Source organism: Neofelis nebulosa, chromosome 11 (assembly GCF_028018385.1).
Source record: "Neofelis nebulosa isolate mNeoNeb1 chromosome 11, mNeoNeb1.pri, whole genome shotgun sequence".
Classification (NCBI taxonomy): domain Eukaryota; kingdom Metazoa; phylum Chordata; class Mammalia; order Carnivora; family Felidae; genus Neofelis; species Neofelis nebulosa.
This window is the reverse complement of record NC_080792.1, coordinates 28,089,055-28,212,781: the sequence shown is the minus strand read 5'-3', so window position 1 is coordinate 28,212,781 and position 123,727 is coordinate 28,089,055. Positions and strand designations below refer to the sequence as shown.

General features: G+C 40.9%; 1 protein-coding gene, 1 long non-coding RNA gene, 1 other non-coding gene and 1 pseudogene across 9 annotated transcripts; 3 read left to right on the top strand and 1 right to left on the bottom strand.

The window, feature by feature from the left end:
* Positions 1-7,941: 7,941 nt before the first annotated feature.
* LOC131490134 (large ribosomal subunit protein uL6-like) lies at positions 7,942-8,517 on the bottom strand (annotated as a pseudogene).
* A 2,616-nt stretch (positions 8,518-11,133) lies between these two features.
* LOC131490135 (uncharacterized) lies at positions 11,134-21,017 on the top strand. Of its 2 annotated transcripts, none has more exons than XR_009250964.1 (2): positions 11,134-11,806; positions 20,243-21,017. It is a non-coding gene; the product is annotated as an uncharacterized LOC131490135 (long non-coding RNA). The 2 variants fall into 2 exon arrangements; XR_009250963.1 differs by lacking the exon at positions 11,134-11,806 and adding an exon at positions 18,672-19,802.
* A 10,266-nt stretch (positions 21,018-31,283) lies between these two features.
* On the top strand, positions 31,284-118,341 carry ARK2N (arkadia (RNF111) N-terminal like PKA signaling regulator 2N). 6 transcript variants are annotated; one of them, XM_058692209.1, is made up of 7 exons: positions 31,284-31,575; positions 70,027-70,811; positions 92,414-92,596; positions 105,768-105,894; positions 106,980-107,033; positions 109,002-109,062; positions 114,320-114,531. In XM_058692209.1, exons 2-6 carry the CDS (start codon positions 70,097-70,099, stop codon positions 109,027-109,029), a joined length of 1,107 nt encoding a protein of 368 aa, XP_058548192.1. In that variant the 5' UTR covers positions 31,284-31,575; positions 70,027-70,096; the 3' UTR covers positions 109,030-109,062; positions 114,320-114,531. The 6 variants fall into 6 exon arrangements, with proteins under 6 accessions (XP_058548192.1, XP_058548193.1, XP_058548190.1 ...); XM_058692210.1 differs by having other exon boundaries at positions 109,002-109,069; positions 114,320-114,427; XM_058692207.1 differs by lacking the exon at positions 109,002-109,062 and having other exon boundaries at positions 31,285-31,575; positions 114,320-118,341.
* On the top strand, positions 53,151-53,235 carry TRNAQ-UUG (transfer RNA glutamine (anticodon UUG)). Its single transcript has one exon. It is a non-coding gene; the product is annotated as a tRNA-Gln (tRNA).
* Positions 118,342-123,727: the final 5,386 nt, after the last annotated feature.

The following is a 123,727-nucleotide window of genomic DNA, read 5'->3' as shown; positions in this document are numbered from 1 at the left end:
TTAATGTTTATTTATTTTTGAGAGAGAAAGAGCGTGAGCAGAAGAGGGACAGAGAGAGAGAGGGAGACACACAATCTGAAGCAGGCTCCAGGCTCTGAGCTGTTAGCACAGAGCCCAACTGTGGGGCTCAAACTCATGAACTGTGAGATCATGACCTGAGCTGAAGAACAGACAGAAAGAAATTAGCAAGGATACAGAGTATTTAAACAACACAATTTACAAACTTGATCCAATGGACATACAAAGAATCCTATACCTACCTGCCACGGGATACATATTCTTTTTAGGTGTATCCAGAACATTTCAACAGTTGTCCAGGGGCTCCTGTCTGGCTTAGTTGGTAGAGCATGTGACTCCTGATCTCAGAGTCATGAGTTCAAGCTTGGAGATTGGGCATGGAGCTTACCTTAAAAAAAAAAAATTGTCCCAAGAGTGGGCAGTAAAGGAAATCTCAACCACTACAAAAGCACAGAAACCCCATGCAGCATGTTCTCTCACCACAATGCAATTAGATAAAAAAATAAAATTTCTATGTTTGGAATTTAAGAAAAACATTCTAAATAACCCATGCATCAAATAATAATATGAATTAGAAAATATTTTGAACCAAACAGTAATTAAAACTCTGAAGGTCAAAACGTGGATTTCTGCTTTTGGCCCAGGTGGAGAAGAGTGATCAGACTGACTGCCTTGATTTACACAGAAAAACAAAAATTAAGAAACAATAGTCTTCAGATACTGAATAACAAAGAAGCACAGGACATTCATTGATAAGACAAGAGAAAAAAATTAGGTGAGTCCTATGATTGCCCCAGCTTACTACATGGAAATAGCTAAAACTGGCTAACTTTTGTGTTTCGGGGCTCCTGGGTGGCTCAGTCGATTGTCCGATTTTTGATTTTGGTTCAGGTCATGATCCCAGGGTCAAGGGATCAAGCCCCATGTCAGGCTCCAGGCTGAGTCTAGAGCCTGCTTAAGATTTTCTCTTTCCCTGGTGGGGGTGGGGGGTGGGGGGTGGGAAACAGGTGATGGGCATTGAGGAGGGTGCTTGTTGGGATAAGCACTGGGTGTTGTATATAAGTGACGAATCATGGGAATCTACCCTCCGAAACCAAGAGCACACTGTATACACTGTATGTTAGCTAACTTGACAATAAATTGTATTTAGAAGAAAAAAATAAATAAACAGGTGAATCTGAAAAGAAAAAGAAAAGTTGCATATATAATTACAATTTTGTGAAAACATCTGTGGCTTACCTTTTTATCAAGACTACAGAATGTAATAAACTCTCAGTGTATTTTATATAAGAACTTATGTTACAAGAAGATGATGAAGAAAAAAAAGATGATGAGGGTCTAAAAAAAAATAGATTCCCTCTTTCCCTCTGCCTCTCTCTGCCACTAATGCTCTCTCTCCCCCTCTCTATCTAAAATAAAGTAATAAATTAAAAATATTGGATCTTCAAAAAAAAATTTTGTCTTTCAAAAGATACCATTTAGAAAGTAAATATGGGTGTTTGGCTGGCTCGTTGGGTGGAGCATGCGACTCTTGATATCAGGGTTGTAAGTTTCAGCCCATGTTGGGTGTAGAGATTACTTAAAAAAAATTTTTTTAAGTGACTAGACAATCTGCAGAATGGGGGGAAATACTTGCACATCCCATATCTGATAAGGTACTTGTATCCAGAATCTGTAAAAACTTACAACTCAATAATAAAAGGCGGGATGCCTGGGTGACTTGGTCTGTTGGGCATCTGACTCTTGACTTCAGCTCAGGTCATGATCTCACAGTTCATGGGATAGAGCCCCTCCTTGGGCTCTGCCCTGACAATGCAGAGCCTAGTTGAGATTTTCTCTCTCTCCCTCACTCTCCGCCACTCCCCCATGCTTACCCTCTCTCTCTCTCTCTCTTTCTCTCTCTCTCACAATAAGTAAATTGACTTAAAAATAATAATAAAAGGCAAAAAAATCCAATTAAAAAAATGGATAAGGTATTTGAATAGACATGTCTCCAGTGAGGATGTACAGTTGCCCAAATAACCACATGAAAAGATGTTTGACATCATTAGTTATCAGGGAAATAAAAATCAAAACCAGAGTGAGATATACTACCCCCTGCTCACAAGCTGGCTAGGACAAAAAATTACAAGTGTTGGTGAAGATGTGGACAAATTAGAACCATCCACTAATGGTAGGAAGAAAATGCTAGAGTCATTTCAGAAAATGGTTTGGCAGGGTCTCAAATGATTAAATATAAGGTTACTGTATGACCCAGCAATTCAACTCCTAAGTATATACCCGAAAGAAATGAAAACATATGTCCACACAAAAACTTATACGTGAATGTTTGTATTAGCATTATTCATAATAACCCAAATGCCCCCCAGCTGATGAATGGACAAACAAAATATGTTCTGTCCTCACAATAGAACATTATTCGGCCATGAAATAAAAAGGACTGAAATACCAGTACATGCTATACCTTGGATGACCCTTGAAAGCATTATGGTAAGTGAAAGAAGACAGTCACAAAAGACCACAGGTAATAGGATTCTATTCATATGAAATGTCCAGAGACAGAAAGTCAATTGATGGTGCTTAGGGCTGGGAGGATGAGAGGTACGGGCTGAGAGCTAAGGGTACAGTGTTCCTTTTGAGGTAATGGTTGCACATGTCGATGAATATATTGAAAACCATTGAATCGTATACTTTATTTTTTTAATGTTTATTTTTGAGAGGGAGGGGAGGGACAGAGGAAGAAGGGGACAGAGGATCTGATGAAGGCATGGCACTGACAGCAGTGAGTCTGATGTGGGGCTCAAACTCATGAACCATGAGATGGTGACCTGAGCCGAAGTCAGACACTCAACCAACTGAGCCAACCAGGCACCCTGAATTATATACTTTATTATTTTTTTAATGTTTATTTATTTTTGTTAAATTTTTTTTTAACGTTTATTTATTTTTGAGACAGAGAGAGACAGAGCATGAATGGGGGAGGGGCAGAGAGAGGGAGACACAGAATCTGAAACAGGCTCCAGGCTCTGAGCTGTCAGCACAGAGCCCGACGCGGGGCTCAAACTCACGGACTGCGAGATCATGACCTGAGCTGAAGTCAGCTGCTTAACCGACTGAGCCACCCAGGCGCCCCAATGTTTATTTATTTTTGTAAGAGAGAGACAGAGACAGAGCATGAGCAGAGGAGGGGTAGAGAGAGAGGGAGATAAAGTCTGAAGCAGGCTCCAGGCCCTGAGCTGTCAGCACAGAGCTTGACATGGGGCTTGAACTCACAAACCATGAGATCATGACCTGAGCTGAAGTCGGATGCTTACCCAACTGAGCCACCCAGGTGCCCCATGAATTATATACTTTAAATGGGTGAATTGTACAGTATGTGAATTATATTTCAATAAAGCTGTTGAAGAAAAGGTATGCAAATTAACAAGGAAGAAGTGGAGCTGTTTCTATCACAGATGACGTAGCAAAGTGAGTGTCCATCCCTGCACGTAGATGCGTGGTGTGGGCAAGCAGATAGCCAGAGCAGCCCAGAATTCAGCCTTTTGTTCTAATTCCATTTCCAGGTCTCTAGCATGCATATTTTCTGGAAACATCAAATGCACCCATATGGATGTGGGTTGGGAGGCAGTGTGTGAGAGGGAGCTTCTGGTTTTTGTCTCTAATTCTGACCCCTGGACTTCATGTCTATCTATAGAGAACCACGGCTATATCCCTAAATACCCCCCTAAATCAATCTCTTAAGTACAGAGACATGCTTAGATAATCACAGTAAAATGAACAAATTCGGAAAATTTAACTGATGTAGTATTGCTATCTAATATATAGTCCAGACTCAAATTTCTCTGGTTGTCTGAATAATGTGCCTCACAGGTGGGGGGATGGGTGAAATAGATAAAGGGGATTAAGACATACAAACTTCTTGGGGCGCCTGGGTGGCGCAGTCGGTTAAGCGTCCGACTTCAGCCAGGTCACGATCTCGCGGTCCGTGAGTTCGAGCCCCACGTCAGGCTCTGGGCTGATGGCTCGGAGCCTGGAGCCTGTTTCCGATTCTGTGTCTCCCTCTCTCTCTGCCCCTCCCCCGTTCATGCTCTGTCTCTCTCTGTCCCAAAAATAAATTAAAAAAATGTTGAAAAAAAAAAATTAAAAAAAAAAAAAGACATACAAACTTCTGGTTACAAAATAAATAAGTCACAGAGGTAAAAAGTGCAGCATAAGGAATATAGCCAATAAGATTGTAAAAATGTTTGGTGACAATGACTGACTGTACTTACCTGTGAGCACTGTGTAATGTATAGAATTGTTGAATCATGTTTTACACCTGAAATTAATATAACATTGTTAATTATACTTCAGTTTTTATTTCTCTTTTGTTTGAGAGAGAGAGTGAGTGATAGTGGAGGAGGTGCAGAGAGAGAAGGAGAGAGAGAATCTTAAGCAGACTCTTTGCTATCAGCATGGAGCCCAATGCAGGGCTCAAACTCATGAACCATGAGATCATGACCTGAGCCGAAATCAAGAGTCGGACACTTAACTCATTGAGCCACTCAGGTGCCCCTACCCTTCAGCTTTTTATTTTTTTAATGTTTATTTATTTTTGAGACAGAGAGAGACAGAGCATGAATGGGGGAGGGGCAGAGAGAGAGGGAGACACAGAATCTGAAGCAGGCTCCAGGCTCTGAGCTGTCAGCACAGAGGCCGACACGGGGCTCGAACTCACGGACCGTGAGATCATGACCTGAGCCGAAGTCGGACGTTTAACCGACTGAGCCACCCAGGCGTCCCGCCCTTCAGCTTTTTAAATGCAGGATGCTGGGGCGCCTGGATGGCTCAGTCAGTTGGGCATCCGACTTTGGCTCAGGTTACGATCTCGCCGTTTGTGGGTTCAAGCCCCGCTTCAGGCTCTGTGCTGACAGCTTGGAGCCTGGAGCCTGCTTTGGATTCTGTGTCTCCTTCTCTCTCTGCCCATGCCCCACCTGTGCTCTGTCTCTCTCTGACCCTCAAAAATAAATAAATAAATGTGAAAAAAAAATTTTAAATGCAGGATGCTCAGTGGCACCTGGCTGGCTCAGTCAGTGGAAACTGCGACTCTTGATCTTGGGGTTCTAAGTTTGAGTCTCACGGTGGGTATAGAGATTACTCAAAAATAAAATCTTTTAAAAAAAACCCATGGGATGCTCAGGTGGATAAAATGGTTATGAAAAAAATAATGTACTTCATAACAATTGTTTTTCCAATCTAGGAGCATACATTGTGTGCCGTTGTCTCTGCCTGAAGCCAGCTTTTGATATCTGATTTTGACCATTTTGCTCTGACCATTTTGCTTGTGCTGCTTCATTACACCCCCATTTCTAGGTCTGTGAAACTTTCTCCCCCCAGTTTCAGCTGTCTGAGCGAGTCCAGCCAGGGTGGCACAAATCGAGGGACCATTGCATATTGAAGGCCATGCCATGAAGAGGCCCTGTGCTTTGCCTCATATTCCGCCTTGTGGGAAGGGCAGTACTGGCAGTAGATTTGCCTTTGCTTATACTAAATTAAGAAGTCCTGGGGCACGCAGCTGGCTCAGTCAGCGGAGCATACGACTCTTGATCTCTGGGTTGTAAGTTCGAAGCCCATGTTGGGTGTGGAGATTATTTAAAAATAAAATCTTTCCAAAAAAGAGAGAGAGAGAGAGAGAGAGAGAGAGAGAGAAGTCATGGCCTAGGCAGGGGCTTGAGTGGCCAGCAGAATAGGATTAACTGTTACAGCTTCTGTTGCATGGGAGGCCTGTGGAGCTGCATGTTGGGTAAGCAGTGCAGCATGAATGAAAAGCCGTTCCTCATCAAGATGCTTCCGAAGCTATTTTAAGAGTAGACTGAGGATTGTGTGTGGATGTCCTTGGAGCCTGTTTGGTTGCCAGGGGATCTTCTTCTTGTGATTTATCATGGGAGCACGTGACCAATGGCACACCACAGTGTGGCCAGGACCCTGTACCTGTGTGTCCTGTCTTTGACGAGAGACGACCTGAAGAGGCCACTCTGCCAGCTGTATTTGGTACCACGCTGCACGTGTGTCCTTCTGACCTTGGCTTCCTCTCACGTTGTACAGGTATATATTTTTAGGTTGATCCTACCATGCCCAGCTCGCACAATGACAATTTTCTTTATTTTTTTTTTTAAATTTTTTTTTTTTCAACATTTTTTATTTATTTTTGGGACAGAGAGAGACAGAGCATGAACGGGGGAGGGGCAGAGAGAGAGGGAGACACAGAATCGGAAACAGGCTCCAGGCTCCGAGCCATCAGCCCAGAGCCTGACGCGGGGCTCGAACTCACGGACCGCGAGATCGTGACCTGGCTGAAGTCGGACGCTTAACCAACTGCGCCACCCAGGCGCCCCGACAATTTTCTTTAAATTCTGCAGCGGCGGTCGTGGGCTGACAGCCTGCCTCCACTGCGTTGTGAAAGAGAATTGCTCTCTCTGGCCTTTTCAGGATCCAGATTTTCTACAGCGTGTTCAGACACTGATCCTGCTTCCTGGCAATGTAACCATGAAGGCATCATGTAAACTCCCAGGTGTCCAAAGGATATAAAGTTGCCCTCCCTCCCTCATCACCCATTCATTCATTCACTTATTTGTTAACAAGCTTTATTAAATACTATGTGTTAGGTTGTGGTGCCTCAAAGATAAATAAGAATTTCCCCCTCAGTCTCCGGCGGTTTATAAATTCACAGAATATCAGACTGGAAGGGACTGTCCAGTCCAAATTTTGGTCTTATAGGCAAGGAAACTACAATGTTAATGCAAGGCCATATAAGGGAGATTGAGACTTACTACAGTTTAGCCAAAAGTAGGTGATACAGAGGAAAGATCCTTGGGGTGGGAAATAAGCCTGGGTTCTAATCCCAACTCAGTCAGTGACTGGGTGTGACGCCTGGTCAGTCATTTTACTTCTTTGGGTCTCAGTTTCCGGCTCAGTCGATTGAGTGTCCAACTTTGGTTCAGTCATGATCTCGCAGTTCGTGAGTTCAAGCCCCGCGTTGGGTTCTGTGTCGAAAGCTCAGAGCCTGAATGAAGCCTGCTTCAAATTCTGTGTCTCCCTATCTCTCTGCCCCTCCCCATTCACACTGCCTCTCTCTCTCTCTCTCAAAAAGAATAAGTAAGGGGCGCCTGGGTGGCGCAGTCGGTTAAGCGTCCGACTTCAGCCAGGTCACGATCTCGCGGTCCGTGAGTTCGAGCCCCGCGTCAGGCTCTGGGCCGATGGCTCGGAGCCTGGAGCCTGTTTCCGATTCTGTGTCTCCCTCTCTCTCTGCCCCTCCCCCGTTCATGCTCTGTCTCTCTCTGTCCCAAAAATAAATAAAAAACGTTGAAAAAAAAAATTGTAAAATTAGTAACCAATGACTGAGAAAATATACAGTAACAAAAAGCTAATATGAGGTCAGAAATTAACATCATTTTATATTAATTGGAACTTATTCATCAAAACAATATCTACGGATATTTGAAAAATATTTTTAACATCTTTTTTTTAATTTTTATTTTTTTTATTTTAGAGAGAGAGCATGTAAGGTGGGGGAAAGGAGCAGAGGGAGAGAGAGATTGAGATTCTCAAGTAGGCTTCATACTCAGCGCAGAGCCCGATGCAGGTCTCTATCCCATGACCCTGGGATCATGAGCTGAGCCAAATTCAAGAGTCGGATGCTCAGTTGACTGAGCCACCCTAGCGCCCCTCAATTTTTTCCGTATTTTTCTCTCCTCAAGTCTGGATATTTTTACCAACCTATCTTCCAGATCACCGATCTTGTTCTCGTTAATCTGCTGCTGTTAGACATTTCTCTCTCCCCCCCACCAATCAATACACAGCTTTTATTGTATCTTTAAAATACCACAAATAAGTCTGAGGAATCATCTGACATCTTGCTGTTTCTGTAGCTGGGCAACTTAGCTTTCATTCATCAGCCTGCTGAACTGTTCCCTTTTCAGAAACAGATACCATCCAAAAACCTCCTGATATCCTTGTTTTTAACTCTTGTGGCCTGCAGAATCAAAGCAGCTGAATTTGATACAAGTTCAATGTCATTTCCTTCAAGAATTAACTCACCTTTCTGGGATTGAGATACCAAAAAAGTAATGCCAGGCCTCATCCGAACCCCATGGGTGTATTTTTTGCCCAAGAAATTTTGGATTTCAATAAGAGAACCATTCTCTTGAATAACAACATTGATGGAGAAATGAGTGTATACAGACCTCATCTTGTAACGGAAGCCGGTGTAACGCCCCCAAGCATGTCCTGTGTATGACTGCAGATAACGCGGGCGGTAGCCAGTTCCTTTCCATTTCTCTGCCATTTATCAGTTCAGAGCCTCTCTTTTATCTTTTCAAGGACTACAAGCTCTACGTTGATGTGACTGAAAGTCCTCCACAGTGTTCCTCTGGGGTCCTTCACGGTAACAGTGCACCCCTTCAGAGTGATGTCAACACTTTCTGGAATGTTGACAGTCTCATTGCTGAGAACAGTCTTCATTCTCCCAGCAGATGCGGCAAAAAGAGAACCTTGGCAGACACTTCTGTTGTATTATTGCCCGGCTTCCAGCTTTCCTCTCCCACACCATTTATGATTCAGCACATTTCTCAAAGGTAGAAAGAATTATACTTTTTTTTAAAGTTTATTTATTTATTTTGAGAGAGAGAGAGAGAGAGAGAGCATGAGTGGGGGAAGGACAGAGAGAGAGAATCCCAAGCAGGCTCTCCGCTGTCAGCACAGACCCTGACATAGGGCTCGAACCCATGAACCATGAGATCATGACCTGAACTGAAACCAACAGTTGGATGCTCAACTGACTGAGCCACCCAGGTGCCCCGTTTATGCTTTAATGTAGATTTCTCCATATCACCCCACTTGGTCTGAAATTTATACTTCAGTTCATATCCTTTTTTTTTTTTTTTTTTGATGTTTATTTATTTTTGAGACAGAGACAGAATGCGAGCGGGTTAGGGGCAGAGAGAGAAGGAGACACAGAATCAGAAGCAGGCTCCAGGCTTTGAGTTGTCAGCACAGAGCCCGACACGGGGCTCAAACTCACCAACTGTGAGATCATGACCCGAGCCGAAGTCGGACGCTCGACGGAGCCACCCAGTCACCCCAGTTCACATCCTTTTGTAGGAAGCAAGTATCATCTCAAAACCCTGATATCAATCAGACGTGTTTATAACCGACTTACAGACCACTGAAACACTGTGGACATATAAAGTGCAAACATTATAGGGGCGCCTGGCTGGCTTAGTCAGTAGGGCATGTGACTCTTGATCTTGGGGTTGTAAGTTCAAGCCCCACCTTGGGTGTAGAGCTTACTTAAAAAAATAAAAAATAGGGTGCCTGGGTGGCTCAGTCAGTTAAGCATCTGACTTTAACTCAGGGTATGATTTAGCAGTTTGTGGGTTCAAACCCCACGTCAGACTCTGTGCTGACAGCTCAGAGCCTGGAGCCTGCTTCGGATTCTCTCTCTCTCTCTCTCTCTCTCTCTCTCTCTCTTCCCCTCTCCTGCTCATGCTCTGTCTCTCTCTGTCTCTCAAAAATAAACGGTAATAAATAAATAAATAAATAAATAAATAAATAAATAAATAAATAGTAAATGTTAAGGGGCACCTGGATGGGTCAGTCGGTTAAGCATCCGACTTTGGCTCAGATCCTGATCTCATGGTTCAAGAGTTTGAGCCCCGCGTCAGGTTCTGTGCTGACAGCTCAGAGTCTGGAGCCTGCTTCACATTCTGTGTCTCCCTCCCCTACATGCGCTCTCTTTCTCTCTGAAATAAATAAACATTTAAAAAATGTGTAAAAATATTTTTTAAAAGTGCAAACATTGTAATTCATCTTTCTTCTCTCCTTTTATTATTCACATGGGCCATAAGTACCAATATACCCATTCAGTTCAACACTAGGTAGATGCAAACATTGTGGGAAAAGCTTTAAGCGCCTTGGTACATCTAATAAAACCATTGCCCAAGGGAGAAATTCCAGAGGGAGGGTGTCCAGGCTTGCTCTCTGAGCAACAATATCTGCTTGGAATAAAATTAATTTCTTAGGAAAATGTATGAAGCAGGGTACAGTAAGGGGCTTTTTTTGTTTATCTGAAATTCAAATTTAACTGGGCATCTTGTATTTTTATTTGCTAAACTGGCCACTGGTGTGTATCCTCTGTGGATGGTGTCTCTAAATGAGAATTGATTCCAATGTTACGGAAATCTTGATAATGGGAGTCACAACGTTGACTGGTCATTAATGCAAGTAAAAAATGGAAATAAATTGGGTTTTGAACCCAGCCCCTTATTGAATTGTCTTATTGTTCTAACTCTTTTTCAGCTGGTTTTGTTGGCTTTTCCAGATATGTAATTATTTCACTGCAAAAAATGACGAATTTACTTCCCCCTTATCAATTTTGATTCCTCTCATTTTTTTCTTAGGAGGTACTCTCGTGGTAATACCAAGGTGGTGACAGTGGTAACAGTAAATGTTTTAGTCATCATTGCTGTGTAACAAACTACCCCCAAACTGGCATGAAATAATCACAGATTCTGTAGATGGGGAATCTGGGCAGGGCACAGTGGGCATGACTTATCCTTTCTCCTTACTATCTATCCGCTGCCTCAAGTTTAAAGATTTAAAGGCTGGGAATGATTCAGTAGCTGAGGGGTGGAATCATTGATGTCTTCAGTCAACATTTCTGATGGTTCTTGCTGGCTGTTGGCTGGGGTCCCAGGCTGCCAGCCTCTGGCTGACACACTTAAACATAACCTCTCTGGGTGATCTCTCCCAATATGGTAGCTGGCATGACAGAAGTAGAAAGACAGAGGTGTATTGCATTGTTATGATCTAACCTTAAAAGTCACAAAGCATCAGAGCTCCTGGGTGGCTCAGTCAATTAAGCATCTGGCTCTTGGTTTCAGCCTGGGTCATGATCTCACAGTGTGAGTTCAAGCCCTGAGTCAGGCCCTGGGCTGATAGTGTGGAGCCTGTTTGGAATTTTCTCTCTCTCCCTCTCTCTCTCTCTGCCCTTCCCCCGCTTGTGCACACACACTCTCTCTCTCAAAATAAATACACTTTAAATGTTTTTTTTAACTTTATTTATTTTGAGAGAGACAGTGCATGCATGGGGGAGGGGCAGAGAGAGAGGAAGAGAGAGAATTCTAAGCTAGATTCGCCACTGTCAGCACAGAGCCCAATGCAGGGCTTAAACTCACAAAACCAAGAGATCATGATCTGAGCTGAAATCAAGAGTCAGTTGCTTAACCAACTGAGCCACCCAGGTGCCCCTAAATAAATAAACTTTCTTTTTTTTTTTTTTAAGTCACAAAGCATCACTTACACCATACTATATCTTCCCAGACAGATTTGCGAAGACCACCCACAGAGTCAAGGGCAAGGGAGGAGCATAGACTCTTCACCCAGTAGTTGGATTGTCAGTATTACATTCTAAGAAAAGCATGTGGGATAAAAGATTTCCTTGTGGTCACCTTTGGAACATACAATCTGCCAAAAGGAACAGCCTTGTGTTCCTGAGTTGAGTAAAAATCCTTTCAGTAAAGGAATTTCATCTTTAAGCCTCAGTTCAGATTTGTTTATTTATCATGTCAAAGAAGTCCCCCTATTCTGATTTTTTAAGTTTTTAAAAAATAAATAATAGATGGTGAATTTTTTCAAATGCCTTTTCAGCATCTATGAATCACCTATTGAAGAAGCAACAAAATAAGGTAAAAATGAATGAGGTTGTATTTGCTTCCTTCAAGCCACGCCTGCAAGTTGATCCCTTCATTCAGTGAGTATTTCTGAGCACTTATTGTGTGCCAGACCCTGTGCTAGGCACTCAGAAACAGAAGTGGTTCCAGCCCTCAGGAAGCTTATAGCCAAAATGATCCAGGTCCAATTAAGTACCTGAAATCCGACCTTTGTGCCAACAGATGCAGAAAGGGGTGTTACTTCTGGCCCTACCACCCATATCCTAAACAAACTTGGTAACCTGCTCTGTTCGGCAAACTCTCATTCCCCATGGGGTATTTACATATATAATTTTAGCCACCAGAGGGCAGTCACACTTAAAAAACACTTCCAAAGGGGAAGAAAAAAGACCCACCCATTCCTTGAAAGGCCATGGAGAGGGGTGGGGGGTTCCTGGACTAGAGTCAATTGACATGGTGGGACTCACTCCAATGGGGACATAGCGCAGCACCCAAACCACTCTCCCACTTCAGGCCTCAGGGTCACACCAATTTAGCATGAGGCTCTGGTCCCTTGAGTGGAGGATGATGTAATGGAAACTGACACGGACCGTAATGAAGTAGCTCAGAGGGTCTGCCAAATCAAACACTTCAGAAGTTAACTGCATAGGAACCCCTACGGGGAGGGGCCTAGGGCACCCACACACCCACCACCCTTCAAGTCCTCACTGAAGAGAGTCATTCAGTGAGTATTTATTGAGCAGTATATATTCAACAACCAGCCCTGTATGGGCAGGGGAAAAATAGACTTGTTCTGGCTCCAAAGAGGGTCTCACTTGCACAATACTATGAGAAGGCAGGAAGGACAGCCCCACAGCCAAGAGCATCCAGTTAGGATGCCCCTTCTCTCTGTTCCAGGAGAAGCACGCAGGAGACCACCCAAGACAATAGCCTCTCCAGATGCAGCATGCAGCCCTTATCCTTGGGGTCCTGCCAGTGAAGGTTGTGCTTCCAGAAAACCCAGGCCTTCTCCTTCCTAGCCTAAGGTGAGGGATCTATGTCCAGTTTTTTGTTTTGGTTTGGTTTTTGCTCGTACCACGTGTTTTATCAGAGCTGCACATCCCCTTCTCAATCTGGGGCTTGAGCAGCTTTGGGAACACATAAGCAACAGAGACTTTCAAGCTCTTTCCTACTCAGCCTCCTCCCACTCCCACATCAATGAATGCATAGCCCACCTGAATGAGAAGAGGGAAAGGGAGGAAAATGGTTAATATCTCGAAAATACTCTCCTTCCACAGGGCTGTGAGACTGCACAGGACTTAGCCTGAGTCTGGCATAGGGCAAGAACTTGGTGAGTGTTAGTTATTATAGGTCCACAATCCCTTGCTAGAATTTCCAAAGCTTTAAAAACCCAAAGGTCTTTCATAATTCGTTTGGCAAAACTTATCTGCCGTGAATTCATTTGGCAACAAAACCTCACCCGAACACAACACCACTGATTTTGGTGTATGTGGACCACTTGGTGGGAGTACTCATGTATTCCTACAGTATTTGATCACAGGGTGTTGTCCCAGACTCCACTGTGTGTGTTGTGAGTCTATGGTGTAAGCACTTGATTGTCTTTCCAAAATCGACCATTCTCAGTTCTAAAACATAACTGGTCCCCAGGACCTATTTCTATGTGAAATCTAGGTTCTATATCATATTGCTTCTATTATCTAGCTATGTGACATTAAATGTGGTAGACAGACCCTAGGATGGCCCAAAGATTCTTGTCTCCTGCATCATGCATGCCCTGTATAAGCCCCTCCCTTTGAGAGTGGGCAGGACCTGTGACTTGCTTCTAAGTAACTAGAATCTGGCAAAGGTGAAGAGATTTTGAAGATGTAATTAAAATCTCAAATCAATTGATTTTTATTTAATCAAAGGGCAGATTATACTGAGTGAACCTGACTTAATCAGGCAAAAGCCTTTAAAAGAGAGACTAGACCCTCCCTGAGATCAGAGACTCTGTCAGTTGTTGGCTTTGGAGGAGCTGAGGTGCTGTTAGAGGGCCTCGGGAGAGGCCCATTTGGCAGGGAACTATGGGCAGGCATTAGTCACAGAAAACATCCACCTGACCACCAGCAAGAAATTGAGATCTCAGTCCTGCAACCATAAGATGAATTCACGAAGGAGGAAATGCTGCCAGCAACTCGAAGGGGCCTGGAAACAGATCTTTCCCCACTTGAGACTCTGATGAGACAGCAGCTCCAACTGATACCTGGATTCCAACATAGCAAAACTCAGAAGCAGTGGACCCAGCTAAGCCAAACCCAGGATCCTGATCCGTGGAAACCGACCTAATAAGTGTGTGTTGTTTTAATCCACTAGATTGTGGTCATTGGTTATGCAACATAGAGAACCAGCATGTCAGAGACATCCCTTAACCTCCCTGGGCTCCAGTTGTTCATCTGCAAACAGGGAAAGTGGGCACACATAGGAGTCTTTCCAGCTCCAGCTTTTGGAGACTCTATGTACGGGGCATTTGCTGGGTGCTTTGGAGTTAGGAGCTGGGGGGAGACTAGTTCTCTCAGTGGGTAAGCAGATGCAGGAAGGGTGTCATTGAGGCAGCTGGTGCACAGGCAGAGAAAAATGCAGGCAGCTGAAGACTCACCCTGAGTCCCCAGTGACTCGGCTGCCAGGCTGGACACTGACCACAGCTGGCATTGCTCCTGGCTGCAGGAGCGATCATCTTTCAGAAGCAGGAAAAACAAGCATCCTCTTTTCCCTGCTCTGGAAGGGACGCTTTACCACGCTGGGCACCCGCCCCCATCTCTGTCAGCTTAGGAAGGGGCAGAAGATTCCCCTCTCACAATCTTCATCTCCAGACACCTAAAACTCTTGGGCTGGTGACCTCGGGAACTGACCTGGGGAACTCAGGGGGAGCTGAGTCAGGGAGGGCATCAGGTTTCCTGTGAGCTCTTGGCAACTCTCTGAAGTGGGTGAGGGTGTGCTTCTGTGTTCTCCCACCAGGCCAATCCATCACGTCCCCTTGCTTTCCTCACTCGTACCGCCTGTCACAGGGAACCCAGACCACCGACAAGCCCCAGAGGTGGCACATCAACTCTCTGCCTTCCCTCCCCCAAATACTCCCTCAGACACAGCTCACATGCTCATTTGACTGGCTGAAGTGATTGTCCCTTATTAAATTCCTTGGAGGATGACCTCATTAAGCCTTGTTATGGGTCACTTCTATTTCAGGGAGAATAAATTTGCTGGAATCTTTCTATGGTCGGCTAGTTAATTGAAACCTGAAGTAGGGGGTGGGGGAGGGGTAGGCATGGGTGAGGTGGTGAGCGGGTGGCCAGTGTAGACTGGTGGAGTGAGGAGCTGGGAGCTGGTGCAAGGAGGAGGCAGGGGGTCCATACGAAGGGGACCGATAAGAAGGAAGACGCAGGCCGTGGAGGGGGAGGGGAGACAGAACAAATGCACACTGCAGCCTGATCTGCCAAGATAGCCTCCTAGCTCCCTCCCAGGCCTCTGTGCTCAACCCTGCTCGACACATGAGTCCAGACCAGCACGAAGTGATAAGGGCCCAGGCCAGGATGTGGCAACAGAGATGGAAAAGAAGGAGATGTGAGAGGACTTGGAGACCAATTTGATATGAGGACAAAGGAGAGGAAAGTGCTCAAGATGACCTTGAAAGATCTCTGGAGAACTGGGGAGATGTGCCAGCAAACAAACCCAGCAGAGGCCTCAGATCGATGCCGAGCTCACAGCTCTATTGTTTAAGGAACCCTTCCTTCTTCACCCACTTCTGAAAAAATGTTTCCCATGTCCAGTTTTCTAGCTCTTCAGTCATGATGGGCTAACGTGAACTGGGTGCCCACTGTGGATCGGCCCCCGTGCTGGACACAGGGGACGTGAATATAAATAAGCACCCTGCACGGCCCAGGGTGCTCCAGACCTTCCTAAGCAGTTAACGGCTCTCAGAATGTTTTACTTCAATTCCCTGTTCAAACAGTTTTGCTGATCTTCAGGATGGGCACTTCACAGAAAGAGGGCATAAAGATGGAAAAAGGTTTTGTGGGGGGGACCTTAACATCAAGTGAACGTGTGACATTTGGTACAGCTGGAAGACAGGTGGCCGCTAATTAGTCGAGTGGCCCCTGGCTGGACTCTTGAACTTCTGGGCCTGGCTTCCTTCACCTGCAAAGGAACAAGGAGGATTAGGTGATTCTTGATTCCTGGAAACTCTCCTACCTTACTTTCTATGCTTTGTTTCATGAATGTGCAGTGCTGAGACAAGTTTGATTTCTATAGAAATGTAGGGTACTCCTTTATTTCAGAAGACAGTAGTAACGTGAGCACCCACGGAGTGGGTATGGGGCGTGACATGGAACCTTTATTCCCTGCTTCTTGTGTTCCAATCTGGAGGTGGCTCCACTGAGCCACATTTCTGGAGTCTCCCTGGTTTCTGTCTCTGTCTCTTGCCCTCTCTGCAGGAAAGACATCTGACTGGGAAGTTTGAAGGAAGGAACTGAGAGCATGCTTCACTAAGACCAGCTTCCTGAATCCACATGCCCAGCCACCTCAGAATGTGGCTGTATTTGGAGACAGGGCCTTTCAAGAGGTAATTAAGTTAAAATGGAGTTGTTTGGGGTGTCTGGGTGGCTCAGTTGGTTAGGCGGCTGACTTCGGCTCAGGGCATGAACCCGCGGTTCGTGGGTTTGAGCCCCGCATCAGGCTCTGGGCTGACAGCTGGAGCCTGGAGCCTGCTTTGGATTCTGTGTCTCCTTTTCTCTCTGCTCATGCTCTGTCTCTCGTTCTCTCAAAAATAAATACAAATTAAGAAGAAATAAATAAATAAATAAATAAATAAATAAATAAACAAACAAACAAAATGGAGTTGTTAGGGTGTGCCCGGATCCACTACAGCTCACATCCTTGGGAGATTAGGACACAGTCCATACAGACTGAAGAGAGGTCCTATGAGGACATTGTAGGAAGGAGGCCATCTGCAAGCCAAGGAGACCTTAGAAGAAACTAACCCTCTGACACCTTGATCTTGGACTTCCAGCCTCCAAAACAGTGAAGAAATAACTTTCTGTTGTTTAAGTCCCCTGTCTGTGATACTTCACTATGGCAGCCCTGGCCGACGAATACACAATTTTCTTTGGGACTTGCCTGCCTACAGAGGGTGTATATTCAGGACTGCTCATCGTACAGAAAACCTACTTTCTGGGGGAGGACTGAGTCTGTCAGGTCCGTCTGCTGCTAGGTGAATGTCTGTCTGCAGTGGCTGGGACATATTAGGAAGTCCCTGGGGGCGGCACATGTGCCCCATGTCCTCCAATCCGGCTTTCATCTACTGTAAAGTTGACATATAAATGTTCATCTATTTCCTGTGTCTGTCTTCTCAATCGGTTCCAAACTAGAGGAGGAGCTGGGACAGGGTTATTTATTGCACATCCCCTCCCACCTCCTCCAGGAAAGGAAAAAAGGAAAAAATACTGTAGCCCATGTTACATATTAGTTTTCCCTGGGGATTTTTTTTTTAAGTTTATTTTATTTTTGAGAGAGAGAGTGCAGTGCATGCACACGGGTGTGCAGGGGAGCGGCAGAGAGAGAGAGAGAGGGAGACAGAGGATCTGAAGCAGGCTCTACACACTGACAGCAGCGAGCCTGACTCAGAGTTCAAACTCACTCGGGGCTTGAAGTCATGAACTGTGAGATCATGACCTGAGCCAAAGTTGGACGCTTAACCAACTGAGTCATCCAGGCGCCCTTTCCAGGGGACTTTGTTCTTTTTCCCAAACCCGTCTCTTAACTGATGCCCTTACCACGCCCAAATGGGTGCTTTTCGTCCAGGACCACTCATTCCCAGGATGGCCTGGCTCTTAGATTCCACTGGGATGCCCACCTAGAACACCTTTCCTCTTCTCTGTGCTGCAAGATTCTCTTCATTCTCTGAGTCTTGGCTCAGAGGCCTCCTCCTAGCTGAGTCCTCCTTGGCGTGCATATTTCTATTATTTTGTCACACAGTCCTAATGTTAGGTGACTTCATGTCCGTGTTCTCTACTAGGACAGACCAGGCTGAGTGCTGTACCTGGAAGGACTTCCTCTGGTCACATCTGTGTCCCCAGGGCTCGCATGGTGCTTGGCTCCAAAGCAGGAGTCCATAAAGGCTAGAGTATGAATGAGTGGCAGGATGACATTTTGACATATTAATCTGTGTGTTTCTCATAGTTTTCCACCCCACCCCTTCCATTTTAAGTATACTGGCCAGTTGGTAATTCCTTAATTTGGGCTTGGTGCAAAGCAGACAAGCCTGAGTTCAATGACTTCCTGTCCTTTGAACAAATCTAAACTCAGTGGGTTTTCTGTACATTGTGGGGGAAGGGTAGGGGTAAAGAGGGAGATGACCTTTGAGAAAGAAGAAACGAAGGTCTAGAAAGGGGGAGAGAGTTGTGGGTGCCCTTACCCTTGATGGAGGTGGCCAGCAAAGATTTTTGCTCCCCAAAATGACATGAAAACAGAGTCAGCTACTGCCCATCACTGGGGTTTGGCAAATGATGTATCTACATTGGATGAAAGACAAGACCCCACCCTACCTTTCTGGGCACTTGAGATCTGAGGGTCCTAAGTGGGGAAGGGAAATGAAGCTTCAGGAATGACCGACATGGACTTTCTTGCCAGCTGGGGCCTTGGAGTAGAAATTAAATTGATGTAGGGGTGCCTGGGTGGCTCAGTTGGTTGTGTCTGACTCTTGATTTCAGCTCAGCTCATGATCCCAGGATCATGGGATTGAGCCCCATGTCAGGCTCCAGGCTGAGTGTAGAGCCTGCTTAAAATTCTTTCCCTCTCTCTCTCTCTCTCTCCCTCTCCCCAGCTTGTGTGCTTTCTCTCTCTCTAAAATAAAAAATAATATAAAATTTTTTAAATTAAATTGATTTATAGGACATAAAGAGGGACACAGGGCTGGCACAGTTGGTAGAGCAAGTGACTTTTGATCTTGGGGTCATAGGTTTGAGCCCCACCTTGGGTGTAGAGATTACTTAAAAAATAAAATCTTAGGGGTGCCTGGGTGACTCAGTGGGTTAAGCATCCAGCTCTGCTTTTCAGCTCAGGTCATGATCCCATAGTTTGTGGGATCAAGACCCACATCAGGCTCCCAGACTGACAGCACAGAGACTACTTGGGATTCTCTCTCTCTCCCTTTCTTTCTGTCTCCCCACCTCCACCCTGCTCACACATGTGCACGCATGCATGTGTGTGCTCTCTCTCTCTCAAAATAAATAAATCTTGAAAAATCTTGAAAAAATTTATAGGACATAAAAAAAGGTGGTATTTCTTGCATACTTGAGTTGGAGGATAGATTATCATCCACTAGGAATGAATTCTGGAGCCTTTAAGTCCTGAAACGTTGCTCCCCATCCCCCTCTTCTGCCCCCCAAATTTTGCCAAGACTTGAACTGGTCCAGAATTTAGCCCCTCATCCCCTCATCTTTTGCCTGTAGTGTGGCCATTTGGAGAATGTTTTATCATTCTCAAGACTGGATGGTGACCTGTCCTCATGGCAGCCTGGCACAGCCCCAGAAGGGGAATTCTTCAGCCACCAGACATCTCCTTCCAGACACTGAAGGTCCCAGTAAGGCAAACTGTATCCTTCACTCAAGGAAGATGGAGAGTAGAAGTGTTGTTCAAGGCCAAGCCCCAAGCATGAGAGGGTGAGGAACCCAGGGAGACCAGAGAAGAAGCTCCACAGGAAAATGAACCCAGGTGGGTGTGGGTGGGGGTGAGTCTGTGTGGGATAGGAAGGATTCCTCTAGTCAGCACTGGGCCATTGGGAGCAACGTGCCCAAGCATGCCAGGAGATCTATAGAGTTCTCTCTCTCTCTCTCTCTCTCTCTCTCAGACCCACTGGTTACCTCCACTCTACTAAAGACCTCTTAGAAACCACAAGCATCTGTATCCCATCTCCAGCCTCTCTCTTGTGCCTACTGTCCCCCTCCACCTCGATGCAGAGCCAAAGCTCCCAAGGAATGGTGGGGTGACGGAATGTCTGACTTTCTCATGCTCCTTCAGCCTGGGGACACAACATCTATCTCTGAGGTAGACTGGGGAGGAGAATATATGTTGAGAGGAGGAGAGCAGACCAGCAAAGAGAAGAGGGGAAGCTGAGTGGGGACTGGGGGGGGGGGGGCGGGCAGAGGGAGGAAGGAGAGCTTGGGTTGAAGTTCCCCCAAAAGCAGAGTCTGAGACAAGAGCTTGCACATAGGTAGTTGACTTGGGAAGCTCCTCGGGTAGAGGAGGGAGGGACTGGGAAGAGTAGCATGTGGAAGGAGGGAGAGACATTCTGGGGGAATGCTACCACATTGGTCTCCATGGAGGCTGAACGGAGTATGGTCCTGCTGGTCGCCTCTGAGGAGCACTGCAGAAGGGGCCATAGCGTTGTCCACCCGAGGGAAAGAAGACAGGACACTCATCTACCAGTTTCGGCCTCTGCTGGCTGAGTGTCACCCCGTGGACTGTTGATTCCTTCTTTCCTCCAGGTTCATCCAGAGTCCTCTGTCTGAGGACAGGAGGGAAGCGGAAGAGGCATGCAGCCGAAGCAGAAATGTGGGCCAAGAAGATGTGAGCCGGGACACAACGCAGGAGCGGAGGGTAAAGAAGATGCAGCCAAAGAATGGAGGGAGGAAAGAAAAGAGGGAACAGCGGTGGGGAGGAGAAGACAAGACAAATGTGATGGGGTCTGTTTGGGGGAGAGACATAAGCCCAGCAGGGGCACCCTTGAGCATCTGGGGACCCTCTGCAGAGCTCCTGATATTGGCTGGGGTGAACCCTCAGTGTCACTGCCTTGTCTGCCACTAGAATCTGGCAGGCTGGCTGGCAGGCACAGGGGAGCCTTGGCAGTGACAGGACATCCCCACCCCCTGGTAGCCAGGGGCAACCTCTTTGGGGCCTTCCAGGAAGATAAGCTGCCTCCTTAGTGTTTCTGGCTCTTCTAGTTCAACAACGTAGACTTAGGGTTTCTGGCTGAAAACACACGTCTCCCAAGAGGCAGATTAATGGCATATGGTTATACAAAAGGATCGTCACCTGCCGGAATGAAGGCAAGCTTCCTGCAGTCCCTGTGGCAATAGGAAATCCAGTTTGGGGTACGGTTGCCACCCTTACTCCAAAGGGTTGGGCGAGGAAATAGGCTCTTGAAGCTTCTGAAGTTTACAAAGGCCTGAAACGTCCCATATGTGTATTCTGTTTACACTGTGCGCCCACTGTCAGCCCACCGCAGAGCGGGACTCTCCCCATACAATACTGACCTTTCCCTCTCTGACTTGTTTTAGTACTAATAATCAATAGCCCAAATTTATCTCTCAACTCTCTTCTTAATATTCTTTCCCGTTGAGTTATTCTTGTCTTCTTTAATTGTAAATGCTAGAGCTTCTTGGTTCCTGGTATACGAGGACTGAGAAAACAGTTGGGGCTGGGGCTTGGTCAGAACACATAGATGAATGTGCGTTAGATTGGTCCTCCCAGGCTGTCAGATTGTTATGACTTGAGAATTCTGAAGAACCTGGCTAACCAAGAATATCTCCCTCCTCCCAGCTGACCTGCCTAGATGTCTGAAATTCCTATCTTTTATGTCATTCCCTGATGACTTCTAGAGAAGTGTTTATTTTAGTTGGACAAAATGCCATCACCTGGGAGAGGCAGTGTGTTAGTCAGCTATCACTCTAGTAAGAATTGGGTTGCTTAATTAATTTTTGTTACGATGTGGAGACTAGAAGCCTTAGAAATTGAGTCCTAGGCCAGGATGTTTTGGGTGTCAGAGGTGGGGAAGAGAGAGGCAAAGAAGGCTACAGTCCTGGGGCCTTGAGTGGTGACAGGTGACAGCACTGACTAGGTCAAGGAGGGTCCTGGATGTAGTGAGAAAAGACACACCAAAGAGAAACTGATTTTACAGTTTGCCTTAGGTAAGGCCACCTTGTACATCCCATAAGCAAGGTCTTAGGTCTCTGAAGACAGGGACTGGCCGGTGTATATCTTGTACATCCTTCGGACTGACCCACAATACATGGGTGTGTGTTCTCTTAGGTGACAGAATGGAGCCAGCTGTGCACACATAGTTCACTCAGTGAGGCCTCACCATCACCCCAGGGAGGGATCTTGAGCTGTCTCCCCTGGGAGCTGGTCTTTTGCTCTTCTGGGGACTTGAAGGACTCATGGCAAAAACCACAAGTGGAATTAAAAGCCGGAGCAGCTCTACTAAGTGCATTAAGGGACACATTTCTCCAAAAAGCAAAATTAGTAAAACAGAAACCAAAGCCTGTTTTCTGCAAAATAAAAGGGTGCTCTCTCAGGCCCCCTTCTTGGCCTGGTGGTTACTCGTGGTTCCCAGTAAATGACAGTTGCTCCAGAGGAGGGAGTCCTTTGGAAGCTGCCTGGTTTCCTGTTTCCCTGGGTCTGGCCCATCTGGCTGGTGAGGGCCCTCCCAGCCTGCTCCCCTACATGGGTTCGGTAAACCTCTGCTTTGTCTTTCCCCCAGGGGCCCGTCCTGTTTCCCAAAGCCCGGTGCCTTTGCACTGACTCCTCAAGAGAGGAGTCACATGAGATCCTCTGCTTCATTTAATTTTAGGTTATTGTTGCTGCTGTCAGTCTATTGAAGTACTTTAATGAATGCTCGTATTGTTCTCAGGCTGGAGCCTTTTTCAAGTGATCAGCACATTATAAAACACAATAATGAGTCTAATTCCCACCCCCCCCAACACACACACGCGCGCACACACACACAATGGCATCCCTAAGGCCTCCAGATATGTGCGGTGGTGAAGAGTCTGGGGCAGCAGAGCTGGGTTTGGTCCTGACTCTCCTGTCCAGTGCTGGTGACCTGAGGCAAGTCATTCATTCATTCATTCATTCATTCACTCATTCAGTAAGCAATTATTCAGTATCTCCTTGTGTCATATAATCTCTGCAAAATGTTAATAATACCTGCTCTTACTTTCCTGATACCTTTCCTGACTGTTTAGAAGAGCTAATGAGGGGCGCCTAGGTGGCTCAGTCGGTTAAGTGGCCGACTTCGGCTCAGGTCATGATCTCGCAGACCGTGAGTTCGAGCCCCGTGTCGGGCTCCGTGCTGACAGCTCAGAGCCTGGAGCCTGTTTCAGATTCTGTGTCTCCCTCTTTCTGACCCTCCCTTGTTCATGCTCTGTCTCTCTCTGTCTCAAAAATAAACGTTAAAAATTAAAAAAAAAAAAAAAAGAAGAGCTAATGAAATCATAGTGTTCAAGGTAAACTGCACATACATATGTTGTTTTGGGAAAAAGATGAACACAAGGGGCACCTGGGGGGTTCAGTTGGTTAAGTGTCTGACTTCAGCTCAGGTCACAATCTCACGGTCCATGAATTCGAGCCCCACGTCAGGCTCTGTGCTGACAGCTCAGAGCCTGGAGCCTGCTTCGGATTCTGTCTCCCTCTCTCTCTGCCCCTCCCCCGTTCGTGCTCTGTCTCTCTGTCTCAAAAATAAATAAATATTAAAAAAAAAAAAAGATGAACAAAAAATTGGAGGAGAGGGAGGTGAGGGCCCAAATCACAGCAGTTGATACATCACTTGTATGAGAAATACAACTACTCTGGACTGTCTCTGCCCTGTATTTTTGGATCCCAGCCTTTCCTCAAGCCAGACTTTGCCTGGGATACCTTTCTCTTCATCTCTATCCTTGGAAGCCCTGCTTTCTCCAAGGCACTGGTCAAAAGCTTCCTCTTCCACAAAGTCCTTCTTGCTCTCGGGAATTAATTTCTCCCTCCACATGCTCTTCCCCTGCTTTGGGGATTGCTGTGTTCCACCCGTGAACTACTGTGATTTGTTTCTAGAATGAGCCCTATTACTAGACAGACACCAGTGTTCTGGAAGGAGGTATGGGCTGTTCTTTTCCAGGAATCCTGGCTCTGCCCCTTCAGCTCATGTAACCTTGGTCAGGTGCATTATCTTCTCTGAGCCTCAGTCTCCTTCTGTAAAACCTACCTGCCCTTGCTGACTGTAATGAGGATAAATGAAATACCACATGTGAAGGGCCTAACACCGTGTGCCTTACTTTTAGTGGCTGGGCTTGCAATAGATGTCTTTTAAATAAAATTGAAGGGCATGCACGCGTACTTCTTTGGGTGCTCCTAAGACACACGTGGAGTAGATGACTGCTTAAGGGGTGCCAGTGGGGGGTGGGGCGCTGGATGGCTCAGTCGGTTATGGGTCCGGCTTTGGCTCAGGTCATGATCTCGGGGTTCGTGAGTTCGAGTCCCGTATTGGGCTGTCTGCTGTCAATACAGAGCCCTCTTCTGATCCTCTTTCTCCCTCTCTCTGCCCCTCCCTGGCTCATTCTCTCTCCCTCTCTCTCTCTCTCTCTCTCTCAATAAGTAAATTAATTAATAAACAAACAAAAAAACAAACAAACTTAAAAAAAATAGGTGCCATTGAGGAATGTTGGGACCATCTCCCCACAGGATTTGGTACCTGAAATATCACCATGAAAGATTAATTCCTCCTCAAAGTCACTCCTTTATGTTTCAGTACCACCGGGAAAGGCAAAGCATCCAACTACTCCACCTCCTGGGGTCTTGGGTGCTGGCAGCATTGGCCACCAGTGAAAAAGTAGAGACACCACAGGGAAGGGAGGTGAGGAGTCTGAAGAGAGATTTGGTAGGATTGGTTTTACTAAAAATAACATGTTTATTTAAAACATATATTAAGGGACACCTGGGTCACTCAGTAGGCTAAGCCTCTGACCCTTGATTTCAACTCAGGTCATGATCTCATAGTTAGCCCCATGTAGGGCTTAGTGCTGACGCACGGGGCCTGCTTGGGATCCTCTCTCTCTCTCTCTCTCTCTCTCTCTCCTCAATAAATAACTAAATAAACTAAAAAAAAAATACAACCGAGTATATTAATTTTCAGTCCAAGTTTTTAGGATCCCGAGTGGTTTTTTCCTGACGCCAATTCTCTGACAACAGTTAGGTGTTCAACAATTCAGTTCAATTCTGACACTAACTACCCAGAGTTAGCCTAGACCCCACAAGAGGGCCCCCACTTCGGATGCCAGCACAAGAAAAGTCCCCAGGCTACCCACACTTATGCCAGGCAGACTACAGATTTGGGGGTCCCCATGACTCTCCCATAAGTTCGGTAATTCGCTAGAAAGTCTCGGAACTCAGGAGAGTACTTTACTTATGATTACTGGCTTTCTATAAAGGATACAACTCGGGAAGAGCCAAATGGAAAAGAATCATGGTGGAAGGGGGTCTGGGGGCTGGGGCAGAGTTTCTGTACCCTCCCCCAGAGCGTCACTCTCCCAGCGTCTCAATGCGCTCCGCCAGCATGGGGGCTCTGCGAATGCCGTTGTTTAGGGGTTTTTATTGAAGTTTCAGGATGTAGGCACAACTAATTAAATGAGTGGCCATTCGTGACTGAACTCAATCTCCAGCCTTTCTCCCCTTCCTGGGATGGGGGTGGGGCTGAAAATTCTAACCTTCTCCTCCAGAGGTCTGTCCCTCTGGCAACCAACCCCCAATCTGAAGCTACCTGCGGGCCCACCAAGACTCCCCTCATTAGCACAAACTCTGAAGTGTCTGCAAGGGCTTTCTTAAGAATGACAAAAGGCACTCTTATCACTTAGGAAATTCCAAGGCTTTTAGGAGCTCGGTGCCAGGAACTGAGGACAAAGACCTTATAGTTTTAATTAGGCCACAGATCCCCTGATGTTGCTCTTACTTAAAAACCATAGTTTTCAGAGCTGGAGAGGGGAAGGTGGGGGACAGGGGACCTTCTCCATAAGGCTGGTGTTTCAGTTGCTCTGAAGTCCTTGAGGTTTTTTTTTTTTCAAATCACGGTGTATCTTTGGAACTCCCTTATCTGCACGCCCCTCCCCCGCCTGCCCAAGGAAGGTCCCTAGGGCTTCAGGCCCTTCCCTTCTTTCCTAATGCTTTCCTCCCCTCTCCTTCAACAGTAACCAGATTTAACCTTTCCCGTCCCAGAGCTCTACCTGCCCCCCAGTGTGATCAGCGTGGGGTCAATGCCTTGCCAGGTTGTTTGTGGGCAGAGAGGATCTGCTGTCTGTGGTCCTGCTCATAACACTCAGTAGAGGTGGAGATGTCACATCCTGCTTTCCTCCTGGCGCTTAAGGAACTCAGCCCAGCAGGTCCAGACTCCTTAAACTCACATCCAGCCCCCCAGCCCAGCAGGCCCAGACTCCTTAAGCTCACATCCAGCCCCCCACCTCCCTTCAGGCCTTCCCTCTCCTCGCCCCTCTGCTGTGCAGCCACAGGCAGTCTGGCCCTGGGGTTGCCGTCCTCCAAACATCCCAGGGACTTTTTCACCTCTAGCCCCTTTTTCCCCGAGGTCAGCTTCTCTGCATACTCTTTTCTCCCGTCACATATATTTATTGGATTGTCCTGTCTGCCAGGCTCTGTGCTGGACACCCAAGGGGGCTTGGAGAAAGAGAGGCATGGGCTTTGCCCTCGGCACTGACTCTCCTCCTTTGTAACAGAGGTGGGGCGGGCTCCAGGTTCCCTCAGGCATCTCTCGTTGCCCTCGACTCGACTCGTTGCCTGCCTCCTCCCAGCCTCTCGCACCACTTCCTTGTCTTGACATCCTTTCCGGTTTCTGTGTCTCCTTAGGCAGATCCTCAGATGGACTTCCTCCATTCACACCCACGAACGAGTGTCTCTCCCAGAGCAGGGCCCCGTGCTCTCTGGTGACTCAGATGGGTGAGGAAGAGGAGCATGCACCACAGGCACCTGGGAGGGCAGATGTTACGGAGGGAACAAGCTGCTCCTGTGATGGGCAGTGGAGTAGAAGATTGCAGCTTCCAGCCTGGAGGCCCCGCAAGGTCGGGTGCTGTGTCATTCAGAGCTAGTCCTTACAGGAAAAAAATGAGAGGGCAACACACACTTGTTGAAAAAATTTAAACTATCCTTTGCATTTATTTTCATGTTTTAATACAAGTTATAGACTTTCCTGGGGCGCCTGGGTGGCTCAGTCGGTTAAGCATTCGACTTCGGCTCAGGTCATGATCTCACGGTCTGTGGGTTTGAGCCCCGCGTCAGGCTCTGTGCTGACAGCTCGGAGCCTGGAGCCTGCTTCGGATTCTGTGTCTCCCTCTCTCTCTGCCCCTCCCCCACTTGTGCTCTGTTTCTCTCTCTCTCTGTCTCAGTCTCAAAAAATGAATAAACGTTGGGGCGCCTGGGTGGCTCAGTCGGTTAAGCGTCCGATTTCGGCTCAGGTCACGATCTCGCGGTCCGTGAGTTCGAGCCCCGCATCGGGCTCTGGGCTGATGGTTCAGAGTCTGGAGCCTGCTTCCGATTCTGTGTCTCCCTCTCTCTCTGCCCTTCCCCTGTTCATGCTCTGTCTCTCTCTGTCTCAAAAATAAATAAAACGTTAAAAAAAATTTTTTTTTTAATGAATAAAGGTTTAAAACAATTTAAGTTACAGATTTTCCATATAGAAGGGATATCAAGGGGGTCACCTGATTGGAAAGAGGGACGGGGAGCCCAAGACAGAGGAGCCTCACTCAGCCACCCCAGTGAACAAGGGAGCTGAAGGAGGTGTCCCCTCCCAGCCACTCTTAGCTGCAGATAGCTCCACTTGCATGACATCTTCTGCCCTGTTCCATTCTGGTTCCATGCGGACTTGGCAGTTGAGGTGGCAACATCATTGTAAAGCAGTGCGAGTCTGTGCCTGTACTAACCAGTGAGGTGCTGGCCTGGACTGTTGCCATCAGAACAAGGACCCCCTTTACGGAGTGTTCTCTCTGAGCCATGAATTATGCTGATAACTTTACACACACCAGTCACTTCACTTAACCCCCAGGAGAGCCTACAACATAGTATCAGGAGTCCTCCGTGTTGAACAGGTGAGGATGTTTATGCTTGACAGGATTGCTCAACTGCCCAGAGGTCACAGCTAGAGGGAGGCAGACCTGTATCCAAATTCAGACCTGCCAGACTCCAGAGCCTCTGGTGCTGATGACCATGTGACCTTTTGCCACTTAGAATCCTTAGAATGTTCTAGATGGCATTCCACGTGGAGGATGTAATTTAATTCTGTGAAATAATTCTCCAAGGCAAAGCAAGTAGTGTTAACTCTGGAAGTGGTGGCTTGTTTGAGGTTATGTGGCCACCAACTGCAGAGATTCAGCACTTCCCTGTATAGCAGGTGCTGGGAGATTGGAGTGAATGCTGGTTATGCTGGGGGTGGAGGGCAGATGGGTGGGTGGTTACACTGGGAGGGGGTAGCCCAGCTCTTAGCAATCTGAGAAGAGTAGGGGCAGCCCAGACACCAGAGATGAGAGTTCTGTCTCTCAGATCTCCCATTTTCATCATCTAGAGAGTGGTTCTAATAATAACATCCACCTTGCAGGGGGAAACAGCAGAAGTAATGTGCTTGGTCGGGAGGGAACAGACTATAGTCCAAGCAAGGCCAGCCACACTTTGATGCTACTGTTCAGGCCACCATTTGTTTAACATTTATTCATTTTTGAGAGACAGAGAGAGACAGAGCATGAGCGGGGGAGGAGCAGAGAGAGAAGGAGACACAGAATCTGAAGCAGGCTCCAGGCTCTGAATTGGCAGCAGAGAGCCCAATGCAGGATTCGAACTCACTGACCACGAGATCATGACCTGAGCTGAAGTCAGACGCTTAACTGACTGAGCCACCCATGTGCCCCTAAAATTTTTTTTTAACATTTATTCACTTTTGAGAGACAGAGTACAAGCGTTGGAGGGGCAGAGAGAGAGGGAGACATGGAATCTGAAGTAGGCTCCAAGCTGTCAGCACAGAGCCCAATGCCGGGCTTGAACCGACGAACCATGAGATCATGACCTGAGCTGAGGTCAGACATGCAACCAACTGAGCCACCCAGGTGCCCCGAGGCCATTTCTAACAGGAACCTGCTGCAGGCCCAGCCCCAGCACAGGTGATGCATCAGGTGCAACAGTAATGCTGAGTGATTCAGACAAGCCTGGCCCTGGCCTCCAAGGCTTACGACAGAAGTTGAGAGAACCATTGCTATGATTCAGTAATAACATTGCAGGTAGGCTAAGGGATGGACGTGTTTGTAGGACAGGGTCTGTGAACAGAGGTTTCTTGACAAATTTCTGTAGAGACAATGGGATGGAGAGGGTTGCTAGTGATATGGATGGTGGCTGGACTGGACTGGTTTTATGGAGATGGGATTTCAGGAGCTTGCAGAGCTGAGCATGGCATGCACATGAGATTCTGGGAGACAATTCAGTATCTACAGCACTGATAAGAATGTCAAAGAAAAACCATGGTAATGCCTGGGTAGCTCAGTCAGTTAAGCCTCTGACTCTTGATTTTCCAGTTCAGGTCATGATCTCACGGTTTATGGGATTGTCAGCTCTGTGCTGACAATATGGAGCCTGCTTGGGATTCTTTCTCTCTCCCTCTATGCCCCTTCCCCATTTCTCAAAATAAATAAATAAACATTAAAAAAAAAAGATCGTCAAAGAAAAACTAGACAGTATTAGTCCACATTTACACTTTCACTTCAAGACTGACAGCTGTGATCTTGGTAATTAAATTTTCTCCTCTTCTTCTGAAAGAGCTTGGGCTCTTATCACTACCCCCAACTTCTCAAGTTCTTTGGGGACTAAGGTAGCAGGGAAATCAACGAATAAACGAATGCATGAATAAGTGAAATATCATACATACACAAGATGTGTATCTGGCACACAGTATGTTCTCAGTCTCAAAGAGGTAGCTGGTGGTAGTGGTTGAGAAAGCAAGCCCTGGACTTGGATTGTTTGTGTTGGAGTCCAGTACTGATGTGTGACCTTGCCGTTCTGTGCCTCACTTTCCCTTTTTGTCACCTGGGGTTGGTAGTAGTACCAAACTCATAGGGTTGTTGTGAGGATTAAATGACTGAATCCATTTAAACTCACGGCGCGTGCGCGCGCGCGCACACACACACACACACACACACACACTGCACAGCACAGTGCCTGGCACATAGCGGGTATTAAAAAAAAGTTAGCTATTAATATAAAATGATTATCAATTTATTAGTTTAGCCGTGGGTGGAAAATTCTCATGCTTGTGCGCAGTCAACATACATGAGTGAACTGGGGCAGCTGAAGCACCTGATCTGATGGGGACACTGATGTTAAGGGGAACGTGGGGCTAGTGCTGTGATTTTCATAATCTCCTCTTGGGTAGTGGTCACCCCAGCTTCCAGCTTGGTTCCTGAAAAAGTAAAGACCTTTTACATGTTCTCCTTAAGCTCTTACTTATTCATTTTTCAGAACCCTGCCTTTGGGAGTGCCGGTCCTTGGCTAGATCTTGAGTTATAAAGTTTGTTCTCAGTACCTCTTGTCTCTCCTTCTAAGCCCTATACCAGCCAGGTAGCCAGCACCCACTTCACCTTTTCTCCAGGTTCCACGTATAGCACATTTCTTTCAATCACAGACGTCAAGAAAATGTCTCAAAAACTCATAGAATGCACAGATGCATCACCCCTCCCACGCTGAAGTGCAAATGAGAGCAGTGACTCTGAAGAGGTGGAATTTGGGGCGTCTGCAGCCCATAGGGGAGAGCAGGGTCTCCCTGGCTGATCCGATTTCACCAGAAAGTGGCAGTCTATATGCCAGGCCTGTAGGGTTCCTGACCAGAAAACTCCAATGGGATGTTGATGCTACTGCAAGAGAAGAGCACAGCCGAATTTTCACCAGCCAAGCTGTCACCATCTTCAAAAAAGTGGGGAGAAAATGTTACAGGAAATACTAGGTGTTCAGGAAGAGACAAGCGACATGCACTCGAGAAATCAGAAAATACTTTATTTTGCACCAGTGCTGGCCCAGCAGAATCACCTCCAAAGGCTGAGCACCCAGCTTGGGTTTTATTGATCCTTTATACATGTGTGCTTCTGGGTTGGGCAGGACTAGTACAGTCAAGCTTCTGGTTCCTGGTTGCTGGCTGGAGCAGGCAAGGAGGGAAGAGGCAAGCAAGATTACAGAAGCCAAAAGCACGCAAGGGAGTCCAGGCTCAGACATCAGGCTGGCCCTTTTTATTTGCTCTTACCGGCTTTCCTTTTCATTCCTGTTCCCCGTCCCCCCTCCCCACCCCCCTTGATTCTCAAGCTGCTGTAGCCAACTTAGAGAAAATCAGTTTGTGGGGGCCAGGGAACTTTGCTGCCACGAAAGGAGCGGTGAAGAGTCACTCAAGGATTCAGACACTAGGAGCTCCCTGAGGGAAGGCTTCAGAAGGGGTGAATAGTGAGAAGTGCACTGAAAAGGGAGCACTGTCCTTCTTTTAGGGCATTATCCTTGGCTTGCATTGGCTGATTTCCGACCCTCTGGGAAGGACATTTCCGGAAGGGAGCTGCCTCATCAGATGGATGGAGCGCGGGAAAGGAGCCCGGGAAGCTGGTTTCCGCACGCTGGGCGCTCTGCAGCTGGAGGATTGCGTCTTTCTGTCCGCTAGATGGCGCTGTCTGGCTTTCCCTCGGCTTCCCGAGCCAGTCCCTGGAGGCCGCCGCCGCAGCGGCCGCTCTAGCCGACCGGCGCGGCCTCTGTGGTTCCGGGCGGAAGTGAGGCGCCGAGCGGAACGGCCTCTGGTGACATTTTCTCCGGGCGGCGCGGACGAGTGAAGGGACTTGGTGGTGGAGGCTGTGGAGGTGGGGAGATTCGCCTTAGCCCCGGCGGGGCTTTGCGACCCTCTGCTCGCCGCCCGGGCTTGTGCTGAGGAGGAGAAGGCGGCGGTGGCCGTCGCGTCCCGAGTCACCGCGGCCGGGGGAGTCCCGGCCGGGGGGTCGGTGCGTGCCCCGACGGGGCGCGCGGAGCGGGCGAGGAGGTGCAGAGCTGCCGCGGAGCGCAGGTGAGGCGGGAAGGTGCGCAGGGCCGCGGCCCGGCTGCGGGTCGAGCCGTGGGACCGGGCTGCGTCCCGGGGAGGGGTCGGGTTGAGTCGGAGGGGTTCGGGCCGCGGGTGTGGGATCTGCGGCGCCCGGGCGCCGGGGTCGTGACGGGCCCGGCCGGCGGGCGCCTAGTGTTCGCGCCCGGACTTGGCGGGAGGCGCGGCCCGGGTGGGGGCTCCCGAAAGGAGCGGAGTCGCCCGACGCCTTGTTCGCCCGCCCGCCCGGTGACCCTCGGGTCCTCCCGGCTTCGCCCAGCTGGCGGGCGGAGCTCCCTCTCCGGTTCCGCGGGCCGCGGGTCCCTGTCCCCGGGGGGCTGAGAGGAGGCTGGAGATGCCGCAGCCCGCGGGCTGCGCGGGGGAGCCGTTTTTCGGCCTGGAGTTGTCTTCACGCAACTTTCCTGCGTCCCGGCCCGCCGGGGAAGCGGCGGCGGCAGCTCTGCCAACTCTGCCAGCTCCGCGACCGGGGATCTGGCGCCGACACCTGCCCCTGCTCCCGGGAGCCCAGGCAGCCGCCCCAGCGCCGCGGCTGCCGCGGCCTAGGAGAGGGAGAAAAAGCTTCCTTTGGCTGGCGCCGCCTGCCTCTCGGCGCTTCCACTACCTTGGGTCGGCAGACGCCTCCAGTCGATGGAGGGATGTGTCAGCCTCCAGAATTGACGTCTGGTGGAGAGTTTGTCAACTTTCTTTGGAAAATCGGCGCAAATGTTAAACTGACGGATCCCAAGTCAAAGATCATTGTCTTCTCTGGCTCTTCCCAGGGAATTTTCACTTCTCCGCAGTAGCGCTTCCTACTTTGTAATTAATTTCTTATAGCACCGACCTCAGTTTATTGTTGGGGCAGCAGCCCCCACGAGAACAGCAGGTTATGCATTCTCTCACTAATTTACTTTCCTTTAATTTTATTTTACTTATTCTGAGAGAGAGAGAAGGGGAGACAGGATCCCAAGTAGGCTTCCCGCTGTCAGCGCAGAGCCCCATGGAGGGCTTGAGATCATGACCTGAGCGAAAATCAAGAGCCCACGCTTAAGGGACTGAGCCACGCAGGTGCTCCTTATTTTCCCATTTAAATCGTCTTCTCTGCTGTGTCAGAATAGAGTGTCTCAGGTTGAAGGAATGAACGTCTGTGGGTACTTGTTCTTCTAGCTTGAACCGCCTGAGCAGTTTATGCTTAGATGTGCTTTTCACTTCTTGACTGAGCTTTTGCTTTCTGAATCCTTCCAGCCAGTAGGATGAAAATCCCACTGGTGATGCTTTGTCAAGGTTGGACCTCTTAATTACAAATACATCTGGCAGTTTTGCCTAGCCTGTTATTGTGTAGTGTAGTTGGGCACATGCTAACAGTTTGAATCACTCCCTTTCTTCTCCAGGGTTATTTTAAGGATGGAGGCTATTCACTTTCTAATGTAGTTTTGCTGATCTAGGCAGTCTGGATTCCTCCAGCAAGAGCATTGCCTTTTGGTTTAACAAGCATTTTTAGAGGCCTACAATTGATAGTTATTACCTGATGTCCCGAGGAGTCATAACGCTAACCGTTTGTTAGTAGGAAGTGTGATATTTTGGTTGTCTAATTACTACGAAGTGTAATATTTTAGTTGTCTAATCTGGCAAATATGATGCCTCATTTAGTGCTTTATGCACAGTAGGTGCTTAGTAAATATAAAACTGAGTTAAATTTTTAATAGAAGTTAGTTCAGGAAACTAAAATGGAATTTAGTGCAGTGACCTATGCTACTTTGAAAAGGATCTCAATGAAATTTCATGCAGTTCCATTGAGAAATAATATTTTTAGCCATTTTTTGGTAAATTTTTAAAATGTTTTTATTTATTTTTGGGAGAGAGACAGAGACAGAGCATGCGCAAGAGCACAAGTGGGGGGAAGGGGCAGAGAGAGAGGGAGACACAGAATCTGAAGCAAGCTCCAGGCTCTGAGCTGTCAGCACAGAGCCTAATGCTGGGCTCAAACTTGTGAATTGTTAGATCATGACCTGAGCCGAAGTCGAATGCTTAACCAGCTGAGCCACCCAGGCACCCCTTTAGCCATTTTTAAATGAGAACGCTTTTCAGTATGACTGTACTTTTTTTTTTTTTAATGTTTATTTTTGAGACAGAGACAGAGACAGTATGAGCAGGGAAGGGACAGAGAGAGAGAGAGAGAGAGAGAGAGGGAGACAGAATCTGAAGCAGGCTCCAGGCTCTCAGCTGTTAGCACAGAGCCAATGCAGGGCTGGAACTCATGAGCGGTGAGATCATGACCTGAGTCGAAGTCGGATGCTCAACTGGCTGAGCCACCCAGGAGCCCCATACTTTTGAAACTTCAAGCCATATATTTTTTCATAATGTTAACATGTAAATGTAAACTTCAATACAGGTGTAGACAACATGAAAAGCAGAGAGAAGCTGCAAGGTAATTATACCTGAAGCATCAGCTAAATGGTTTCTTAATGAAACAATTTTTTCTGACATTTTTTTTGTGGAAAATGAGTGGCCTGGATTTTGGAGCTGGAAACTTTCCCCATTGCTAGCTTCATATTACGTTCACAGTGTAGTTGTTAAATTCCTCACTAATTTAGTGTATATTACTCTTAAATGCATTTATGAATGAGTGCCATAAGGCTCTTTGTTTTATACTTTTCATGATTAATCCCAGATCTGTATATTAAGGATAAATTCAGCTTTAGATTCTGTTGGAACTGAGTGTTCACTGTATGTCCTTCAAAGATTTTATTTGATAGTGACATTGGTACTTTAAGGCTCCTTACTATATGACTGGTAACTTTTATGTAACTTGTAAACTCATTCAAAGAATTGTTTTGCTGGGATATTCAGTTTTACAGTTTTGTTCTGACATGTGCATGAATAAATTTGATGTATGGGCAATTAGAATGTTTTTTGTTTTGTTTCTTTTTAAAGTTTGGAACTGGTATGTACTAGACACCCAAACCCTACGTTTGTAATTTTGACAAACCATCTTAGACCTTTCTGATTTTCCTGCATGTAACTAGGGATGTGAAAACACATGTGTGTTCATGTTTACATGCTTATAATTGACAGTACTTGAGAGAACCTGTAAAATAGGCTACTTTTGGGGTGCCTGGGTGGCTCAGTCAGTTGATCATCCGACTTTGGTAAGAGTATGATCTCACGGCTCGTGGGTTTGTCTTCACATAAGTTTTTGTGCTGACCGCCTGGAGCCTGCTTCAGGTTCTTTGTCTTGCCCTCTCTTTCTGCCCTTCCTCCGCTTGTGTGCTCTGTGTCTGTTTTTCTCTCAAAAATAAATAAATATTTTTAAAAATGCTACTTTTTAATTTTTTACTTTTTTTTTTTTTTTTTAAGTAAACTCTGCACCAAATGTGGGGCTTGAACTCATAACCCCAAGATCAGGAGTCATATGCTGTAGTGATTGAATCAACCAGACGTTCCTAAAAACGTGCCATTAATGTGTTTTCTTTTGAACCCTACTGATTTTGGTATTCTGTATTATTTTAAGAAAGAATCTGGGGCCAAATAAATTTTCTTGGATAGCTGTAGTAAAAATGAAATAGATAGTAATAAATGAGTAAAAAGCTGACTGTAGAAAGGGGGAAGAGCTATTGAGAAAACAGGACAAACAGGACACTTATTTATTGATTACTTTGTGCCAGTAGTGCTCTAGTTGCTAGAGCTATGCTTGGTGAATAGGATTGACCAGGTCCTGATGCTAAAGGAACTTAACCATTTAAACCGGCATTTGTGGGGCACCTGGGTGGCTCAGTAGGTCTGACTTTGGCTCAGGTCATGATCTCACAACTCATGGGTTTGAGCCCTGCGTCAGGCTCTGTGCTGACAACTGAGTCTGGAGCCTGCTTTGGATTCTGTGTTTCTGTCTTCTCTCTACCCCTTTCCCCCCCTCCCCCCCTTCTCTTCCTCCCTTCTCCCCCCCACCCCCACTGCCCCTCAAAAATAAAACAAACATTAAAAAAATTTATTTAAACCGGAGTTGGGATGGGTTTCCAGGTGGGCATTCTAGGCTAGGTAACAGCCTATGCAAAAGTCATGAGTATCAATAATCTTGACTGGTTAAGTGTGACCAGTGCCTTCAGTTTACAGAGGGTTAGGTTGTGAAGGTACCTTAGTCTGCTAATAAATTATTTTCTTCTTTTAGGGAAAAAAGGTTCAGGTGGAATATGAAGGATGCAATAGGCATTCCTTTTAAAAGATTTTCTTCATCCTTACGTTCAATGAGTAGAAATGTTGCTGGTTTTCTTTATTTTGGGTTGATTGTTATTTGTCAGACTGAAGTAATTTGATAGTTATTTTTCTTTAGTTTTTAAATTCTAGTCTTAAATTTAAATTTGACTGTTGTTTTGAAACTTTTCTAAATCTTTTAGCATTTATCTTTAATTGTACCTATATTCCTTACTCTTTCAGGGCTCATGATTGAACTTAGGGGAAATAAACAGTTTTCTGCTTCTGTGTGGGCAGCTTCTCAGCACAAGTGGGATTGATGTTCAGTCAGTTTTCACACTCAGCCCACAGGTCCTTGTGGTAAAAGGAAGGAGCAGGGTGAAACTAAGAAGTATTTCATATTCCTTCTATATTTCTGAACTAAGGGAGGAAATGTGTGTTATATATATTATACATATTTTTCATAATGTTAGCAGATGATAATAGTAGACGTGGTTTAAAAATACCATAAAATAACCAACGTGACTCACATTTGATGAGTGTCTTTTTTAGGTCTTGTGGCTTTATGGCGCTCATTGTCAGTTTTGGTTCTGTTCTCTTTCATGTCCCTATTCAAAACAAGGATTTTAGCCTTTGTAATTTAATAGCAAAAAGATACATGGTATAAACCCTAACTTACTAGTTTGAATTTATTCAATTTAAAAACTACCTAGATGAGTATTTTCTAGTTAACTGAAGATTAATTAAAAGTAGAAACCGGGGCGCCTGGGTGGCTCAGTCGGTTGAGCGTCTGACTTCAGCTCAGGTCATGATCTCGCGGTCTGTGGGTTCGAGCCCCGCGTCGAGCTCTGTGCTGACCCCTCAGAGCCTGGAGCCTGTTTCGGATTCTGTGTCTCCCTCTCTCTCTGACCCTCCCCCATTCATGCTCTGTCTCTCTCTGTCTCAAAAATAAATAAACGTTAAAAAAAAAAATTAAAAAAAAAAAAAGTAGAAACCAACCACAGAATTGACTTATGTGTATGTGTATGTGGGTTGTTTATACCTGATTAAATTAAAATCCCATTTACTGAGTAGGTGACAGGTGGGAATGGGTGGAAAGATGAAAGAAACCATTTCTGCCTAAGGTACTCAAATCTAGTGAACCAGATGACTTCTGAGTTTCTTTCCTGCTCTAAAATGTGAAGAAAAGTTGGGTGCCTGGTGGCTCAGTCGGTTAAACATCTGACTTCGGCTCAGGTCACGATTTTGAGGTTCGTGGGATCTGCATTAGGCTCTCTGCTGTCAGCACAGAGCCCGCTTTGGATCCTCTGTCTCCCTCTCTCTTTGCCTCTCATCCATTTTTTTCTCTGTCAAAAATTGAATAAAAACATTTTTAAAAAGTAAAGTTTTGGGACGCCTGGGTGGCTCAGTCGGCTGAGCGTCCTCCTTTGGCTCAGGTCATGATCTCATGGTTCAAGCCCTGTGTTGGGCTCTGTGCTGACAGCTCGGAGCCTGGAGCCTGCTTCAGATTCTGTGTTTCCCTCTCTCTCTGTCTGTCCCCTGCTTGTGTTGTCTCTCTTTCTCTTAAAAAGAAACAAACATTAAAAAAAAATTTTTTTTAATGTGAAGAATAATGGGCTATAGGAGAAAATGGTACTGTAAAACAAAATAATTATAGTGTGGAATTAGTCTTTTCCTTTATAAAATCAATTTGTTTCACTGATTTATTTTTTAAAGTTTATTTGTCTGAGAGAGAGTGTGTACACAGGTGGGGAAGGGGCAGAGGGAGTAGAGTAAATCCCAAGCAGGCTCTGCACTGCCAGCGTGGAGCCCGATGCGGGGCTCCAATTCAAACTATGAGATCATGACCTGAGCCAAAACCAAGAGTCTGATGGTCAACCCCCTGAGCCACCTAGGTGCCCCTCTTTTGTTTTTGTTTTTAAATGACATTTTTCTTAAGTGGGTCTCTAAGTGTAAAAGAAAATGCGGACTTGAGTGTTCTTTTTTGTACTGCCAGTTCGTTTACAAAATACTTTTTCCTCTGCCTGGATTTCAAGTCCAAGTATTAGTAAGTTCTGGTCATTTGTTCAAAGATTACCAAAATTAAATCTGTTGAAACTTATAGCAGTCATATCCAAGAATGTGGATAAATTAGGGTTGTGCTTAAGTAATTTAGAATATTAAGTTTTCGGGGCACCTGGGGGCTCAGTCGGTTAAGCATCCGACACTTGGTTTTGGCTCAGGTCACCATGTCATGGTTCCTGAGTTTGAGCCCCACATCGGGCTCTGCGCTGTCAGTGCAGAGCCTGCTTGGGATTCTCTCTCTCTCCCTCTCTCTCTGGCCCTTCCCTGCCTGTACCCTCTCTCTCTCAAAATAAATAAGCTAAAAAAAAAATTAAAAAATTTAAGTTTTCATTAGCATGGCAAACATTAGGGAAACAAGATATGGACCAACGTGTTTAGAAGTTATTTTTTATTGAGTTGTCTGGTTAAAAAAAAATAACTTTTATGATGTTCTGAGTCAGCATTTTGCTAGATGCCTTATAATTAGAGAAAGGTATTGTTGGGGATAGGGAAGTTGGGTGTGGACTAAAACTCTGGGAAAACAGAACTGTTTTCCTTTCTGTGTTAAGAACAAAAACCTCATGTGGTTAAGATTTTAAGCAGTATCCTGTCTGCCTTAGTTTAAAAAAAATTTTTTTTAAGTTTATTTTTATTTATCTTTGAGAGAGAGATGGAGAGCAAGTAGGGGAGAGAGAGGGAGACAGAATCCCAAGCAGACTCTGTACTGTCAGGGCAGAGCTGGACCCCGTGGGGGGTGGGGGGGTGGGGGGGCGCTGGCTCAAACCCACCACCGTGAGATCATGACCCAAGCCAAGACCAAGAGTCAGATGCTTAACCAACTGAGCCACTCCAGCACCCCTGGCTGCCTTCGTTTTAATCTAACATAGAAGCATAGTTTATTCTTACGTCAACACTTTATCATCAAGGGTTTCCTATTATTTTACTCCATTGCAGCCCCCTAAATGATTTGCTCTGGTAAGTTTTTGGTATCATTTATCTTGGGGACCTCAGATCCCACCATGTGGTGACCCATCTTTATGTGTTCTGTATTCTGAGGGAGATAGAAATAGCCAGAGCAGAAATCTTGGAGAAAATCTAGAACCTGTTCTTTATCCTTAATTTACACCAATGTTGCTTTTTTTTTTTTTTTTTTTTTTTTTTAATTTATTTTTTGGGACAGAGAGAGACAGAGCATGAACGGGGGAGGGGCAGAGAGAGAGGGAGACACAGAATCGGAAACAGGCTCCAGGCTCCGAGCCATCGGCCCAGAGTCTGACGCGGGGCTCGAACTCACGGACCGCGAGATCGTGACCTGGCTGAAGTCGGACGCTTAACCGACTGCGCCACCCAGGCGCCCCCCAATGTTGCTTTTGAGTAGAGGGTCTCTCATTAGCCATGGTGCCTTCTCTGCATTTGGTAACTTCCTTGGCTCTCGATGCTGGTTTATTCACAGCCTGGGGCTGGGCCAGACGCATGTCAGTAGTGGTAGTATCTGTAACATGAAGTGATTTGAGCAGCCATTATCACTCTTGGCCTATTTATAGAGCTTATATCAGTGGAGAAAAGGTTGGCTGGCAAGCAAGCAAAGTTGCTCTCTTCCCGTGGTTGCAATCTCTCAATTTATATTTCAGTTTGGATAGGCCAAATCCATTCAACCGCATTCATTTTTAACATTCCTTTTCAGTACTCCAATCTTTTAGCACTGCAGTTTCTTAGTCAACTTCACTTTTTTTTTTATTTTTATTAAAAAAAAAATTTTTTTTTTAACGTTTATCTGTTTTTGAGACAGAGACAGAGCATGAACGGGGGAGGGTCAGAGAGAGGGAGACACAGAATCTGAACCAGGCTCCAGGCTCTGAGCTGTCAGCACAGCTGACAGTGTGTCGAACTCACGGACCGCGAGATGATGACCTGAGCCGAAGTTGGCCGCTCAACCGACTGAGCCACCCAGGTGCCCCATCAACTTCACTCTTAAGGAAAAAGCCAAACAACTATTCCCACACTGAGAATAATTAGCAATAATTCTTTACTATCATATAATATTTAGTATTCAGATTGCTCTGTTGTCTCATAAATGTATTTTTATACTTAACTCAGATTGAGTCAAACAAGGTCTGTAATGTTTTGTAATTTAAAGGTCCCCCGCTTTGTTTTTTTCCCCTGGCAAATTATTTGTTGAAGAAAATTTTCCCAGTTTGAATTTGCCAGTTATATTCCAGTGGTGGTATTAAACGTGTTCCTCTGTCCCTTTGGTTTCTTGTTATTTGGCTTTAGGTTTAGAGGCTTGATCAGATTCAGTTTCTATAATGTATAGTCTCTCCTTTTTCTTTGAGGGGGGAAAATATTTTATAGGTGATGTTGAGTACTTGCATTAGGAGGCACTTAATGTTTGGTTCTCTGTGGTATTAGCAGCTCTTGATAATCACTGCTGAATTCCATTACTTAATTACTCATAACTCCTCACTCTGAATGCCCTTCATCATTCCTGGTTCTAGCCTTTTATACTGTACCTTGTTTATAGCCTCTTTGACCTCTTCCATTTGAGAGCTAAGGGAAGGGATGGATTGCTGTGGAGAAGAGGGCTATTTCAACTATATTATAGTTTTGTAGGAGTTGTTATTTCAATCCTGATCTTTGGTTACTACATTGTCCATTTTATCCATGCTACAACTTCTCAGTGGAAAACTAATCCCAAATGCAACAAATAATCAAAAGAAATCTTTGAAAAGCAATATTTGTTTTGAGATATTAGTGCTTACTTAAGATAAGGGTACTATTGTCATTAAAGTAAGTTATTGTTTATATATAAAAATTAGAAACAAGGTTAATTTTTCTACTTCAAAGGATTTGGCAACACCACCATTAGGGACATAATGGAATCTCTTCCTAGAACTGAACATCTAGGAAGAGGGGGCTTCTTTTTGATTTATTTTTATATCCAAGTTGATAGTACTGTTAAGGTGTTTCATTATTAGTCATGGTGATTTTTTAAAATGATTCTTCTGTTCATCAATTTAACAAATATTTATTAAATATTATGTATTAGGGCGCCTGGGTGGCTCAGTTGGTTAGGTGTTCCACTTTGGCTCGGGTCGTGATCTCACAGTTCACAAGTTCTGAGCCCCGCGTTGGGCTCTGTGCTGTCAGCTCAGAGCCTGGAGCCTGCTTCATTCAGATGCTGTATCTCCCTCTCTCTCTGTCCTTTACCCACTCAGGCTCTGTCTCTCTCTGTCTCTCAAAAACAAACAGACGTTAGAAGAAAAAAATTAAAGGGGTACCTGGGTGGCTCAATTGGTTAAGCGTCTGACTATGGCTTAAGTCATGATCTTGGATGGGTTTGAGCCCCATGTTGGGCTCTGTACTCACAGCTCAGAGCCTGGAGCCTGTTTCATTCAGATTCTGTGTCTCCCTCTCTCTCTGCTCCTATCCCGCTCATGCTCGCTCTCTCTCTCTCTCTCTCTCTCTCAAAAAGGAACCAACATTAAAAAAAAATTTTTTTTAATTAAAAAAAAAAGCAAAACTTCAAAACACCTTAACTTGGGCTCTGTTTTTTTGTTTTTTTTTTAAAGTTTTTAGGTGCAGGGTAGTCAGAGTTTGACAAAGAGCTTAGAAAATGGTTTTAAAGACTCACAACTGATTGTCATGGATTTTTTTTTTTTTAACTTTGGTCTCAATTATTAGGAAAGCTATTCTTATTTAAAAAAAGAGCAGTAGATACAAACTATAATCTATTTTATATCATAACTGTCTTGGAGGCAGAAACTTCTCTCATTGTTGGTGGTAGTCTCATGATTTTTTTTTAACTTCCATTAACATAAGAAGTATTTTTACAACAGTGTAGAAGTAGTCTAGTTGCTTTGATTTTCAGTGCTAGGAGAGTGCATCATTTTTGAATCATAGTTTCAGTGGTAAACACAGTTGAATATTTAAAATTTTTTTTTTCAACGTTTTTTATTTATTTTTGGGACAGAGACAGAGACAGAGCATGAACGGGGGAGGGGCAGAGAGAGAGGGAGACACAGAATCGGAAACAGGCTCCAGGCTCTGAGCCATCAGCCCAGAGCCTGACGCGGGGCTCGAACTCACGGACCGCGAGATCATGACCTGGCTGAAGTCGGACGCTTAACCGACTGCGCCACCCAGGCGCCCCAAACACAGTTGAATATTTAAACTGCAAAGAAACCCCACAATTTTTGAATTTTGAAGGCAAGCCTATTAAAAAAATAACTTTAAAATATTTGTTTAGACTGCTGTGAGACTATTTATTTATTTTTTAAAGATTTTATTCTTGTGGCGCCTGGGTGGCTCAGTCGGTTGAGCATCCGACTTCGGCTCAGGTCATGATCTCGCAGTCTGTGAGTTTGAGCCCCGTGTTGGACTCTGTGTGACAGCTCAGAGCCTGGAGCCTGCTTCGGATTCCGTGTCTCCCTCTCTCTCTGCCCCTCCCCCTCTCATGCTCTGTCTGTCTCTCTCTCTCTGTGTGTCAAAATAAATAAACATTAAAAAAATTTAAAGATTTTATTCTTTTTAAGTAATCTCTACACCCAACATGGGGCTCGAACTCACAACCCTGAGATCCAAAAGTTGCATGCTTCACCGACTGAGCCATCCAGGCGCCCCTGCTGTGAAGCTATTTAGACTGCAATTCCCTTGCTTAATAAACTCCTTCCCTATTAATATGTCATAGTTTTTACTTTTATTGGTTAATTGGTATGCCGTGAGCATAATTTTAAGTAAGTGCGGTATAGAAAAGTATATCTATTTTTTTTTTCAAATATAAATATACTAAAGAAATGGTGGTTTGGGGGTTTCTACAGAGTAAAAACAATGGATATTTGTTTTTAGGGAAAGTTATCAAAGGAGTAGCCTTGTTTACTTCTTAAATGTAAAAGGTAGATATACTTTGATTTACATGAAATAAGATTTTTTTTGGTTAAAATTTACTTTAAAAAATGTTTATTTATTTATTTTGAGAGCGAGAGAGCCATCAGGGAAGGGACAGAGAGAGAGGGAGACAGAGAATCCCAATCAGGCTCTGCGACTGCCAGCACCCAGCTGGATGTGGGGCTCAAACCCACGAACTATGAGATCATGATCTGAGCTGAAACCAAGAGCTGGACGCTTAGCTGACTGAGCCACCCATGCACCCCATAGACATACATATACATGTATATGTATCTAGCAATCTCTACATCCAAAGTGGGGCTTGAACCCATGACCCTAAGATTAAGAGTCACTTGCTCTTCTGACTGAGCCAGCTGGGTGCCCACAAAAGATGTATTCTTGTATAATTGTGGCAAAACCAAATTATGAAGTGGCTTAGTATTTATTTAAACATTGATAGTTTGTATTAGTTGAGCCATAGATATAAGGAAGGAAAAAATGTCCTGCCATTTGCTTTTCCTGTGGCTGCAATTTTGAAAAAATAATTAGTTTCTTAAGTCTTGTATCATTATTACGCATATCTGAAAGGCATGTGCTAAGCTATGATGCATTTGTAGATAAAGCCAGTGCTAAAGGGCAACTACACTTGTAGCAGAGCTTGTCCTTCAAATATTTATTTATTCATTCATTTATTGAAAACATTTTTTTAAATGTTTATTTTTGAGAGAGAGACAAAGAGACAGAGCACTTGTTGGGGAAGGGCAGAGAGAGAGGGAGACACAGAATCTGAAGCAGGTTCCAGGCCCGAGTTGTCAGCACTGAGCCCGACAGGGGCTGGAGATTGTGACCTGAGCTGAAGTGAGCGGCTTAACCGACTGAGCTACCCAGGTGCCTGTATTTATTTATGTAAAAAAATTTTTTTTTAACATTTATTTATTTTTGAGAGACAGAGACAGAGCACGAGCAGGGGAGGGGCAGAGAGAGAGGGAGACATAGAATCCAAAGCAGGCTCCAGGCTCCGAGCTCTCAGCACAGAGCCTGATGCGGGGCTCCAACTCACCAACTGCGAGTTCATGCCCTGAGCTGAAGTCAGACGCTTAATCGACTGGGCCACCCAGGCGCCCCCTATTTATTTATTTTTAAATGTTTATTTTTGAGAGAGTGCGTGTGAGCAGGGGGTGGGAGAGCAGAGAGGGAGACAGAATCCCAAGCAGGCTCTGCTTTGTCAGTGCAGAACCCAGCTTGACTCTGAGCTGAAATCAAGAGTCAGACATTTAAGTAACTGAGCCACCCAGGTGCCTCTGTCCTTAAAATTTTTAAGTGGTTGGGAAATTATTAAAAATAAAGGATTTTAAAATGGCCAGTTTTTGAAAAAGCAAAATGTCCTCAAGATTTTATTTTAATGAAACTTGTTTTTTAAACATTGTATCTACAGGCCCTAGCAAAATATCTTTTAATAAATACTGAATAGAAGTATATGTTGTTCAACAGATATTAAATGTCTGCTCCGTTGGGTGTTTTTCTAGATGCTACAGTGAGACAAGTCTTGTGACCTCTTGTATTCTATGAAACAGAAAATAAACTATAAATACACAAATGAGCAAGGTAACTTTAGATCCCTTTTAAAAAATGGAGAATAATGGGGTATGGGTGAGAGGTGTTTAGTATATTTATGGAAGGCCTTTTTTTAGGTGAGTTTGAATTGAGATCTGAAATACAGGAGCTATCCTGCCTTCATAAGAGTGAAGGAACGTGCTTTCCTGGTAGTGGGAACAGCAAATGCAGAACCCCTTGAGTCAGAAAAGATCTTATTTACATGTTGAAAAATCTGGATCCTAATGAAACAAAATGATGCTGAAGTGAGACTAAAGCAGTACATGCCTCGTAGGCCTAAAAAATTTTATTTTAATTGTAAGGAAATGTATGTAAAAGAAACTGCAAGTCTAAGCAAGGAGCAGTCTTGTTTACCTTCTTCAGTGTACAATGTAGATATACCTTTATTCACTCAGGAGATATATTCTTGTATATTTGTGGGGAAACCCCAAATTTTAAATATTAAACCTCAAATACATTAGGAAAACTTATTTTGAGGAGCCTGTATGAAAGCCTTATTTTTAAAATATATAACCTATGGGGCGCCTGGGTGGCGCAGTCGGTTAAGCGTCCGACTTCAGCCAGGTCATGATCTCGCGGTCTGTGAGTTTGAGCCCCGCGTGAGGCTCTGGGCTGATGGCTCGGAGCCTGGAGCCTGTTTCCGATTCTGTGTCTCCCTCTCTCTCTGCCCCTCCCCCGTTCATGCTCTGTCTCTCTCTGTCCCAAAAATAAATAAAAAACGTTGAAAAAAATATATATAACCTAAATTATCTTTTGTAAAGATCCAGATGTTGAGAACTTTCATTTTGGTTGAAGGAGGCTACTTGGGTAGCACAGTCTAGTCTTAGGTTAAGAAGCAGGTTGGAAATTCAGAAACTGTTCTACTAAATATATCTGTCTGATTCTATCTAAATATATCTTGGCCATTGACCTACATATTCTTTTCTTAGAAATGAGGATTATACATTTCAGGTTAACTATGAGCAATAATTAATAAAAATAATTAAAATGTTCTGGAAACCTAAATGGAATTGTTTAGGAAGTTGTCAGTGTGGGCAGACCACTCATTCTTTGTATCTTTTTAAATTACAGCTTTATAAAGGGTCTACAAATAAGCAATAAAACATTGATCAGTTTCTTCTTCTTTTCTTTTTTAAGTTTATTTTGAGAGAGAGAGCATGCAAGTGTACCAACGGGAGAGGGGCAGGGAGAGAGGGAAAGGGAGAATCCCAAGCAGGCTCTGAGCTGTCAGCACAGAGCCCAGTGCGGGGCTTGATCCCACAAACTGTGAGATCATGACCTGAGCCTAAATGAAGACTTGGGAGGTTTAACTGACTGAGCCACTTCAGGCATTCCTCATCAGTTTCTTTTTTATTTTTTTATTTATTTATTATTATTATTTTTTTTTAATTTTTTTTTAACGTTTATTTATTTTTGAGACAGAGAGAGACAGAGCATGAACGGGGGAGGGTCAGAGAGAGGGAGACACAGAATCTGAAACAGGCTCCAGGCTCTGAGCTGTCAGCACAGAGCCCGATGCGGGGCTCGAACTCACGGACTGCGAGATCATGACCTGAGCCGAAGTCGGCCGCCCAACCGACTGAGCCACCCAGGCGCCCCTCAGTTTCTTTTTTAAAAGTAATAGTGACTGAAGCACTCTTTTAGTAGGTTTTTCAGTTGAAATTGCCTACGTATTATTTTTTAAAATGTTCCTTGAGCCTTTTTGAAACATTGAGGTCTTGGCTAATTACATGGTCGAATTTTATGCTGTGTCTGAAATTGACTATAGTCACTAGTAGCAGTGCTTGGAGGCACTAGGATGCCAAGATACAAGGGCCAGGGTAATGCAGGGTAATGCAGATTGCTCTCGTGTTGACTTTTCAATGAAGTCTGCAAGTAGATCTGTTTTCTGTATACAGTGACCCCTAGCTCCTGCAATAATGTTTACGCAGATGACTGTACCATATGTGTACTGTAGCACCATATGCATTTTTAGAAAGCAAAAATGAGATCTGATAGGTTCATTTAACTTTGATAAATCCAAGGTACAACTGGCCTCTAGCCTATTTGGGGCTAGAAACTCATTTGATATCATCTGGGCACTATTTTTCTCTTTGTATACTGGCTTTCTACTGCTTTTCTTCGTGGGCTTCATTTTTAGCCAGACTTTTCTTTTATGAGGGCAAAATTGGTTTTCCCACAGCTCCAAGCTAACAGTTTCCTCAGCATTTAGAAAAAATTAATAGAATTTATATTTCAGAGTAGTTTTAGATTTGCTAAAAAATTGAGCAGAAAGTGCAGAATTCCTGCATACCCCCTCTTCAGTTTCCCTTTGAATAACATCTTGCATTAGTTTGGTACACTTGTTACAATTGATGAGCTAATATTGATACATTACTAAAGTCCATGTTTACATTAGTTAGGCCCCACTTTTTGTGTTGAAAAACAGATACCATAACACAGAATAACAGTTCTGTGGATTTTGACAGATGCCTAATGCCTGTTGGTCATTGTGGTATCCAGCAGAATAGTTTCACCGCCCTAAAGATTTCCTTTGCTTCACTTACTATTCCTTCCCCTTCTCCATTCCTCTTTGGCAACCATGAATTTTTTTTTTTTTTTTTGGCAATTTATTTTAATAGACTTTTTTTTTTTTTTTAAGTAGTTTAAGGTTCACAGCAAAATTGAATGGAAAGTACAGAGAGTTTTCCATGTACCCCTTGGTCCCACACATTCTTGGTCTGCCCCATTATCAATATTCTTAATCAGGGTGGTACATTTCTAACAACTGAGGGACCTCCATTGACACATCATCACCCAGAGTCCCTAGTTAACATTAGAGCTAATTCTTGGTGTTGTATAATTTCTGGTTTTGGACACATAATGTGTATCCACCATTGTAGTTTTCACTACACAGAGTAGTTTTCACTGCCCTAAACATCCTCTGTGGTCCACTTGTTCATCTTTCCTTCCTCTGAGCCTCTGGCAACCACTGATCTTTTTACTCTCTGTATAGTTTTGCCTTTTCTAGAATGCCATATAGTTTGAATTATAGAGTATATAGCCTTTTCAGATTGGCTTCTTTTACTTAGTCACATACATTTAAGTTTTCTTCAGGTCTTTTCGTGGCTTAATAGCCCATTTCTTTTTAGTACCGAATAATATTCCATTGTTGGGATGTACCATAGTTTACTTGGTCACCTGCTGAAGGATGTCTTGGTCGTTTCCAATTTTTGCAGCTAGCCTGTAGCATTTTTGACTGAAAACACAATATTGAAAGCATTCTTTTTCTTGACTTTATTACTGTCATCTATAGCAAATATTTATCCCCCCCCCCCAGGTGGTTTCCCCCTGTAAGGGTTTTATTATTAGCTTTTCAAAAGATGGCAAGTGTTAGAGGAAATTTTTCTCCTAGGCTAAGATAAGAATAGTTCTATTTTAAAAACAGTAAAATGCAAATTAAATGTTTCTCCATTGTTAATCTAGCATTGACTGGTTTACAATCAGTAAATTGTAAGTGAAATTAATACTCAAAATAACATTCTTAGTTTAGTACTTAACTGTAGTATCATTTTGTAGCTGGAAAATGTGCTTAGTGAGGTTACATGCCTTGTCCAAAGTCACATAGGCTTCAGATAAAAACAAAGGTCATATTACTGTAAGTCTTCTGGGTTTTGCATGGCACTTTGCTCTCCTTTTACTTAATCCTAACATTTTTGGGGGGGAGGGAGCACCAGTTAAATATTGTATCTAAGTGGTTCAGAATCTACAGATTCTCTGTATTAACTCCTCTGTGTAATCTCTATTTGTTTCTCTGACTCCAAAGCCCTTACGCTTTATGGTTTAGCAAAACTATCACCTAATTGTTTATGATAAATTAAGAGTGATGGATTGAGGGTTGTCAATAGCAAATATTTATTGAGTGGCTCGTTGTTTTAAGATATAGTGCTAGGTGGGATGTACTGTGGAGTGATGATGACTGATAAAGAACTTGGACTCTGGAGTTGCTTCTGAGAAAATCCTGACTCTAGTATTAACTTTGTGAGTTTGTGCAAATTCCTTAACTTTGCTTCTATCTGTAAAATAGAATAATAGTATTTACCTTATGGGGTTGTTGGGGGTGGGTTAATGCATTTAAATGCTTAGCAGTTTTCTGGAGATTAAAGAGTGCTTGACTTTAATAGTGTTACTGTTTTTATACATATGAACAGATGTAGTGTATCCTTGGGCATCAAACAGTTCCATGCAGTCATCCAAAGGCTGGATAATTTGCAGTTATTTTTACAAAAATGTAAGATTAGCACTAAAATACTACTAAAACTACTCCTCTTTCCTACATAAATGCTATGTATTGAGAAGTGTCTAAGTAGTGTGCTCGGGCAGTCTATGCTTTAGACTTTTTAATGTTTATTTATTTTTGAGAGCGAGAAAGACAGAGTGTGAGCAGGGGTGGGGCAGAGAGAGAGGGAGACACAGACTCTGAAGCAGGCTCCAGGCTCTGAGCTGTTAGCCCAGAGCCTGACACAGGGCTCAAACTCATGAACCGTGAGATCATGACCTGAGCCGAAGTCAGACACGCAACCGAGCCACCCAGGTGCCCCTATGCTTTAGACTTTTTAAAGCATTATGTTGTTTCATATATGCACGTGTTTCTTTTAACCTTCAGAATGTGTATTTCTACTTCCTACTCCTTTTTAACTTTTACAGATTAGGAACTGAAGAACAAAGGTTGAGACTCATCCTAGGTTATACAGTTAGTGGCAGAATGAAGATTAGAACCCAAGTTCCTGACTCCTACCTAAATTATTTTTTTCTTCTCTACTTTGCTGCATTTCTTTCTTTTCTTTTCTTTTCTTTTCTCTTTTTTCTTTTCTTTCTCTCTTTTTTATTTTAAGAAGGAGCAAGCATGAATTGTGGAGAGGGGCAGAGAGAATCTCAAGCAGGCTCCATGTTCCGTGCAGAGCCCAAAGTGAGGCTTAATTCCACGGCCCTAGAATCATGACATGAGCCAAAATCAAGAGTCAGATGCCCAACCAGCTGAGCCACCCAGGCGCCCTGCTGCCTTTCTTCTTCATGTCATTACTTACACATACAGTGAGAGGTGCACAGAGAAAAATAGAGAAAATCGTAGCCGATTGTCAAAGATGAGATTTTTTCCAGTTCATTGTTTTATTTGGTCTTAGGAGTGCCAAGATTACTTTAATATTCTTGGCAGGAAAATCCCTCCCCAACCTCTGCTGAGCTTAGACCTCAATATGAAATATCTAGTGCTTCTCCAACATTTCTTTGGATGTCTCAAAGGCACTTTAGAATCCGTAAGCCTAAAACCAAACTCTTGATGTCCTTTTCTCTTCCATTCACTACACAGGTCCTTTCATGTTCTCTTAGTGATTGGTTCTACTGTCAGTCTAGTTGCAGAATCCAGAAACCGAAGACTTGCCCTTGACACGTGCCTTTCTCACTCCGCATTTTTGCTCCATGATCTCACATCCATCCACATCCACATGTTGCCAGAACCATTAGTCCAGAGCTACTGTAATTTTTTTTTACCTTGCCTTTGAATTGTTCTACTGACATTTACTTGTCTCCTTTTCCATCCTGTCTCCACGATGCAGCCAGAGTGTACAAATCAACTTAAATCTATGTCTCCTTCCTCTCTTTGTAATAGTGGGTTCCTATTTACTTTTGGTTATGTTACATTCCTCTTTCTTTTTCTCTTTTTATGGTGCCAATATATCTTCTCTCTGACATACTTACCACAGTAGTAAATTTCATGTTTGTGTGATTATTCAGTTGTGTGATTATTCATTTGTCTCTTTCTTAGACTTTACTGTCAGGGAAGTACTGCATATTTCCCAGTGCCTGGCACAGGTACTCAATAAATATGTGCCTAATACATGAATGGATTCAGATAACATTGTAGACATGTTACAATGTTCGTTCTGTGAGGAACTTGAAGTGAAGAGGAAGAAGAGAGAATAGAAAGGTTTAAAAAAATACTGTTTCTTGAAATTTGACTTTGAAGTTGTGTACTAGGTGCTTTGCATGTGTTACTCATTTTGTCCTGCCAAGGACTGAAGTTTTAGAAACAAGGAAATTGTGGCTTAGAGAACATCAATAATTTGTCAGTGGATACATGGTGCTTCAAATTAACTTTCTTTTCTTGCATCAGGAATGATGTTCTTAGGAACTTTTGTTCTCTTGTTGGAAAGGTGTGGATCACCATATCTTATGGCTACCACTGTATTGAATTAGTGTTACTACCATATTGTATGAATGCTGAGAGTAACATTGATGAAAAGTGACTGACAGCAGTTTTATTTATGCAGGATTATTGTCTTTGCTAACATAGACCTCTTCATATTAATCTAATCAATTTTAAGTTATCTCAAATGAAACTTTGAAATCCCATCTTGGGTTTTGAGTCCAGTGCCTCTGACCTTTCTTGCTTTTAATGTTTTTTCTCATGTCTCTCTTGGTATACAGTTTTAAGATTCTGTGGTAGCCCATTTTATCCTTGCTTTCATTTATTAAAATCATTCTTACCTTTCCAAACCCATCTTTTATTATCTTCTTCATAGATAGTTTTCCTGGTTCTGATCTGGTGAATGTCTGGAGTTGTTTATACCTCTCCTGTAGCACTTCCTTAATTTTGCACTACTTGTTACATTCATCCAGTTCATTTGTGTGAGCTGCTTACTGTCTTTAACTGCTCTGAAACACTTAAATAGTAGGTTTTCAAGCCACAGATTTGTTTCTGATTATATCTCAGTGTGAGTACTGTGATTTATTCATTTTTGTAAGCCCAGACCTAGTTGCTTGACATAATAGGTATTTGATACATATTAGTTGAATTAAATACCCTCTGCCCTAGTTTTTCTTTTAAAAATGGTTTTAATATTTTGAAGAGTTTGAAGAGACATATAACAAGATCAGATTTTAGTTTTTAAACAAAATAATTCTGGCTGCATTTGTAGCAATCAAGAGTGGGTATGAGGAGACCACTATGATTATTATAGTAGTCCAGGCAGTAGGGAAATGAAAATGCCTGAAGGATATTTGGGATATTTGGGTGGCCAAATTGATAGGATGTGGTGTTAAAATGGAATTTGGGGGTATCCCTTTTGGATTTGATAACAATACAGAATTAATTACACATTAAGTGCTTGCTAGAGGAAAGGCAGGTTTGGGTTTTTGTTTTTGTTTTTGTTTTTTTTTAAACATGAAATTTGCAGTATCTTTAAGATAATTTAACTAGAATGTCAAGGAGGCGATTGATCACCGGGTTTTTGGAGATCTTTGGAAGAGCCCTTTGGTCTAAAGTTGTGAATTTGGGAGCTAAGGGTGTTGATCATACCACCTTGAATTACAACAAGAGAAAAGAGGGCCCAACTCTGGGCCATGAAGAACTAAATTTGGAGTTCCAGGTTGGTGAACAGTAGGAGATTGGGGAGAGTGGTGTGCCTGGAGAGAGCATGGAAGCTCCATATACTTTCCCCATGTGCCTCTTCATCTGGTTGTTGATTCATATCCTTTAAACTGGAATATGTCAATTATTCAGTCAAGATGACCTGGTGGAAACTCTTCCCGTAGGTTATTAAAGTGGCTACTTTGGACATGATGCGCCCAGAGCCCCTGTCAAAGATAATTCTTTGTTGAAGTTGAAGAACATCATTCTGGCACCTCACATTGGAAGTAGTCCTTACCAAGCCAGTTGACAGATGATGGAATATTTGGTTGTATGTATCCTGGTTTCTCTCAATGGTCTTAACCATTCCTAATGAATTGGTACTTAAATGACCTTATGTGAGCTGAGACTTCACTGGGATGAAACATGGCAGATTAAATGGGAAAACAATTCTTAAAAAAATAACTACATTTAGAGAGATGAGAATGAGTCAACAAAGGAGATATAAGTTGGTTGAATTGGAGAGGAAGGAGGAAAAACCAGAATAGTGTGATGGTATAGAAGTCTGTGGAAAGGGATTTTCAAGAAGGAGGAAATATGGTTAACAGCATCAGATACTGCTCAGAGGTAAGGAATGAAGACTAAACATGTCTTTTGGATTTAATAACATGAAATAAAGGTAGTCTTAGCAAACTTTAGGTAGAATAATGGAAACAGATTAGATTGCATTGTGTTAAGCAGCGAAAGATAAGGAGTTAGAGATGCTGAGGCACTGAGTGGCTCAGTCAGTTAAGCACCTGACTTCTGCTCAGGTCATGATTTCATGGTTTGTGAGTTCGAGCCCTATATTGGGCTCTCTTCTGTTTCTGCTATCCATGTAGAGCTCACTTTGGATCCTCTGTCTCCCCTGCCTCTCTCCCAATCGCACATGTGCACGTGCTCTTTCTCTCTCTTTCAAGAATGAATAAACACTGGGAAAAAAAGGAATTAGAGATGCTGTTGGAGCCTAAAGTTTGGTAGTTGAGGTGAAAGAGCAAGAAAGATGTGTGCCTTTGTTTTTGTTTCTTTTCTTTTTTTTTTTTTTTTTTTAACGTTTATTTATTTTTGAGACAGAGAGAGACAGAGCATGAACAGGGGAGGGTCAGAGAGAGAGGGAGACACAGAATCTGAAACAGGCTCCAGGCTCCGAGCCATCAGCACAGAGCCCGATGCGGGGCTGGAACTCACGGACCATGAGATCATGACCTGAGCCGAAGTCGGACGCTCAACCGACTGAGCCACCCAGGCGCCCCTGTTTTTGTTTCTTTTAAAGTGAGACGACATACTTTTCAAACATTTCGTTCCCTTCACAGTGTCTTTGCAGAGCAGAAATTTTTAATTTTAATAGTCTATTTTTTCTTTCATGGGTTGTGCTTTGGGCATTACATTTAAAAATTCATTGCCAAGGGGCGCCTGGGTGGCTCAGTTGGTTGAGTGCCTGACTTTGGCTCAGGTCATGATCTCATGGTTCGTGGGTTCAAGCCCCATGTCGGGCTGAGCTGACAGCTCAGAGCCTGGAGCCTGCTTTGGAATCTGTATCTCCCTCCCTCTGCCTCTCCCTTGCTCGCGCTCTTTCTCTCTCTCAAAAACAAAAATAAAGCATTAAAAAAAAATTTAAAAACTTTATTGCCAGGGGCACTTAGGTGGCTCAGTCGGTTAAGCGACTCTTGATTTTGGTGGGTCATGATATCACAGTTGGTAAGATTGAGCCCTGCATAGGGGGCTCTGTGCTGATAGGGCAGAGCTTGCTTGGGATTCACACTCTCCCTGTCTTTCTCTCAAAAAATAACATTAAAAGAAATGAAAATTCATTGCCAAACCTAAGTTCACTTAAATATTTTCCTGTTTTCCACTAGAATTTTTATAGTTTTGCATTTTACATTTATGTCTCTCATCCATTTTGAGTTAAGTTTTGTGAAATGTGTAAGGTCTGTGTCTAGGTGATTTTTTTTTTTTTTTTTTTATTCCACCGCCACCCCCTAGGTGATTTTTTTTTCATGTGAATGTCCAGTTGTTCCAGTACCATTTGTTCAATAGAATTATTTATCCATTGAAATGCTTTTATTGCTCTTTCATCAGTGGTTAGTTAAATGTGTTCTGGGCTCTCTATATTCTGTTCCATTTATCTGTGTGTCTGCCTTTTGGCTCGTACGACATTGTCTTGATTACCGTAACTTTTATAGTGAGTCTTGAAACTGAGTAATGTCAGTCCTTCAACCTTCTGTGCTGTGTTGACTATTCTGGGTCTTTTGCTTTTCCACATAAACTTTGGAATCTGTATGTCTATATCTACAAAATAGCTTGGGGTTTTGATTGGGAATATATCAAATCTGGATCAGATTGGGAAAAATTGACATCTCAACAATAATGAGTCTTCCAAACTATGGATACAGACTATTCCCCTATTTCTTTATATCATCTTAAAAGTTAAGAATAGACAACTTTGATCTGTGGTGATAAAGGTCCAAAAGATGGTTACTTTTGGGGGAGGGGCAGGTAATGATTAGGGCATGGAGGAGGCTTTTGGGATTTGGGGAGTGTTCTGTTATCTATGTGGTCATTATATGGATATGTTTATTTTGTAAAAATCATCAAGTTGTATACTTAACAATGTGTACACTTCTTTGGTAAAATTTTCAAAAAAAAAAAATTTTTTTTTTGAGGGAGACTGCAAGTAGGAGAGGGGACATAGGGAGAGGGGGAAAGAGGATCTGAAATGAGTTCTATGCTGACAGCCGAGAGCCCTGTGTAGGTCTCAGACTCTCAAACTGCACGATCATCATCTAAGCCAAAGTCAGATGCTTAACTGACTAAGCCACCCATGTGCCCCTATTTTCAATATTTATTAAAAAAGAAAAAAAAAACTTAGAGGAGAGGGTCTGACTGTTTTGATTAAAGAGCAGAAAACTTGGAACCCAAATTTGTGTTTTAGTGGTCTTAATACTTAGTAGCTTTGACATTTTGTGGGTATAGATATTTTGTGAGGAAGGAATATTGAAAATAAGAGTAGACTTATATGAAAGGTTTTGGGGTTTCTTATAGATTGTTTTTATGTTGAATGGTTTATGGTCACAGATACAGAGAGAACTTTTTTAGTATCAATTTTAAACAAAATGACGGACCGAAGTAGACTAAATCTTGGGAAAAAATTAGGTCATGAATTCTATTTGAAACATAGTGTTCTCCCAAGGGTGGTTGGTGTAAGCCCTATTACTTGGTATTTGATGCTAGATTAGACAGAACAGTAGAAGGCGTCCTGTTTGGAACAGTTCCACATTATTGCAAGGAAATAGGATCACTTGTAAGGATTTAAAAAATTTTTTAAAAAAATATTTATTTTGAGAGAGAGAGCGCAAGTGGGGGAGGGGCAGAAAGAGAGAGGGAGACACAGAATCCGAAGCAGGCTCCAGGCTCTGAGCTGTCAGCACAGAGCCCGATGCGGGGCTCGAACTTTTGAACTGTGCGGTCATGATATCAGAAGTCGGACACTCAACCAACTGAGCCACCCAGGTGCCTGTAAGGATTTTTTTTTTTTTTAAAACTTTTTGTGACCACAGGAAATATTATATCTTGTACTCTAGTGATCAGGAGCATTGTTATTTTGTCATTAAAATGTTGACCATCTTTAAAGTTGCTTTTGTGTCTAAGTAGCCGTATTTACTGCAGAGTATTGTTTTATATAAGAGAGCAATGTTGGAATTCAAGAATTATCTAATAATATGGATTGTACGTGTGGGGAAGCAGTGTAAATTAATGGGTTAATCGGTATATATCATGTTTGAGGCATTAGCTGCTTATTTTTCTTACAGGTCTAAGGTGGTGATATGTAGGAATGCTAGCAATTAGAATGCCCCATTTTACCTTGACTGTAGAGAAAATCTTGCCTAGAAGCAGTTTCACATAATGGGCTGTGATTGTGTCAACTTGTGGTTTCAACGGAAAAGTGCCTGTAGCAACAGTAAACTTCTAACAGCAGATGACTTCAGTTTGCATTTGTCACATTAGGAACAACAATACTGTTTTAGTTTATTCATTCATTCGTTTTATGTCTTTATAATGGTGTTAAAGGATGGTTAGTGATTGTAGCCCAAAAGGAGTAAAATCGAGCAGTGTAAAAGGCAGACCTTTCCTACGTTGAGTGTTTAATGATTTTGTATACTCTGCTATGTCAAAACTCTCAGGAGGGTTTCCTATAGTGGTTGGTCTTAGATAAGACCCCGTTAATCATTGTCTATTCTCACAGTTCTAAGTTCACAGGAAGTTCTTAAACATCTAAAAATGTATTGTGAGAAGGAAGACTTTCTTATATGTGTGTGTTTTATTGATGCTTTTATATCTTTTTTTGGTCCAAGTATAATTTGTTACCTATCAGTTTATATGCTAAAGCAACAGATTTACATTTTTTAAAAAGTCTGTTTAGAGTCTCTCCTCTATTTTATGCTTTTTCTAATTTGATTCATCTACCATTCATCTGTATTCATCTACCACCTCTTCTTGTATGGATAATGTCCAAATCTGTATCTCTTTATTTTTTCCTTTGAGACCTATATTCCTAAGCATTAATCTAGTTCAAATTAAAGTTGGTTGTTTCTCTTTTTACTTTCCAGTAGTCCATATCTTAGTTTGGGGTTACCCTGTACCTAGTTCCAAATGCCAATAACTATCCAAGGAGTGGAGTGTTCCATATTGTCCCGTGGGTTGAAGTGGTTGATAATGTTCAAGTCTTCTAAATTTTTGCTGACTTTCTGTCTAGTTTTATCCGATGAGGACTGGAAATCTGCAGCTTTTGGTGTTGAATTCTCTCCTTTCCATTTTGTTAGTATTTTGATTTTTATATTTTCCTGATACATTAGCTTTTGTATCATTATGAATGTCCCTCTTTGTCTCTAGTAACATTTCTTGTCTTAGTCTATTTTTATCTCATGTTTATATAAACATTAGCTCTCCTGTTGTTGGTCTCTGCATACTATATCATTTTCCATTATTTTCCCTCAACCTGTTTTATCTTTGAATCTAAGGTATGTTTCTTAGACTGTATACAATTGGGTCTTTTTTATTTATTCTGACAATCTCTGCCTTTTGATTGGAGCATTTAGGCCATTTACATTTAATGTAATTTTTAATTTAGTTGGATTTACATTTGCTGTTTTATTTTTTTAAATATTTTTAAAAAATTTTAATGTTTGTTTATTTTTGAGAGAGAGAGAGACTGAGTGCAAGTGGGGAAGGCAGGGAGGGAGTGAGGGAGACACAGAATCCGAAGCAGGCTCCAGGCTGTAGGCTCTGAGCTGTCAGCACAGAGCCCAACGAGGGTCTTGAACTCATGAACTGTGAGATCATGACCTGAGCTGAAACCAAGAGTCGGATACTTAACCAACTGAGCCACCCAGGTGCCCCTGCCATTTTATTTTCTAATGTCTTATTGTTGTTACTGTGTACCTTCTTTACTGTCTTGGGAGATATGTATGTGTGTGTGTATTATTCATTTTAGTGGTTGCTATGGAGATTACATCTGTATCTTCATTTGTCACAGTTGTCTTCAAATTAGTGTTTATTTAATTTCAATAAAATATAGAAACATTGCACCAGTAAGGAAGAGCTCCATCTCCTCCTTCCTTTTTATAGTATTACTTTTGTATATTATAACAGCTGTGTGTATTGTAAACCTTGCAGTACAGTGTTATAATTACTGCTCTGTGTAGTCTTTTATTTTTTAAGAGAAGAAATAAGAATCATTTATAGCGTCTTTTATGCTAACATACATATTTAGCATTTTTTGTTGTCTGCATTTCATTTTGTGGATTTGAGTCACAAATTCTTTTCTTTTAGCCTAAAGAATTTCCTTTATTATTTCTTGTAAAGCAGGTCTGCTACTAATGAAATTTCTTAGTCTGTTTATCTGGGAATTTTCTTCTTTCTTTCTTTCTTTCTTTCTTTCTTTCTTAAATCTTTTATTTTTATTTTTTTAAATGTTTATTTTTGAGAGAGAAAGAGGATTTGAAGTGGGCTCTGTGCTGACAGAGAGCCTGATGCAGGGCTCAAACCCATGAACTACAAGAGCATGACCTGAGGCAAAGCCCGACTCTTAACTGACTCTGCCACCCAGGTGCCTGTTTTTTTTCTTCCCTTCATTTTATTTATTTTTTTAGTAATCTCTACATTCAATGTGGGACTTGAACCTATCACCCTGACATCAGGAGTCACATACTCTTCCAACTGAGCCAGCCAGGCACCCCCATTTTTAAAAATTCTTTTGTTTTTCTTTTTTAAAAAAAATCTTTTTAATGTTTATTTTTGAGAGAGAAAGAGAGAGAGAGAAAGAGAATGTAAGTGGGGGAGGGGCAGATAGAGAGGGAGACACAGACTCCGAAGCAGGGTCCAGACTCTGAGCCGTCAGCACAGAACCCGATGCGGGGCTTGAACTCACGAACCATGAGATCATGACCTGAGCCGAAGTTGGACGCTCAACTGACTGAGCCACCCAGGCACCCCTGAAAAAATTCTTTTGTTTTTAAAGTAGTCTCTCCACCCAACGCGGAGCTCAGACTTAAGACCCCAAGATAAAAAGTCACATGCTCTATACAGACTGCCTAACCAGGTGCCCCTTTTTGTCTTCATTTTTTTTTTTTTTTTTTAATGTTTATTTATTTTTGAGACAGAGAGAGACAGAGCATGAACGGGGGAGGGTCAGAGAGAGGGAGACACAGAATCTGAAACAGGCTCCAGGCTCTGAGCTGTCAGCACAGAGCCCGACGCGGGGCTCAAACTCACGGACCGCGAGATCATGACCTGAGCCGAAGTCGGCCACTTAACCGACTGAGCCACCCAGGCGCCCCTGTCTTCATTTTGAAAGAATATTTTTGTTGGTTATAGCATTCTTAGTTTTTCTCCTCAGCACTTTGTTCTCTGTTCCTTTCTCTCTCTCTCTCCCCCTCTCTCCCCCTCTCTCCCTCTCGCTCTTTTTCTCTTTTTTGTTTGTGTTTTTCTTTTAGAGAGAGAGCTCCAGCAGTAGGGAGTGGGAGTCACAGAGGGAGAGACAAGCAGACTCCACATCAGCATGGAGCCCAACACGGGGCTTAGTCCCACAACCCCAGGATCAGGACCTGAGCCAAACTGAAAGGACACTCAGCCCTACTGAGCCTCCCTCCCAGGCGGTCCCTCCCCTCAGCACTTTGAATGTCATTCTACTTTCTGGCCTCTAGTGTTTCTTTTTCTTTTTCTTCTTCTTCTTCTTTTTTTAAAAGTTTATTTATTTTGAGAGAGGGGCAGAGAGAGAAGGAGAGAGAATAATTCCAAGCAGGCTCCATCTGCAATGTCAGCGCATAGCCTGATGTAGGGTTCAGACCCACAAACTGTGAGATCATGACCTGAGCTGAAACCAAGAGTCGGAAGCTTAACTGCTGAGCCACCCAGATACCCCACACATGTTGATACTCTTGACATTGTCCCTTGTGTTTCAGAGGCCCTGTTCATTTTTCTTCATTCTTTTTCTTTCTATTCTTCCGATTGCACAGTTTCTCTTATTTTGTTCACTGATTTCTCTATTCTGTCATCTTGAACATGTCGTTGAGCCCTAGTAGTGAAATTTCTTTTCAATTTTTATATTTCTTTTTTTCCTTTTTGAAGTTTTTATTTATTTTTGAGAGACAGAGCGCAAGCAGGGGAGGGGCAGAGAGAGAGGGAGACACAGAATCTGAAACAGGCTCCAGGCTCTGAGCTGACAGCACAGAGCCCGATGTGGGGTTGAGCTCAATGAACTGCAAGATCATGACCTGAGCTGCAGTCAGACGCTCAACCGACTGAGCCACCCAGGTGCCCCATCAATTTTTATATTTCTTAAGTGGAGAATGTCCATTTGGTTCTCTTGATAATTTGTTTCCTTATTGAGATTATCTACTTGTTCATTCATTGTTGCTATACTTTAATTTTTAAATCGTATCTTTCTTTAGTACTTTGAACATATTTAAAATAGTTCTTTTGAAATCTTTGTGAAGCCCATCTGAGGACACTTGTTTTTCTAGTGACTGCTTTTATCTTCTGTGTATGAGTCACATTTCCTATTTTTTAAAGGTCTCTTAGTTTTTTCTTGAAAACTGGACATTTTAGATAATATATTGCAAATATATCCAAATATATTTGGATTCGTACTATTTTTCCCTTTGAACGTGTTGCTCTTTTTTTGTTTAGGTAATGGGTAAATCTGAAATCTGTCTCTCCTGCAGTGTGTTGTTGCTTATGTCTCTGCTCAGTTTTTTATTTTTATTTTTTTCCAATTCTAAATTTTAAACCTGGCTAATGGTTGCTCTTGTCCTTTCCAACACGGTTTACTAATCAGCCAGTACTTGTACAGAAATTTTGCTCAAATACCTCCCACCAATAAGAATTCTTGTTCTGTATTGATGGATCTGTATATGGATGGATGAGAGCATTTTAAAGTTCAGGCCATTTTCAAGTCTGCTGGCTTTTTTTTTTTTTTTTTTTTTACTCTCTTGGGCTGTTTGGCATTTTCTCTGCATAATCCTGCAGCCTCAGCCAAGAATATGCTTGACCCATTCATGATCACATCCTCAGGCTAGTGGAACCCTTGGCATCCCTGCTTGCTTGCTGAAATTGTCACTTGCCCCTATAATGCCCTTGGGACGTAGGTGTGGCCAGCCTTTCCAGATTGAGTGAGGCCTCTTTGTAAGTGCAAAAGCTGACCCTCACATCCTCTTGGCCTGCTGCACGGAGTTAGGCTGAACCTATTGAGCTCCATGGATTTGGGGGAGGAATGGGAGCAGCCCCAGGCAAGGAACACCACAGACCCCCACTATTCTTAATAAAAATCCTGCAGGTTTTTAAACATCAATATGTTTTGTGTATACTTTTGACAGATTCCTAGAGCTCTGAAATGGTGGTTTTGATTAATTTTGTCATGCCTTATAATTACATTTTGGGGAGTTTTGCTGACCCCATCCCTTGCTCGTAGCCAGAAGTCCTGCCCTACCAATACTTACGAAACCCTGCATACTCATAATCTGTCTCCTCTTCTTCAGTTCCTGAAGAACTATCCTAATAGTAACCACTATCCTGACATTTTGGTAACCATTCCTTTACTTTTTAAAGTAGTTTTATTTTGTCTTAGTTTGGACTTTGTATACATTGAATGACACAGGTTTTTTTGCAGTTAGCTTTTTTTTTTTTTTTTTTTTGCTTACCATCGTTTTTATTGTTTTATCCATGTTGATGTAGTTGTCTTTTGTTTCCACTGCTATATGCTCCTTTATTGTACCACAATGTAGAATGTACCACAATTTATTTTTCCATTCCACTGTTTGTTAGTAGATGTTTTGTTTTTGTTTTGTCTATCTCAGAAACAGAGCTGCTGTGACCCATGTGTTTCTCTAGACAATGTTTTTCAAGTTTTAGGTCACCACCTACTGGGTTGTGAAATCAGTTGACTGAGTCATGACCAACACTAAATTTTTTCAATGTATAGAATGAAAAAGAAAACATCTGAGTACGTACTTGACATAGGTTTTTGTTTCACGAATGTTACCACAGGAAGCTCCAAACTCCAAAGTCACCCCTTATTTCCTGCAGTCTAATCTTGAGAAAGCACCACACAGTCCCTGTTCTTTTCCTTCCCCTCCTTCTCCAGCTCAGTTCTACTTTAGTTCATCATCAGCACAATCACCAATATTCTTAACTTCCTCTCTGAACTTCCCCTTTACCTTCTTGCACTAATAGCAACATGGCTTTCCACTGAGGGCACTGCTTTACCTTGCAAGGGAGTGGCTGTGCTTTTTTCCTTCTGCAGTCCTTATCCTCTGCCTTGGATTTCCTTGTTCCTCATTGCCACTTTTCAGATAATTGCTGTCATCTTTTGACCACTGACCCGTTATGCTGTGATGATTTTTGTTCCTTGCTTAGTGTTATTTTGTCCATTATTACTGTTAATTCTTGGTGATTTCAGTATACACAGATGATCCTTCTGACACTGCCCACTCAGTTCTGTGAACTCACCTGTAATGATTTTGTTCTCTACCGTAGCCACTTATTTCCACAGTCATACTTTAACCAGTGTTTCTCAAACTATCTGTTGCGAAGGACCATTGTATTTTTTTTTTAAGTTGATTTATTTATTTTGAGAGAGACAGAGAGGATGCAGAGGAGGGGCAGAGAGAGGGGGAGAATCCCAAGCAAGCTCTACGTGGTCAGTGCAGAGTCCCACACGGGGCCCCAAACTCTTGAAACTGTGAGATCATGACCTGAGTCACAATCAAGAGTCACATGCTTAATTGACTGAGCCACCCAGACGCCCCTGGACCAGTGTATTTTTATTTCCAATCCAAATTGGTAGATTTTTGTTTTGTAAAATACGGTCAGCTAACTACTAGGAAATTGAAATGCTGTTTGGTTGTCATGACAGTATCAAATGGCTCAAAGTTTCTAGTCAGTTACTCTTAATTTCTATAAGATAGTCCTTGAAGAACAACATTTTTAGTATAGCACTATTTTAGATCTTGGCAGTTACCAATAAATGTAACCCTTCCATCCTTAACTCCACTGGGATGTCCATTCCATTGGACATTTTCACTGCCCTGTACCTTCTGGATGTGATAATTACAGTCATTTCCTTGCATGCACTCTTGTTTCTTTCTTGTACTGTTCTGCTTGCTTGGTGAAACTAGAATTCTGGTTAAATTTCTTCCTCTTCTGTGCTTGGACTTATGTAGCTGAACTTCAGAGGAGAAGAACATAACCACATGTACCAGTCTCACTTGAAATTCATACTCCAGCCCTTAAAGTGGGCCCTTGTTATTGCCTGGAAATCCTACACTGTATTTCCCTAGTGTCTTCACTTCCTCACTACTTTTTCACACCTGGTCCTATGATCAACCTCAACACCACCTCATTGGTCTTCCCTTTTAACAATGACCTTGGTTTCTACTGCCTTGAAAAATTTGTGGTCAGAAGGAACTTCCACAGATTCCCATTCTGTTTATCACTGGGCTATGAAAATTAGAATGACACCTTTTGTCTTGACAATAATTTTTGCCTTAAGGTCTATTTTACATATTAATCATAGAGATAAGTCAGCTGAGGGTTATGTAATTTTTCATTTATATAATTTTTTATTTCTATAAATTTATATAAGTCCCTTTATATGGTAGAGGGGCATTAAATAAAATTAACGACAATTATGCAAAATACTATGAAAGAAAATAGGCGTATGATCTGTATATAACAGGGATCCTATTAATACGTACCAAAGGCAACCCCAAGGAAGTGATACTTACTCTGATATATGTGAAGAGTAGCCAGCAAGAGGGCTGGCACAAAATAAGTAAAAGGCCAGAGATCTGAAAAAAGAAAAGAGGAAAAAAAAAAACCCAAACTGTTCGTGTAACATTCTTTGTAGCTAGAGGGAGCTAGGGTGTGAGTGACCCAAGATGAAACTGGAGATGGTGGGCAGAGTTTTTGAGCAGGGAAGAGCAATCACACACTGCCCTCCTACCCCCATCCCTTAAGTTTGTGTTAGCGGTCCCTACATAGTGTGGGAATTGAGTAAGTAGTATTGCGAATTATTCTTTTTGACACTGTGTAAATTACTGTGCTTAGCATTTTTATTCTCCTCAGATTTTCTGTAGCAAAAGTTTGAACCCTTTTCCATTTTCACAAATTTCAAAACCTGCTCATTTCACCTTGTATTAAGTTTTGCTGACCAAGAATGAGGTCTAGTATGAAAGAAACTCCTCCAGGTGTTCACAGTAGCCTCATTTAGCCTTATACTTTGTTATTTCCACTCCTTTTTCTTAATACTTTCCTCTTCTCTGTCTTAGAGGGGCAGTATATTGCTTCCTTTCCATGGTTTAACTCTCTTTCCTGTCCTCCTCTTTTGTCATCTTAGTTTCTTTTTTTTTTAAAAAAATTTTTTTTCAATGTTTTTTATTTATTTTTTGGGACAGAGAGAGACAGAGCATGAACGGGGGAGGGGCAGAGAGAGAGGGAGACACAGAATGGGAAACAGGCTCCAGGCTCCGAGCCATCAGCCCAGAGCCTGACGCGGGGCTCGAACTCACGGACCGCGAGATCGTGACCTGGCTGAAGTCGGACGCTTAACCGACTGCGCCACCCAGGCGCCCCTTGTCATCTTAGTTTCTTAATGAACGCAGGACCAATACATGCTGCATTTTGATTGTCCAGAACCCAGGTTTTTAAAATAATTGCATATAATCCTTTATAAAGGGGAGAGAGAAACTCCCATAAAACTCAGGTTGCCTGGATACTCTCCTCTTGTTCGTCGCCCCATTCCAACCTTGTAAGACATTAAAAAAAAATACTTTATGTGGAATCTAAAAAAGAAAAATTTCTCATATAAACATGTCATATTTGCCTTGCAAAAATATTGTTCTGCCTGCTGTATGGAGCTCAGGTTGGTGGTCCAGGAGCAAGACTGAATATGGAAAGAGGAGATGATTGTCAGTGGTTCCATTGAAAAATAAATAATGGAGGTTGTGTTTAGAGTGATTGACAGTGGAGATAGAAAATAGTAGGCTGGAAATATAAGGAGGTAGGACCGATGGGAATTAGTGAATGATGGGATGCAATAAGTAAAGGAGAAGAAGGCATTGTCAAGGATAACCCTCAGGTTTTTTGATACGAGCAACTGAAGTAAGCAGTGATGCTGTTTTTACTGAACAAGGGAAAGCTAGAGAAGAAGCAGAGAGGGGGTAGTTCAGAGATGGGTAATTTGGTTTTGGGCATGAAGAGATTGTAGTTTGGCCTTTATGAAATCTAAATGCAGATGTCAGGTGGCTATTTGTGTAGACTGGTATAGAGCTTGGAAAAGAGCTGAGATGGAGAGACAGAATTACTAGTATAGGGATGGTATTGGAAAGATTGGTAGAAAAGATAACTTTGATGGGTGTGAAAAGGATCTACCCTTGGACTAATGCCTGAGGTTTGGTAGAGGAAGTTAAGTCTATAAAGTAGGCTGAGAAGGAGCCATCAGAAGAAGGAAGCCTGGAAGCTACAGAAAAACATTAGTTTAAGGGGGAGAGGGAGTGGATATAGAATGCTGCTTAGACATTAAGTAAGATGAGGGCCAAACTATGTTTGTTAGATTTAAAGTTATGTGGATCATTAATGACCTTAATAAGAACTGTTCTTCATGTGTGATAAAAGCAGGTGTCAGATGGGATTGGGTTGGAGGAGTATGAGAAGTAAAGAAATTGGAGGGAATTTAGACAACTCTTTTAATGAGGTTGGCCGTGAAAGAAGAGAATGGTAATTGGAGAAGGAGATGTGAGATTGAGGAGGTTAAGTAGGAGGAAGATTTTTTCAAATGAATGAGTGGATGGATGGTTGGATAATCCATTTGAGTGTGAGAGGTTAATGAATGCTGAAGAATAATCAACAAGGGCTCTAGGGAGACGAGGGGGGATTAACTGTAATATCCAGGTAGAAGGGGACCACCTTTAGAGTGGAGATTAGAACAGCATGGTGGGAAATAAATAAAAATAACTAAACAAATGCTCTCTGTTGTTTATTTAATACATCATTGTAAATTCACTGAATGTTAAATCAGGTGGTTGAGAGCCTTTTATCCCATTTATAAGATGCAGCTATCATTTGATAGTTTTATCATTTCTGCTGCCAGCTACTTTTGATTACCTCTGTCAGGAAAATACATGTATTTTCCCTGACCAAAAACAACATGCAGTAAATACTCTGGTTCTTTGGGAAGATTATTATTTTCTATACATATGACATCTTTTCCCCCTGTGTTTAGGGTACTTCATTTTTATTCTAATGCAGGGAGTTTTGTCAGAACTTCTGTTTTCACTTTCTGTGACTTTTTTCCTTGTGTTTTATGAATTATAACAAAATTCCACTGCAGGGGGCAACTATTACACTTCACGGACTAAATTTGACCCCAACAGTTAAGTAGTTGGTGTCATGAGCAGAAAAGGCACAAGTCCCCTTTTCTTCAGAAGACTCTTCAGTAGACTTTTATGTTAGAGTGGATTTTTGAATAGATAATAACTTGTACATGATAGTAAATTCAAGAGGTAAAAACTTCGTGCAGTAGAAAGGTCTTTTGACTCCTGTTCCCCTCATTTGCTTTCTTTCCTTGCCAGAGTAGCTGGTGTTACCATTTTCTTAAGTATCCTCCCAGAGATTCTGTACATTTACAGACAAACTCACATATAAATATAATTTTGTTCTTTGTTTACACAAATGGTATAATGTACCTTTTTTGTTCATTTAACATTATGTATTGAAAATTGCTGGGGCCCCTGGGTGGCTCAGTCGGTTAAGTGTCCGACTTCAGCTCAGGTCACGATCTCGCGGTCCATGAGTTCGAGCCCCGCGTCAGGCTCTGGGCTGATGGCTCAGAGCCTGGAGCCTGCTTCCGATTCTGTGTCTCCCTCGCTCTCTGCCCTTCCCCCGTTCATGCTCTGTCTCTCTCTGTCCCAAAAATAAATAAACGTTAAAAAAAAAAATTTTTTTTTAAAAGAAAATTGCTTATATTAGTGTATTAAAGAACCTTTTCATCCTTCATGGCCACATCGTATGGACATACCACTGTGAGCTAACTGGTATCCTATTAATGATGCTAGTGTTTGTGATTAAAATTGCTTTTTTAGGCAGTAAAAGCCTTTCTTTCTTTCTTTCTTTCTTTCTTTCTTTCTTTCTTTCTTTCTTTCTTTCTTTTTCTTTCTTTCTTTCTTTCTTTCTTTCTTTCTTTCTTTCTTTCTTTCTTTCCTTCTTTCCTTCTTTCCTTCTTTCCTTCTTTCTTTCCTTCTTTCTTTCTTTCTTTCTTTCTTTCTTTCTTTCTTTCTTCCTTCCTTCCTTCCTTCCTTCCTTCCTTCCTTCCTTCCTTCCTTCCTTCCTTCTTTTTTCAGGAGTAGATTCCAGTGATTCATCCCCTATGTATAACACCCAGTGCTCATCCCAAAACAGTGTCTTCCTTAATGCCCCTTACTCATTTAGCCTCTCCCCCCTCCCACAACCCCCAGTTTATTTTCTGTATTTAAGAGTCTCTTGTTTTGTCCCCCTCCCTGTTTTTATATTATTTTTGCTTCCCTTCCCTTATGTTCATCTGTTTTGTATCTTAAATTCCACATATGAGGGAAATCATACATTTCTCTGACTTGTTTCATTTAGCGTAATGCTCTTTAGTTCCATCCACGTTGCAAATGGCAAGATTTCATTCTTTTTGATTGCTGTGTAATACTCCATTGTGTGTGTGCATTGTGTGTGTGTATAAACACACACATACATATGGACATTTGGGCTCTTTCCATACTTTGGCTATTGTCAATAGCCTGCTATAAACATTGGGGTGCATGTGACCCTTCAAAACAGCACACCTGTATCCCTTGGATATATACATAGTAGTGCAGTTGCTGGGTTGTAGGTAGTTCTATTTTTAACTTTTTGAGGAACCTCCATACTGTTTTCCAGAGTGGCTGCACCAGTTGCATTCCCACCACAGTGCAAAAGAGATCCTCTTTTTCTGCATCCTCACCAACGTCTGTTGTTGCCTGAGTTGTTAATTTTTAGCTATTCTGACTGGTGTATTGTAAATTTCAACTAACTCTTAGATATAAGGATCTTGAAATGAAAGATAATCATTTGATTGATTTGTCATATTGAAAATACTGATCATGTTATGTTTTCGTACAAAGAAAAGCAGTTTAGATTTATTTGTCTTACCCACACTACTGAAGAAACCAGATTTTTATGGTCATGTTAACGTATTTAATTTAAAAAAAAATTTTTTTACATGTATTTATTTTTGAGAGACAGAGAGAGACAGAGCACAAGTTGGGGAGGGGCAGAGAGAGAAGGAGACAGAATCCGAAGCAGGCTGCAGGCTCCAAGCTGACAGCACAGAGCCCGATGCGGGGCTCGAACTCACAGACAGCGAAATCATGACCCGAGCTGAAGTCGGACACTCAACCGACCAAGCCACCTAGGCGCCCCCATATTTACTTTTCAACCTGATGTTATATACTTTAAAAGCTCCAGTACCTTCTGCTTTCAAAAATTAATTTGAGACTTTTGATTCTTGTGCTTTGTGGCTGACATTAATTTCACTTGAATATATTTCTCAAATATTTCAGCTATAAGAAAATTTTTTATTCCAGAAATAATAACTTCATTCTATGCAGAAGAATCAACTCTCGTTTTTATTTCGCTAGAAAACTCTTGGTTTATTCCTCATATATGGGGTATTTCATATGTATGAATATTTTATTTCCTGTTATATTGCCAGCATGCTTTAGTTATGACACTGGCAGTTTTCTGGTTTAACTTTTACTCCCTCTGTTGGCTTTCAGAGGTGTTGCATTCCTTTTGGAATGGTGTCAGGAATAACATTTATGCTTACATTTTTATTTAACTCAAAAAATTAGTAATGATGCAAATATGCTTATGAAATAGGCTGCATATGAGATTGTTTTAAATTAATGTTTCCAGTGGCCGTGAATGTTCTGGTTTTCATGAATATGTTGAGGAATCTTCATCAGAATGTCTGTTTTATCAGCGGCTGAGAACAAGGCCATGAAAAACAAAAGATAGTAATACAGATTATTCATGTTTATGGTAAGGGAAAAAGCAGCCTTGGCATGTTAGATTAAAAAAAGGATTTTCCAAGTATCTTCTAGTTGCTGTCTACCATATGTTGAACTGTCAAGTAACTTGATGGAGTGAAGCAGCAGAGCTGTCTTACAGCTCCTGATGAGTACATGTAGTTTGTATTTGTGTCTGTCTGTTACCAGTGGGACATCATGGTAACTGCTTTCTATAACATCACATGTACAGAGTGAGGTATTTACTTGCCTTGTACATTCTTAGCATCATCCTTTTAAAACCAAACCAGCAGTTAATGAAGACTGTATAGGTCACAAATCTTGCGGTTAAAGATTATGTCCTGTGTCTCCATGAGTAAGTGGAGTTGTAGCACATTCAATGGGGGAAGGATGTTAGGTTCTAAAGTTAGTATATAAAGGTGGAAAATGTATGTAGGGTGTTTTCTCTTCAACCCCTTAAGTCATTCATAGACTAGAGTGTACTAGGTTCACAAAGTAGTTGATCTGTATTTAGTGGCTATTGTTGATGAAATAAAGCATGTTGAAACACTAGGCTCACATTCAGCCTGATGAGAGGCATGTGGGAACAGGAAGGACCATGAGGAAACAGTATCATCAGGCCTGGCATTTTTTTTTTTTTAAGTTTATTTATTTATTTTGAGAGAGAGAGAGAGACAGTGCAATCCAGGGAGAGGGGCAGAGAGAGAGAGAATCCAAAGGAGAGAGAATCACACTTCCAGTATGGAGCATGACACAGGGCTCGATTCCACAAACCGTGAGATCACGACCTGAGCTGAAATCAAGAGTTGGACACTTAGCTAACTTAGCCACCCAGGCATTCCAGGCCTGGCATCTTAATACCCCTGTAGAGCAACTCTTCCTGAGAGGAATAGCAAATAGGTTTGGTGCAGAGTTACTTTGGGTGCTCATTTGCCAAATGCATGTGGTTGAAGGTTTTTTTAAACACAAGTGTACATTTGGGGGCCCCTGGGTGGTTCAGTCGGTTGAGCATCCAACTTTGGCTCAGGTCATGATCTCATGATTTGTGAGTTCGAGCCCCGCATCAGGCTCTGTGCTGACAGCTTGCTCAGAGCCTGGAGCCTGCTTCAGATTCTGTGTCTCCTTCTCTCTCTTTGCACGCCGCCCCCCCCCCCCCCCCCCCGCCAACTCATGCTCTGTCTCTTTCAAAAATAAATAAATGTTAAAAAAAAATTTTAAACATAAGTGTACATTTGATGTTACTCCACTGTAGCTTCTTCTCTTTGAGGATTTGAGTATAAAATTATTGAGTATAGTTAACTTGTTTCTGAGACTTTTGAAAAATCTCGTTCCCAGATTTTTTTTTGAAGCATTCTTTTTCCTTTATGTTAAAGTCAGAATGTACATATTTAACTATCAGAGTTTTGAGGCTCCCTTTTTGGACCATTTTAAATAAGGTTTTAAAGTTGAAAATCTTTGGATGCTTGTGCTGGGCTTGCAAGTTCAGTAATTAAGGATTAATATCGTGCCATTATTAGTAATTGTGTATGCTAGTGTTTTGGTAATACTAATAAGTCCTTTGAATTTGACTTAATCAGGCAGATAAACATATATTTTAAAGGCCTGTGTGATGGTAATTTTTGCTACCCATTTAGAAAGGCATGTTGTGTTCATTAAATAATCTACTATTTCTGTTTATTGATTTTGTGTGTTTTTGTACAGGTTGCTTTCCTGTTGCATCTTTGACCTAGTTTCCTAGACTCTGCTCCATGATTGAACTTGAAAGTCTGAAATGAAGATGGAGGAGGCAGTGGGAAAAGTCGAAGAACTCATTGAGTCTGAAGTCCCACCGAAACCATCTGAACAAGAGACAGCTAAGGAGGAAGATGGATCTGTAGAACTGGAATCTCAAGTTCAGAAAGATGGGGTAGTGGATTCTACAGTTCTTTCTTCAATGCCCTGCTTGTTGATGGAACTGAGAAGGGACTCTTCTGAGTCTCAGTTAGCATCCACAGAGAGTGACAAGCCAACAACTGGCCGAGTTTATGAGAGTGACTCCTCTAATCACTGCATGCTTTCCCCTTCCTCTAGTGGTCACCTGGCTGATTCAGATACCTTGTCTTCTGCAGAAGAGAATGAGCCCTCCCAGGCAGAAACAGCAGTGGAAGGAGACCCTTCTGGAGTGTCTGGTGCCACTGTTGGGCGCAAATCTCGGCGGTCCCGATCTGAAAGTGAAACATCTACTATGGCTGCCAAGAAAAACCGGCAATCCAGTGATAAACAGAATGGCCGAGTCGCCAAGGTTAAAGGTCATCGGAGCCAAAAGCACAAGGAGAGAATCAGGCTACTGAGACAGAAAAGGGAGGCTGCTGCGCGGAAGAAATATAACCTATTGCAGGACAGTAGTACCAGTGATAGTGACCTGACTTGTGACTCAAGCACGAGCTCATCAGATGATGATGAAGAGGTTTCAGGGAGCAGCAAGACAATCACTGCAGAGATACCAGGTAGAGGATGTTTTTTAAACTGACTGTAGAGCAACCGATGGCATTTCTAAGCTGTCAGGCCGAGTTAGATGAGTGACACTTGAAAAAATCCAGGAGACCTGCAGCTCTGTGTAAATTTGAAGACTGCAGTGTATTAACAAGACATGGCCAGTTTAAAAACCTGTTCTGAGGTTTCCAGTGCACTTTTGCACATCAGCAAAAAAAAATATTTGAATGGTTAATAATAGGGACAAGATTATTTTTAAGTAATGGAATTTCCTTTCTCTGTAACCCATTACCTGAACTCCCATCATTGCCTTTTTAGCACTGCTTAGATTTAATACTCACTGATCAGCATTATTACTAAGTAAATCCTCCTCAGGAATAGGCACCTTGCTTTATTATATAGCCACTGTACTCGAGCTTATGGTGTCTGAAATAACACGTTCTATCTTCTGTTAAAGTTTTCTAATAACTGTTCCTCCAAAAACCGTAGTTTTAGGCGTTTCCCTCCAGTTCAGCGCATGATAAGATAGTTATCCTTGTGGCACATTTTTCTATTCTAAGTTGTCACTTGCATTGAAAAGAATGCTTTTTGCAGAATTCCCCCCTTTATCCCCCAAACTTTAAGAAGTTTGTCAGAAATCTGTTTATTCTAGCTCTTATTGGTGTAAGCATCTGTAATTTATTACATGTTTGACATACCTTCTTTCTCCATATTACCATATTTGGTACTGTGTACTACAAAGGCAGTCTTGAGAGTTCAAGGTGGAAGAAAGACGAAGTCTGAGCGGTTCTTAATTGGCGAATTCTCATTATTGAAGAGACTCATGATTAGGAACATTTTATAAACTACATGGCATTTAATAGATAATGACAGCATTGTTTATTGCTACATTAAAGAGGGGGAGGTTTTGGTTTTTAAAATTTTATGGGTGATTGTTTTTTCCTCCTAGTTTTCTGGAATGTTTGTTTCTACACATGAAGACAGCATATTGCTGATAATACAAAGAATATTTCAAGAAAAATCATATTGGTTAATTAAACCTATAGCCAACCAAACTTCTATAAACTCAGTAACAATGATTTTATAGGTGTTCATCTCATAATAAAAGTCTCATCCTTATAGTACATTAAATATGAGTTTTTAACAATTAGAAATGCTTACTGTTTTAATATCTGTTGAATTCCTTTGGTAGTTCTCTGTGTTAAAATTGCTGGGGAGGGGATTTAATTGAAGTTCATCAGTTGAAAGCATGAGAGAGCAGATTTTGGGGTGGTTCTCCAGCAGGTTCTAGGTATATTTCAGTTTTACATTTAATAATGTGTTTAAGAAAGCTTGATTAACACCTGTAAAATTGTTTATTCCTGCATTCTCATGTCCTGTGTTCTAATCTATTAATTAAGATCATAATGAATCTTCAATACAGTGCTTAATTTCACTCACCGAACAGAGTTTTAGGTACCACACCAGTATTTTACCTCCTTATGGAAAGAGAAAAGAAGGCAGGTGAACAGAATTCTCTTTGACAATAGATCCAGTTATGGAAGTGGAATGAGAAATGTCTTTATGGGCACTCCCCCTGTTTGGCTTACGTAGGTTAGGTATGCTTTGTGTATATTATCCAAACTTCCTTGGTAATTGACTACTTTCACCAGTGTGTAAAACTTTAAAACACCAGTCTGTTTCTTGTCTATTCTGAAGTGTATGCAAACCAAAACACCAAAGTAAATTATCTGAATCTATGATTTAATTTCTTTTGCTTACACCACTTAGTAAGTTTGTGGCTTTTGAAAGTTTGTGGAATTTTCTAAGGTAATCCCGGAGAATCAAATGGTAGGTAAGGTGCTGGGCCACTGTATATGACTGCCTACACTGCACACCACATGTTTCAGGAGGTACTGTTCATATACGTGGGTATGCAAAGTGCAAAAGAGGGAACAGCCTAAGTTTAAATATTAGGAAGTTCATTTCAACTGTCATATTGCTACCCCTAAAAAATTGTGACAGTGTGCATTTGTAATGTAGTAATAATGTACCCCTCAGTTTCCTGAGTCACATTATGACTTCAGGAAGGGGATATACTCAACCTTATAGCTAGGGCAGTTGTTGAAGAGTTATATAAATTATAAAGATAGGATAAATTATGAACTGACTTGAGGGCAGCAACATGGACATTCAGGTGAACTTAAACTGGATGTACCTGATGGAATCTCTTAGATTTTGAAATTTGAATAAGCTGTTTACACAGAATGAAAATCCGGAGGAAAAGTAGAAACGGAGATTCTTGTTATACTTTTTCATCAAGGTACAACTGATTTAGTAATTCAGAAAATGCTTCATTTATAAGCTTTGTTAGCAGCATAAATATTGAAGGAATTATGCTAAATGTTCTCTTATGCCAAATAATTTACAATTAATGCATTTTCTTTTAAAGAGTGAAGATAACGATGCAGACTTGTACAGTGTCTGATCATGCTTAGTAATTGAGTTTGATATTTGGAAACAGAGGTTTATGAGGATTTTTGGTTTTTAGTTAACTGACAGGCAGTGTAGCATCCACACTAAGTCCATTCTCTCCTTGAAGTCTTTGAGAACATATTGCTGTTTTTTTTTCTTTTTTTTTTTAATTTTTTTTTTTTTTTAACATTTATTTATTTTTGAGACAGACAGAGCATGAACGGGGGAGGGTCAGAGAGAGAGGGAGACACAGAATCTGAAACACGCTCCAGGCTCTGAGCAGTCAGCACAGAGCCCGACGCGGGGCTTGAACTCACGGACCGCAAGATCATGACCTAAGCCGAAGTCGGACGCTTAACCGACTGAGCCACCCAGGCGCCCCCATATTGCTGTTTTAAGAATCTGTTTGTAGATACCATATCAAGATAATTCGGGCAGTTCTTGCATGTGAGGAACTTAGAGATGAGCAAAAATAGAGTATTTGTAGTGAATATTAATGTGAAAATGCTTCATGGTAGTCTTGAGTATTTGAGGCTTTTAATCAAATGTCTCATTTATCTTTATAGATGACCTTTTTGTACTCTTGATCACTCTTTGCAGTTTTATGGTGAGAGCATTATTTCTTCTGGTGATGGGGGAAGGGGATGGGACAGAATGTCACTTCTCTGTAAAATCACTCTAAGTTGAGACTAGTTCTGTAAAGTATACTCTTGCAGGGAATTTTGATTTTAGTGAATATGAATAATGGACATCAGACTTCATTAAGTTCAAGAAATTAGTTCTCTGAACAGACTAACTTGTGTCCATCAGTGTACGTGGACAGCAAGGAAAAGTTTTTCTAGTAACTTATTTTTGATAAATATTTAGCATAGACTAAACCTCAGGGTGGCTTCATCTTGTCTTGGCTATAATGATCTGCTTTTGTGTGGTTTAATAGTCTACCATATAAATGCCTTTTCAGACTGAGGTACCAAAATAGTATCTGCCTTCGTAGGTAAGGGTCAGTTGTCTTGGCAGGTTTGCATTTAGAAAATCTAATTGATCTATTTTGGAGAATGTCGGGGGAGGAGGAGGGTTGTTGAGGACAACTGGCTAAGATCACCTGAATTCTCAGTCCATGTGGCCAGGCTCAGCCCCAGTGAAGCCAGGATCTCAGTACCCCTTACCCACCATACACATTTATGCACTGAAATGCATCATGATACACTATCATCTTAGCTCACAGTTTTTCTGAGGTAAAGACTTAGACTTAGGCTTGATCAATTAACTCATGCTTGGAAATGAAAAATTTTTTTTTTTAAGTAGTAAATGCCTTGTAGAAAATTTTGAAAATAGAAAAAATGTGAAGTAGAAGATTAAAGTCACAATTCTACTTTTGTTAACATTTGAGTATGTTGCCTTCCCATAATATGTAACAAAACTATCACAATATGTATATGTCCATCTTCCTTTCTCTCTTAAAGTTGGGTTTTGAACTTTTTAACAAAATATAATATTCTCCCTACAATGTATGGATTTTGAATTATTTAGCTAACCATAAAATAAATTCCCCAGTATTGGTCCTTTGGGCTGTTTTTATTTTGCTGTTAGGGAAGGGTATGAATACTTAAAGGCTCTTGACACATAATTGCCAAACTGCTTTTTAAAATATATTGTTCATTGCGTTCAGGAGTTTGTGTATTCGTTGCATTATATTCTTTCTGTTGAATATATTTTAAAAAGTCTTGCTGATTTGATGGAAGAATTGTATCTTAGTGTTAATTTGCATTTCTTTGATCACTAGTGAGGCTGAAAAATTCTGTTTGGTCATTTGTTATTTCAGCAGACGTTCTGTTCATGTTCTTTGCACCTTTTCCTCCTGCCACATTTGTTTTTCTTGTTGATTTGTGAGGGTTCTTAGCCTATTGGGGATTGAATTACTTGGAAAATTGTTTATATTGATTTAAGCATTGGGAATTCCGGAGATGACCCCAAACCCACATAAGCAGTCCCATAACCTTTTTCCTAGATTGCATATTAAGTGGGTAAAAGCCCCGCTTTTCCATTTTAAGCCTCTTGTAATCTTACTGTATTTTGGTAGCTATTTTGGACACTCAGTAAATACACTGATAACAAAATACCGAGATGTAGCAATCAGGTGAAAACTGCCTATTTTCAGCTTAGTAAATGCAATCAGTGCAGGTAAAATCCATGCAGTTTTCAACCTAACAATATGTTAGACTCACTTGGGAGCATTTAAAACTAATGATGCCCAGGCCCCACTCCAGACCAATTAAATCAGAATCTCTGGGTCTTACCCAAGGCATCAGCATTTTTTCCCAGCTTTTTTGAGATACAGTTGACATACAACATCATGTAAGTTTAAGATGTAGAATGTGATGCTTTGGTGTATGTATAAATTGCAAAATAATTAGTACAGTAAGCTTAGTTAACACTTCTGTTATTTCACGTAGTTATGTATGTTGAGAACTTTTAAGATCTGCTGTCTTAGCAACTTTCAAATATACAATACAGCATTGTTAACTGTGGTCACCATGCTGTACTTTACATCCTCAGAATTTATTCATCTTATAATTGGAAGTTTATACCCTTTGATCACCTTCACCCATCTCCCTATTCAGCCACAATCTACTTCATGAGTTTGGTTATTTTAGATTTTATGTATATATGTGATAGCACATTAAAAAAAATTTTTTTTTTAATGTTTATTTTCTTTTGAGAGAGAGAGAGAGAGAGCACATGAGCAAGGGAGACACAGAATCTAAAGCAGGCTCCAGGCTCCGAGCTGTCAGCACAGAGCCTGATGCAGGGCTTGAACTCATGAACCCTGAGATCATGCCCTGAGCCAAAGTCAGACACTTAACTGACTGAACCACTCAGGTGCCCTGCATATTTTTTTTTTTTTTTTTTTTTTTTTTTTTAAATTTGAGCACACGAGCGAGCAAGCACTGGGGAGAGGGGCAGAGGGAGAGAGAGAAAAAGACTCCTAAGCAGGCTCCATGCTCAGAATGGAGCCCGACATGGGGGTCGATCCCACAATCCTGGGATCCTGACCTGAGCTGAAATCAAGAGTTGGATGCTCAACCGACTGAGCCACCCAGGTGCCCTGAGATCTTGCATTTTTAAAGCTCCCTAGATGATTACAGTGAACAGCCAGGGCTGAGAGCTACTCAGTTAAGTGGTGATGTTAAGTCTCCTACATAGTTAAAAGTCATTGTGAAACTGGTTATCTGTCTCAATTGAGTTGCGTTATTGTTAATGGGTATCAAGTTCTGAACAGTGGACTCTAGTTTTTAAAAATCCTATTAGTTATAAAATCTATAGCACAGTTCTGTATTAATTTAACAAGTATAAGCACTTTTTTCTTTTATTCCATTTAAGTGATTGTTTTAAAAGCATGCATTGTTTCTCGGTACAGTGTTTGGATAATGTGATCTTAAATTTGGCAGCTTTGAAGTCTTACTGGTGGGTGTCCTTTGGTAATCTCATGTTAAAGCACTAAGGTATTATTTTCCGCCTGCTTTTCCTAACTCCTTAAAGCTGAGTGCCTATATTAACTTTGTAGATGCAAAAGCATAAGCTTTGCTTTCAGTAAGCCTTTTTCTCAAAATAGGATATATCTTGGTATTAATAAAAGGACATACATGTGTTTAAAGTTATAATATGGTCCCTGTTTTTTTTTAAATAGACTTTATTTTTTAGAGCAGTTTTAGGTTGACAGTAAAACTAAGAAGGTACAGAGATTTACCATATATTCCCTGCCCCCACATACGTACAGACTCCTCCTTTTCAGCATCCCCTGCCAGAGGTAGTGATGAACCTACATTGACATCATTATCACTTAGAGTCCATAGTTACATCAGGGTTCACTCTTGGTGTTGTACATTCTGGGGGTCTTGACAAATGTATAATTAATTGATCCTTGATTTTAAGACTTTAAAATGTCTTATTTACCAGTGTTTATTGCTGGTAGTCATCTCTACAAGGCCACAGCTTATGTCACTGTCCCTAGCATAAGCAATCTTACACCATGTTCTGAATTTAGCTTTTAAATACCCATTTTTCAGTGTTTGTTGAAAACTAAGTGCCAGAATCTGAAACAGATCCAAGTAGCCATCTTAATTTCCTGTCCTATATATTTAAATTCCCCCAGCATTTATAATGGATAAACTGCTTAAAGAAAGTTTCATATTCTTTAAATTCCATTTAGGGGCGCCTGGGTGGCTTGGTCGGTTAAGTGTCCGACTTCAGCTCAGGTCATGATCTCACGGTCTGTGAGTTCAAGCCCTGCGTCGGGCTCTGTGCTGACCGCTCAGAGCCTGGAGCCTGTTTCAGATTCTGTGTCTCCCTCTCTCTCTGCCCCTCCCCTGTTCATGCTCTGTCTCTCTCTGTCTCAAAAATAAATAAACGTTTAAAAAAAAATTAAAAAATAAATTCCATTTAGTGTTTCTTTTTTTAAATTTTTTTTTTTTTTTTTTTTTTTTTTTTTTTTTTTTTTTTTTTTTAACATTTTTTATTTATTTTTGGGACAGAGAGAGACAGAGCATGAACGGGGGAGGGGCAGAGAGAGAGGGAGACACAGAATCGGAAACAGGCTCCAGGCTCCGAGCCATCAGCCCAGAGCCTGACGCGGGGCTCGAACTCACGGACCGCGAGATCGTGACCTGGCTGAAGTCGGACGCTTAACCAACTGCGCCACCCAGGCGCCCCCCATTTAGTGTTTCCATAAGCCAAATACAAATTTTGGGGAAAGGTATGTTCCTCTTGAGGATGTTTTTGTGTAAACAAGATTTTTTTAAAACGTGAGGACAAGGGATGGAGTAGTCAGGGGAAAAGGAATAATATGAACTTAGAGAATAATAAACTACATGAGGTTTTTATTTGCTAAGTATGGGCCAGAAATTTTCCCATAGCCTTTTAGGCATTGTGACGAGGTGGCAAAGCTGATTAAATAGTTCTCATTTTCTAGGAGAAACACTGCTATTCTTGATACTGAGACCTGGGAAATTTTTCTTTTGCATCTTCATAAAAAGCCACTATGACATAAAGTGAACCATATTTTCAGAAACACCCTGGAGTAAATACTATAGAGCATTTCATAGGGCTGTTCTTTGTAAGACTTCTTGCTATAAGTAGATGGTATAAGGCCAAGGTTGATTGATTCCATCATTCATTTATTCAGCAAATATATGAGCACCTGCTTTGCAGCATGTGAGTGCAGTAGTGAATGAAAAGTCTCTGCTCTCATGAAACTTCATCTTTTTTGAGCAGACAGATAATAAGTGAATTCATCATATGCTGTCAGAATATACACTGCAAATAATAAAGCAGGATATAAGGGGGGAAGGGGAGAGAGAGAGAGAGACACACAGAATCCGAAGCAGGCCTCAGGCTCTGAGCTGTCAGCACAGAACTTGACGTGGGGCTGGAACTCATGGACTGTGAGATCATGACCTGAGCCGAAGTCAGATGCCCGACCAACTGAGCCACCCAGGCGTCCCATCAGCATAATTAGTTTTATTGGGAACCCAAATTCTATGGGATCCAGTCCAGACCAAAGATAACCTTACTTAGTTCGAGGATAAAACTATGTAAAACTGCATATCCTAAACTGGAATACCATGAAATGACTTCTTACTGGATATTAATAGCTGTAGACTCTTCACACATTTGGAAAAGTGCTGGACCATGTGGAAACAGGTTTCTTTACTGCAGTACAACTCAGAGACATTAATGTGTTTTTAAGAGGGGGAGGATATGATTTGTAGCATATCCTAAACTTAAACACAGAACCTTTTTTTGTTGTTGTTGTTTTGTTTTTTAAAGGCATAAATTTAGCACCTTGCATAGACCAGGGTTTGTAACAAAGCTGACTCAGAGGTATATACATGGATTGTGTATATCCTTTGCATGGTTTTCTATAAGGAATATTTTTTAACATCATGTAGGAACATTTGATAAGAATCAGTCAGTTGAGAATTAATTGTATACTGATTTATTAGGGGTCAGCTGTGAAAATAGCTTTTAGAATTTTGAAGTCTAGACCGTGCAAATACTCAAGGATACAGTGGTTCTCAACTGAGGTTGTACACAATAAAATCACATGGAGAGCTTAAAACAAAATAAAACAAACCTTCAATGCCTGGGAGCCCTAGGTTTTGGTATTTGTTAAACCACTCCAGGTTTTTATGTGCAACAAAGGTTGAAAACCACTGTTACAGATTAATGATTAGTTGTATAGTAACAGAATACAAGTTTTACTGGGCAAATAATATTGAAGCTGTGAAAAATGGTAGTGTTACTTAATTTTTCTCAGAATTACTTTACTTTAGTTAATTTAAGTGCTGCTTATCAGTGCTTTATATGGCTCTTCTTAGTAATGCTCAAGTCATTTTCCTGAATAAGCTTGTCTTAATAAAAATACATTTTCTGAATTAATGATGTTTTATCAAATGGCCTCAATGTCTTTAAAGCTGACTTCAGTCATGGTGGGGGAACTGAAGGAGCGCCCAGGGAAATTCCAGGATTATTTGACAGGGATGCTGTGTATGATAGGAATTGCATAGGCATCGTCCTAGAAGAGACCATGGGCTGTTTTTCCAAGATGCAGAGGCAGACAGAGGAGAAATTTTGCGTGTGGATGGAAGAGCTAACTCACCTTGACACTGGTGAAGAGAACAGCAGCTGTCGAACCCAGGGAACTTAAAATGCAACTAGTCATCCAAAGAATTACCCTTCTCACCCAGTCTGGGGCATGCAGATGCCTGATTTCCAAGAACTATCACAGCAGCCCTTTGGTTCTTGTGCAACTTGTTGAAATGCTGACAGTACAGTAGAATTCCCAAAGACATAACATTTTCCAGTTAACTTGACCAAAAATGGGAATATTACAGAACAAGCTTTGAATCTATCACATAAATCAATTGTGTTAACTATCTGCTTTTTGGATTGTGTAAGAAGGAATATGCTTTTGGCTATTGTAAGTTTCTTTTGATGGTGTTTTAAAAAGTACAATAGTAAACAGTTCCTTTTAAAAAAAAAATAGTCAAAACAGCAGAGTTGGATAATTTTAGCTTGTGTTTCATTACATATGGTTGGAACATAGAACCACATTTATACAATAATAGGAGTGATCCTCATCTTTATGCTTTTTTCATGCCAAAAACATAAATAAGATATAAGATAGGGAATGTTAGTGAATCCAGATAGGTAAGTAGTGAATTCTTTGAGAATCTCTTAACATTTATTCTCCCCAAACATTGTTGACTCTCTTCTGATTCCAAAGGAGGGAATCATGTAATTAATCCCACTCTGAAGATCATAAATGATGAATGCACTGCATGAACATTTTTATGTCATTCTTCCATATGTCATTTAATGAATGCATTTGTTGCTAGTCTTTAATGAATTACAACTTTCAGTAACATTTGTATGTAGGAAGAATGAATTAATTTTTGAGGATATATATACTCTGTACCTACTATGCAAGATATTGTAGAGAAAGCAGATAAGAACAGAGTTTGATTGCTTGCATGAGGACTTTTCATTGCTACCTAGATGAATTTTTATCTTGAGCATTAACTTAAAGCTCACTGCCTGAGGCAGTAACCTGACAAACATCATTCAGTGAAATTGTCTGGTACCTTGATGTAAAGAGTACCTCTAGAGGAAATAGATGAAATGGTCACTCTGTTAAGCGTATGTATTAAATGGGTTTTTAAGTTACTGGTGACTAACTGTATTAGCTAATGTACTACCAATTTAATTTTGTTTTTAATCCCCAGACTGAAAATAAATGGCCCTTTGGCATGTTAAAGGGCCCACAGAGTATGTCAAAGAGGAGAAAATATCACAGGATTGAAAGTCTTGCAGTATGATAGCTGTTTTTATGTGTGGCCTGAGATTGGGAAATACTGGTATTTTATGTTTTCTGGGTTGGTGAGAAGCCACTAAATAAGGGTGAAATTTTTTAGTAGGAATATGTAACTTTGCTAATACTGTTTTTGTTTCAAATTTTGCTTTCTGCTTGATTTGCTTACAATAAAAATTTATTGGTTTTTCCCTTCAAATTTATAATTTCATAACTTCTCAATATGAAACAGATTAATTATTTTAATACTTAATGAAGTTGCAACGTTGGAAAAACTAATTCTGTTTTGTAAGAGGAAGGATAGGTGGTTTATATAACAATGAAGACCTTTATTTTAATAATTTATCAGGAACTTTACTCAGAAAATGGTCAGTATTTTAAGAATTTATCAGTAACTTAGAAAATTATTAGTATATTTTCTATTTAGTTCTTTATCCAAATATTTGTAATTTTTAAATTAACTGTAATAGACCGAGCCAACTTTTTTTTCCTTTTCTAGTTTTGAATTGAAAAATAAACTGTGTGATTTGGTTTTTTCGTTTTAGAACCTGATGGGTAAGAATTGGGAGTTAACTTTGCGGGAGGCGTGTTAATGTTCTCAGGTCTCTTTGAAGAATGTATATAGGAATTAATGAAAAAGACTAGAAGTCTCTTAATTGTGTAATGATGGTCAGATTTCCTGAACTTGATATTTGACAAATAGGAGTAAGTTTGGAAACACCAGTGCAACTTGCAATAAATTTCTTAACATCAGCTAAGCTCTTACATAACATTAGTATGAATTTTCAACATAAACTATGATAGGAGTTAATTATAACTGATGTATTTTTCTCTGAAATGATAATACAACATTTGTAAATTACTTCAGCTAGTATTATCTTCAGATTAAGTTTTATATCAACAGGAAGAACATTGGTTTGGGATGACTGACTAGATTTTAACTAATCTGCGGTAATTATTTGAATTTGAGATATTTTCAGGGAAGTTCTGTCTTCAGTTTCTTCCTGAGATCACTGATTTTACTAGACATGGAGTTTTAGGCATAAAAAATGTCAATATAGGGGTGCCTGGCTGGCTCAGTTGGTAGAGCACGTGACTCTTGATCTCAGAGCTATGAGTTCAAACCCCCCATTGGGCATGGAACCTACTTAAAAAAATAAATTTAAAAAGTTAATTTCAGCATGTTAACATGACTACTTTTTGATGCATGTATAAACTGTTTCAAGTACTTAGCAGGTTTCTTTTTTGCTTCATGATTTAATATTTGATATATTAAGGATGTACTGATGCTTTTTATTTTTAAAATAGAAAATAATTCATCTTTTAAGAACACATTATTCCTAGTATTGACCGAATATATTCTAGTTTTTGTTATTAGATAATTGAGCAAAAAGTCTATAGATATACTTTTTGCCTTTAAGAGAAAAATGAAAAAGTTTTAGTGGACTAGAACTATCAAACATAGGTTTTATTTGTTTATTTTGTGTGGGAGGAGGGCCAGAGAGAGGAAGGAGACAGAGAATCCCAAGCAGGCTCCACACGCTGACACAGGGCTCAAACCCAGGAACCGCAAGATCATGACCTGAGCCGAACTCGAGTCAGACACTTAACCAACTGATCCACCCAGGCGCTCCTCAAACATAGGTTATAATAATTGATATTCTAGGTAAGAATGATATTTAGGATATTTGAGAAGGTGTTAAACATTAATAATTTGGGACACCTTTCTACATAATTTTGGGTAAAGAAGTGGAAAGAGGTTTTGGTAGAAAAAGGAAACCAGGATGTATTGATTTAATTCGTAGAATATGTTTCAAATATTAAAACTTATTCTAAAGTAAAATCTGAAATTTTGTGGTTTGGAGTGCTTAACCTTAATAATTTTGAAGCAGAAACATACCTACAAATTTTATCCTGATTTTTAGTTTCTCACAGTGCCTTGAAAATTAAAACGTGAGGTGTTATAGGAAATATTATTTTGAAAAACAGTAAGTTTTTATATGAGTTGTGCATTAAATGGTGACACCTTGTCCAGATTGCACAATTTAAAAATTCCTCTTTCAAAAAATGTTGTTTCTGTATTATATATATTTACAGAAATATCCAGTATTGAACTTTTGAAACATAACTGCTGTTTTGGATTATTGAATTCTCCTTCAGTGAGGCAAAGCCTGTATCCCTAAGATTATACCCCCTCATCTGTGGGGGTTATGTTTCAAGACCCCAGTGGATGCGTGAAACCACAGATAGTACCGAACCCTATAAATAGTTTGTTTTTTCGTATACAAACATATGTATGATAAGGTTTAATCTATAAATTAGGCACCGTAAGAGATGAGCAACAATAATAAAATACAATTATAACAATATATCGTAATAAAAATTATGCGAATGTGGTCTCTCAAAATATTGTACTGCACTTACCCTTTTTGTGATGATGTGAGGTGATAAAATGCGTATGTGAGGAGAAGTAGTGAGGTGAATGATACAGGCACTGTGATGTAGTGTTAGGCTACTTTTGACCTTCTGACCGTTTGTCAGGAGGAAGATCATCTGTTTCCGGACCATTGTTGACTGATGGTAACTGAAATCATGGCAGTGAAACCGTGGTTAAAGGGAGACTGTTGTACGTTTAAGTACTAAAACGAAGAAGTGGGAATCACTTATGGATTATGTGGTGGCATTTTTATGTACGTGTATGTATTGTTTGAGAAGTGCCTAGTGGTCTTCCCTAATTTGTTTCTTTTGAATTCCTTTAATTTTCCTAGAATTTTAAGAAGGTTGAGGAATGTATCCTGTTTGGACCTCTTTGTAGTATATAAAGGGCTAATGCTGGAAGAAACTTCTTTCAACCTAAAACATTAATCTAGATGTCGTTGAAATACTTTTTATTTAAGAATAAAATCCCATTTCTCTAATATGTACACATGAAATTAGGTGATGATATTTAAAAGGGGGCATTATCCCCTCACTAAAGATAAATGTGTTTTCTGATAATCTATCTACAGACTACTTTCTGCCTGGTTTGTACTAACTCAGTGTTTAGGATATTAGATTTTTAATCATTTTAAGAGTATTTAACCAGATTAGAACAATCTGGTTATTTGAGCCATTTGTTAGATAATAACTGTCTTACTTGTATTGATGCATATTTTGTGCGCATCATTAAAAATGAGTGTAATAAAAGCCCAAATAAAATTTCAATTTAGAGCACAACACAATGAAAATCTTAAGATTTAATATCTTGTATAAAGTGTTTTTTTTTTGTTTTTTTTTTTTAACTTAGAATAAAGGATTCTATCATTTTGGGGCTCCAAGAGAAAAAAACCTTTTTTCTTGTTACCAAGTCAGAGGATTGAGCCTTATCTCAAGGGGTCTGGTCTGTGTGTGTGTGTCTGCACGTGTGCACATATGCCTACTTCTGAAATAACTAATTTTTGTGTTTTTTTATTGTTACATTTGACAAGTTGTTGGAGACAGATACAATGGAATAGTCTACAGGGATTTTTATTAATATAATATCCATTCATGTATGTAAGAGTTGCCCACATATAAACCTAGTTGGGGTGATAGAATTGGAGAAAAAAGTTACTTTATGGATTTTGTTTTTGTCATGTAAAGGTTTTTGACCTCTTGTTTATTTCACTAGCAGACTGAGTAAAAGAATAATTTTGCTTCATTGCTTTTGTCATTCTACAGTGTTACGTAGATTTAACAGCAGAGACCCAGGTCTCTGAGTCTAGGTATATCTCAATTTACATAAGATTTATTACTTAAAATCTGTGTGCAAGTCAGAATATTAGAAATGAAATAATTTTAAACGATTAAATCTGCTTGTTAATGGAAGAAATGCTGTAGTGAATCCTTTTGTTGAGCAAATAAAGCACCCAAATTGGTATCACTGATAATTTTCATTTTTAATATACAGCTGAATTTGCCTAATGATACAGCTACATGAAAGTTGTAGGTAAGATGGTGAACAGGCTTCTTCCTGTCATCATTTGTTTAGAATAACAGATTATAGGCAAGCTGTCTCGTAGAAGGTGACCTTTTGAAGTAATTGTACCTGTTACATTTTGTTTAGCTTATATTTATTTCCCTCTCTCCAGTTTGAATTATTTAAATGATACAATGAGAGTACAGTGAAAGAGATTTTGTGGAATGCCACATGTTAGAAAATACAGCATCAAAACAATTTGAGCAAATTTATTGAACAATTTACTATGAAAATTGTTCAGTAAAAATTGTTCTTGAAGAAAAATTCTTCTCAAAATCCTCTCCATAAATGGCATCTATGTCCTTAATCAGTGTACAGATAAGAAATTTGTTTTTTTAATTTGTCCAGAACAGTTGTATGATACATGGATTGTACACAACGTGAATAACTTCGGAGTTTCTACACTTTTCTTTTTTTTTTTTTAATTTCTGTTTTTAATTTCTCTGAATTTTAGGAAGGTTGGTGGGGATTGAAAACAAACTATTATTACTGGCATTGAGTAGATCTTACATTAAATTTACTACAGCATAAAATAGAAGACATCCTAAAAAATGAAGGAGTAATAATCTATGAGGAAGTGTATTCTTTGGTAATAAACTCTTACAACTTTGAGATTTGGAAAGAATGTTATTAAATAACTGATTTTTATTTTATTGCACTTTCTTTATATATTTTACCTAACTGCATTTGAAGTGTAACGATTAATCTAGTTAAATAAAAGTTTCAAAAAAGAAGTGTTTCTTGTTACTCTATTGAGGATAGCATTGGTTGTTATATTAGTGATTGTCTACCAGTTAATTCACATTAGGTGTTTGGGAGTCAAGAAACCTGCTTTTCCATTATGCAATATTAGTTTGTGGTCAGAATAATTAATAGATTTTACATGATGTTTTTGAGATGATTTTCAGGTTTTTTTGTAATTGCTATATTGAAAAAGGTAATAATACCAGTGTTAACATAAAAGGATGAGATTCTTTTTCTTTACGTGTTCTACTGAGTTATCCTATTAATAATTGAGGAATATTTGGAAAATAGAGTTTAGACTACTTCAGGGAATAATCAGAAAGCTGGAATGGAGATATCTTTAACAGGGATCATAGAGATGGAGATGTGGCTAAAATCATATCTAATTTTTGTGTTCTTTGTGTACATGGTACAGATATTTCAGTTTTGTTCTCTGAATCCTCAAAGCAGTAGGTCATGAGTTTGTTTCTGAAATAGGAAGCTAAATTGAAAGATGGTGACCTCTTCAGGTGCCCTGTTTTCTAAACTTTTAGGCTTTGTTGAATATCCAGATACGTGACCCGAGTTATCTTATGAATAACCTCCCAATTTTCCCAACTTTGTAGTTAGTGGTGAAATGTTAAAATGAAATTTTCTTTCTTGAGATCAACTTTCTAACTACTCTGATAATCTTGAATATTTGCTTTTACCTCATCTTTGATCTCTCAAAATTAACTCTTAATCAGTATCATAGGTAACTTTCCTGGGTGAACAAAATGACCTGTCATTTACTAGTATGATATAAGGACAGATGTAGTCCTTAAAACTTTATTCCCACCTTGCAAACTTTATAATGTCTAAAATTTTAATAATTGAGATGAGTAGAATGAAAAAAGTACAAGAACAGTTTTATTTTGGAAATGACATAATGCCAGGTGCCTGGCTGGCTGGCTCACTCAGTGGAGCATGCGACTCTTGATATTGAGTTCAAGCCCCTCATTGGGTGTAGAGATTACTTAAAAAACAAATTAGTAAAAATTTAATTAAAAAAGTGAAAATGACTTAATGCCTAAACATAAAATTTCATTGTATATTGCATTTAATTTCCATTGAGCTCTGTTTTCTCAGACATTTTTCTTTTTACTGAAATAGCATTTGATATTATTCTGGAGAAAATAGACACACACAGATTTTGGTATTTAAAGCCGTTTTTTTTAGAGATGGCGCTTTTCTGTGTAGCTTTTTGTTTTTTTCTGGTAGATGTAATTATTTGTCTTTTTCAACAGCTGCTTTGAAAATGACTGCTTTTTATTTTTTCACATTGTTCTATGTGTGCATATATATTTTTGATAGTAATAAAAATACAGCATAAGTATTCTCAAGTATTTTTTCTCTTATATTCGCAAATACAGATTTTCACCTTGGTAAGTATTTTGGTATGGAATGAAAACGCCTTTTTTCTTGAGTAGGTTCTGCCAAAATGCAAATTTCCTCCTGCAGCTCTTCAGGTTTGTCCTTCCCCTCAATTCCTTATTCCCCCCACACTGCATTCTCTCACTTGCCCACTGCCACATATACTCTCCCTTCTTAGACCCCTTGGCTAGGTAATTCCCAAGAATGCTTCTTTCAGGTGTAGCTTTTTTGAATCTGACTATCTGGATTGAGGCCAAGTGTGATTTCCACCTTTCTCATGATGTTGTAGATAGATAATGGCCCTGGGCATAGGCCCTTTAATGACTGTGGCAGTAGAGCTTATATGGGATCATTTCTCAGTAACAAGATAGATTTTTTTCTCTCCTAGTGAGGGGTTTCAGGAGATTGGCTATGCTGGGGAGGACAGAAGGAATTTTCTCTGAGCTTTGTTGTATATTACTATAGTTATAGAAATGGGAGTTGAAGGGGCAAAGTGTGTCTTGGGCCATTGCCCCACCTTTCCTTGGGCCCAAGACTTAACCAATAGAGAGAGAGAAGGAGGAGTGCGTTTCTAGGGTGTCTGAGATACTAGAGGAATTCTCATCTCTCAGATCTAATTAGACCTCATACTGGGAGACTGACACTTGTGTTAGTGGGAGGCTCTGTAGGCTAGGATGGTGCAAAATATGAAATAATCCAAAAATGATCTCTGTTTGGGTATGAAACACTTTTATATGAACACACCCAAGCTGACATTACACTTCAGACAAAAAGAAACGTACAAAAGCCCATTTGTGAAGATCTCAGTAATCCCAGGAAAGCATTTGCTTAATAAGTGGGGTTAATCTATGACCAGTGTGAGGCACCAACCCAGTCAGGGATGTTTTCTCATAGCTGCTCCTGCTTTTTTTTTTTTTTTTTAAATAAAGTTTGTTTATTTTGATAGAAAGGAGGAGGAGGGGCAGAGAGAGAGAATCCCAAGCAGGCTTCGCCCTGTCAGCACAGAGCCCAGCGTGGGGCTCGATCTCATGAACCATGAGATCATGACCAGAGCTAAAATCAAGATTCAGACACATGACTGACTAAGCCACCCAGGTGCCCCTTTTCTCAAAGCTTCTTGCATGCAGGACCTGTAGAGTAGAATTTGCATGTAAAAAGATAAGCAAACAAATAAAATAGGGCAGGTGCTAATTATAGTGGAAAGATGGGGCAGTGGTCCAGTATTCTGCTGGTATGTCATCTTTAACTCTTGCCATAACTCTGTGAAGAAATGAGTCCTAGAGCTAAGTAGTAGTAGGCAGGACTTCAACCTGTATGTTGGCTGCCAAAAATCTGTACGTACTTCCTATGCTGTTCCGTCTTGTATATTTCCAGTTCTCTCAACACTGCACAACTGTCATGTAATTCATTTCTGGTTCCACCTAATTAGGACTCAGATCTCTCATCTGTAAAACAAGAGTGGTAAATTATGTATTACCTTACATCATTTTTAAAAATTTTGTGCTTTTGGTAGTGAAATTCTAAAAGGGGTTTGTCAGGGATAAATGCAGTAAAGGATGTTGGTTTTGTTTTGCTTTTTTGTTTTGTTTCACATTCTCAGTGAGATTTAAAGAACATTTTTTAAAGAAAAAAATAATAGGTTGAAAGAAAACTAATTCATAAAATTAAACACTTGATGACAGTAGTAGAGAAGGCTAACCATAAAAGAGTAAACTTCACTATGTCAGAAATGTGTGATGACACAGATACATCTGTATTTTATTATTTGAAAAGTTAGAACCTGTGTGTAGGCTAGGATGTAATTGAGAGGGTACAAACCTATTTCTAGCATAAAATGGATGAATCGATGTTCTTAAGTCAGTGGATTGCTTGACTTTTAATTTTTTGCCTTGTAATTGTAATGAGCAGCAAAATTTTCAAAATCTTGCAATCAGGAGGAGAGACAGCACTTTGATTAACCACAGGCCAGTTAGTTATTAACTAATTGTGTTAACATTTACCTTTATAGAGATATGCTATTAAGGATTGTAGAAAAACTAGGAAGTCATTATTATAAATTTATGTTTTAAGATTGTGACAGACATCAAGTTTAGCAGATGGGAGAATGTGTAGTTTGGCTAATCCTTAAATGTAACATGGAATGTGCTTACATTAATGATTAATTTTTAAATTGGAAATGTTTCCATGTGTAACTTTACTTGAAGTGACTATTTTGATGCTTTTGAAAGCCAAAGTAATCTTAGTAGCAGTGCATTTGTTCTCACAGTATAGAGAAAAATCAAGTGGGAGAGAGGACAGTATCTCCATGTTTATTCCATCCTGTAATGAATTGTTAGAGTCAAATTGGAAGAATAGTTGCTGCTTCTCTTATTAATGTGCTGAATTTTCCCAGCTCCTCCTCCGTAGCTTTTTTTTCCTTTCTTTCTTTTAAAAGACAGATACAATTACTACAGGATCTTACCTGTGTCTTACTTCTGCTGTGCAGCAAGAATCACTTTTAAAAGAATATCACAAATTATCACCATCAGGTAGCTCGTATTTACTTAGTGGTTTAAAGTTCAAACCCTAATGCTGAGTGCTTTAAACCTACTTTATTTCATCTTGGTTTGCTAATGATAAGTGTAACATGACCTTGGAACATAAGATCCTTAATTTTGGTTTCAAGTTGGAAGAAAGATGGAAAGGCATCCATTCCTTTATTAAAGTTTGTATAGTATTGACTTGTCATTGTTTTGGATAGACTGGAAATGAGAAATGACACTGATAATAATTTAACTTTTAAGTATAATTAAAATATGAAAATATCACTGTCTTTGTTTATGATGAATACTAAATTTAAGCTAAGCTATAAGGTGTGCTGTTTGGAAATATGGAAGATACAAGAATGAAGCCAGATAACAAGTTTATGCTTGTATTTCCTACTGATGAAGACTTTCAGACAAGTTATTTCCATGGGTAGGTGATGTTAACTCTGCATGTACATATACAACTCTACTCTTTGCATGATTCTACATGTAGGAGTGGTACAATTTTGACTTGACTGTTGACCTGATGCCTCAATTTGGTGGTGTAGGGGGGAGCGATGTGAGAGCAAGAGGTGGTGAATGGTACTAGTGGTGTAAATTTTAAAATAAATCTTTAATTTTTTGCAAAACAACACTTAACTAAAGCCCTTTCAAATAGAACATTTGGTCAAATAGTCAATATTGTACTTGACCCTCATATCTTCTGCACCCAAGTATTTGGACATCACACAGTATCTTGATTCCATAATAATCATTTTGAACTCTGACGAGAACTCCATAAATAATAGAGCTTTCTTTTCTTTTTTAGAAAAGAAAAACGTCAAACATGAACTAATTTTTTGCTATTTGAGCTAAAATCCATTACCAACTGATACTGAGGCTACACTATCGAATTTTCTGAACTTGATTTACCCTTTTGGGGGAATTGAAAATTATCTTTAAGTAGTCAACTGAAATTGTAATGATCGTCAGAATTTCATATTGTGACATGTCTGTTCTTATACAGTGGCACTTAACAACTCGTTTGCTTTTATTTGGTCATTTTTATTTTAAAAATGTTGCTACATAAACTTTTGGTTTGGGACCTTTGCTTTAAGGGATAAATATCCCAGATGTGTTTCATGTTTTGTTCAGTCACAATTCACACAATGGATGCTTGTATTAAAACTAATCTTTCATTGTGTTCTATTTTAATGAGTCATTGGCATATGTATTCCTTCATAGTCCAGAGTTTCATAAAATACGTATGTTGAATGTAAAACAGTCTTGATATTAAAAAATCTTTATGGAAATAAATAATTTGCCTGCACTTTATAAATAGCTGTTGGGGGGAGAAACTGCATTCCTTTATTTCTACTTTATTCTAAAATGAAGATGGTAGTAAGGGATGTATTTCATAATTGAATGAAAACTCTATTTTTGTTTTTTGCTATGAGAAAAGGGTAGCCTTAGCATTTAAAGCATGTATCTAGTCTACAAGCATGATTATTGAGTTATTTTAGCATGAATCACTGCGGTTTAATTTCTTTGGAAATCAGCTGCCTTTTTCGGCTAGTTAGGGTGATTTGGAGGTAGAAGGGATCTTTTTTTTTTTTTTTTCCAGTCAGAACTTTAATATCTTCCTCTAAAATAACCCATAAGGTTGCGTATCGTTGCCTTGGAATGTGAGCTGGTTGTCTTTCTCAGGGAAAAGAAAATTTAGATATTCCTAACAAGACATCCCAAGCAAAATCCTGAAGGTGGATTTTGTGAGTATTGTCTTTTTGTAGAAAAAGTTTTCTTTTTGTAGAGAAAGTGTTTCTTTTTGTAGAAAAGAGTATTGTCTTTTTGTTATGCATAACACCCCTGATATTTTTATTTTTTAAAGTTTATTTTGAGAGAGAGAGAGAGAGAGAGAGAGAGCACAAGTGGGAGAGGGGCAGAGAGAGAGGGTGAGAGAATCCCAAGCAGACTCCTGCTCAGCGTGGAGCCCGATGTGGGGCTTGATCCCATGAGATCCCATGAACCGTGAGATTATGACCTGAGTCGAAACCAAGAGTCGGGTGCTTAACCGACCAAGCCACCCAGGTGCCCTGATCCCTGGTATTTTTAAAGGGCTTTATTGGATATAGTCAAGTAGAGCTCCTAATGTTAACCGTATTTCTTTAGAATAGAAAAATATGTATTTGACTTTCTTCTTTGAATCTAACAGTGACTTTTTAAGTATTAGCTACTAAGAGAAAGAACTAGATTCATTCTCTGAAAAACTATAAATTGACTTTTAATAGTTTGCATCAGTTTTTTTCCTTAAAAAATCAGTTTTATTTTCTCTGTGGAGTCTTCTCCTTTTTCATAGTCTTTTGCTCTGTAGGAATGTGACGAGAATTCAGTGTAACTTTGTTCAGTACAGTCTTGTCTTCTGTTCTTCATAATAACACTCCTTTTCTCCTTTTCAAATGTGTCCCTCATCTTATAAGCTTGGGTTATCTTTTCCACTTTCACATCATGTACAAAATATTAGATGTATAAAGTGCAGCTTTTCTGACCAGGTAGAGTAATAAGATAAAGGCAACTGGCATTTAGAGGGCTCTTAGTTGCAGAAGTATTTTTCACCCCACAAGTTAGATACAAGTATACATTTTCTTTCCTCCCTAGATGGACCTCCAGTTGTAGCTCATTATGATATGTCTGACACCAGCTCTGACCCAGAAGTGGTAAATGTGGACAATTTATTGGCGGCTGCGGTAGTTCAAGAGCACAGTAATTCTGTAGGAGGCCAGGACACAGGAGCTACCTGGAGGACCAGCGGGCTTCTAGAGGAGCTGAATGCGGAGGCAGGTTGGTCTCCCTCCCCTCCCCCTTTTCTAACGGTGTACGTGCATGTGTCCTGGCAGCTGTTTTCCTTGTAGTGGACCTTGCCGAGGAGAGCAGGCCAACTAGACACATCTGGCTTTCGATGATTGTGACTATCCAGGGTGCCCTTTACAACTGAAGAGGAGATGTGGGTAGCGTGTCTGTCATTCATCTTTCCTAATATGAAGGAAGCAAAAATGAGAATTAATTGTAGGCACAGGTAGATTTCAGTATACCTATTTCTTGGGTTAAAAATGCTTAACATACATTAAAAACTACTCATATGACCTTAATACTCTCCCACCCTCCCCTTCTCCAGGGGTTTCCCTCACTTAATCTGTATAGCAGCCTTGCAGTATGGGGGGGGGGAGCTGATTACACCTGCCCCCTGGGGCTGTTCTTAAGAAGGGCTGCACTGTTTCTTCTGCTTCTAGGGGTGCCAGTGTCCCTATCCATTCCTCTCCAGTAGTTCTCATGTTTGTCTTTTCCAACCTTTTTCTTTCAGTTTCTGCTTCTCGTATCTCAGGAAAATCTCTATCCCTGTCTTGCATAATTTATCTGGGCTCTATAATAATTCTGAAGAGTGATATTTATTCACTAAAAAAAACCATTGCATTACTTTTAAAAACCTTCCCTCCAACTCCAACTGTCCTGCAGTGTGTTCCTCAGTACTTTTTCAGCATTCTTTCTCATTTAAACCTTTTTCTTAAAGCACTAGTTCTTAAGTTTGAGAAAAGAGGGTGAGGGGATGGAGAGACTACTTTTGTAGTGTGTATTTTCTTTAGTGCTACAGAAGGAATATAGTTTTATAGTTAAATTATAAATAGCCTTGGCTTTTATGAGCTAATCCTGTAAGTCACTACCTAAAATATGTTTATGGCAAATGAGTTTTGCAAAAATAATAATGGGCTTAGAACTTGTTATACTGAAATTGTTAAGAAATAAAAAAGAAGACAGAACTCCACAGATCATTTGTCCTTAATTCTTCCTTTCATAATCTTTGATTGGAACAAAATAAAAATCTTTGGTTGAACTTCTGATTAATTTATCGTGACTAATTTTGGAGCAGGACCTGGATTTAGTTTTAAATAGGTTTAGACTGCTAACTATTTGACCTTGACCTTGGACAAGGTATTTCTCCTCTGGACTTCAATTTTTATATGTATAAAGACTTGCTTTGCTCAACAAGGATCTTTTAAGGATTTATTATGTGTAAGTACTTTTAAAAATTAAGCAGTAATATTTTATATCAAAGGACAGTAGGTTGACCACATTTTGTGCAATATGTGTTTCTAAGTTATATATTTGTTCTGTATACTGGGAAATTTATCTTCATATTTTATCCATTGACAAATGGTCCATTCTATTTCAGTTTTATTTCCTTGTTTCTTAGTCTTTCCATTAAAATGTAGACCACTGCGTAGTAAATTCTTGGAGAACACATCAAAATTTAACTTTAAAAAAAAAATTTTTTTTTAACGTTTATTTATTTTTGAGACAGAGAGAGACAGAGCATGAACGGGGGAGGGGCAGAGAGAGAGGGAGACACAGAATCGGAAGCAGGCTCCAGGCTCTGAGCCGTCAGCCCAGAGCCCGACGTGGGGCTCGAACTCAAGTACCGTGAGATCGTGACCTGAGCTGAAGTCGGACGCTTAACCGACTGAGCCACCCAGGCGCCCTAACTTTTGTTTTTTATAGAGAGAGTTTTAATATTAGTTTAAACCACATGGAATTGTTAATATTTGACTTTTTGACCTATAACAAACCCAGCAGTTTCAGATATTTCAACCTAATAATGCAGGTTGTGGGGTCTTAAAGTATCCTTAAAGTTACCAGCATTGGGGATAGCATCACATTTTAAGATTCAAGTAATTGTTAGCTTGGCTGTTTAAAACATCACTAGTCTTTGTGTACTTAATTCTATTTTTGGTTGTGTTTTTGAATTTCAGTAACACAAAAAAATGTTTTTTAAGTTTATTTTGAGAGAGAGAGAGAGAGAGAGAGAGAGAGAGCGAGCCTGAGTGCGTGAGCAGGGGAGAGGCAGAGAGAGAGCGAGTGTGTGTGTGTGTGTGAGCACTGTCAGCATGGAGCCCAGTATGGGGGTTGAACTCACAAACCGTGAGATCATGACCTGCGCCGAAATCAAGAGTTGGACGCTTAAGCTTAACCACTTAACCTCTTAACTAACTGAGCCACCCAGATACCCCTCAGTTATACAAAATTTTAAGAGTATATCACTCAGGTATTTACCACCATTCTTAAGAAATGAAATGTGACAAAAATATGTGAGGGGGAAACACCCATGGCTTCAACTCTGTTCCCCTTCCTTTTCCCTCTCCACTCCAAAGCTGTCTTGAATTTGGTATTTGATATTGGTATTCCTGTGTATGTATTTATATTTTTACTACATTTGTTGCATATCTGTAAACAAGCATGTTTTAATATTAATTGGTGTTACATAAAAGGTAATCATTTGTAACTTTTTTCAACATTTTAAGTTTTATTCTTGTTGATAAGTATGGCTTTAGTTCGTTCATTTTTTACTATTTAGTATTCACTGTATGAATATATCACAGTTGACTTACCCATTCTCTTTTTGGACATTTAGAGTGCTGTTCCTAATGATGCTACCATTAACATTTCTTGTATGTCTCTTGATACATGTGTGTGATTAATTTCTCTAGGATGTAATATATAGAGAACATATGTATGTATTGGGCCATAAATTGTGTGTAGATTTTTGTATATCATAAGACATGGTCATCACTGTTCAACAGATCCCGATGACATTTTCTTATGAAGCCATTTATTGGCTCATGAAAGTCCTTTTTTCTAAATCTGACAATGCAAGTATGTGAGTAATAAAGAAAACGTCTAATATTCTCTAGTCTTGATACAATTGTCATAATGGGAACCCATCTTGCAGATTTTGAATATACTTACAGTGCCACAACAAAGTGTTAACAGAATTTATGCTTGTTTGCCAATTTTATAGTTTTGAGATTTGAACTGTTAGCATCAATGAGATGTCATTCTTGTGGTTTTAGTTTAAGATAAATGTTCTGATGGTTAATCTGAGTTATCCTACTGTCCCTCCCAACAAAATAAAAACCCAGTCACTGAACTGACTATTCAGGGGTTAATCTGTAGCAGCATCTCAGATGATGTCCGGAGCCCCACTCTGTTTAGGATCCTTAAGCAATTATGTGATGCTCCAGTATGCAAAAGAGTTTTTACTCTTTAGTTTTAGTTTTAACCAAGAAAAAGAATTGAAATTAAGAAAGCCACTGGTCAACAGAAGATCTCAACTTTCAACTCTTGCCATGTGTTTACTTTTCTCTTGGTTGGTGCTGGAATCGCATAGTGTGGTAGGTGGCAGCTTTCTGCCAACAAGCATCTTGTTTTGAAGCAGCAGCCACTCACATACTGTGTGAACTCCGATAAATGACAGTTGTTTCCCTGTCTGTGGAACTGGAATAAAACTAGTATACACCCCGAAAGATTATTGTTTGTACTTAGTACAGAATATAGCACACAGGCCTTCAGGAATGCTAGCGGGCATTATGCTAATATATTCATGCTGAAGTAGGCTGAGTAAGGAAGCAGGTGACTAATGGACCTAATCTGTGAATTTCTAATTTACTGTCCTCCCCTGGAATGAGTTGCTCTGGCTACAGGAATGTCCGATACTTGACCTGGGTGTCAAAATTACCCAGGGTGCTGATAAAAATTCAGAATCCTAGATTTCTCCCTGAAGATTCTGTAAGTAGATCTGGTATGGGGTCTGAAAAACCTGTTTTTAGTAATCACCCCCAGGTAACTCTTGCATTGGACATATTTAGGAAACTATCAGTAGATCTGAAAATGGCTTAATTTTTATGTATTGCTAGTAATAGCTCACTGTGAACGTAAATGCAGATGAAGCTAAGACCAGCAGAAGTCTGAAGTACTCTTGGTGTAGAAAGCTTGTAATTGTGATAAACTGAATTAGAGTGTTCCCCCGGCCCCCAAGGAAATTAAAACTAATATAGAAATGATAGTTTTTTTCCCATCGGCCTTCTTGTCAAGAAGGTAGGTTGTTGAACATGTTCCCATCCCTGAAATACAGATGATAATCTTGATTTGTCCATAACACTAGTTGTAGTGCAGAGAAACAAATCTTGTTTCCTGTTCTTAATGTAGGGCTTTTTATATTTAGGCTAGATTGGCCATGTTTCTCTTATTAGCACTTTAAAGTCAATGTAGCAGTCTTGTGAAGGAGATAAATTTGTTCAGGTTCCACTTATTTTTACCTGTTTTGTATGGACTATATATGATTTTAGATTTCTGACCCCCTCGTCCCCAACTTTAAAAAAATTTTTTTTTCATTTTATTATTTTAGAGAGAAAGGGAGGGTACATGAGTGGGGGGAGGGACAGAAGGAGGGAGAGAGAGAATCCTAAGCAGGCTCCACGCTCAAGCACCTCACGTGGGGCTTGATCCCACAACCTTGGGATCACAACCCCAGCCGAAGTCAAGAATCAGATGCTCAACCGACTGAGCCACCCAGGCCCCCTTCTTCCCCTACTTTTTAAAGTTTTTTTAAAACATTCTTACTGAAAAAGCTAAATACAAGGTAATAATTTACTACTTGGTTTAAAACTAAGTGAATAGTGACTTGAGATATTAACCTTTTTTATACTTAATAGGCTGTTGTCATCCGGTATGTAATAATTTCCTTTAATGTGCTGCAAATCAGCTCAGGACTAGTTCTTCCTCAGTAGATTTGTGATTTAAAAGATAACTACATTGGGGTGCCTCGGTGGCTCAGTTGGTTGAGAGTCTGAATCTTGATTTCGGCTCAGGTCATGATCCCACGGTCATGGGATCAGGCTCCGAGCTGAGTGTGGAGCCTGCTTAAGATATTCCCTCTCTCTTCTCCCCGCTTCTCCCTTCTCTCTTCTCCCTTCTCTCTTCTCCCTTCTCCCTTCTCCCTTCTCTCTTCTCCCTTCTCCCTTCTCCCTTCTCCCTTCTCCCTTCTCTCTTCTCCCTTCTCCCTTCTCTCTTCTCCCTTCTCTCTTCTCCCTTCTCTCTTCTCCCTTCTCTCTTCTCCCTTCTCCCTTCTCCCTTCTCCCTTCTCTCTTCTCCCTTCTCTCTTCTCCCTTCTCCCTTCTCCCTTCTCTCTTCTCCCTTCTCTCTTCTCCCTTCTCTCTTCTCCCTTCTCTCTTCTCCCTTCTCCCTTCTCCCTTCTCCTTCCTTCTCCTCCCTTCTCCTCCCTTCTCCTCCCTTCTCCTCCCCTCTCCCTCTTTCTCCCCCCTTCTTCCTTCTCCTCCCTTCTCCTCCCTTCTCCTCCTTTCTCCTCTCTTCTCCTCCTTTCTCCCTCATCCTCCCCACTTATGTGTGCACACTTTCTCTAAAAAATAAAAATAAAAAGTAAAATGATTTGTCCTTAAGAAAAAAGTAGCTACATTATTTCTTTGAAGACAAGAAGAAAAAAAATGTTTGCCATGATGATTTAGTTACTTTTTTATGCTCTTTCTTTCTGACTTGTGTGTTGAAAAGGTCTGTAGTGGGAGGACAAAAATTTAGAATTTTCTTATAGAGTACATGAGGTTATCTTTCCAAAGAGCCACACAGGCAAAGAGCTGCATAGAGAGGGCCTCCTGCCCCAATAAAATATAAGTCCTGTGATTTATTTTCAGTTTAATATATGGTAATTGTGGTATTTACACTTTCTCTACAGGGCTTATTCTTATCCTGAAACAGGAAAGATTAATTGCCATTGACAGTTTGAGAACTCCATAGCATCTTTGAGACTCACTTTTGTGTATGCTTTGGCCATTGCTCTGTCATTGGATTCCTATGAGGTCATGAGTTGGAGGGATGACAGTGGAGGATGGCCCAGGGGCCAGAGAACTAAGCCCTGCACAGGAGCTCCCAGAGGAATGTATGGCATTCTGAAGAGTGTTACGCTGAGAGAAAAGGACTAATAGTCCTGGGTCTGAAATAGATAGAAGAGAGGATGTATTCCTGGCTGTTGGAGAAAGCCTTGGTGTCTCTTGTAGAGCATGGCATCCCATAGACTTGGTGGGGTGTCAGCTGACTTGTTATCTGAATGGCACATTTTATCTAATGGCTCTGACAGGAAATGTGGCACAACTCTCACACCATTAGTCTAGAGTTAATATTCACCAAGAAATTTGTATTTAGTCCCTATCACTTTCCTCCATATCCCTTACTTATTTTATTTGATACTGATTTAAAAAAAATATTTTTTTTGTTTATTATTGAAAAACAGAGACAGAGGATGAGCAGGAAAGGGGCAGAGAGAAGGGGAGACACAGAATCTGAAGCAGGCTTCAGGCTCTGAGCAGTCAGCACAGAGCCTGATGCGGGGCTCGAACTCACAAACCGCGAGATCCTGACCTGAGCCGAAGCCGGACGCTTAATCAACTGAGCCACCCAGGAGCTCCTATTTGATACCGATTTTTAGACTAAGCAGTAAAGATACTGGTTATCAGAGAACCTGATTTTAAGTGATCAATTTTAGAACATCACACAAGTTCTGTAAATACCAGCAAGGTTGGATTACAATTTTTATGGCCCAAATTTTGAATTGCTCTAATGTGAAGTCAGTATGTAAATTACTAGTTTCTAGATCCATAATGAATGAATAAAGTTAGAAGAATCTTAAATATTGGTGATAGTTACCTTGTTTTTCTTAAGATATTGTAATAAAATTGTGAGCAAAAGTAACATAGTAATTTTCATTTCTTCCCCTTTCTTTAAAAAAGAGTGATGATATTTCTAGATCTGAAATGAGGTTCTGTAGGTGATATGGTTATAATAATGAGGGGCCTAATCAGTGAAGACCGGTTATTTAGAAATATTGATGACTGGGGCAGAACATTTCACAAGCTGGAATCATGAATTAGAATTGCGGGCTACCCTCAGATTAAAAAAAAATTAAAAAAGAACTATGGAGATAGAACTGGGCATAGAGGCACTAAGAACTAACTCTGTCGTATTCTTGTCGTGTTTTCTTAATTACTGTTGAAAAGATTTGGGTAATCAAATATAACTATATTTTAGTTACAATTATAGTAATAACTATAGTTATAGAAACCATGACTCCCACAACCTGCTTTTTTAGTTTGGTTTAATTCAGTTATCTTGTTTATTTTGGGGATGGTAAGGGCTGAGCCCTTTGCTGTGAGTCTACCACAGAGAGGTTTGTTTTGTGTTTTTTTTTTAAAGTTTATTTTTGAGAGAGAGAGACAGAGTACAAGCGGGAGAGGGGCAGAGAGAGAGAGAGAGAGAGATGCAGAATCCTAAGCAGGATCCAGGCTCTGAGCTGTCAGCACAGAGCCTCATGCAGGGCTCAAACCCACAAACTGCAAGATCATGGCCTGAGCCGAAATTGGACGCTTATCCAACTGAGCCACCCAGGTGCCCCTACTGCAGGGAGTTTTAAGTGCCTCTTGGGGCTCAGCTGCTTAGAGAGTAGGCATGGAGAATTTTGGGGTGGTTGTCCACATAATAATGAGCACTCATATAAGAATAAGGAATCATGATAGCGGGACATAAAATAGAGACTAAGTGAGGTGCCAGTAATGTTTCATGGATGAGTGAAGCCGTCCTGGAGTTGGTATTTGGCAGTCAAGGGACGTGCCCTGGGAGATAGGGGCTGCTGGTGTTGGTACATGAGGATGGACAACAGGATTTGTCAGTGATTCTAGTCCTGAAAGTCAGGTGTAGGAGCAGCTACCTAGCAGCAGTCAGGCTAGGTGGCATTTTCAGGAGTTCAGTTTCCACAGGGGAGGTGAAAGGAAAAGCTCAGTGCAGTTTTCCATGGAGCTGACATTCCAGAGGGCAGTGGAAAGGTTGTAGGAAGGTAAGTAGTGGGTGGCTGGATGGAGCAAGGGAGAGTAGCAGCCGAGTAGAGGACCAGACTGGAGAGCAATGGATGGGTCCCAGAGGCTTGTGTTTGTGGGTAGCCAAGAGGGTTGAATTACGGTGTTTACTTCCCCTAACCACTGGTTTTCCTCCTATTCTTGCTCTTGCTTTCTCCTTTTCCATGGGGGCCTCTTCTGTCCTGTCATGCTGTTACTTCCTTTGCACTGCTCTTCTGCCTCACTGACCTGCCACCCGGTCCTTTGCCAGCCCCCTGCTGGCTTCGCTTTTTACCCACTCTAGCATGTTTAAGCTCAGCTCTCCTTCGCCAGCTCCCCAGCTTTGCTGGTGTACCCAGCTGGCAAAGTCAGATCCCTGTACGCACACTTGGAGCCTGTGTCACGCTGCTTAATGTAGCTGGGAGAAAATCACATAGCTGCAGAGCGGAGGGTTGAGTTTAACTTCCTAATCTGCAGCCTGCTCTCAGTGCTGCCCAGCAGATCCTGTCTTTCCTTAGGCGGTGTTCTTTCTTCATAGTGTTCCTTCACTTTTCTGAACCCCACCCTGCTACCCTACCCATACCTGTGCTCTGCACATGGCCTTCCCGCATTCTTCACAGATGCAGATTGCCTCAGCCTTCTGCCATCACATCTGTTTGTTCTCTGCCTTTCCCCTGCAAATTTGGCCAGGTCTCTCCCATCTTTTAAGATTATTCATACACATGCATTCCCCTCCCTCAAACGCATTTTTTTTCTTTCTCAGTACTATCCCGTTGCCTTTTCTTTCATAGCATAACTATTTAAATGTGTCTGCTCTTCCTGACTTTCCATTATCATTCAGCTTGCCTTGCCACATTGGCTTTATACCTATCGCTCCTGAGGCTCTTCTTACCAAGGTATATGTGTAGTCCTCTCACTACTGATTCTAGTGGACTCTACTTAGTCCCTCTTCTCACTGAACCTCTCTGTTGGGCATTGATAAGCACTTCTTCCTAGAAATGATCATTCCATGGTGTCCTGGCTTCACATCTTAAGGTTTTCTTACTACCTCTCACTTAACCTGGTGAGCTCCCCTTCATGCGCCCACCCTTAATTACTGGTGTTCGTCAGCATTCTGTTCTAGGCCCTCTTCGTTCCTCTTGTTAACTTTTACCTTCCCAGCTGTTGCTGAGGACTCTTTATTTCTCCCTCGACCTCTGACATGAGTTTTTAGAACAGTACCTCCAGCTGCCCTGTGGACATCTCAGAAGCATGTCCTTATCACGTCCTAAGCAACCATCCTCAGCTGTTCATTGGTGCACCAAAGGGCACTGTTACTCTATCTGGTTACCTACATCAGAAACCTAGCCATCATTTTTTACTTCGAATTGCCCACCATTACTAACTGTGTATACACCCACACAGACTGTTCCCCATTTTGTTTCTTTTCTAGTTCAGCCATAGTCCTTTCTCATCCAGGATAGCAGTCTAACTGGTTTTCTTGCCTCTAATATTCCCTGCTTTGATATTAGTTCCATTTCTACACGCCAAAAAGCAATTTTTAAAAACGGAAAATCAGATCATGTCAGTGCTTAAATTCTTCAGTGGTTTCCTACTTCTCAAGGTCAAGTTCCAGACTTCTTACTATGATCTGAACTCTGTTGACTTTGCCAGCCTTGTTTCCCATTACTGCTTTTACTATATTACCCCACAAATCACTGAACTTTTATACCCTAAAGGGCAACACAGTGTTCCGTATTGCTACTTCCTCTCATCTGTGCCTACTGTTTCCTGAGAGCTCTGTGTCTTTGATTATTCTTAAGTCTGGGAAATTTCCCTTTTCTATGTGTTTTTTATTTTTTTGAAAATGTTTGTTTAGGGGCGTCTGGGTGGTTCAGTCGGTTAAGCGTCCGACTTCGGCTCAGGTCACAATCTCACGGTCTGTGGGTTCGAGCCCCACGTCGGGCTCTGTGCTGACAGCTCAGAGCCTGGAGCCTGTTTCGGATTCTGTGTCTCCCTCTCTCTCTCTGCTCCTCCCCCGTTCATGCTCTGTCTCTCTCTGTGTCAAAAATAAATAAACTTTAAAAAAAAAAAAAAAGCATTGAAAATGTTTGTTTATTTTGAGAGAGGGAGGGAGGGTGAGTGGGGGCAGGGCAGAGAGAGAGGGAAAGAGAATCCCAAGAAGGCTTCACACTGTTAGTGCAGAGCCTGATGCTGGACTCAAACCCATGAACCATGAGATCATGACCTGAGCTGAAATCAAGAGTCAGACCCTTAATTGACTGAGCCACGCAGGTACTCCCGCCCTTTTCCATATCTTTAAATTGCTCTCTGAGCAATTTTCTTTTTTTTTCCTTTTTATTTTTTAAACTTTTTAAAAAAGTTTATTTTGAGAGTGAAAGTGAGCAGGGGAGAGGCAGAGAGAAAGGGAGAGAGAGAATCCTAAGCAGGCTGTGCACTATCAGCATGGAGCCCGATGCGGGGTGCAAACTCACAAACTGTGAGATTATGACCTGAGCCAAAATCAAGAGATGGGCACTTAACAGACTGAGCCATCCCCTTTTACTTTGAGAGAGAGAGAGAGAGAACGAGCTGCAGAGGGAGAGAATCTCAGGCTCCATGCTCGGTCCAAAGCGGGGTTTGATCCCACGACCCTGGGATCATGACCTGAGCTGAAATCAAGAGTTGGACATTGAACCAACTGAGCCCCCCAGACCCCCCAGCAATTTTCAAGCCATAGTATAATGTACTGCTTTTTCTAATCCCCAAGTATATCGGTATATCGTGAGCTCATTGAGTTGAGCATAGGCACTGCACCTCCTGTCTTTGATCTCTGTAGTATTCGTAGCACCTAGTGCATAGCATGTCATAAACAAGTATTTATTGTAGGAACAAATAGAAGAAGCAAATTGTTATAGTTGCACAAAGCAAGGCTGCTGAAAAGATTGAATATGGACAAGTTGAAGGTTTGAAAAAAGAGACTATCAATTTGCATTCTTTCCTAGAAGTGTAGTAGGAATAGTGTATATGATGATAGTTCTAACTTCAACACTGAACTAGAAATTAGACAAAAGACTTGGCCACAAACAAGGTATTGGCATCAGAGCAAGAATCTGAGTTTACCAAATCAAGATTTAACCATACTTCATTTAAGCAACCAACCCAGATTTAACAAAACTGGGCTTTATCTGGTGAATGCCACCTTTCATTTGCTTGTGACGTTCAAAGATATTTACCCACTGCCAGTGTGTAGAATCTATTTGGGCTATTCGTCAATACAGAAAGTTTAAGAAGCCCTTGCAAACTGTAATATAATCTCAATTACCTGTTGTATCTGGAAGCCATTTTAAGCTTTTTAGTCTTTTTTCTCATCTGCGTCGTGTTCAATTGAAGAAAAAAGTAAAAGTAATATTAAAGAATTGTAAAAAAGACCCACAGTCCAAGTCAAGCTTGATTGCTTTTTACAACTTTTACCCAGCACCAAAATATTTTTAAAGTGTTGTACGTGACACTTTCTGTGTTATGCATATGTTTCCCCAAGTTTCTACATAGACTGTAGTCACTATCTTTGGACCTCATAACATTTTGCTTATTTAAAGTTTTTTCCCTTGGACTAAATTAAATTCTCAGGGATGGGATTACAAGGTCAGAGGGTATAGAAATTGTAAGACTTTTGCCTTGTGACTGTGTATCATTTTCCAAGAGGGTTATACTAAAAGTTCGCAGGAGTATGGAAGTACAAGGTTTCTCAGTGACCTTGAAACATTGGTATGAATGATGTGAAGGTGATGGAGGGAGAAGGGAGAGTTGTGTGTGTAAAATCTTACTGATACGTGCTTCGTTTATATGAGGTGTCACCAAGGATTTTTTTTTTCTTTTTTTTTTTTTCAACGTTTTTTTTTTTTTTTTTTTTTTTTTTTTTAATTTATTTTTGGGACAGAGAGAGACAGAGCATGAACGGGGGAGGGGCAGAGAGAGAGGGAGGCACAGAAGCGGAAACAGGCTCCAGGCTCTGAGCCATCAGCCCAGAGCCTGACGCGGGGCTCGAACTCACGGACCGCGAGATCGTGACCTGGCTGAAGTCGGACGCTTAACCGACTGCGCCACCCAGGCGCCCCAAGGATTTTTTTTTTAAATATGGAGGAACAGTATTGTATCAGATGATAATATATTTAAATAAAAATACCCTTTAAAGAGTAATTGAAAATTTGTGCCTGTTGCAACTTGGTTTATTTCATGTTGACTCCTAGATATTCTGTTTCATAAAGGTCAGAACATTTAAGAGCTGGATACATAGGCTGAACTATTTATTTTAACTTTTGTTAGAATTGTTTATATGGCTGTATACTTTGATGTTATGCTCTTAGCCTTTGTTGAGAGAGAGTTCTGTGAAGCTCATGTTTTCTGTGAGTTGGGAGAATGTTATATTCTACCGTGTAATAGATGCTTTGTGAAGCCCCTTGCGGAAAAGTTCTTAAATGTCCCGCTGCCACAAATTGTTGTGCTTTTTCAGAATATGTGGTTTCTTTCTAATAAGAGCTGTCAGCAACGTACAGGTTATGTTTTAGTTGCTCAGAACAAAAATTGTGATCTGCCTCTAGCCTTTTCTTTTAGACATGGTTTTGGGTCAGATTTTGTCAATTCTACATTCCTTTTGAGAAAAACTGTTAAAGTTGTTTAAAAGAAGTTTGTTAAAACTTTCATAAAGCATTCCAGTGTAAATATGATATTAATGAGTACCTCTGTTATTTATTCTATTTATGCCTTTGAGCTTTTCTGCTTTAGAATTTTGTTCTGTTAAAATTTACCCTGGGGGGGTGGTGGTGGTGGTGGTGCCTGGCTGGCTCAGTCAGAAGAGTTGTGATTCCTGATATCAGGGTCATGAGTTCAAGCCCCACAATGGTTGTGGAGCCTACTTAAAAATAAATAAATAGATAAGTAAGTAAGTAAATAAATAAATAATAAAATTTACCAGTAAGCAGTAGAGAACCTTACTGCCCTCTAGGTGGTGACAAACCTGTTATACAGGTCATTTAAAAGGAGACTAGAGTTGAATCCAAAAAGCATTACGGAATAAAATATAAGAGTATTATCATAGTTTATATATACCTATTTACTAAAGTACCTAGTTTTTTTTTCCTCCTAATGAATAGAGAATGAGAGACTTGACAGTTTCACTCTGCCAAGCTCTCATATGGCAGTTCTGTTTCTGTGATTAACCTGGATGGGAAATCTGTCAATGAGTGTTTCTTGCTGCTTGTAAGAAGTCAGACTGTAGTGCTTATTTTACCCCCCTTCTCTCTCAGGTCATTTGGATCCAGGATTCCTAGCAAGTGACAAGACATCGGCTGGCAATGTACCACTCAATGAAGAAATTAATATTGCCTCTTCAGATAGTGAAGTGGAGATTGTGGGAGTTCAGGAACATGCAAGGTAGGACATTCAGTGGAGCATTCTGATATTTTAAATGTGAATTTGATTTTAACCATAAAGTGAGAAGAAAGTGGTAGTCCTCATGGCATGGCTGGCATGAATGGTGGGAGCTATCTTGTAGCTTCCTGTGGCTTAGAAAATGCTTTTTGATTAGACATGATAATGAGCTTGAGAATGTGTTGCATCTTCTATCAAGAACATCTCAACCATATATGCATGTGAAATAGAACTGATGTTTTCCTCCTATTTTTAGCAAATGTCTAGATACCTTGACAGATTTTTCTCTTATGGCATAAGTGTCATCCTACCTTTCCCCCTGTCATTCATATTTTCTTGCCTTTCACTTTATTTTGAAATGTGTTGGGAGCAAACAATTGGGAAATATACATCTGACATCATACCTGTATTGCTTGTTTCCTAAAGCACCTCTTCTTGTCATTCATTAAAACCTGCGAGTTACTTTGGTCTATTCCTAACATAGTATATTTCTAGTGATGTTCATGTGACTCAGGCAGTCCTATTTTTAGGATTAAAAGCCACAAGACATCAAATTTGTCTAGAGTTATGAAAATAACTTTTGAAGTTTGTCATTCTTAAAGATAGGGGTGAGCAAACTATAGCCCACTGGTCTGCTGCCTGTTTTTATATGGACCTTGTGCTAAGACTAGTTTACTTTTTAATTAAAAAAAAAAAATTTTTTTTTTTTTTAGTATTTAATATTTTGAGAGAGAGACAGAGTGTGAGCAGGGGAGGGGCAGAGAGAGGGAGATGCAGAATCCAAAGCAGGCTCCAGGGTCTGAGCTGTCAGCACAGAGCTGGACGCATGGCTTGAACTCCCAGACTGCCAAGATCATGACCTGAGCTGGAGTCAGATGCTTAACCCACTGAGCCACCCAGGCGCCCCTAGTTTACATTGTGAAATGGTTGAGGGCGGACGGGATCAAAAGAAGAATGATGTTTTATGACTTGTAAAAGTTTTACGAAATTCACGTAAATACAGTATATTTATCCATAAATAAAATTTTATTGGGATGGAGCCATGCTTGTTCATTTACATATTGTTTGTGGCTGCTGTTGCATTCCAGTGGCAGAGTTGAGAAGAAGTTTCAACAGACACCTGATAGCCCTCAAAGCCTAAGGTAATTAACTGTCTAGCCCTGTGTAGAAAAACATTTGCTGATTCTTGCTTTAGATAGTGTTCCTAAGAATTGGTTATAGTCCTCTCAGAGGTATTCCTGAGGAACATTTAACACACACACACACACGCACACACACACACTTACATAGAAAACAAAAATTTAGACTCCAGAAAATCTGTGTTCTATATAGCAAACAACTTTTCTTCTATGCTGCAAGAGTTAAATTCTGATTTTTTTTCCTGATTTCCCCAAGTAGATACATATATCTACACAATATCTACATTACCTGGCTCTTAGATATGATTTTACTCTTTGGTTAGAAAGGAAAACATTCACCAACATTTCTTCTGTTGTTTATATAAAAAGTGAACTTAGGAGGAGAGAGCGCAGGCAAAATACACATGCGTATAAATCGAAGGTACCTTTGTCTTAGTGAGAACTGATTCTACTTTCTGAGAGCATTTTTCAGGTCATACCTGTTGGGACTTTAAGGTTGTAAAATTATGTCATAGTTTAACATGTCTTCTCCCCAAAAGCGGCCAGTTCACTTTATCAGACCTAACCACTTCTATCTTCTGTCCTGTGTTTATGCCAGAAGTATTCCTGCATAGGTGCTTCCTTTTTTCTTTCCTGTGTTTAATGATTATTTCTCCTTTTCTGGTGGGAAAGAATTTTCGTTCTTCTGTCTTTCCTTAATCTCATTCTTTTTTCTTTTTTTTTTTTTCTGCCTTAATCAAGTACTTTTTCCTGTTCTCTCTTTTTTTTAATCTGTTCCCTTCATGTTGACTTAACCTCTTTAGATGAAAGACTATAGACCTTCTGGTTTTTTTCCTTTACTTTAGCATGTGTTTGCCATTATTTATTTCACCATTGTTCCTTGCAATAAAGAAGACATGAGTATCCTTTTATTCCCTACTGTAAACCTTACCTTGCCTATTAACAGATTGATACAGGTAAATTATCTTCAGTTTGCACATTCTCCATTCACCAATTTTGTCTTGAGTTACATTTCAAATTTTAATTCACTGTTAGTCATGTGTTCCTACTGAAGTAGCAAAGAGTGGGTAATAACCTGTGTTGCTTATTACTTAATCTCTTTCTCTCTCAAAACATGTTACTTGGTTCAGTTCTGTATTAACTTATATCAAGTCTCGCTTCTTTACTGTTTCTTGTGCCTACAAATGTTACAGAGTGAGCCACCCTTCTTCTTGGCTTCTTTGTTCAACTTTTCTTCCATCATGAACTCCTTAGCTTCTTGTTTTCTACCAATATTTTTGGTATCCGGAGTTAAAATTATCATTATATTTCTCTTAAAACTCAGAAATTAAAATTTTAAGTTCCTACCCACTCCCAACACACACACACACACACACACACACACACACACACACACACACACTTTGTCTAGTACACCCTTCTCCATACTTATTAGGTCTTTTATCCAGATTGTCATTTTACTCTATAGATATGTTTGTTCCACTCTTGAACTAAGTCAAGTGGCTGACTACATTTTAAATAACATACAGTACATAACATTACTTTCAAGGACTTTTTCCTTACAGGCTCTGAAGCATAAAGATGTATTCTGATACTTTGGTTTGAATCCTGTGGAAATACGGTCTTAGAGGTGACAAATGTATTATGAAATCTCAGTGGTGGTTAATGCTGCCCATACAATAGAATGTTGGCGTTGAGAAGTTTCGTTAGAGTACTTTGAGCTGACGCTTGTGTCATTCTGAGAGGGTCTTTTATTTTGGTCTTTGGGTCGAGGACTGAATAGAGTCTTACTGGCTCTTTTGTGTCTTTCTGAACATTTTCTAGCACTTTCTTTAGAGGAAGCATGATAATCTTTCAAATAATTGAGATTAAAAGCTGAGGAGCAGGTGGGGGGAGAAGTTTTCTTGTTGGTTGCTTCAGAGTTACTCTTTTGGCTGCCTGTATCTCATCTGGAATTTATTTCTTTTACAGGTCTAGGGTTGCAGTTATGAAGTATTGATGGGCTTCTGGCAGGGTTATCGCTTGGAAAAAGGTTTTAGGTTTTGATCCACATCTTTTTGTTCTAATTTGATTTGCATGCATAGATGTTTTGTTTGGATTTAATTGTCCTGTTCTTATTTTTTTTTTTTGATATTCTACCTTGTTGTGGGCTGAGAGTTTTTAAAAACTCAGAATTGGTTCTTGAGCTTTTCTCTTTGGGAATGCTCTGATTTGCATTGCATTGCCGTTTTTCCTTATTGGAAGAATTTTGTTTGACATTGCACTCAGTAATTTTAGTTACAGTGTGTCTTTTTTTTTTTTAAGTTTTTCTTTTCTTGCATGTTAATGTCTTTACCTGCTCTTTTAATTTAGATTTGATATGTTCCTTTAGCTTCTGTGTTTCTTCTAATCATAGACTAGAAAGCATGCCTTCTGAACTAATGGTTTGAATGCATCTTTTATGGCTGCCTTGTATTGTTGTAATTAACTCTCTGTGTTACCTAAATGTTATCATTTCTAGGAGTTAATTTTTGGACAGTCCAGTTTCACAAGATGTTCTTTGCCAATGAGATAGAGACTTTTCCAGCACCTCTAGCTCCTCTGTGCCCACTTAATTTTGCCAGAACTTTTAATTTATGGCCCTCATGCCGATACTTTTCTTTTTCCTTTTTCCTTTTCTTCTACCAGCTTCATTGGTAATTGCCCTAGGAAGATAAATGGATATAGCACAGATCTTTCTGTTACGGAACTGTTAGAACAGTTTCTTTGATACCTGTCCTCTGTGGCTTTTGGGAATAATCAGATCCTAACCTCACTCACTGTAGTCTTTGGTCCTGTGTTCATTTGTCTTAATGTTGGTTCATCCCACAACAGAAGAGTTGATGCTAGAAGCATTTTGCATTTAAGACGATTGCTTCCTAGAACTAATTGTAAACATTAACCCTAAAAAAGCAGGGGAGGCAGACAGGCATTTCTCTGAAGCCACGAAGATTCACTTCATCTTTAGCTAGGAAAAATAAGTAGGAATGTTATCTAAGAGGTCATGTTCAGGCTCTGTAAATGAGAGCAAAAATGATTAATATTTAATGTTGTTTTCTTAGGATAGTAAATGAACTGTATTAAAGCTGACCATGAGAGCCTGCCCTCTTTCTCTGTTTTTTCTTTTCCACTGTGAAGTCTCTCCTTTATTGGTTTCAGTATATGAAGAGCAGGAAATTATTCTATCAAAATTTACTGTTTATAAAGTAGGTTTTTTGGGGGGAAGTGAGTCCTAAGCATTTTCTTGAATATAGGACTCAAAATATGACTCTAGATTATGTTTTGTACCTATTGTCAATCATATGCAGATTAAATGCTTTGTGAAAACAAAGCCTGTATCTACACTAGAATTAGTTTGGATGAATTAAAAAAACAGCTGAGTATGGGACTCCTGGGTGGCTCAGTAGGTTAAGCATTCAACTTTTTATTTCTGCCTGGGTCATGATCTCACAGTTCATGGGGTTGAGCTCTGCATTGGGCTCTGCACTGATAGCGTGGATCTTGCTTGGGTTTCTCTCTCCCTCCCCTTCTCTCTGCCCCTCTCCCGCTTATTCGCTCACTGTCTCTCAAAATAAACAAACAAACTTAAAAACAGCTGAGTATGTTCCCACTCCGTGTCTTTCATCATACAGGGAAAGGGTATGTGTTAATACCTGAAACTGTGTATTTTATTTGCATAGACTTAACAAAATTTTGAGTCTCTCACTTCTGTTTTTATAGGGCATCTCTGTAGGGCTTATAACAATTGTTCTGGTCCCTTTTCCTCCTGAAACCTTTCCCTATCTGGTATAAGTTGATCTATAATGTACACCGTCTTATAAAATAGTTGAAATGTTTCTCCAGCACTCTTTGTTTACCAGCATGAGTCCTTTTGCTGTGTATTTAAAAAGGGAATGTGTTAAAAGCCTTGTTCTGGCCTCATCCATCTCTTAGCTACCATTTTATTTAAGATGATTGAGGTCATTAAATCATAAAAAATTTTTTGAGTGTTTTATTGACTTTAACACACTTAGAAAAGTCATAAATGTACGCTTTAGTTTTTACAAACTGCCCATACTCCGGTAACTAGCACTCTGATCAAGAAACAGAAGTCTCGGGGTACGTAGGTGTTTCAGTCAGTTAAGCAGCTAACTCTTGATTTCTGCTCAGGTCATGATCTCACGGTTCGTGAGTTCAAGTCCCACAGGAGGCTCTGTGCTCATAGGGCAGAGCCTGCTTGGGATCATCTGTCTCCCTCTCTCTGCCCCTCCTACCCCACTCCCCCACTTGTGCTTGCTGTCTGGCTTGCTTGCTCTCTCTCAAAACAAAACAACACAACAAAAACAAAAAACAGAAGTCCCTCTTGCACCATCTTGTCAGAGCCTTCCCACCACTGCACCCCGTGACTTCTAAAAGGAGAGTTTTGCCTGTATTCTTAAAAATTTTAAACTCAATGATAACCTTAGAAGTCTTCTTAGAATACTCTTTCGTATTCCTAATAGATGTCCCAGCACTTGCTTGAGAGCGTAAAAGGAAGTTGATTCCATTTGATAGTAGTTGTAATTGTTGCATAGTCATGATCACCTAAAGCTTCCCTCTGTAAACTGATTGATGGTTGTTAGTCTGCTCTTGAGATCTCTGTACAAGATGGAGTAGCCACCTTCTTCCATGGCGATTCTCCCTTCTTTGGGAATTGACCTTCTAGTTACAGTTAAATGGGAGCCAGGAGAACTTTTGACTAAAGATGGAATCATCACATTCTCCAGAGAATCTAAAATTTTGAAATAAGAGAAACAGACTGAGAGGTTGGGGCTTGAGTCCAGTGAATGAGGCCTAGTTATCCCATCATCCTTAGGTTCTTTGAGGTCCTCAAGTGTCTTTCCAACAAATTCTGTTTTTTGCTTAAAGTAGTCCAAGTTAGTTTCCAGTAACTGGAATCATTTGTAACATAACTACAGAAGTGATCTAATTTAGATAGTTGAAGTGCCTCATCTCCTTATTCTCCCTCTATCCATCATTCCTCAGTAGTAAATAGTGGCTCTACACCTCTCACTCTTGTATAGTATCAGTACCTTCTAGAATCTGCTTTGCTGTAATGACTCCCAGGGGCTAAGCAGTGCTCCTTACAACCAGACACAGTACAGTACTTCAGCTGTAGTCTGAGGAAGGCATAGTTACTTAGTGGAAAATAAACTCCCTGCCGGAGACCTCGTTTTGTTTGGGTTCTGTGCTTACCTTGCTTCAGACCCTGGACAGTTGCCTTTTGGCCTTGGTTTTCTCTTCTGTAAAATGAGCAGATTGGCTCAGATCCCTTATAAAGTCAGTCCCTTGTATGATTACTTAGGGAGCAGTGTAGAGTAACAGTTGGGACTAAATACCTCTTTATTTTCAGAAGTATTTCTAGGAATTCTGCCAAAGATGACATCGATTCTCTCTGTAGTCATTCATTCTCTGAATTCTACTAAATTTCTAGCTACGATTACTTTAATTAGTACTTATACAGATGAGCTTTTGAATTATTGAAGAACTTTATATTTTTAAGTCGTTAATCTGGGCCTATCTTTGCACTCTGCTGACTCTCACTGTGTTTTGCCTTACCTGACTTAACATACACATTTGTGAAGTGACAGCGTGATGTTGTGAAAAGCATTGGACTCCACATCAGACCTGGCTTGAAGCTCCTTGGCCCACCACTGTCATGCAGTATGACCCTGGGCAAATCATGTAACCGCTTTAACCCTCCGTTTTGCTTTCGATTGAGTATGGATAGTAACTTCCACATCTACCTCATAGGTCTGTTGGGATTGTCCAGTGAGGTGAGACTGCTTAAGAAACAGTATTCTATGCCATCAGTCATCAAAACTGTTTCTGTAAACATTGAATGGACTCCTTTGGCTGACATTCTTCCGTGATTACATGATCACTTCCATCTGAGTGTACTTAATGCGTTGGACAGATCTGGATTAGCCTTTGGACTTTATGTCTCCTATTTTAATGCTTTTCACTGGCTAATCTTTGAAAACATAGTAGCCTCTGGGCTAGTAGCTACTTAACCCATTCTCAACAGATGATGGGCCTCTGGTACGGTAACAAATCTACCTTCTGCCCCCTGCTCTGCTCTGGCCCCGAGGGATCTGTTTTTCGGCACCTCACTCGGTAAGGGAGTAGTTTTCAAGCTACCTTTGTAAGAACAGGACCTCTTTCCAGGAGCTTAGGGGTCCTGGGGCAGTTCTGCAGCTAAAATTTGTCCATTGTTACCCTAATGTTTTTTTGAACCTGGCAGTGCAGGTAGCAGTGTATCAAAGCTGGAATTCTCAAGTGACCCAGCATCGCTTATTGTACACAGGTTGTTAAACAGCTGTTCAAGATCCACTGTAGTAGTTAATGTGACTAGAATCCTGCCAAGTGTCACTTCTTACGTATATTACATAGGGATGTGATGGATGTGAGAACAAAAGTAGCAATGATAGCTTGAGTGCCTGCCTTCCTCTCATCTGAATCCAGTTACTCAGTGATTCATCCTGGAGGCTCAGTTTTATCATTTGACTGGAATGTGGAATTCATTATGTCAGTGTTTCGAAACCTTTTTCTTCCAGTGAGCTTTTGGTGAGATTTATCACCAAGGCAGTTCTGTCCCTCTGATAAAGCACTTTTAAAGAACCTTAACTGAGTACTTCAACCTTGCTACTTTCACTGAACTAAAGCACGTAAGCACTTCAGATGAATGAGCCAAGTGTTCTGTTGTGACCTTCAGGATAAGGAAAATTGATCCTTTATGCATGACCTAGTACTTACAGACTTCTAGAAATCCAGTCTGTAAAAGAGTATTACTAATACTGTCTTTGAAGGTATTCTTCCCAGTATGGCATAGGACTTATTTTAAAACAGCTTGTACTTACATTTCTTACCATGTCGTTTGGTTAGATTAAGATTGTTTGGGTATCCCAGTTTTGCTCTGGGTTCGTATTCTGCCCTGTCCTGAAGACCCCAGAGGTTTAAATGTGTTCAGAGAAACATCATGTTATCTATGCATTGTCAGTAACAGATCTAGACATAACTCAGGAGTTTCTGACACTTTTAGACTAAACTTGACAAAAGGCAAGGAGGGAGACAAATAGGGAGGAAAAAGGGAAGGATATTGGTTGGAAGTTTCACAGACTCACATTTCACAGACTCCTATAGGCTTATCTTTGTGAAGGTATCATTCAGTGCTAGTGAAGCCATATTGCCTTATATTTTTCCTACAGTGGGATTAACCATGCTTATACTTTTATTCTTCATCTCAATTGCAGGTGTGTTCATCCTCGAGGAGGTGTGATTCAGAGTGTTTCTTCGTGGAAGCATGGCTCGGGCACGCAGTATGTCAGCACCCGGCAAACACAGTCATGGACTGCTGTGACTCCCCAGCAGACTTGGGCTTCACCTGCGGAAGTTGTTGATCTTACCTTGGATGAGGATAGCAGACGTAAATACCTACTGTAATACAATGTCACTGTGTCTCCTCTGCACTGTTCCCTTCCTTTTCCTCCTCCTCTTTGTGACATGGAAGTTCATTGTCATAGCTTCAGCCTCAGAAGCTGTTTGTGGCATTTGTATAATCCAAACTCATGGAAAATTGCCCCCCACTTCCTTTTTTTTTTTTTTAATTAAAAGAAGTCACTTAGGAAAATAACTTAGCACAGAGAAAAGAATTTCTTCTTTCCCTCAGTAGGAATAGGAGAATGATGAATTTTATTAGACAACTTAGACAACTTCATTTTACTTGGTGACTTTCAATCTTAGGAAACTCTGCCTTCCTTTTAGAATAATATTTTAACTACCAGGTGAAATGGATTTCAGTTTTTGAATCTTGTATTTATTTTTCTGTGTAATAAAATTAATATCTAGCCTTGACCACTGTCAGCCCACCCATTGGCACTCCTACCTTAGGGCATTTGCACACATTTAGTCAGTCCTTATTGGCACCTAGTAGGGCATGTGCATTTGAAAACCTGTCCTTAAAAATAGAAGACAGAAGTATTACTTTTCTTTTAGCTTGAGTCTTCTGCCTTCTTTCCTGACTTTGCTCCTGGCTGATTTCCCACAGCACAAATAATTGATATGCCCCTTTGTGTTTATAAATACTGCTAAGGTGACTTAGTTGGTCTCCTTGTTGCAATAATTCATAATTTTTTGGAAAATGTCTCCTTTTGGGGCAGAGGCATTTCAGTTAGATACCCATGAGGTTTTCTGGGCATGTAAGGAGAGCATTGAGAGATCAGTAAGAAAATCTTTGTCCCTCAGCTTTTTTTTCCTGGTTTGTTTACATAACAGGAGAACACAGAAACCTGTTACTTAAGTAGAATATGAAAAGTTGTCTTCGTCTCTAAGACTGTGGGCACTTACAAGTCTGAGAAGGCAGTGCCTTCTTTCATAGCTGGTCTCTCTGTAAAGGATGTACAACAACTGTTTTAAGTAACGCTTGAGCTGAAATAGACCTGATGCTATATTTGGGTATTTTTCTCCTCTACCATCTAAAAGTGGAAAAATCAAAATGAACCATAAGAAACCAGATGCAAAGCACATAAATGACACTGTAGGTTTTACAGTATCTAAATAAGCAAAGGGTGGTTAGGAGCTTCAGGGAATTCAGGAAATGCCAGTGTTGGAGTTTTGTGGCATTAGTTACTACCTTTTTTCCTATAACATGTTGTAGTTACTAGTGAATTCTTTTACAAGCAATACCTAGTTAGAACACTATGTACTGTGCACGGGGAGGAGTGAAGTACTATTGGCTTAGAAGACCTCATCTTTTTGTTTTTCCATGGTTTTTGTTTGCTTTTTGTTGTTGTTGTTTCCATATTTACCATATAACATTGCTGTAGCCCTTGCCTCCCTCCCCAAATGCCTTGGTGGCTCTTCCTTATCTTAAGAGCACGAGAAGTACCATGTTCAGTTGTCATTTAGTGGACATACTAAATGTACCAAGCGCCTGTTCTGCACATGGGACTGTGCAGGGTAGGAGTGGTGTGGCCACCGAGACAAATGGGACACCCTTGCGTGTGCATGCGTCAGAGTCTGCCTGGCTCCACCTGCCTGGCCTTTTCTCCAGTTTTTCTATAAAGACTCATTTATCCCTTTACCCTTCTTCCTGCTGCTTTAGTTATTCCATATACCTCTTCCATGGGAATGGGTATGAGCATGTGTTCTTTGGTCTTCTCTCGTAGCATCTCATTTGATCTGGCCTCTGTTCTTCATCAACTAATATTTTTCTGCCAATCTAGTTTTAATCAGGCTTTTAAAAGATCATGAACCTCAAGTTTTAGCACCTCATATATCAGATCTCTCACATGGCCACAGTTCTAGACAAAAACCAAAGATCCAGAGGCCAGAGCTAAATAGGACCTTCTGCAGATTCACTACTGGTGTATCCTTGGACCTTCACATTTTACTTTAGGATTAATTTATTGAATTTTACTGTTACACATTGTTTTTGACTTGAATTAAAATGCTAGACAAAGCAGAAATGTACAATTTCTGGTCTGTGTTTTCCAGGAAAATCATTGGGACAAGTATAGAGTGGATTATATGACTTGAAGTTTTTGCAGCTTATTTTTTCCCCAGTATCAGGGCAGAGCCCCATTTTAAAGAATGTTTTCACATTACCTACTCTTATGTTAATAGTGTGTTTTGTTTGATTCTACACAGCAGGTGATTTCCCATGACACACTTCCTTTAGCCCCCAATAGTCATCTTCTAAAGAGAATTCTTCTGGTGTGCTACATGCACAGTGGATTGGGAGCAGGGCGCTGTGGCCTTGTGTTTTTACACCAGGTTGCACTTTTCCCACACCTGCCCCTGTTTCAGCATCCTGACTACCCGACCGGTTGCCAGAACAGCGATTTAGAAGTTAACATGCAAAAAGGGGAGAGGGAGGGATAGTAGAAACACTCAGCTTTTTTCCCCCTACAGGGTTGGGATTTTTCCACCTACTAACTGTAGAGAGACTGTTTGAGCTCTTCTTTCATTGCCAGATCCAGAAGAGTGAGGGTGTGGCTTCTGGCAAGGTGTTTTACTGATAGAATTCTGTGGGAAACAAGTCCAATGACATTTGAAATTTCTTTTAAAGGAATTGTTTTTTAACTAAAGTGTTGGCATTTGGTAGCATCAGTACTTCTTTATGCTCCACAGAACATTATTCAAAGTAGTGTCTCTGTTCAAGTGGTGCACTTGGGTCACGGGTTGGATTGTGGCACCAATTTAGTTAAGCTCCTCCCTCCCCTCCCCTCCAGTGTGAAACCACAGAGCAGTAACTAGCTCTCAGGTCATCCTGGCTGCCCTAGAGCATATACATCTACTCACCAGTAGTTGTCTTTCCATTCTGATGGAAGGGGCCAGACTGAGTGGACTCCAGGATTTATTACAGTTGAGCATTGCATAAATTCTGCTTTTATTATCATCAGTTGTGAATATGAACCGTCTGATTTTCTAACTTAGTCCATCGTTCACTGTTCCTTTTAGCAGAATAGCACCACCATAGGTAACTTCAAAATGAATTTGTTGCCTGCTTTTTATACTGTGTCACAAAGTTTTTGAAAGAGCTGGGGACACAATGTTGTCTTTTAGTTTAAACTTTTTTTTAAAATGCAACGAGCCCCCTAATCTCTGTTTTCCAGTATGTGTATGATGTGACTTCCATGTATATATAAAAATGATTGCGCCCTAACCAAACTTCCTCAGATTGTGCACTGTTTGTTTAAAATAATCACGTATTTTAGTCCATTGCTGTTGTATTTTTCATTTTATTTAAAACACTACATACTTCTTATTCTTTTAACAAATTTTAAAGGGTAGTGATCTTAAAAGAGAAATCACTGGATAACTAGGAAATATTTTTGTTGTTGTTTTGTTTTGTTTTGTTTTTTAAAGAGTATAAAGGTCATATGAAGCCTTTTGCTCCTCTTACCATGAAAATGAAATGTTAGCCATTGTATGGCTAGGAACCAATGCACTTGGTGGTTAACAGATCTGCTGTTGCTGGAGTGTGAGTGTGGACTTGATGCAGTGACGACAAATCATTGCTTAGAATTAATGTTTTAAAATGTGCAACTCTAGTTTTTAAAACAAAATTTGGTTCTTCTTTACATTCATTATTTAGTTTTTGTTTCCATTTAGTATTTAATGGTCTTTGGAGAAAAAATAATAATAAAACAGAGTGTTATATATATATTTTTTGGTGCAAGATAAGATTTTCTGTTTTTTGAAATAAGTCTGTAGCATAAAGGTTAAACTATTTTAAGACAAAATAAAATAGAGTGTATTTAAACAATCATAATTTCTGAGGATTTTTTTTCTATCTGCTTCAGTTAATTAGATGGTGCCTGGAGCAGCTCCTAAGTTAGCTTTTGGATGTGAAAGCGGATTATATTTTGTTAACAGATCTTATCGATGTGCCAACTTTTTCCCAGCAGTAGCTGTGCCCTACTCCCAAAATATTTTGCAAGTGACCGTTGGTATTAGGTCTTGATAAAAGTAGCTTTGCTCTGGCTGTCCTGTAGCCCCTGCGTCCCTTCCCAGCTAGGACCAGTGAGATTCTAAAGAGAGCAGAAAGCCTCCTAGTGCTAGGCACCTTTGCTCCTGGGAACTGAAGGTCAGCTGACAGTTAACTTCTCAGAGACCAGTGCACCAGGACAGGGCGCCGTGACTGTATGTACTTTGCACGTGGTCAAACATTGAATCAAATGTATGGTGTTTCAAAAACAGCCTAAAGAACTTTTCTTTTAATTTGATTCTACTTTCTGGTTTTATTATTTGGTTCTACAAATGAGAGGAACTTCCATATTAGCATCTCATGACTTTTGTAACTTATCTTCATGTAAAGGGGAATGGGGAGGTGGGGAGAATGAGGCCTATATTTCCTAAAATACCACTTCTCGATCTCTTATTGTTCCTCAAGAATTTTTTTAGTTCTACTTGCACTGGAAAGGGGCCTGGTAACAATTAGAAAATACACTGTGAACAGTTGGGGAAATGTTTTCAGGTTTTTGGAATGGTTCTGTTGTACTACCTTGTATCTGAGACTTAGATGTAGTAGTGCCTGTGAGAAACTCTTCTTTTCTTGGACTCTAGAAGAAAATTGTTTATCTAGGCCCTTGCTTTTAACTTTTTTGCCCTTCGATGCTGCATTTGTAGAACGAGTAGGTAAAATAATTTGTGGCTAAGTACTTACTCTCATTCTGCCTTCCTCCTTTTGTTCTTGGCTAGCTTTTGGCCTTGCCTTGCCTTGCCTTATTGGTATGTTTTTCATGGTAGATGGCAGCTATTTATAACTTCACTCTGGAGAAAAATTCTAGATAAGTCTTTGACCAAATATATGCATATCTCTCTTCAGCTCCAATTTTGCAGCCGAAGTAAAGTGACTTTCTTCTAGGACTTGTCTTAACTATATTACTGATCTATGAAGGAGTGATCTTCCTGGGTCATTGGTAGGTATGATTTTCTTTACTTCCTTGACTCCATGTTTGAGAGCACCGAGTCACAGAATCTGAGAAGTTCCTGGGCTACTGTGGAGCCTTGGCTGGGAGGATCCACTTGGAGCAGAAGGCGGCAATCGAAAATACTGGAAAGAACAGTGAGCTCAGACAAAGATGCAAGTGATGATTGTACGCATTATAGTGATGCGGAAAGAGCACCCATTTGCTGTTCAGTTCAGCACTGCTGTTGTGAAGAGCATTCACTGTTTCTTCGTTTCCGCCTAGCCTTGAGATCCCATTTGGTGTGGGGTGGGTGAGTGAAGGGTCAGAACGAGTGCCGGCTGTGGAGTCAAACCTCAGAAGGGGGGTATGGCAGCAACAATCCATGTGATCTCATAGATCATGGCCCCTTGCTTGTAAATTGTATCGGTCCAGCCTCTTATTCTTTGGTGAAAGAAGCTATATGATAACCAGCTTTTTCTTTTGTGCTTTTGATAATTGACACCTGAGATTTCTGTTTCCTTTCCATGATGGCTCCCTCCTGAGAGCAGGAAGGTGTGGAGTATTGTTCACTGTTGAACCTTCACTCCTGTGATGGAGTCTGACGCAAGCAGGCAAGTCCGACAGTAGGATGGATCTTGGCATCTGCAGCACAAGGGCCATTCGACCAGAGGGTGTGGTGGCTAGTGTATGAAAAGCCTGAACCAGAGACTAGGAGACCCCAGAAAGGCCATCTGACCAAGAGGAGTTAATTTCCATACCTATAAAATTAAGAATGTTTTAGATCTCTTTTCTGAGACTGAAAGGTAGGACTGTATTATTTTAGGTAATAGTTTGATGTTCTGAGGAGCTGTCGGGCTTCTCATGCAAGAGTTCAGGGCAGCAGCTCATTCTAGGAAGCTGTTCGAAGGACTATGGTTCCATCATCTTCCTGAGGCTTTTGGAAGGCACTGGCTGACTAACACCATAGAACCTTGACTTTCTACAAACTCTTAATTTTCAAAGTTTTAAAAGAATGTTTAGTTCAGAATTTCCACATGGGAGTAAGAAGTGGTACAGATTGTTATCCTAATTTTGCAGATTGGAAGACCGAGAACAGAAGAATAACAACTTACCCAGGTTTGCATGGCTAGACTTTGCAAGAGCAGATTTTTCCTGTGGGCCAAATTAGGGCTTTTAGCTCTAAGAAAAACAAAACGTCTTTTCTCCACCTAGTTTTCCTTTATTCTTTTTGCTGTTGATTCTACTTTGCTCTGGCCTGAGAAGAATTGGAAGTTTTCCTGAGAAGGTAATGTTTGATTGATTCTCTTTCCATGGATAGATTCCCTGTCTCATAGTTGGTGGAACAGGAAAATACAGATGGCCAGTAAACAGGAAAGATGCTTGGGCGCACCACTAATTATGGAAACACAAACTTTACAGGATGCTATTTCGTGTAGGCAAATCAGGAGTACATTTAAATCCAACCAGGAGGCAGAACAGTGACAACCTGTCTTTTTGCGCAAGCATAATTTGCTACGGCTACTTTGGAAAACAGTGGAGTTGTCTAGTAAAGCTGAATATGTGTATACCTCATGTATGGACTGAATGTTTGTGTTTCCCTACCCCCCAATTCATATGTTGAAACCCTGCTCCCACGTCTGATGTTTGGAGGTGGAGCCCTTGGGCAGTAATTAAGTTTAGATAACAGGGAAGTGCCCATGATAGGATTAGTGCTCTTATAAGAAGACAGGAGACCTGAGCTTTGCATGCTAGAGGACACAGTAAGAAGGCAGCTAGTTGTCTGTATGCAGGAAGAAGGCTCTTAGCTGAATCTGACCATGTTTAGTACCCTGGTCTTGGATGTCCAGCCTCCAGAACTGTGAGAAAAAATGTTATTTAAGCCACCCACTCTATAGTATTTTGCTATAGCATCCTGAGCTAAGACATGTCAGGACCAACAAAATTCACTCCTTGGGCTGATTCTCTTGAACAGGTTTTAAACCATGTTGAAAACCTATACAGGGAAGTCATGAAATCAATTTAGTGTCTGTAAGCCATCTTTTGTTTATTTAAGGGAATATAACACAGCAGTTAACAGATAGTATTGTTATATGAAGCTTTTGTTACATGCTGATCACACCTACACACAAGTATATGTCTGCATAGGGTCAAGATATAAGATGTATTTCTTTTACTGTGGGTTGCAGTCAAAAAGATAAGGAAAGCCATGGTTCTAGAGAAGCTATTTCATGTGTTCAAAAATGTTTAGTGTCATTTTTCCCAGTTTTTGGCTATTTCAACATGGATGTTCATCTGTGGGATGGACAAACAGTGTATTTATACAATGTTTAGCCACTGTGGAAATTAACGAACTAGATCTCTATTCATATAGCAGTTTTATCAACATAGTTAAATCAGTGTGGAGTGGAGAAAAAGCAAATTTCAGAATATGTGTTACATGATGCTGCTTATATGAAGCTTAAAAAATACCATATTTTGATAAAAGATATATACACGTGCAGTAAGAGTATAAAGAAATTCATGAGAATAATAAATACCAAATTCAGGGTAATGGTTACTGCCAGAAGGGAAGGAGGGGACACAGGGACTTCAACTTTATGGGCAAAATTTCTTAAGTTGGGTAAGGGGGGGACACAGGTATATGTTCTTTACACTTTTATGTATATCTTAAATATTTCATTATAAAATTAAATTTTCTTTGTCTCAAGTAGAAAGAACAAAAGCTTTTTATGACTTCCCAGATGATACTAGTGGGCATGGGTAAGATCTGAAGCTGAATTCCTTTTAGATGTCCTCAACACTTTTTTTTTTCCTCTCAGCACTTTTTGTATATGTCACCAAAAGCACAAGCAACAACAAAAAAATAAAACTGGTAAATTTTATGCTTCAGAGGACACCATCAAGAAAGCAAAACAACAATTCACAGAATGGGAGAAAATATTTGCAAACCTTTATCTGGTAAGGGACTTGTATCTAGAATAAATAAAGAGCTCTTACAAGTCAATAATATAAAGAGAAACAAATTAATAAATGGACAAAGGATCTGGATAGATATGTCTCCAAGAGAGACATATAGTTTGTTCATTAACACATGAAAACATGTTAAATATCATTAATCATCATTAATCATCAGGGAAATGCACCTCAAAACCACAGTGAGAGGGACATCTGGATGGCTCAGTTGGTTGAGCATCTGGCTTTGGCTCAGGTCATGATCTCACAGTTCAGGAGATCAAGCCCTGTGTCGGGCTTCATGCTGGCAGCACAGAGCCTGCTTGGTATTCTCTCTGCCCTCCCCCCCCCCCCCCAAATAAACATTAAAAAAATAATAATAACATGGTGAGGATGCAGAGAAATCAGAAAGAACTCTCCTACATTGCTGGTAGGAATGTAAAGTGGTGCATCCACTTTGGAAAATGGGTTGACTGTTAAAAGCTGTCACATGACTCAGCCACTCCTATGCTAAGTATACACCTGAAAGAAATGAACACCTAGGACCACACGAAAACTGGTACCCAAGTATTAACAGCACCATTGTTCACAGTAGCCAAAAGGGCAACAATCCAAATGGCCACCAGCAGATGAATGGATAAGCAAAGTGTCATCTAGCTGTACAGTTGAGTATGATTCAGCCATAAATAGGAATGAAGCACTGATGCAGTGTCCTATGTGGATGAACCTTGAAAGAAGTTACAAAAGCCAGTTACAAAAGCTCACATATTCTTTAATTTACAGGAAATATCCAGAATGGGCAAATTTAGGTAAGTTGCAACCCAGTTAGGAAACTGGGACTTAGGAGACCAACGTGACAGGAATCAAAGGCAAGCATGCCCAACTTTCTCACTGAGTGCAGACTTTCCTGTCCCTGAGAGCAACTTTAGGAAGAGAGGCCTGCCCTCTGGAGAGAGTTGGGAATTGGTGAGATTTCTGTGTAGGTCAAATCTGCCACCAGGAGGTGAAGGTTATCGTGAAAGAAACCAGTTGTTCCCCCACTGAAATGAAGTGCTTGCTCCTGGGGCAAGGTCAGGACGGTAGCCTGTGTGGACCATAGAATTGACGGCCACCTTAAGACACCCTTTCTGACAGCCGACACCCTGCCCGAGTGGCCGCAGCTGCGTCCTTTGGGCAGTGAGCCGCAGGGCCGGCGGTGGGGGTAGGGGCAGTTTCTCACTGCCCATAACATGTCCCTGCCCCCAGAGATCCTGCTGCAGCAGCCCCCACCCCTCCTGGTTGTGACCTGCTCCA

Coding starts and splice junctions, on each gene's coding strand:
- ARK2N (XM_058692207.1), top strand. CDS start 70,097: ATGAAGATGGAGGAGGCAGTGGGAAAAGTCGAAGAACTCATTGAGTCT. Junction 92,597..105,767: donor GGAGCTGAATGCGGAGGCAG/GTTGGTCTCCCT, acceptor CTTCTCTCTCAG/GTCATTTGGATCCAGGATTC. Junction 107,034..114,319: donor GATAGCCCTCAAAGCCTAAG/GTAATTAACTGT, acceptor TCTCAATTGCAG/GTGTGTTCATCCTCGAGGAG.